The sequence below is a fragment of the Bacillus rossius genome, chromosome 1 (assembly GCF_032445375.1).
Source record: "Bacillus rossius redtenbacheri isolate Brsri chromosome 1, Brsri_v3, whole genome shotgun sequence".
In the NCBI taxonomy this organism is placed as follows: domain Eukaryota; kingdom Metazoa; phylum Arthropoda; class Insecta; order Phasmatodea; family Bacillidae; genus Bacillus; species Bacillus rossius.
In genome coordinates this window covers 372,274,174-372,418,352 of record NC_086330.1, presented here as the reverse complement: position 1 = coordinate 372,418,352, position 144,179 = coordinate 372,274,174, and the positions used below count along the sequence as shown (strand labels likewise).

Genomic DNA, 144,179 nt, shown 5'->3' with positions numbered 1-144,179 from the left:
CGAGGCCGAACCCCCGTTAAAAACCCTGAGATATTTCACATTATTAATAATAAATTTAAAAGCTAAAGACAGGCAGCGGGAGTGGCGTCATTTGTCGCCCAACTAGTGTGGCTTTCAAAAACGAACTTAGTGAACGTGTTTTGAACTGTAAAGTACATTTCGGGACTATTTAATAAGGAACATTTATATTTTAAAATTTTTTCTAACTTCATTTCTTAACTCCAACGCGAGTCTCACGCCAAGGCGGCAGCGGAAGCCGGCGCGCCAGGTCACAGGATGCGGCGCCGCGAGATAGCGACCTGAGACGGCGCGGCAAGATAACGACGTGAGATCGGTTTCGCTGCGACGCGATAACGTCGGCATCGCGAGATACGGCCGGGATCGGTTACACGGCGTCTCACCGGGATCGGTGACGACTCGGAACCGCGGGAACGGCGCGTCGCAACCGCGGGACACCTGCGCGGCGCAGAGTGACGTCACAGACAGACAGCCGCGCACGCAGCACCGGGCTTCCGCGGGACAGGAGGCGTGCGAGCACGGGACACCGACTCGGGGGTGAGGGGAGGCGGTCCTCCCTACCTGCTCGCGCCCTGTCATCGGCGTCCTGATCCGGCGATCGGACAGTCAGCCGCGAACGCGTAACAGGTCACAAGCCAATATGAACGGGGACGACCCGTGGGAGATGTGCTTACGGGCGGGAAAGCACGCCGTGGAGACGGGCACCGCAAGACGTCCCGGGGACGAGAGGGACCAAGCCGCGAAACAGGAACCACAGAAACTGGAGTCGCGAGTAGGCGAGTGCCAAGCCGCGCAGTGCCGCGGACGCGACGACGAGCTAGCCACGTGTTACCAGTGCGGCACGCTACGTCACCGGACATGTACAGTCGCGCGGGAGTTTCTGACGTTTCGGGACGGACTATTCATGTGCCAAGCGTGCGAGAGCAGGGCGATCGCGCCGGCGCCAGTAGCAGTCATGCCCGGCCCAGTCCGCGCAGGCGCCGGAATAAGACTCCCCGAATTCGCCGGGCAAGCACATGAAGACCCGGGGGCATTCGGCCGCACCGACTCGCCAACCGCCACGTCAGGCGGTGGTGCCTCGCACCACGTGTCGCCGCCCCGCCCCGGGTCGCCGCCGCACCACGCCGACTCGTCGGCGCACCCGGCGACTCCGACACCACCTGCGGGGCGCGACCACGCACCACCGCCACCTGTCACGTCAGGCGGTGGTGCCACGCACCACGTGTCGCCGCCCCGCCCCGGGTCGCCGCCGCGCCACGCCGACTCGTCGGCGCACCCGGCGACTCCGGCACCACCTGCGGGGCGCGACCACGCACCACCGCCACCTGTCACGTCAGGCGGTGGTGCCACGCACCACGTGTCGCCGCCCCGCCCCGGGTCGCCGCCGCGCCACGCCGACTCGTCGGCGCACCCGGCGACTCCGGCACCACCTGCGGGGCGCGACCACGCACCACCGCCGCCTGTCACGTCAGGCGGTGGTGCCTCGCACCACGTGTCGCCGCCCCGCCCCGGGTCGCCGCCGCACCACGCCGACTCGTCGGCGCACCCGGCGACTCAGGCACCACCTGCGGGGCGCGACCACGCACCACCGCCACCTGTCATTACAGGCGGTGGTGCCTCGCACCACGTGTCGCCGCCCCGCCCCGGGTCGCCGCCGCACCACGCCGACTCGTCGGCGCACCCGGCGACTCAGGCACCACCTGCGGGGCGCGACCACGCACCACCGCCACCTGTCATTACAGGCGGTGGTGCCTCGCACCACGTGTCGCCGCCCCGCCCCGGGTCGCCGCCGTGCCACGCCGACTCGTCGGCGCACCCGGCGACTCAGGCAGCGCAGACGGCAACACCAAACCGGCTGGGGCGTGCAGGGGGCAACGCGGAGGCGCTGATCCATGTGCCGGTCCTGGTCAACGGGCGACCTGTCCACGCACTGGTGGACACCGCGGCGAGCCACTCCTACATCGCCGCCCACCTGGTACCTGAGGCAGAGCTGGAGCCGGGGGAGGAGGACGTCCTCCTGGCCACTCGTGGGACCCGCGCGCTCACGTCTGGGCGCGCCCAGGTAACGATCACCATCAGAGATATGACTAGTCAGACCACTGCCTTGGTGCTGCGGGAGTTGAGGGACGACCTCATCCTGGGCCTCCCGTGGCTCGTCCAGGAGGACGCATCCATCGACGTAAGTGACGGTAAGGTACACGTGGGACGTAAGAGCCGCAGAACGGTGTACAGCGTCGGCGGGGACAGGCCCCTCGCGACCGCACCAGCCATTACCATAGTGGAGTTCCGTAACGAGGTACCGAAGGAACACGTAGGTCGGTTCAATGAGGTCCTAGCGCAGCAACCGCAGGTGTTCGCGGCCGCGGACATGCTTCGCCGCACCACGGTAACACAGCACACGATCCCGACCCGTCCTCACGAACCTAAATTCGTAAAACCCTATAGTTTTGGACCCAAAGAACGTGAGGCCATTCAGGTGCAGATAGCAGAGATGCTACGGGACGGGGTGATCGAGCCAAGCGAGTCACCTTACAACTGTCTAGTGGTGATGGCGAAGAAAAAAGATGGCTCACTCAGATTTTGCGTTAACTTTAAGCCCATCAATTCCGTCACCATACCAGCACCTCCACCTCTCATCAACATAACCGACGCTCTGGCGGGGCTGGGAGACGCCCGCGTCTTCACCTCACTAGACCTGAAGTCAGGGTATTGGCAGGTCCCAGTGTGCCCGGAGGACACACCAAGACAGCCTTCACTGTCCCCGATGGCCGCAGGTTCCAGTTCTGCGCCATGCCGTTCGGGCTGATGGACGCCCCCGCGACATTCCAGACCATGATGGTCCGCGTCCTGGATGGGTTCGTGGGCAAGTTTGCCGCGGCCTACCTGGACGACGTGATCATCTGGTCACGTACGTGGGAGGAGCATGCGCAGCATCTTGCCATGGTCCTCGAGCGGCTGGCCAGACATGGGTTGACCTGCGCGCCACACAAATGCCACGTAGGCGCCACGGAACTTGAGTACCTAGGTCACATCGTGAGCGCGGACGGATGCCGACCCCTGCCAGCGCAACTTGACCTAATTGAGTCCAAAACCGCACCACATACCCGCAAACAATTGCAGCAACTCATAGGCCTACTCAATTAGCTGAGGGGCTTCATTCCCCACTTCGCCACTGTCACGGCGCCGATGACAGCCCTTCTCTCTCCCAAGAACAGGTTCAGGTGGACAGACGAGGCGGACCGCGCGCTGGCTGACGTGAAGCGTTTGTTCCGGGAGTGCCACACCCTCGCCCGCCTCCGCCCCGAGGAGCACGTGTTCCTGCAAACGGACGCTAGTCAGGAGGGGATGGGGGCGGTGCTGTACCAAGTAGGTCCGGATGGGGAACGGCGCGTAGTGGAATACGCGAGCGCCAAGTTCAGCCCAGCGGCGCGCCGCTACCACGTCAACGAGCAAGAGTGCCTCGCGGTCGTGTGGGCGGTGGGGCGCTACCGACATCACCTGGAGGGTAGGCCATTTACCCTAAGAACTGATAGCCAATGTCTCAAATGGCTCGACTCGGCACAGGGCCGGAAGTCGAAGTTCACGCGGTGGGCTCTGACACTCCAGAACTTCGACTTCCACGTCGAGCACGTTCCAGGGCGCGAAAACCAATTGGCGGACGAGCTGTCGCGACATCCCGACCCTAACACGGAGTATCACGACGAGGGCAGCTGGGAGGAGCTGCTACCGCCCGTAGGACACCCCGCGCACACTCCTGGGACAGGCGAACCCACAGTTCTGTACGCCACCAACTCCAACCCAGATCCAGACACGTCTTCCCCGGACACGCTCACGGCCCTACATCGTGTCGTGCTGGAGGCACAGCACGACGACGAGTCAACAAGGGGGTGGGTGGCCAGGTGCGGGGAGCAGGTGCAGCCGCACCACAGATGCGTGGACGGGACGCTGCTGACCCGGGTACCAGGGGACAGGGGGGCCTGGAGAACATACGTGCCCGTAGCGGCCCGGGCAGCTGTCATCAACTTCTACCACGATCATGACCTGGCCGGCCACCCGGGCGCGGAGCAGACACGAGAGGCGCTAAGTCGGGAGTTTCACTGGTCCGGTGTTACCGGGGATGTCCGCGACTACGTGCGGAGGTGCCAGCTGTGTCAACAGCGCAAGTCGCGGCGAGCCGACGGAGTGGAGCAGCAGCAGCCCCGCAGACCAACGGAACCCTTTCACACACTTGCCTTAGACATCATGGGACCATACCCCCGCACGTCACGCGGGAAAAGGTTCTTGGTCGTCATTACCGATCTTTTCACCCGCTGGGTGGAAGCATTCCCGGTCTCCAACGTCAGGTCAGGCACCATTCTGTCCCTCCTTGAAACGGAAATTTACCCACGATTCGGCTTCCCAAAAGTGCTTCTGACAGACAATGGGTGCCAGTTCACTGGGGGGCGCTGGCGAGCCGGATGCCGCCAGTGGGGAATTCTTCACCATACCACTCCTACATACCACCCTCAGGCGAATCCCACCGAGCGGAGGAACCAGGAGATAAAGGTTCAGCTCCGCCTCCGCCTCGGGGAGGATCATTCAAAGTGGGACATACACCTACCAAAACTCCTGTATTGTCTGCGCCGACGTACCAATGTGGTCACGGGCCACTCTCCAGCCGAACTCCTCCTGGGGCAGAACCTGGCCCTACCTGGGGAGTGTCGGGTAGCCGCTGCGGCCACTGAAGATCTATGGGGGGAGGAGATCGCAGCCATGAGGGAGCAGGCACGCGTAAAACAAACACAGTTCCTGGCCCACAAGACACCGCAATCCACCCGCCCGCCGACTCAGCTTGAGCCCGGTCAGTGGGTGTACGTGCGGCAACACCATTTGTCTTCCGGAAAAAATAACTTCTGCGCGGGGCTGGCCCCCAAGTGGTCAGAACCCCGTCAAATTCTGTGGCGAACCGGGCCGTCAACATACACCGTGCGCACCCCCAGCGGACGACCGGCCAAAGTGCACCGAGACGACCTGCGTCTCGCAGCACTCCACCCGGCCCCAACAGGGGCGGGAACCCCGGATGATAGGCCACCAGACACACCTCCGGGCCCGGTTCCGGGCTCGCCCGAACCGGACGTAACTAACCCACACCGACACCACGACGGCCATACAACCTCCACTGCACCCAACCTCCTTCCTCTTACAGGAAGTTCCGCACCATGGACTCCAGCCGAGTCCATCAACATCATGGACTCCACGGTCCCCAACGGCCTCCCACCCAGCCTCCTTCCTCTTGCGACAGACAATACCAACCTAAACCCGATCCCTCTGGAGGGGGAGGAGACGACTCCCCTGGTCTGGCAGCCGGACGATGGGGACGCGCCCGAGGTGGAGGGCGAGGTCGACGAACCCTGGTGGCCGCTGGACGTCAGCTTGAGCGAGTCCGCGTTTAATATGTCCGTTGAGGAGCCTACGTCAGAGGGGGAGGGTGAGACTGTGCAGAGGCGGTATCCGCAGAGGCGGCGGCGTTTGATAACCCGCACATGCTGCTCACAACCACAACCGACAGTTGGAGGCGCGATAAGCTCCGAGAAGGAGTGCACGGCCGAGAACAACAGGGTCGGGGGTGAGGGGGAGGAGCAGACACTTGTAGATGTTAGTGTTAGTGAAAATACCATACCTCGCCCCCCGATGCATTCACAGGACTACGTCGCCGGAAATACACAGAAACAGGGAACGACAAGCGTCCCGGAGGTGACTCGCGCACAACAGGGAGGGCGACGGGAACAGACGACACCAATATTGATTCCTACCAGAGTATCTCGCCGTGTTCCACGGGTACCCACTCGCTTAGGAGACTACTTTCTGGGGCAGATCATGGTAGAGGAATCCGGAGGGTTGATAGGACAGTCTCCCACCTCAGCGAGGGAGGACCCACACGCAATTTTCGACCCCCTAGTAGGCTCGCAATCACTATTCTCACCCCTCAGACGGACCACGCCAGATCATCCCATGATTCTGTTATAAACGGTTCCACTAGGTACACCACACTCAGGTCCCCACCTTGCCTACCCCGCAGTGCATCGATCGGCGTACCCCTTCCATGCGTGTGAGGGGCGGTGTTGTTGGGCATAACGGCCTCGTTGAGGGGGGGCATTTGACGCCAACCGCCGGTGCTCCCTCTGGTCCGCAAAGGTCGTTATGCCACAGCAACACTGGCTCCGAAGTGCGACGAACACGCCCGAGCGCGATCTTCACAAAGTGTAAGAAAGTGCACCGCAACGAACGCCGCGACGACGACAGCGCCCGGCCGGGTGTGGCAATGCGCCTAATTAAACACTTGATTATTTTGTAATTAAAACAACCAAATTTATAACAATTTAAAAGAAGGGTTCATGTAAGGGTAATTATGTCTAATTGTCTTATAAGCATATGTTGTGTAATTTGTTTCTAAGTCCAAAACTGGTCGGGTCGGTTTTCCCGCGTTCCACGCGTTTAGGCGCGAGGCCGCCGGGCGGTCTCGCGCTCAGTCTTGAACTCGGGCTCCCAGGGGTCGGACGCTCCGCGAACGTCGGGCCAGCACTTCTAGTTTTCTCGTCAACATTTCAGCAATAGTGTAAGTTTCTACAAACCTTCATTTAGCTCGGCGCCGACCCCACTTAAGTCGCACGATACTTCGTGCGACACTTAACTTAATATTTAATTCCCGTTAGGGATTTTGTTTTAACGTAATACGTAAGGCCATGTCCAGTTTAAGGACCGCGTAATATTGGCACGCAGTTTTAGGCTCCAGTAGCCAATTAATTGTTATCATCGAGAATCTTGTGAAAGATTGAATAACTTTCATATTGTAACTTTCTTCATGCTTTAGTGTAATTGGTAACGTGTGTTTTAAGTGACTATCTTGCCACGCATTGAGACTTTACGCGTACGTCGCTCACTGACGTGATTGCATAACTTTTCGAGTCTTTAGTTTTGTCGCAGGCTAGACTGCAAACCACCCTAATCACAGGGACTCCGCTATTCGTTAACTTTGCTGTATAATTTGTTGCATCCGCAACTCCGTGACTGTATGTCAAATCTTACTCAGAGACACGTAGCCACAGCTTCAACCCGTCGATCCACTTTGCAATCTATCCTGGTCGCGCATATTATTCGCCGGCGTTTACGTGTGTCACAGCGGTACGACAACGGACGCGGCCAGTAAAAGGACCATCCAGTGTATCGACGTTGAATAAAGTGCAGTGTTCTGATAATCTGTTCATTAATTATTTTCAAGGCGTCCTGGGTGGCCTAAACAGCCCGGGTAATTTCTGAACGTAATTTCCAAACTCCGAGACGCACTCCTGCCTGCAGCCACGAGGCCGAACCCCCGTTAAAAACCCTGAGATATTTCACATTATTAATAATAAATTTAAAAGCTAAAGACAGGCAGCGGGAGTGGCGTCAACACGGTTAGACACCGAGCTAGCCTGGCGCCCTCCCGAAACAGAAATCTCTAAGAAAGCCAGCCACCCCGCTAGGACCTGCGCCCGATCTCGAACACGAGACCGCGGTGGACGGCAAATTTAGAGTTAGTATGTTTACGAATTATGTTTTTTAAACTATACGTTGACGTCGTCTGGCCGACGACCACCCCAGAGCCCGACCTGCACCCGCCAGTATACGCTCCCGCTAACGGAACACACCCCTGGCCATGGCCCACCCGAGTCAGGCGACCCGAACAGCAATCAAAGACAAAGCCGCGGAAACCTGAGTAGACAAGAGAAGAACCGTACCCATTCCTCCTAAAACATTAAATTAGGATTTTAGCGACAATAAAATCTCTTCCAGACACACCCGTTTGGAGTCTAGCGTAATGAGGTCACGCCTGGCGCGAGAGAGGCCGAGCCTCCCTCGGACGCCATGCCAGTTCGGCAGTTCAGCGCAGCTCACGGACCGGGGCGGACCTACGTCCCACGGAGAGGCAACATCCTTTGTCTACATCGAAAGTAACGTCCGGTAAATATAGTCACTAATTAACAGAACCCCTTTTATTACTTAACCTCTCCGTGAGTACCCGGTCCCTTTTTTCGGTCCAGGACCTAATCCGGCCGCATCAATTTAAAGACACCCCGCACCACACTTGGTCAGCGGGGCTGCTCTTCAGTATACGGCACGGGCCGCCTCCCGCAACTTACAGAACTTTATTTAAGGTCACGCGCACGGCGCTGACCACAAACCCGCAAGGGAACTTGGACAAACTTAATTGCGGTGCGTGTTTCACCACAGTGGGCACAACACCCGCGCCGAGACATTTGCATACGGGATTGGCCGTCTCCAATCGTCCACCCCCTTAATTCAGTGTATTTTTGTATCCCGTATTTTGTATTGCTAACTTACGTTACCCGAGTAACGAGTGCCACGTAACTTGTGCGCGCCCCCTTAATTCAGTGTATTTTTGTGTCTCGTACTTTGTATTGCTAACTTACGTTACCCGAGTAACGAGTGCCACGTAATTTGTGCGCGCCCCCTTAATTCAGTGTATTTTTGTGTCCCGTACTTTGTATTGCTAACTTACGTTACCCGAGTAACGAGTGCCACGTAACTTGTGCGCACCCCCTTAATTCAGTGTATTTTGTGTCCCGCCTTTGTGTTACGAAATTACGTTACCCGTGTAACCAGTGAGACGTATGAGACGTAGCAGCGTCCGAGGCCACGTAACGCGGAACACAAACCATACGGCGCCACGGAATAACGAGTAAACCCCCCCCGGGGACCTCTGTAGAGTGTTGTATTGTGTACGACTCGTTCCTATGAATAAAAGGTACGACACCACCACCTTAACTCCACGCCACTTATTTAAAATCATCTCACGCAACACCGCCGCCGGCCCTAGTGGGCCACGCAGGGGCACATACATCCACGACCCCCAAACTCACGACTAGAACCGAGCTAGTCTGGCGCCCACCCGGACAATACGTAGCAAGAACCGCCTTTTCCCACTAGGAGCCACACCGGGACTCGAGCCCGAGACCCCAGACGACGGCATTTGGCGCCCAACGTGGGGCAGAAAATAACGTGAAAAATTTTTTTTTCTCACTTCTGGACATTTTCGAAATAAATTCACCAACAGGCGACAGCGGAGACACGAAACGGCCATTTTGGACACAGGAAGGGTCGAAGGCCAGACAGACCGGCGCGACGAGGCGAGCGGACAAAGGACATTCCAACCACCCCCACCCCCGCACGTCATCACGGCGAGGCGAGCAACGGAGCGACGTCACCACCCCCACTCCGCGCGGACCGTTTTCGCCTCCTCTTTGTGCGGCTGTCCGGGCACCTACCCCCACCTCGTCACTCCGCTCCACGCTCTCCGCTTCGGGCAACCATCCCGATACCCCCACTCCGCGCGGACCGTTTTCGCCTCCTCTTTGTGCGGCTGTCCGGGCACCTGCCCGCCGCCGATCTAAAACCCGCGCGCTACAACACGCGCCCAGACTACGAACAGCCCGTCACAGACGGCGAACTTGAACATACAACATACAGCTCAACATGCAGGCACCACCTACAGACCTCGTGTGCACGCGTTGCCTATTACCAAGGGAAATAGACCTATTGACGGGATCACTGCCGTGGTACAGGACATGCCAATGCGCAAACACCCGGGACAACGTCACCGAACAGACCTGGGGCAAGCCCTGGAGCGAGACGTTACTCGGCGAGCCGCACACCCAATTACCGTGGTCATGGGCACCGCTTAAGACGGAGGCACAAGCTAACGTCACACTGGGAGGCATACTACCGACTATGGGCCTCACGAGTGCCCGGACCAATCTGGCACCCAAATACATCCCACCACCAAGCGCAATCACCGGACCAAACATGGGGATGCATACACGCAACCCGTGCTACACAGGGAAGTTAGCACTACCCGAGTTCAGCGGAATAGGGCACGAAGTACCCAGAGACTTCCTAACACACTGCGAGGTTAGACTGGCACGGTCCGGAATACCGACCGATGAATGGTCGGGGCGAGCGAGCGAACAGCTGAAGGGGACCGCCCGCCAATGGTGGAACATCTGGGGACGCTTCGGCATGCCCTGGGAGGAGTTTGCCACGTCATTCAACCGCCGATTTGACACGGAACACGCACTGGTCCAATGCACGACACAGTTCTATGGCGAACGCCAACGCGACGGCGAACCCGTCGAGCAGTTTCTGGCCAAGAAAATGCAACTGTTCAATCGAGTAGCACCCGGCGCCGCGCCAGCCACCGCGCTCGCCACCATTACCACCCTCCTACACAATGAACTGCAACCGTTCATGCGGTGTCACCGCGCAGAGGAAGTCGAGGATTACGTCCGACAAGCCATAGACACGGAACGGAACATCCGGGGACTGCGACACTACGACCCCCCGAACACCGACCGGGACCTGGCCAGACGCCCAATGGGTCAGAGAATAGCCAGCGTCCAGAACAGGGAAGCAGGGGGCTACCCACCCGACCGCCCGCGACGAGCCATCGAGGACGCACCACCACCTGGTAGGCCCGATGGGTCATCGACACAGCAGGAACCCCCACTACCGCGATGCCAGTTGGGCTGCCCCGCAGGTACCCGCCACTGGCATGTCGACTGCCCACGCCGGCAAACACCACCCTTCACCAACACGTCGGGAAACGCCCATCCGGGGGCACGGCGGTAAAACCCGCGCCTCCGAGTAACCCGAGCCAACCCACACCCGCCGCGGAAGCAGCCACACCGCAGATAAACCAGCTAGTCCGCCCTCGCGACGGCCTACTCCGTATCCCAGTGGAAGTCAACGGGCAACCCACGGCGGCCCTGGTAGACACGGGCGCGAGCCACGTGTTCGTGGCCCCCCACCTGGTACCCCCCGGCGCGCTGCAGCCCCACCAAGCCGAGTTACGGTTAGCAACCAGCACGCAACCGGGAAGGACAGTGGGGCAAGCCGAACTCGAGGTACGCATTCGGGACGACGTCACCACGGTAACCGCCCTAGTGGTGGAGGACTTACACGAAGGGATAGTACTAGGCCAACCATGGTTAGCGAGACAAGATGCGGTGATCGAAATGAAACCCAGACGAGTTTACATTGGCACCCGCGAGCGGCTCACGGTGTACGCCATAGGCACTACCCCCGAGAGTCAGGGGGAGAAAGTAACCTTAGACCAGTTCCGCCACAACGTCCCCCACGAGTACCGAGCAGCAGTGGAACGCGTGTTGGCAGAAAGGCAGGACGTCTTCGCGGTAGCCGACCCACTGAAACGCACCACCATCACCGAACACCACATCCCGACCACCCACGACAACCCAGTACACGAGGCCCCGAGAGGCTACGGGTTCCGGGAGCAGAGGGCCATCCGGGAGCAAGTGGCGGACATGCTTCGCGATGGGGTAGTCGAACCGTCCAACAGTCATTACAATGCTTGCGTCGTATTAGCCCCAAAGAAAGACGGTTCGCTACGCTTCTGCGTCGATTTTCGGCCGCTAAACGCGATCACGATTAGCTCACCCCCACCTCAAATCAGCGTCGACGCCGCCGTAGCCGGACTCGGCCGCGCGAAAGTCTTCAGTACGCTCGACCTGAAGGCTGGGTACTGGCAAGTGCCCATACGGGCGGAAGACAGGGGGAAAACCGCGTTCACGATACCAGACGGGCGGAAGTTTCAATTTCGCGCCATGCCTTTTGGGCTAAAGTGCGCACCGGCCACGTTCCAGGGAATGATGACCCGAGTGTTGGAGGGGTACCTGGGCCGGTTTGCGATCGCGTACCTCGACGACGTGATCGTCTTCTCCGAGACGTGGGAGGACCACGCCAGACACCTGGCGCTGGTCCTAGAACGCTTGGCCACACACCATCTCACGGCCGCACACCACAAGTGTCATATCGGGACCCAGGAGGTCGAATTCCTGGGCCACCTAGTAAGCGCGGCTGGCAACCGACCCCAACCCGTTCACTTGCGCAAGATCGCTGAAGCGGCACCACCGCGGACGAGGAAGCAACTCCAACGGTTTATCGGCCTGGTGAACTGGCTCAGGGGGTACATCCCCGACTTCTCCCGTACCATCGCACCACTGACCGACCTCCTGTCACCACGGGCACGGTACCATTGGGGCGAACCCGCGCAACGCGCCTTCGAAGAAATAAAGGCCGCCTTCACTCGCTGTCACACCCTCACACGAGTAGACCCCGGACGCCGCCTCTACCTTCAGACCGACGCCAGCGCACTCGGTGTGGGCGCGGTGCTTTTTCACACGGACCCGAACGGGGTCCGCGAGGTCATCGACTACGCTAGCGCGAAGCTCGGACCAGCCGAACGCCGGTATCACAGCAACGAGCAAGAGTGCCTAGCCGTAGTCTGGGCCATGAAAAAGTACCGGCCCCACCTGGAGGGGAAGTGCTTCACACTGAGGACGGACAACAGCTGCCTCACCTGGCTGCGTACGATGCAGGGGCGGAAAGGCAAACTCATACGATGGGCGCTATTCCTCCAGTCGTTCGACTTCGACGTCGAGCACGTTCCCGGCACGGAGAACCAGCTCCCCGACTTACTGTCGCGGGAACCCGACGACCGAACAGAGCTGACGGACGAGGACGACTGGGAGGAGATTATACCCCCGGACACACCACACGGACACGCATCGCACGACTCAGCATGCACACGAATCACGGCCGACGCGGACGGGGACGAAGACCCACCCAACACCGTGGCCGACGTCCAGGACCGGGTACGTCGAGCACAGGAAACGTCAATAGACGCGGCAAGACGCCGCCAGCAAGCGACCGCCGGACACGAGGCGTGGCGCATGCAAGACGGCCTGATTCAGACTCACACACCCGGACACCAGGAAGACTGGAGGACCTACGTCCCGACGGAAGCCCGAGAAGCGGTCCTTCGGTTCTTCCACGACCACGACCTCGCTGGACACCCGGGGACCGATCAGACACGACGAGAAGTCACCCGGCACTACCACTGGCCCCGCGTCACGTACGACGTACGTATGTACGTGCGCGAATGCGAGGTCTGTCAGGCGAGGAAGGCGAGGCGGCGTGACGGCGAGGAGCAACAGCGACCCAGGGAACCCACCACCGCCTTCCAAACGATAGCCTTAGACGTAATGGGCCCCTACCCCCGCACGCCGCGCGGCAAACGCTTCCTCCTCGTCGTGACGGACCTCTTCACGCGGTGGACGGAGGCGTATCCATGCGGGAACGTGCGCACACCTACCATCATCAGCCTGCTGACCAGGGAATTCCTGTCCCGTTGGGGATACCCCCAGTCGGTGTTGACGGACAACGCCAGTCAGTTCCTGGGGCGACATTGGAAGGGCTGGTGCGACGAACACCAGATCGAGCACCACACGACGCCCGCCTACCACCCGAGAGCGAACCCGACAGAGCGCCGGAACCAGGAACTGAAGGCACAGCTCCGGATCCGGCTGGGGGCAGACCACACGCAGTGGGACCTGCACGTGGCTGACGCCCTCTTCTGTGTACGACGCCGCACCAACGCCGCAACCGGCCGCACACCGGCCGAAATGATACAGGGCCACAACCTGCCCTTACCGGGAGAATGGGCCACACACGGCACTCCACACCCCGACGAGACGACGGAGGAACGCGACGAACGACGGGTGACTCTGCACGACGAGGCAAGACGTAGGCAGGAGAGGTACGCCAACCGGATCACCCCAATCACAGATCATCCTCCACCCGCCGTGCAGGTCGGCGATCAGGTGTTCGCGCGACTACACCCACTTTCAGCCGCACCCCGCAACTATTGCGCGGGCCTGGCCCCGCGCTGGGGCGGGCCATACACGGTACGGCGACGACTAGGCAGGACGACGTACTTAGTCCGCACGGAGGGACGGCGCCTGAAAAAGGTGCACAGGGACGACATCCGGCTCACCGCCCTGCCTGGGGAGAGGAACCCAGACGGGGACGCAGGACCCCCCACTCCGGACGACAACGGACGCCGTACGCCGGAGAGCGACGCCGTCCAGGAAGAGGACAACTCGCCAGAAGCGACCCCCGCTAGGAGCCGACCCGAACCGCGCCCATACCGCACCCTAGTGTTCACGAACACCACGTCCAACAGGCCCCGCGACGAACTTGCATACACGCCCGGGACATCACCCGCAGAGGCCGCGTCAGACGACGAGGCGAGGCCACGACCACGGCGGTGGCGGCGCCCGCCCACGTACCTCGACGATTATGCCCTTAGCATGGCCACGGGGGACACCGGGGGCGACCCCGCCCACGACGTGCCAGACGAACCAGAAGAAGTCCACGAGAACGCACCGGAGACGGCAGTGGTACCCTGGGAGGGAAGCGGGGTGTACGAGAGCCCCCCACCGCAATGCTACCCACGGGGCGATGAAGCAGAGGCCGTGGAGATCGCCGAGCTGTCGCACAGCATAGGTCAATCCGATGCGGGCAACGACGACGGGCCAACGCCGATCGTCACGCAACCCGGAGAGACCGACCCGGAGATCGCCGCCTCAGCATCAGCCGCCATACCCGAACGGGAACGGACTCCGTACCAGTCCACGAACTGTCAACCGCCGCCGAAGGAGGACCTCCGCGGACCGGGACATCGACTGGGGACAAGCGAACCCGCCAGCGAGCCCGCGGAACGACCCCGACGGGCCCACAGACCTCCAGTTCGCCTGGCCGACTACGACCTGGGAACGAGGCGCAGAGCCTGTCAGCCGCAAGGCCACCTCGACGAGTCGACCCCCGGATGTTCGGCGTGGGACGACCCGGGACAGGTGCTCGGGCCCTACCAACTGCGGCCACCGAGAGCGCCACCCGGGTGGAGCTGTTGCCGGAGCTAGGAGGCGCCACGACGCCGCCCCCGGCACGCCTGCCACGACGGCAACCGGGGCGGCGCGCACGCTGGCCCAGTCGGCCACGTTCACCAGGTCCAGTGCGCTGACCCTATCAGCCGCTGACCCCGCCCAGGCGCCACGACGCCGCCCCCGGCACGCCTGCCACGACGGCAACCGGGGCGGCGCGCACGCTGGCCCAGTCGGCCACGTTCACCAGGTCCAGTGCGCTGACCCTATCAGCCGCTGACCCCGCCCAGGCGCCACGACGCCGCCCCCGGCACGCCTGCCACGACGGCAACCGGGGCGGCGCGCACGTTGGCCCAGTCGGCCACAATCACCAGGTCCAGTGCGCTGACCCTATCAGCCGCTGACCCCGCCCAGGCGCCACGACGCCGCCCCCGGCACGCCTGCCACGACGGCAACCGGGGCGGCGCGCACGCTGGTCCAGTCGGCCTTGATCACCAGGTCCAGTACGCGGAGCCAACCAGCTGCTGAGCCGCGAACCACGCCGGGATGGAGTGGCCGGAGCTAGGGGTGGCCCCATGTTAGCGGGACCATAAGCGGCGCAAGGTCGGGCTTCACAGGGGGGGGGCGTTTGACGTCGTCTGGCCGACGACCACCCCAGAGCCCGACCTGCACCCGCCAGTATACGCTCCCGCTAACGGAACACACCCCTGGCCATGGCCCACCCGAGTCAGGCGACCCGAACAGCAATCAAAGACAAAGCCGCGGAAACCTGAGTAGACAAGAGAAGAACCGTACCCATTCCTCCTAAAACATTAAATTAGGATTTTAGCGACAATAAAATCTCTTCCAGACACACCCGTTTGGAGTCTAGCGTAATGAGGTCACGCCTGGCGCGAGAGAGGCCGAGCCTCCCTCGGACGCCATGCCAGTTCGGCAGTTCAGCGCAGCTCACGGACCGGGGCGGACCTACGTCCCACGGAGAGGCAACATCCTTTGTCTACATCGAAAGTAACGTCCGGTAAATATAGTCACTAATTAACAGAACCCCTTTTATTACTTAACCTCTCCGTGAGTACCCGGTCCCTTTTTTCGGTCCAGGACCTAATCCGGCCGCATCAATTTAAAGACACCCCGCACCACACTTGGTCAGCGGGGCTGCTCTTCAGTATACGGCACGGGCCGCCTCCCGCAACTTACAGAACTTTATTTAAGGTCACGCGCACGGCGCTGACCACAAACCCGCAAGGGAACTTGGACAAACTTAATTGCGGTGCGTGTTTCACCACAGTGGGCACAACACCCGCGCCGAGACATTTGCATACGGGATTGGCCGTCTCCAATCGTCCACCCCCTTAATTCAGTGTATTTTTGTATCCCGTATTTTGTATTGCTAACTTACGTTACCCGAGTAACGAGTGCCACGTAACTTGTGCGCGCCCCCTTAATTCAGTGTATTTTTGTGTCTCGTACTTTGTATTGCTAACTTACGTTACCCGAGTAACGAGTGCCACGTAATTTGTGCGCGCCCCCTTAATTCAGTGTATTTTTGTGTCCCGTACTTTGTATTGCTAACTTACGTTACCCGAGTAACGAGTGCCACGTAACTTGTGCGCACCCCCTTAATTCAGTGTATTTTGTGTCCCGCCTTTGTGTTACGAAATTACGTTACCCGTGTAACCAGTGAGACGTATGAGACGTAGCAGCGTCCGAGGCCACGTAACGCGGAACACAAACCATACGGCGCCACGGAATAACGAGTAAACCCCCCCCGGGGACCTCTGTAGAGTGTTGTATTGTGTACGACTCGTTCCTATGAATAAAAGGTACGACACCACCACCTTAACTCCACGCCTCTTATTTAAAATCATCTCACGCAACACCGCCGCCGGCCCTAGTGGGCCACGCAGGGGCACATACATCCACGACCCCCAAACTCACGACTAGAACCGAGCTAGTCTGGCGCCCACCCGGACAATACGTAGCAAGAACCGCCTTTTCCCACTAGGAGCCACACCGGGACTCGAGCCCGAGACCCCGGACGACGGCAACGTCACACCAGAGACTGTTCGTATCTTGCCGGACTGCTCGGGTGGGGGGTAATAACGAAACACAAGGGGTTAATAATTATGTCACATGAAATACTTAACTAATCTATGCAGAAGGCCGCCAGGGGAACACTCACACACGTATCGACACATTTTCACACGTGAGTGCCCGGGCACTCCTACGTCGCACTTTCATTAAGCGAACGTTTAACTTATAAGTAATGTTGTTAATATTCTGTGTGCATTTTATCAAAGTGGTCGACTATAATGTTGGTCTGTTTATTGTGGGGCCGGGTTCTACCTTGTCTGCTGGTGGCTTGCCTGACTCGGGTGAGCCGTGGCTAGGGGCGCGTTCCGTTAGCGGGGCCGAATACTGGCGGTTGCAGGTCGAGCTTTAGGGTGGCCTTCGGTCGGACGATGTCAACATGTCACATAAAGTTACTTCTGTGTTGACACTTATTGTTTTATGTTTCTTGTGGGATGGTTGGAAGGTGCTTTATGCCAGCGGGAAATAGTTCCAGTGGGGTGAGGACCGGTCTTTCCTACTATCACAGAAGTTATGATGTCATGTTCGGAGAAATTTCTTGCAGTCATTTTTCATAAATAAAATATAATGTTGAACAAACAACTTTGATTGCTGAACATATACTATTCACTGTAGATAGATCATTCATCACACTGCAGTGTATGAAAATAAAATTGTTAACATATTTCCGAAAAAATTAAAATCTGTCCAGTATTCTCGTTTAGTGTATTTTATTATTTTGTAATTGCTACCATGGAAGCACAGGCAACAGTTCTGTTGGAAAACTTTTAGCAAAGCCTGTGAGAAATATAGCACTGTCGAACACAGTAATTTAAATGAAGTCGGTGGTAATGAAGAACTGAGCGGGCACATTCTAATATCGGTTCTGGCTATGGACTTTGTTGTAAAGGTATTTCAGTACTAGCCAGGAGATACGACCTTGCACTATTGCATTTTGTCCTTCGTAGGAAACTAAAACTTATGTGCTTACAGGATGAGTTGAGATGCTAATAATTGTTAAAAGCCTGGATAGAGGTTAGTGTAAATAATCATCTGATGGAGTAGTAACTTTAAACTTCAAATTGCAAGTTTCAATACAAATGGCTTTCAACAGAATAATTAAATTCCATTTCACATAGTATTTCCAACTTTATTCCCATTACAGTAATTTTACTGTACGAAAATGTTTTGGCTTATGTGATTTATGTTTTTCAACTTCAGTCATAATCTGGAATTTTTTGTCTACTTACAGCCACCTGATCATAGATTAAATAATAAAGTTACATCGTGTCGAACCTATCAGCTTACACGAACACAGCAAATTATTATTGTTGTTTTAGCTTTGAATGTGTGAAAAAGGATACAATTCCTGCGAAAAAACCAAAAAGGTTTGTTCGATAAATCGAAATTAAGTCTTAGGAGTTTAATTTATACATTTTTTTATACGGTGCTTGCTATTCGTGGATGGTGGTAGTTACGAAATGTAGCTAAATTGAGTAATAGCTTAGTGAACTGATTGTTTTCGAAAAAATAATGGCTGAGGGACTGTTAAAAGTTGACGGCGGAGAAGAAAATGTTTCTCGCCATTCACCGGTGATGAAAATTAAACATGATTGGTACCAGACAGAAGCGTACGTCGTCGTCACGGTCCTGGCAAAAAACGTCGACAAAAACAGCGTGATGGTCGAGTACGGAAGAAACAGCCTTGACGTGTGCGTGCGCTTTCCCGAGAGTCCTGACTACATGTTGCACTTGGATCTCGCCCATCCTATTGACCCGGAGAAATCGGTTCACAAAGTTTTGGCCTCCAAGATAGAAATCAAGCTGAAGAAGTGCGACGGCATCCACTGGGCGAAGCTGGAAGGCAGTCGAGACGAGGCAGCAGCTCCTATGCCCTTCGCGGCGAGCGTGCCGGAAGACAGCGCCGCCCTCAAGTACCCGAGCTCCGCCCCCAACGCCAGGGACTGGAACCGCGTGGTCCTGGACGAAGCGGAGGGCCCGCCCGAGGGCGAAGCGGCCCTCAACGAACTGTTCAGGAAGATCTACGTGGATGGCACCGACGAGGTGAAGCGTGCAATGAACAAGTCTTTCCAAGAGTCGGGTGGCACGGTGCTCAGCACCAACTGGAACGAAGTCTCGCGCCAGAAGATCGATGTGAAGCCGCCGGATGGACTGGAGTGGCGCAAATGGGAGTAGCGTGTCCGTGCTCTTTCTCTGGGTTGTGTTCTTAACAATTGTTGCATGTAGTAACTATTGTCCTATAAGATAGGTATGAGCTTAAAACATTTTGCTACATTTACATACTAAATTTTTTGCCTGGTCGTGTAATTTACTACCATCTGTAAATCATCATTGTTCTGTTACGGTTTTGTTCATTAATAAATGAATGTAAGGTAACTTGTTAAATGCAATAAATATTATTTCATTTGAGATTTGTAGGTTAATGTATGTAATTGTCTAGGATACATAATAGCATGACCGTAAAAGTGTACTAATTGTTACAAACACTAAGATAATCTTTTAAGTATTCTTTAAGGGTAAATATCTTGCGTCGCAGATTTTCCGCAAAGTAAAAATAAAATTACAAAAATACCATTTTTCAACACGAGATGTTCCTGTATATACCCTGAAAACAGCGTTAATAAATACATAATAGTTCATGATAAATCACACTTGTATTATAATACCTGCGTATGGTCGGTGCTGCTGCCATCCATTGTTTACCCATGTGGGTCTCTGTGTTAATTTTTGAGAACAGATGTATTGTTTTATAATGAAAGTAGTTAGTGAAGGTGTATTGCAGTTGTATGCAAATATTAGAGTTTATTTTTCTGTTTGTTGGTTGTTTGTCCGAATGTCATGGAATTTAGGTTTTTTTTTTTTTTTTTTACATTTCAATTAAAGTAGTGTTTTGAATCGCATAGTAAGGAACGATTCATAGGTTACATTAGCGATGTAAAAAATACAGTAAAATCAAGTGGATGGGGTTAGGTCGGGATGGCTAAATCTTAAATTCATAATTCCTAAGTAACCATAAGAAATATTTTAAATATATATTTTTTGATGTAGCTTTACTAACCTAACCTACCATCCACAATGTTTGAAAGTATTTTTACTGTAACTAACCTTACCTAATCGACCATTCACAATATTTGAGTCAATTTCATCAAAACAAACCCAATTAATGGCGGTTGCAGCGGCAATGCACAGTTGAGCTAAAAACTGTGAATTCTCAGAAACTAGTAGGAATTTATTAACACTGTTTTCAAGGTAAATACAGGAACATCTCTAGTGTTGCAAAATGGTATTTTCGTAATTTTATTTTTACTTTGCGGAAAAGCAGTGCTGTAAGATATTTACATTGTTTTCATGAAGTGTAGCTTGAAATCAATGTTAGTTTTTGAGGAGGCAATTGTGGCATTGGAGTGTTTTTCTGAAGGAAATATACAGTCAAAATCTTTATTATTAATTTAAAATTGGTAAGTTCTTCCTTTATATGACCGTCGTTAAGTAATCAAACGGTACAGATCTGTAACATTCCTAACTGCCAGTTTGTTTACATTCTGCGAGTGAGTACACAGCATCTACTAAATGGTTAGAAAATTGAGTGTGCATGTTGCATTGTATTGGTATTTCCTCATCTTCCAAAACACAATTTGTACTTTGGGTAGGTAACGTTGCAATATTGACAGTAGTTTTGGTAAAATTTCAAAGTCCTGCCTTTTCTGAAAAAATGTATGAATTGACAAATAGAACTATATTTTTCAATATTTACAATCAGCAAAGTGTTATTTTACTGCAGGATGCATGCAGTGTGTTTTACATGCAAACAATTCTATTTTTCACTAATTTTTTTTCATCGTACCATTTCTGCTATTTTTAGTGTTCAGCAGGGTCTCAACGTTAGCTTTGTGATGTGCTGAAGTGAATGATGTCTACTGCGTGAGCGACGGGCTGTTTTGGGCAGACACTGCTTTCTTCTGTGGGACGCTACTAGGTCATTTCAAGTCCTGACTGGGTAGATGAAGCAAGTGTAACTCAACTGCAAATGTCTTGGGTCCAACAACAATCGTGCACGTACCGGCACCACCTCGCACACCGCTGAGACAATGACCTAAAACACAAATTACAGAGGTACATAAAAAAATTGGTTTTCTGTAAAGTCAGTTTACGGACGATAGTTTAACGTGACGTCATAACAAAACATTGATGAAATGATTGCACACTTTAATGAATAAAATTTAATCATTTTTATTTTAATGATAAAAGAATAAATACTTGAAATTATACTAGTAATCAGATTTTTAAAATGCAAGAATAATTAACCTTTATTGCCGAAATTGTTGTAATAAGCAATGCAAACCACATTAACTTTTCACTTAACTTTATAAACAGTCGACGAAACAGTTCACGTGTAGATGAGTTGTAATTAATTTTAAAAACTGGCGTTTAGCTATAAAGTTTAAATATAATTATGAACAAGTTTTCATATAAATAAACTGTAATCAAATATCTATCATCAATTATATGAATCACCATAATTTTTTAGTCAATTGTAACAGAACCTATTATTACTGTTTACAGATGCTACTTTTTTTAATAATAAAAGAATAAATACTTGAAATTATAATAGTAATCAGATTCATTTTCTTACGTACATTTGACATAGAAATTATTTCATATTACACATTTATAAACAAAGTTTTAAGTTTTCACTTCTGTCGGTGCGGCGCAAGCGTACAATGAGCGTAACGGGACACATCGCAACGAAACAATGAGCGCAATGGGACAATATGTGTAACAGGACACTTTTTCGTGCGTGCAGCCGGCGTTCATCGATTTATTAGACGTCGAAAAAGCAAATAGTTTGGTGAAGAGAGTCTGAGGTCTCAAATCTAATTCGTTTGGGAGCGTGGACATTCCGTGGAATACCGAAGTGAAAATGTCAAATTCAATGTGCCAAACTACAGAAACCCCAACAGAGAGCACCACCTTATTTCATTCAAACTCTCGCTCCCAGAGGGTCCCACTTTAAAAAAAATTCGTTGTCTGTAAAGTCGGTTTACGGACGATAGTTTAACGTGACGTCATAACAAAACATTGATGAAATGATTGCATACTTTTATGAATAAAATTGAATCAGTTTTATTGAATTATCACTATTTTGTATGGATACAAAGAAGGAGTGAAATGAAATCTACAATTTAATTGATAAATTTACTTTTATTTGCACTCATTAATTCAAATATGTTTATTACTTTAACGAAGAGATTATTTTAACTATAACTTTTATACATGTTTGCTATTTAACTTCTTCCAATCAGTGTTATTCTGTTAAGGATAGGACGATAATAGGAAAAGTAGGAAACGAATGGGAGTGTTTCAAGGATGATGTGAAGGAAAATGGCTTACCCAACACCAAAATGCAGTCAAAAATTATATATTTGCGCCACGGACTCTGCAGCAATGCTAGGAGGAACGGGTTAGCAAAGAGCAATGAAAATTTTACATTAAAATGCATGAAAACAGAATTACGACACGGACTCGGTCGCAATGCTAGGAGGTTCAGGTTAGCAAAGAGCAATATAAAATGAGCGTAACAGGACAATGTGCATAACGGGACACTTTTTTGTGCGTGCAACCTGCGTTCATTGATTTATTAGACGTCACGTCAAAAAAACTACACTCAAATAAAATTTTTGTGATGTTAATGCACTCACATTGATCAAACAAATTTTTTTAAAGTCTGGTACTACTAATTTAGTCCTTTAGCTTTGTTATGTGATTGTGATGAATCATATTTTATGATGGGTCTATCAATTTTGAGAAATGCAATATTTGCTAACTTTTAAGGCCCTAACTGGCAAACATGAATGAGGAGTACTTGCGTACTTGTGAAGTACACTTGCAATGTGCAGTTTTTTCTTGGCACTCAAGTGTCTCCTGCTGGGAAACACCAACAATCTATTAACACTGAGAGAGTGGAAAAAATCTGCACGAAAAGTAACCAATTTTTCCATAGGCCAAGACTTGGTGATCTGGAACTTGTATGCGTAGTTGTTGAACATAGTGTAAAGGTACACGGACACTACGCAAGCGGCAGGATCCTTGGCACAAGTGACACGCGTGTGTTCCTAATTGAGCTAGTTTGGACGTGTTTCAAAAACTGTGTTATGAGTTATGATCTCTTTTTGTGGTTTGGAATAACTGAATACTGATTTTTTTTTAAATTTGGGACTTTTTTCACTTAAGCCTAACAAATAACCCAGCTGAATAATAATTTGAAATAAGACAATCCTGAAAACTATGGTAATGTATGCAACATAAATCTCTTAAGCGGCAGAGTCCGAATTCTTAAGGTATAATAGACCTTCTACTAAGGCAATTCGCAGCATAACCAAAATGTTTTGTTGAAAATTTCTGGCATTTACAGTCACTTTATATTGAAATATTACTGGCTGAAATACTTTAAATCTGTGACCGGCAATGCATCAGGAAACACCGGGTGCCTACATGTCCGGAAACATTCCACAAATGAACAGTCGCAAACCTTTCAATTCCTAGCAGCCCTTTGCCAACTTGCAATTTGATTTTCACTTCAATTTATAATGGCTTTAAGGATGATCACTTAAACTTTGTGAATATTACTCTGAACTAACTTAAAAGTTACGTTCCTGTAACCAGTAGATGTAATACAAAAAGTCGTAAGACCATTTTCTTTTCTTAAAAGTCGTGAAACTGGTGCCCCAGGTACTTACTTGTAGTCACCCTGATTATATATTTCACTTGCAGAAACACATGTATTTCAGGTCCACGTGATATGAACAACTGAGCATCATGAGGAATCCATTACTATTTACATTCTTGAGATGAGAAGCAGAGATCCTAGTACGAAGCGCTAGAATTAACTAGTTCCGTTTGAGGTGACAACTCACGATTAGTCTACTTCATGTGTAGCTTTAAGACAGTTCATGAACCAACTTGGAAAGGCGCTGGTAGCACTGACAGTCACCCTGCGAAGGATGGCTTCGGAACAGGTGAAACGCTGACCTTGACAGCTCCAGTGTCTCGCCCTTACACGCTCGGGGCGGCAGTCCTCGTCAGGACGAGAGGCAAGAGTCCTTCAGTTCCGCCCCGTCAAAACTATGTCTGGTCATTAAGCCCAGGTCACGAACTAGCATGGACAGTTTCACCTCTCGGGGGTAGTGCCATGTTTGTGGTCTGGCACGTCCGAGCTGAACGTTGTGCCGGACACGCCTCAGTTCACTCGGCTTGTCTTGATTTGTCTAAATCACTTGTTTCGTCAATTTTGCATTTCATGTAAAGCATGCTTGCAGTCAGCCTCATCATTATACTTCTTTGAACACTAGCCTATTTTATATAATGTATTGTACTGAGAGCCTACTTGTGTTCAACATTTTATTATTTGATACATTTAATTGATACTTGCACTGCCTTGAAAGCATGCTTGTAGCAAGTATTTATGTAGTAAAACTTGTTTGTCTGCTGTATAACAGTGTAGGTACTGAGAGTTGTTCCTTGCATTGACCCGGACTCGTTCCCTCGGAGGAACTCTTGAGTGCTGCAATAGGAAGGCAATGCAAATGTGTTGAAAATATTTACGAAATTTTCCGTATGTGCTGTGTACCGAGGCAAGCAGATGATGCATGATGGTCTACATTCTGTGAACATACAACTTTCTCGCTTGTATTCGATATGCTAGGAAGAATATTTATGGTCAGCGAGTGGATGTTTAAATTCAGTTGGACATTATCTTTCAGCAAAAGTAGAAATTTTTGATTCCTGTTAAGGTTTTGAAAATCACATAAACGTAATACAGGGATAAAAAAAAGTGTGTGGTGATGATAATCGGTACAAGGTGTGCACAAATTTGATCCATCCAAATCTATAACATTCATTTTTTACATAAATACAAATTTATACTTAAGATTGTAATAATGGTCTACAAGATGTGAACCTTCCTGATTAGCATTACTTCAAAAAAATGTTTGAGGTCATTGTTTGCAAATATAAAAAATTTCATCCAACACAGTTTGTAAGTTAAGTTAAGAGAAACCTTTATGTAATGTATCAGATGTAATACTACGGTATTATCAGACTAATTGAAACTGTTTATTATTGTTTTACGTTCGAGGTTAATACCGCTTCCCGATACTTTCGGCAGTGTTTTGTTTTGTTCCACGCATGGCGGCGCGCGCATCTCGTGCTGTGTCGTCATGACAACTGCTAAAATAAATAATCGCGAGGCGTTCGGAACAGCTTTAACGAGCCTATGCTTGATTGATATTGACATTTCATTGGCTTCATTAAAAAGGACGCTAACGTGTCGCGGCCGTGATTGGCCCTTTTCAATTAACAATTTAATTTCGGCAAGAGAGAAGAAAAAGAGTGGAAAATGACGCCATTTAGTGCGTGTGGTAGTGTATTCCCTCTGGGAATATTTCGTTCGTGGCGATGCTAATTTCGGCGTTATTGATCTGGAAATTACGTCAAAATACTGGGCAATGTTAATTGACGCCCTGTAATTGAATGCAGAATAATCGCATTCAATTCACGTGAGTGACGAAGTATTTTACGAACGACATTAAGCATCTATAGTTAAGGTATGGTCTGCATCATCGCTATATAATAAAATTGACGTAAATTTTACCGTCAACGTAAACGAACTGTAATTTTATAAACTTTGGATTATTATCAAATTAGTAGAACATTGACTTTCGGCGATTAATGGCAAATTTACTCACATTAGCACAAACTATATGTACACAAGTCCAGAAGTCTTTTGGTTAGGCGTTTCATGCTCGAGCAAGCCGGAGCAAAACCCCAAAACTTTTACTCAGTGAACAATTTCAGGAACTTTATTTATTTTGTATTTTATTCAAGAGTCAGGTTATCTACGACATCCCATAGACTTTATTTAATATTTGTTTGTTTGGTTATTATTTCCATGACTCGAGGTTTCTCATTATGATTAAAACAATAAAATAAGTTTTTTTGTGTTATTTTGTTTTTAATTATTGATGACCTCTGGCGCCCTTGTATTAAGTCCTGGAATAACGTTCTGAGTAATTAAAAATGGAAAATCTTAGTTTCATCACGTACACGTTTGTGTACAGAAGGGAATAAGAGATACAAACATTTTTTTTCTGGCGCACGAACTGTGGGGCCGATAGTGTGCATATTTGTATTGTGTTCTTATGTTGTAAGTTATAAGTAAATATGGAAACTAGGGGAAGGAGTAGACGTGTCAGTCAGGACAGCTCCAGGGACAGCAGTGTGGAGTCTACACACTCTGTAGATGTGTCTGTTCCCACATCACCTAGCCAAGTACCTAACACAGATTTTGTTACCCCAGTAACACAGGCTGGAGCGGCTAGAGTGGATGTGACACAACCCCAAGCTACCACCACACCACACACACACTTACCTGCATTGCCAGCTGCAGTAAGTAATGAAACAAGTGCTAGCTTGCTCATCATGCTGCAGAGCATGTGGCAGGAGGTGAAAGCTAACCACAAACAACAACAAGCTAGTTTAGAAAAACAGAGTGCTAAGTTAGAGGAGAGTCTCCAGGGCACTAGTGCTAGGTTGGAGGAGAATCTTCGACAGCAATTAGACAAACAACAAGAGGAACAAAATGCTAGATTGGAGGAAGGTCTCAGGGACACTAAGGAGTCTATTAACAGCACCCTTCAAAAGGAAATGAGTGAAGTTAAGAGTAGTGTGTCTGCTATTTCTGTACGGTTGGCAGAACACGAGAACTACACTGAGACACAGTTGCAGCTAATACAACAACAATGTAGTAGTACAACAACTAGGTTAGCAGCAGAGTTGACTACCCAGACCAGCCAGCTGAATGACAGGTTAAACCAATTAGCTGAGCAAGCTGCTCAGAACAGCTGTGGTCTGGAACACATACAGTCTACATGCCAGACCATGATTGAAACTGTAGTAATCAATCACACCACGGACATGAGGGAGCAGGTGGACACACTAGTGAAAAGGCAGACCGAGTTTTCACTTGACATAGAGCAGCAGGTAGGCAAGCTACAAGAGAAGGTATTGCAGTTGAGGGTAGACAATCTTACTCGCACATCCAGTCACCATGTAGCATTGGCCCCAGCCCTGAACACCCATGCCAATGAAATCCTCAGTAGCTGCGATTCACCGCAAGTTGAGCAACCTGAGCTCCCAATCACACGCTCCAACCCCGCTAACACACACACCACCTTGGATCCCGTTGCAGTGATGCACCACCCGGCACGCCAATGGTCAGAGGCGATGCCTAGGTTCTCTGCCCATGAAGGAGAGAATCCAATGAGATTCCTTCGACGTTTCGAGGAATACGCTGACATGTTCAGGCTAAGTGATACTGAACGCCTGAAATGCATGGCAACTGCACTGAGGGACCATGCGTATTACTGGTGGGAGGTATTACAAAGTACCATCACTTCCTACCAAGAATTCAAAAGCCATTTCAAACAGCAGTTTTGGAATGTGAAAATACAGGGAACATTGAGAGCACGTCTGCATACCGAGCGGTATGATAGCAAGAAGAACCGAACTCTGGAGACACACTTGTCTCAAATGTTCGAGAGGACGCGCTACCTCGAACCAGAGATGGGTGATATTGAGTTCATGGCGATGGTGACCTCCCAGCTACCCATCAAGTACCAAGTACATTTGACAGGGCGCAGCTTCCACAATATCACAGAGTTCCGCGAACAGGTCCTCGCTTTCGACCGGCTGGAGCGGCTGTCCAGGAACAACAATAGTGAGGTGGAGAAAGACCTCAAGCCAGCACATCAGAAGGCAGCACCACTCTACACACCCTGGCAGCGTGGTAACGACGGCGGCAAGGCCAACGTCCACTGCACGTCATGGCAGCCTGCGAAACAGCACCGGACAGGGAAGTGGAAGACCAGGAGGGAATTCCAACCTCAACATCAAGGAAACCGCCAGTCGAAGAAACCCTACACCCACAACCAAAACCAGTGGTGGGGAAAGCAGTACCGTCCTGAAGATCCAAATGGAAGGCCACCCAGGTGGGAGTACAGGAGTTACTCTAACCGTCAGCCGCCCAACAATATGCAACAGCATATGTTGCATCCCCCCGTAGCAGACACCGCTCCTGTGAATCAATCACCAGCGAGTTTCTCTACACTCAACCATCCTCCAACCACATCGTATCCCATGCAGCGAGGATATTTTGCTCGGCAGCAACCGATCCCACCCAACTGCACTGGAACGCAGCCTCAGCCGACTGCGAGTTGCAGCTACACTCAAACTGTAATTGAGGAGCATCAAAATAATTATGCTCAGTAAGGTTGTAGGTATTACCATCAACCTTATACCCGAAAGAGACACACCTGAACATGACATGGAGGGGCTAACAACAGAGAAGGAATAGAGGAAGAAATCGAAGAACTGGTACGAGACAAATTAACAAGAGAAGCCGACCTTAGGAAGAAAAGGAAGCCAGCATCTAGGATCAGTAAATTCACTGTAGGAGACTTAGTTCTACGCCGTACAGCACCAACTAGTAACAAGTGGGCTCATCTAGCGAAGAAACTATTTTTATTGTACTCAGGTCCCTACAAAGTAGTAGCTGTGGAGAAATGTAACTGCTACACTCTACAGGACCCTGATACAGGAAAAATTGTAGGGAATTACAATTTGAGTCAGCTTAGGCCTTACAAAACACCTGTGGTGAATTAGAACACCAAATATGTACCATTATTACTTGTGTTATGCTAAAAACCATTGTATTGTTTATGTTGCTAAGGAAATTTAATTATATATATCATGAGTTGATAGAGGTAATCCAGGTGTATAGGTACCTCATTGCTTCGATATGGTAATTTATATTCGAAGAATTAGGGTGTTTGTCAGTTGATGATTTTATTCCAACTGATATTTGTGCTTGGAGCATATGTGTTGCCTGAGCGTTGGTTTGGTACATTGTCCTAGAGAGACATACCAAATATTATGTACTGTGTGTACAGTTACTGTGTTGAGACACAGTTATTATCACCCTATTAGTCGAGTTCGACCATATTAGCAATGGATATACACGTGAGTTTTAAATAATATTTGGCATAAGATGTGTACAAACACTATGTGACATATTACAATGTATAACTAAGGCAACACACAACTAAATACTACATATAATTAATGGCCTAAAGATGAGTTGACTAATATCCTACTAAATGAACACACTTGTTGGTATGAGTACTTACAGTTTGATCCAGGCTACTGCCTTGCCCCTACCTATGCTTCTTCATCGTCTAGTAGTTAAAAATGCACTTTAATTGGGTTCCCACAGGACACCCGAAACTATAAGTGGATATCAACTTCATCCACACTCTTATGAATAGGATGTAAAAACACTCCACTTTATATTGAGAAAAGAAGAAATGAAAAATAAAGAATTTTAAAGATTGTCTTTAATGAACAGCTTTAAAAACATAAACACTATACACTAGCACTCAAACAATAATATTTATCTTGAAGTTATTGTCATTATTTCATAGCTGAGTAGCAAATAATGTCTCTTCTTGTAAATAAGTGTAGCTATTGTATAACATGTGATGAAGGAAAATATTCACCCTATGATATGTGAGAAGCATATTAAATATGCTAATATGTTATTGAAAGCCCAATATTATTGACAAATCTCAATTAAGAAATTGAATGTAATTATTTACTAGGTGAGGATATTATGTTGATAACATCCATAAAATATATTTTATTTATTCATCACCTACAATAAAGGTAAACAATAACCTGTTGTTATTGAAAAGCACTATACAATGTTATTGTTGCAAATACTGTTTATTTATGCATTACCTTATTATTTAACAGAGTTATTATGTGTTCAATTAATGTTTATATTTATTATTAAGTTGTTATGAATTATTAATTTTATAAGTTTGAGGAATCTCGAGTCATTTAATTTATGTTAGAGTAGGGGAGCAAGAGAAGAAGAGGGGTTAATGATAGCATGAGGCACGATCACAGGACGCTGTATATTCATATCGCGCAAGTGATAAGAACTGTTATAGGACGTGTGATTAACGTGTGTGTGTGTCTTCTGATTGCCGACGAACTGAACGAGTTTTGTTGCGGTCCCCTTCGACACCGTCTGCAGCAGTAGATGCAGCTGCAGCAGCAGCAGCAGCAGCAGCAGCAGCAGTAGTCCAAGGCACATGTAGAGTCATGTGTTGGACATTTGACTCAGCAGCTCGTACCAGTTGGTACGATCCCAGCGAACACGCCGCAGACCCGGTGGGTCCGCATCAGCACGACACCACAGCATCCATCGTGATGTCATTGGTGACATCAGGTGATGCGATCATCGATGAACAGCACACTGGTCCAGCAGTCTTCACGACGTCGATCGACTACAACAGTGTATTGTTGGCTGAACCGCCATCCCAGCACTGTGGTTTACACCGCAGTCGACCTCTCTGCTCAGCTGTCACTTACCATGTATGGAGATTGGTGAGCTGTCTTCTACATCCTTGCTTCGCCTAATCAGGTAACTGATATTCCACAACATGTAGACAGATCATGTTTACAAACAACAGTGCGACTGTCCAGCCTACGAAGAGTAGTGTCGTTTGGCAAGAGAATAACGTCTTTCAACTTTCATCGCAATGTTGCCAACTTGTGAAGTAACCAGTTCCAGTTATTAGTTTTAACGATCTAAATTGAATTTAACTTTTTGGACAGTGAAATATAAATTTATATCGGGAGCGGCACTGTAATACTACGGTATTATCAGACTAATTGAAACTGTTTATTATTGTTTTACGTTCGAGGTTAATACCGCTTCCCGATACTTTCGGCAGTGTTTTGTTTTGTTCCACGCATGGCGGCGCGCGCATCTCGTGCTGTGTCGTCATGACAACTGCTAAAATAAATAATCGCGAGGCGTTCGGAACAGCTTTAACGAGCCTATGCTTGATTGATATTGACATTTCATTGGCTTCATTAAAAAGGACGCTAACGTGTCGCGGCCGTGATTGGCCCTTTTCAATTAACAATTTAATTTCGGCAAGAGAGAAGAAAAAGAGTGGAAAATGACGCCATTTAGTGCGTGTGGTAGTGTATTCCCTCTGGGAATATTTCGTTCGTGGCGATGCTAATTTCGGCGTTATTGATCTGGAAATTACGTCAAAATACTGGGCAATGTTAATTGACGCCCTGTAATTGAATGCAGAATAATCGCATTCAATTCACGTGAGTGACGAAGTATTTTACGAACGACATTAAGCATCTATAGTTAAGGTATGGTCTGCATCATCGCTATATAATAAAATTGACGTAAATTTTACCGTCAACGTAAACGAACTGTAATTTTATAAACTTTGGATTATTATCAAATTAGTAGAACATTGACTTTCGGCGATTAATGGCAAATTTACTCACATTAGCACAAACTATATGTACACAAGTCCAGAAGTCTTTTGGTTAGGCGTTTCATGCTCGAGCAAGCCGGAGCAAAACCCCAAAACTTTTACTCAGTGAACAATTTCAGGAACTTTATTTATTTTGTATTTTATTCAAGAGTCAGGTTATCTACGACATCCCATAGACTTTATTTAATATTTGTTTGTTTGGTTATTATTTCCATGACTCGAGGTTTCTCATTATGATTAAAACAATAAAATAAGTTTTTTTGTGTTATTTTGTTTTTAATTATTGATGACCTCTGGCGCCCTTGTATTAAGTCCTGGAATAACGTTCTGAGTAATTAAAAATGGAAAATCTTAGTTTCATCACGTACACGTTTGTGTACACAGAATAGTAAGCAAAAATGTTCAAATGCAAATGGATATCAATATTTGATTTACATTCATTTCAAAATACAGCAAACTCTCAATTATCCAGGTCTGGATTATCTGGTTGTTGGGTTACCTGTGCTTGATATCAGTTTCATCATTAGTTAGTTTGTTGTATTCTGAAGCTGTACAGAAACGACATCGCTCCGATGCATGTCACCACTTGGCCGTTCTATATTTTTAACCAACTCGTTACCATCCCCTCAGCTGTCACACTTTAAACACTGCTTCTCTCTCGTCGTCACACGCATCACCCACTTGATCCTGCCCGGCTCTACATTGGTTTTCAGCTGAAGGAATGGACAAAATAAATAAACTAGCCTGGATTTGTGTGTGCTCATCTGTTAGTTATACCACCATATCTTGAGCAGCGGTGAGTTAACTTTCCGTCTTCAGCTGTTGCACATGTCCGTGAACCAGCAACGTACGTGAAGGAAATCAATCATTTTGTGTCCATCACAAAAGGTTTTAATGATGCAACTCTAGCCCAACAATATCTTTATAATGTGGTATTTATTTTTCACGCTTTTAACTGCAAAATTTCATGACAAACACTGTAGCCATTGATTTTGCAAGTGGTGTATGTGTTGCAGCATCCATCTTTGATTCGTGGAAACTTCCCTTACGCGAGGTCTGTGAAAAGCACGCCTAAAAGTGCTTTACATTCTCCAAACCGTCCCAAGTTTCTCACAGACTGTCATGTATGTGCGTGTTAGTTTTATAAGACAAAGAACTGACAAGAAAAAAAAACAACTTCCCGCCCCTCATAGTAATGAAGTAGGCCATAGCGAAGACAGAGAGGGACCATAATATGATGAGATACGACGATTAACAACAAACGGATTATATGTTTTAATTTTTCGAGATTTCAATTATCTGTACGGTATATCCTAATTGAAATGGATAATCAAGAGTTTACTTTACTTGAATTTTATTCAAACTACGTTTCAGCCAGCTGTTTTTAACCGAAAGCCTTAGGAGGGGTCGTAAATCAGAGGGGGCAAGGCGGAGAAAAGTGGGCTGGCCTCACTCCCTTCTACTCAGTAATAGAGCAGCAGAGAAAGCAGACAAAAAGATGGCCGAGGGTTAACGTCGATGCCCTATTAATAAGCCGAGACACGGAAAAAAATTCTACTGTGGATACACATATGGCGCAACTCTTACTTGAGGGCGACCCTTTACCTCGAAAGAGTTGTATTTTTACGACCCATATTATAGCTGCCGACCCAGACCCATACCAGGGGTGACTTTTCAACAGGTAAATACGGTAATTGGTTAAAGAATAAATCATACTGACTGCTCTCCTACCAGAAAATTATCAATGCACTGTATTCAATTAATACGTACTGATTAGTGACTGCAGCCAGTATTTAAACAGCTGCCTTACAGTATTGTTCCTTGGAAAACAAAGATTCCACAAACTCTTTTCGCTGACACAAACAACAGGTGTCCAGGAAAAATGAGAGCCATTATTTAACATTCAATGATAGTTTTTTTTATATATTTGTACAAAATAGTTACATAAAATCAACTTACCATACTACAATTTTCTCAACCTGAGTATAAATAATGGGTAACATGCAATGACAAAGTTGGTCGCAACTGAAAACCACTTTTTAATTCATATGTATTTTGTAAGTAGACATCCTATTTTTTAATGAAATTTACAACTAAAAATTTCAGCAGCCGTTTACACATTATGGCAAAATGCTTCCTCATTGGCTGAACATCATAACTCTGAATTTTTGGTGCTAGCAGATGGGAAACTGTAAGCTATTGGTACCAAGATCTCACAACTTGCTGGTTAAAGCTTGGTCCAGTTCAAAATTGGCTAATCAATTAGCCATAAAATTTTATGGTGAATTATGATAGAACCAAAAACCAAAATAACACCGAAATGCAACTAAATACATACATGATTTACCAGCAAAATGCTGGTCAATTTGTAAAATAACACATAATTTACACTAAATTTTACCTAAAACACTAAAAAGTTTATTTAAATAAATTATAATGCATGTGTTTATTTTACCATGTCGTTACTAACAAATCCTAAATATTTTATTCAATTCAACCTCTCCTTAGCTCATTTATTACCTTACAGTTTCTGACTTGTACTTGGAACACACAAATGTTTGCAAATTAAATTTTGGTTCCTTGTAAAACATGGCTTGTAGCACTATCTATAACTAGGGCCTGGAATTTTTCGCGATCGCGAATTTTGCGAAAATTCGTGCGAATTTCGCATGAAAACGCGAAAAGTAAGTACATTCGCGAAAACCACAACATTTCTATATTACACTGCGAATATATCCCCGAAAAGTACCATTACAGTAGAATCCCGCCGATGCGACCCCCCTCTGATGCGTCCATTCCGTTTATATGACCGTTTTTTTGAGGAACCGTGAAAAATTTGAGCAGAGAAAGTCGAAAATTTGAGTAAAATCGGCTGAAAAACAAGTCTGTTACACTTTGTTGGGCGCTGTGTGTTCACGTTTATCTTGGCGAGAGCTGTACTGTAAGCAGGCAGGCAAACAAAAGACGTCTAAAAATAGATACCACCCCTCTAGACTGTCCACGGGGCAGTGTCTAGCCGCGCTCGGCGTGTCCACTATCACACGAAAAGCCATCTCAGCTGTCATGTTATCTTACCCGCCCGGTGGCTTGACGTCATACGTGACGTGATGCGACGCTTGCCTCTCCCATCCCCTGCTAACTCTTCAAGGCTCATCCCTCCCAGAGCCACAAACCATGTAAAAACAATCCCCCCCCCCCCTCCTTTTACAACTAACATTTCAACACATTCCCTCCCTTATTTCAACCTTCTGCGTGAGAAACTGTCAGCGTGGGTTTTTTTTTTTTTTACGCTGATAAGGAACGTGGAAAAGATAATTGCTTGAGCTGTCAAAATAAACATCGCTGGCGGCAAGGGCGGGAGCGCATCCTGTCGGTCTGTCGCTGTGATTATCTACTCCAAAAACATGTCACAGCATTTCAGGATAGCATTGTTCTTATTTCTTTCGTTTATAGCCGAATGTTTTCTACCTGATCCACACAAGGTTAAAGTATCCTTTAACCCAAGTCTTGTGTTTCAGCATAATTACCTTATTTTTACATAATCCGTGTTCATGTATGGTTTTGATGCTAAAAATTGATCTGGGGTATAGTTCACACTAAGTTTCTTCTCATTTGTGCGCTGGGGTTTGTTCAAGTGGCAACCCCGTGTTCCTCCACTCCATTAAATACGAGCATATCAGTATCAGAAACATGGGTTTTATTGTACTGACAATAGCACAGTAATGTGCAAATTTTGCAACTGTAAAGTTTTATGGGATAGAAAAGATTCCATTGACAAACACCTAAATTCGGCTAAGCATGTGGCATTGGCAGCCATAAAAAAAAAAAGAAAATTTGTAGTTGCAAACATCTATAGCAACGTGTCTGTTTTGTGTAACTGTTTTGGATTTAATTGGCTGTTATTATTCATATTAGTCTATTCCTAGTATACATGGATTGTTTATTAAATATGTAAACTATTATATTCAATAACTGCACAATTTAGTCAACATTTAAAATACCGGTAAAATTTCCATTGCATAACGAAAATACCGACTTTAAACCACCGCTTTTCTAATTTGAAAGTACCGCTTTTTGCATACTGAAAACACCTAAATTTTCCAGGCCCTATCTATAACTATAGATAATACCTATTTTTTTTGGAAGAAAGTATTAACCAACATTAAATCATCTTGTTTATTTAATATTGTATTAGCTTCACAAAATAAACAGTATATATAAAAATAATACCAGTCACATAAAAATCTTCCAATTTAAAAATGGAATTGAGCAATAAATATAACCATAAAATTTGTCTTTATATAAAATATGTTACAAAGAGGTGTTTGGAGCCATTATGCTCATGTACGAAAAATGATGGGTTCATTGTTCTTTAGAATTAACAGCCTTTCAGATCTTTCAAAGGACTGGTAGCTGCAGTTTTACCTTTTGCGAGACCATGTGAGATCAACATGAATACCATTGACTAACTAATTCATTAATAATCTGCAAAGGTACCGTGTTTTATCGCATAATCATCGCACATCTTATACTAAAATTAAGTTTTATACTAAAATCACGTTTGCGACTTCTATGTAAAAAAAAATCTATTTTTGTTAGGTAAAGTTATTCATAAAAAACAAAACCTATTCATGGAAAGTACATTCATTTAAAAAGTAAAGTTTACAAAGCCCAAAATTTAATTCTAAAAAAAAAAACAAAAAAAAACATTATATGCGACTTTAAATAGAAAAACAAAAACCGTGACCCGAACGTGAGCCGGAACTAACGCATAACTATCGTCGTAGTAGACACTAACCACGAAAACGTGCGGGCTATTAAAAGTAGTTAATTCAGCACTAGACAGACAGCCTGCATTCCATGCAAATGGCGAGCTATCAATATCGATATTCGACTACGTGCGCACACTCTATACGGGAATCAACAAAACCAAACGTGAATGATGCCAACTAGCGCTGGCTACATTTTTATAAGTGGTACACAGCGGTGACGAAGACAAACAGATAAAGGTTAAAACACTTTAAAACATCTTTAAAAGAACATTTACACATCAGACAACTTAATAGCTCTGTTAATTAAGCAAGTGATTGGTAATATCCGAATAAATATTAGATTTTAACTTTAAAAGCGCTCTGAATCTAATAGCGGGACAAAAACCTCATTTGACATTTATGTGAGAATTTTTTTCCCCTCCAAATTTTGACGCTCTAAAATAACTGTGCGATGACAATTATGCGATAAAACATGGTATAATATAAAAAAACAGTACATAGTAACACATCTCACATTGAAATATTTACTACAAACATTTAGTTGCTTCGAACAGAAACTTTGGACGATTAGCTGAAGAAGGGAAACAGGTGTATTTACTTCATGGTTATGATGTCACACTAGAGTCAGGTGCGAGAGGTGTGTTTTGAAGTTCGTAAGTGATTATAACTACCAGCATGGCAGATACCATCAGTCTTATTATGCCAACTGGGGTCTAAAACTTGCTCACCAACAAGTTTCACGAGGACAAACTACTGCAGTGAGGAGCACATCTAAAATAGCAGAATTTTGTGTCATGTGCACAGCACGGTAAAAATCTATAAAAAAAAAAATCTGCAAGTGCGTGTAACTCAGAAATGACGTGCCAGGGCAAGGGCCAGGAGGAGCTAGCTCGTCTTCTCCAGGTTGGCCTTGACGCGTCGGATCAGAAACATCTCGTCGATGACGAGCACGCCTTCTTCCTCGCCCAGGCTGGCCAGGTGCTCGCGCAGCTGGTGCGCCGACACGGCCGGGCCGTTGATCTGCAAGCACGGCGTCTCCGCTGTCAGGCTGCCCGCGAGGCGACAAGCTACGAGACACGGCAACACAAACCTAGTGCCGCGCCGATACCAGTCGGCAGGAGCCAATTCTGCAGATACTTAGTTTAGTCGGCATTTTTTGATCCACTATTATGCTTTTTTTAATTTTTGGCCGGTATTATTGAAAAATGAAACTGCCTGTGATAAACTGAAAATCCACCGGTACCCTCTTCACGTTTCGTACTAATACATACTTTGAACTCGCATCATTTTCTTAGGTACCATGTACCAGCCCCGTACATATCAAACTTAAAAATCCTATGTTTTAATAGGTAACTGTCTGGAATCTGATACAGAGTATGTAAATATGTAACCAGCACGGTAGAATTTGAACTAAAACGTGCTTTATTTAGAGCATGGCTACAACAACAAACAACAGAAAATACCAACTGCTGAACTGCAAAGAAATGTTCGTAATATTGTGACGAAACTATTTTTGAATCAAAATTGAATAAAAAAATAAAATAATATATGAACGTAAATTACTTTTACTGTTTCTCGTGCAAAGCCCACACACAAAACACATTTCCATATGAATGTTTGGTACAGTAAATTTTCGTCGCCACATGCGTTAAGATGGTATTATTTTTTATTTCCCGTTCTTGAATTGTAAACATGTACAAAGTCTCACAATTTGAATTAATTTTTCTAAACTTAGACTTTTGTGAATCAATATAGTTCATAGTTACCTATTATTAAATAATGTTATTTTATTTAATTACATATTAAATAATACATTTTTCCAGCCTCCATTAGTAAATTCATGTTTCAATAAGCAACTTATGGGTCCTCAACAAACAAATGAAATCAAGCTAAAAAAAAAGATATGTTATATTACATTTATAAACTAAAATATATGTGCATTTTCATTGCGTGCTTTTCTTACAATGAGTTATTTCGGGTAATTTAGTAAATTTATTAAAATGTTTTAACCAAAATGTGTTTTCTCCTGTATCGGTTCTGAATCGGTGAATCCGCAACAGTTGCATCAGCATATCGGCGTAGCCACATATCGGAAAAAATTTGTGAATCGAACCGCTCTACACACGCCCCAAACCACACCACACCACACCACACCACTCACGCCTGTGTAGCTGAACAGAGTGGCGGCCGGACTCTTGGAAGACTCGATGCAAGGAACCAGGAAACTGCAGTCCAGCAGCTCTGCTAGCTTCTTCCACAGGCCTTTGGAGTCCAAAATGGCACAAATCTTCTCATTTGTTTCCTCGTCTAAGAGCAGTTTTCTCTCTGCAACACATGTCACATCATCTGGATAACAAAAACGAGTTATTTTTTTTTAATTAGGTGTTAATGATAAAGTGTGCCAATGCAACAGTACAGCTAAAACACAAATACCTTTTAAGCAAGAATAAATCTCTTAGTTAAGAAGAAACTATTTTTAAAAAATGCAATACATATAAATAATAATTTCTCAATATATTTATCAATTATTCATGAATATATTTATTTCATAATACACTTCTTTCACCACATATTACACTTGTGGTTTGAAAGGCAACTGACACTGCGTTCTAGTTTTATTTGTTTGTTCTTCGATAAATGTTGCTAATTTTTCAAATATAAGCTCTCAAGGTTTTTATTACAACAAAATTAAACATTTTGATCACTGTTTATGAGTTGAACTAAGCTGGACAAACATATCAAAGTTAGGAAGATTAAAAATTGATGAAAATGATGAAAACGTTGAAAACTATAATCCAAATGGACGGCACAGAATAGGAGGCTTGGCGAGTTGCGTTGACACAGCGAATGCCCCAGCATCATAAAAAAAAATCAATTACAGGAAAAACATGACATTAACTTTGCCACTGCAATGGGGGTTGAAGTGTTGGTCGAGGTTTAGGGCGCCACCACATGTATAACGGGCATGTGGACACGGCTACTCTGTTCTCAGGGCCGTGACGTAGCCCGTGTGTGGCGAGGCCCGTTTCCCCCTGTATCACTCAAAACCTCCGAAAAACGACGACAGGTGCGTGAAGATCCTTACTCTCGCAGCGCTCGCGACTCACTGACCGTCCGTCCTCGCTCGGCAACTCTCGGGAGCGAAGCACTGGCGTCACATCGGCAGGCGCGGGCCGACACACGCACACACACACACACTTCGGTGGGCGGTCGTAGAGGGCGGTGGTGGAAGGAGGGGGCTCGCAGCGTGTAAGGGGGGAGGCGGTGGCACATTGGGCTCAGAAGGGCACAGCCCGGGACTATGATGTCAACTTGAAAGGTGGAGGAACGACAGTTGGGGGACCAGTGACAATGTGAACGACTGCTGCATCATGACGTGTGCAGACGACCCATGCGGACCGCCGGAATGCCAGGAGGCAGGTGAGTGCCGCAGCAGAAGGGCCTTAACAGGAACTGCCCACTCTCGAGCTAACATCTAATAAAGACACTACAGACATGCTACAGCTTCAAGGTAGTCGTAAACAGATTGGAAAACCAGATACTTCGGAAAAAAAATGACAACAGGATAATCGACAGTTTCTGATTGGCTGAGGAGAAAAATGCAGGCATAAGCTCGGAAAACAGACAAAATGAAAACGCAAATAATATTTGAATGAATGAATAAATTTATTAAGCGTAAGATGTAATATGCATCAATACCATGTCATTTCAACAACTGTGGATAATAAGTACAGACGGGAAATAAAATTTATTCACCGGAATCCTAGAAACTAAAAAAAAAAAAATAACTGAAAAATTTGTTCAACTTAAGCTAAACTTCGCTGAAAATATTAGAAAAATATTATGTAGTTAAGAAATCACAACAGCGTTAAAAAAAAAATACATATTTTGTTGTGACCAAGTTTCGTTTAACCAAATAAATTCCTTGAATATAAAATTAATGTTTCCATGCATATATGAAATAAATATTGTCTGTTATATTTAAGCTACACGACCAAACTACTTGGTTTCATCATCAAGGTGTTTAATTTTGTAACATTGTAAAAGAATAGGAGATTGAAAGGGAGAACGCAGCGGGGTGTTGCACGATGTGCGGTGAGAAGGGGGGCAGACAGAGCAGAGAGGTGCCTCACCATCGTCGTGGACGGGGCTGGGGGCACGGTCCTGGGGCTCCTGCTTCACGACGACCAGCGACGACGGGGACTCTGCCCTCGCGCCCGGGGGCTCTGCCCGCTGCAGCAGGTCCAGGATCTGCACAGCATCACAGCGCTCTGACCCCAGCTGCCGGAGCAGCAAGGACATCGGGAGGAACACAAGTTCTGAAGATGGGATATTAATGTGTCAGAGTTAATACTAGAACTACTGAACCATGTTTAATAATGGCAGATTATAATACTTTCGGTGCGGGCAAAAATTTAAAAAAAAAAAAATTCAATTCCTTCAGTTCTCGGACCCCCGACAGGGACGGCGAGCGTACCTCCTTCTTGTCGGAGGCAAGGTCGAAGGAGGTCTGCCCCTGGGTCGTCCAGCGACGGTCCTCGTCGTCAGCGGGAGAGGGCGGCAGCTCGTCGTCGCTCAGCGGCTCCTGCTTCACAGCCACCAGCTCCAGGGGGCACGGCCCCGGGTCGCCCTGCGCCTGCCCCTCCTCCTCCCGCTGCTTCTGCTTCTGGTGCTCGATTATGTAGTTGGCCTGGTACGGATCCGCCTGCGGTCAGAGCAGTGTCAGACACGCGTCACACCTCCACCGCATGTCACTCACATTATGTTTGTTGGTCTTTTAAAAAAAGAACTTTTTGAATCATGCTTTAAGGGGCCCGCCTTGTCAGGGGTGTAAGTATGTTAGTGATAAGTGCGACGCTCGCTCGTGCTTCTAGCGCGGTGTCGCCTCTAAGCGCAAGGCTCTGAACTGGCGCGCAGTCTTCTCGTCGACACAGGATTTCTGTGAAATTTTGAGCGGTGACCGTAACATTATGTGCCGCTGTACTCGTTTTACGCCTAAAAATTACTCTGAAAACATGCGCTTTAGTTTTAGCCATTTTAAGTCTTCTAAAAATACAGTTTAAAAACAATCCGAAATCAAAAGTACTTTTCGGCCCACAGCGAACTCTTAAATGCTTTTCGTAAGCAGATCCCACTCGGATATCTTGAGTAGTTATCAAATCGCGTTGTTTTTCCTGAAGCTCTGCGCACCATGTGTGTGCCCGGGTAGACGGAGCCCTTAAGGCTTTATCTCTCGAACCATGTTGGTTTTTCTTCATTTTCACTTCACATTTTAAGAAGTCAAAAAAGGCCAATTAAAAAGGTTTTTCCAGAATTTTACTATTCAGTAAGCAGTATAACTTAAATAAACCTGATCCACATGGCTAAGATGATGTTCTGAATAATGATATAGGTCTGAATGCAATGAATAGCGTGCTCTTTCGCCTCTGGAGTTAAACTTAATTTGTAGCAATTTTCTTCCTAGGACGGATAAAAATACAGTTGTTAAAATTATATAGAGGGATGTATAAAAATAAATGATTGATGAAAGAGAGTGTGTGCTTCACGAGGTGAGAATGACAAAATATTTTTTAATGTGTATTGTCTCACGTTATTATGCATGAGGAAGCGACATATGTCGACGGAGCCGCTGTCGTTCACGACGCAGGAGATGTGGAGCGGCGTGTTGCCGGCCAAGTTCCTCGCGTCGATCTCCGCCTTCGCCTGCAACAACCGCACCTCACTGTAACGAGCACCGCCTGGCCAGCAGTGCCTCATAACCTCAAAGTGGTGGACACAGTAAACGTGAGCAAAGATATGGACGTTAACATAATTTACATGAACTTATCTGCACATACCATAAAAAATAAGACCATAATGAAGTTTTATCTGTAAATGTACATAAAATAGGTACACATATTTACAAAATATTGGTAGATGTGGTAAGGAGAAGTGATACAGAGACTTAAACACAATAGTTACAATTTTTGTTCGTTTGTTAATTTGTTACATCATGCAAAAAACTATCTACTAGATTTTGATTACATTTAGCATTATTATATACAGTAGAATCTCGTTATAGCGAGCACGGTAATAGCGAGAACACGGCTATAACGAGGTATTTTTGAGGAATTTACGGCGTGAGCGCTTGAAGCGTGCTTTTGTTATTTGTCTGCTTTATCTCCACCCCTCTCGCTCGCCCTAGACATCTTGCGGTTGACGCCTGTCACATTCTTCAGCCGTGCAGTCGCCACCTAAGTGCGTGGCTTTAAAAATAGAATCCCATCCTTTCTTTCTTTTATCAAACTTCCGTTAGTTATCTGTGCCGTGTGTAGACAAAGTTTGAGATTGGAACAGAAACAACGTAAGAAAGTTTTTTACAAATTAGAAATATGTTTTTGTTTTTATAATCACGTATTTTCAAGTTTTTTTTTGTTATCTTAAAAGAGATAATATTAAAAAGCCGCTCTAATGAGATTTAACTGTTTCTTGGATAACAAAAACTATTAATTATCAAATATTGTTAATTGTTTATATTCTATTTATTATTATTTACGCGACTGCATACTGTACGTGTACGCAATACGACTGGATTCGTTGCTGCAACATAGCATGTTATGCGGTATCAGAAGTAACGAGTAACGTAACGATAGTAACGAGTACTAATTGTTATAGTAACGAATACATACGGGTACACAATTTTTCGTTACTTTTACACCTCTAGTAGGCACTACCGTATTTATTTCCGAATCGCTAGGACAGTTTTCTTGTAACTTTTGTTTCGGTCAGTTGTTGCGGTATCTGTCCGGGAAAGGAGTGGTGATGGTAGGAGTTTAATCCCAAATTTAATTTCAAAAAAAGTTGACAGGTTTCTTTAAATGAAAAAAGTATAGTTTTCCAGCGACTATTTCGTTTGAGGCGTACGTGCGTTGCTGCAGCCACACTCCTGCTTTTTTGTAAGGAATTAAATCGTCGCACTACACTAGCACCACCTGTTAGCTACATCCCGAACCAACATGGCCGCCAGCAGACAGCCCGCGTCGACAATAGATAGCAGGACAATGCTGCGTCGGCCGCGGGCTGAGATGCTATACTTACGTGGCGTGGTAGGGTATTCTGGTTATTTTGACGCAATCGGTGATCGAATCCGTACTTATGGGGTATCGTTTTAAAGAGAATTCACACATCTGCTCACAGAAATTAAGATTTCGTTAATATAACCTGTTATTTTCCAATTATACAGGTTTAAACACATTTTTTTTATGCTATTTTCGGTTAATTTTAATTTTTGGGGGCCAAAATTTGTCCAATTCGGTTATAGCAAGGACACGGTTATAGCGAGGATCAAACCCGGAACCGTGACACCTCGCTATAACGGGACTCTAGTGTATAATATTTTGTGGAATAAAATTTATGAAATTTTAAATTGCAATAAATTACATTGATCCTACAGGACACACACAACCCTAGCTTTTGAAAACATCACTCTAAAACTATTAAACATAATTCCTAAATTCAATGCAAACAATGTGACATGCACAAGTATACTAAAGAGTTTACATAATGTAGTTAAAAAGTGTTACCAATGAACAAAAGGTATCCTTTCAATTAATGCTGCCACTTTTGTAGGAAAAAAATTAGTGATCATAAACACACTTATTTAATTCTAGTAAACAAATGAAACAAAGTAAATGTAACAAATTTCTTCTGAAGTACTTAAATCTATCATATCTTGTCTCTGTAAACTTAAAACTCATATAGGGAAACTGAAAGATATGTCAATGCCCAATACTCACACCACGCTTTCAAAATTGATGATAATAATACTGGCACATTAAAGGTATTTTGAAATTATCAGAATAAGTTAAAAACATTTATTTGGAAAAAAATTAACTTCACAATCATACTAACTTACTGTTACACAGTTGCATTATGTTCAAACACAAATCATAATTTATAATTAATAATAAACTGATTATCAATGTTGATTGGTGTTTAAGCCCGGGAAACAGTGGGTACTTCGTCTCCATGACAACGTTGCGTGCTTGAGAGTCGGGAAACCATCGGTGCTATTCGTTTTTTCTTCGGTACTTTACAAAGCATTGTATTAAGTTTTTTTGTCAAAATTGATTAATTTTCATTTTAATTTCATTTATTATAACTGTAAATAAGAGATTTGGTCTCATTTTCCCCCACACTAATACAACTGTGCGAAGCCGGGTCGGGCAGCTGGTTATTTATAAAATCTAGGAATGAATTATAGAAGTAGTAACAGTGCAAATGCAAAGAACGGGCATAAACCGGGACCATCTCGGCAGACAGGAGCTCACCTCGAGCACCAGGAACCTGACCATCTGCAGGTTGTCCTGCTCCACGGCGATGTGCAAGGCCGTGTTGCCCTGCTTCTGCGTCTGCACGTTGACGCTGGCCCCCGCTCCCACCAGCAGCTCCACTGCTGCCAACTTGTTGCTGCGCGCCGCCACGTGCAGCGCCGTCTCGCCTGTCGACAGGCAGGTCCACGAACACTGCGGGTTGGAGCATGCCCGCTGCCGGACTACCAAATGTTACATCCAACAAACTGCGCGAACATGTCATTTACAGTTTACAACTATCTGATTAAATACAGTAAAAAAACATAAATATTTTTTAAACTGCAACAAACCTTTATATTTTGTAGCAAAATAATATTTATTTAATAATATTAGGTCTAAACCTGTTATTAGTAAACTAATAATAAATTTTTTCTAAAGATGACAGACAAACCTGTTCCTCATTCTCGTTCATCCCACCACCTCTCAATCAATCAAACATCTTTCAGATTCCAAATGATTAAACAAACCGAGTATATATTAACAACACTTATTTTATTTACATTTGATGCAAATATTTGTTATTTTAAATTGTATACTCCTGTCCAATTAAATTTTTTTTAAATTTGGACATAAATAAACCAAAATATTTTTTTTTTAAAATAAATTAGAGAGAGTTGGACAGATCTCAATATGTTGGCTTTCCAAAAACCGTAGTTTTTAATTAGGTTATTTTTAACAGTTATTACATAACTGACGTCAACCGGACCTGCGCCCCAGAAGCCTGGTCAGCCTCCGCCACCTTCCCCTCGCCCCCCCGTCCCACTTCCCGTACTGGCAGCTGCTCCGTCACTACGTAGTCGAGTGTTTGTGTTTGAATAGCGCGCCACGAACTACCTCAAGAGGGCGCTGTAGCAGCAGTGCGATGTCCCCCTAAATTTGAAATAATAACATTGTATGGCTTTTTGTTTTTTCCCCAGTCATTTGTGTCGCCACTGACGGGCGGAAGGGTTTTTATTTTGTTTAGAATATAAGTTTTAGTATGTAAGTTAAAGACATTGCCGGGCGGACCCGAGCGGACCCGAACACGAACGAAGTTGACATGTGTACATTATTTAATTAATTAATAACTCTAGGTTAAATAGTAATAGAGCCGTGGGAGAACGTGTATTAATTTTAGGAGTGTTTTTTGTAATTCTTTATAAAAAGATTACAAGGCACTTAATCGGAAAGGTGTAACGGTAAACTGACAAGGTGGAAGGCGCCATGTTGCTTCGAGGGAGCCTGGCGCTCTGCCAGTTCTACGCCGCCAACGTCCGAGGTAAGACGCTGCCTTCCGCACCCAGGGACTTCACTCTTTGTTCACTGACTATTTATTCCGTTTTCTGCTTAATTCTTTCAAATCTCTTTCACGTGTCTCCAGGGCCTGCCTCGGTCGGGGGACTGTTTAACGTAATCAATTTTTTAACTCTTAACGAGTCTTTTCACGTTCTAAGTAATCGCTTGTGCGGGCCATGTGCGTGGGCTATATTCCTGCGTTCCGATTAGGTGTCTGGGATCTTGGAGACGCACCTCATGAGACCGTGTATGGGAGTACGCGCACGTATTAAACGTATTAATTCTAATTGTCTCCTTGTATTTTTTTTCACCGACCACGTGGCGACCTATTCCTCGTGAGCAGGCGTGTGGGATGCCTGGAGAGTCCACTATTAGGTGTTATACCATAAGCGTGCCCGATGCTGAGAGCGGGTCGGGTCTGAGTGTACTATGGGAGTTAACCGAGGGTCCAGTCTTGCCTCACACGGGCGACGTCACACCCTGAGACGGATGATAGCCGGGTCCACGTGGTGGCGCCTATTACCAAAAAACACCGTAGTGACCCTCTCGACACCCGAACCGCGACATAACATACAAGAAAAGATTTAATATTTGGCTTTCATTAACTTATTTTGATAACAATAAATATTTTTCTAAAAATCACAACACATTAAACATTTAGTTATTAACTTTATAGCAATTCTAAAGTGGGTTTATCACCTAGTTTGATGCCACCTAGATTGAAAACAGCTGGTATCGATTTGCTTAAAACTATAAAGTGGAGGTTATATACCCTGTATGCAAACATGTAGAATTCAGTTTTTTGGATGTGTAACATCTTAGCCCTAGGTATACTGCATTTGGTAGGAGTAATTTCGTGAACAGAACGGAAGTCGCAGGGAATGGAAATGTGTAACCATGGTGATGTCATCTGTGACGGATGGCACGAAACAAAAATCACAAAGCCAATAGGAAACTTCATAGAATTAACTGTTTAATGTTTTTAACAAGATGGGTAGCATTTTAATAAAATTCCTTGTCGAAAATCAGACCCAAAGCCAGGGATTGGTATTTTTTCAAGTCTTTTTCACTTTTATCGGAGCCGTTTCACTACATAGTAGTTTAACATTCCAATCTGCAAATCGAATGATTCAACAGTTGACGTAACTGCTTCAGTAGCACATTCTAGTGGCAGATGCATAAACTACGTGTGATTAGTGCATATTTATGATGCACAGCATTATTTTAAAACAATTCGACATCTCCGGCAAGTACTGAAAGACTCGCTCACAATTCCCCCCCCCCCCCCCCCCCCCCAAAAAAAAAAGTAAACTCCATATTTTCAGAAAAATTGCCAGCAAATTATTTACAAAACTAAGGAAAATAAAACATTTAGGGATGTGCGGGTACCCGATATTTTCGGGTACGGTTCGAATCCACAACTACTTGAACCCGTACATGAATTTGAACAGTACTACGGATATTGAAAAATGTTATAAATTTATTTAATAGGCTCAAAAATACCTAGCAGTGAAAAATAAAATTAGGCTACTACTATTATGTAAGTATTTATAATATGATGTGCTAAAGAAAGAAAATTAATTAAATAATTAACACAGTGACGTTAAAAAAAATTTCAAGATTTCGAGAGCTTAAACTGTACCTAATTATGAATATCATCGTATAGCAAACTAGAAATTAAAAACAATTACATACCTACAAGTAACCAACTACTTTTTTTTTTGTTCTTATAAATAGTTGTAGGCATGTTGTACTAGCCTTTATCTTTATTATTGTGAACCATATTATTGATAATAAAATTAGATACTTCTTTTGCTTGATTTTCAGTCAGTTGCAGTAATCATAGAATATTGTGTACTTCAAACTGCACCAAAACATATCAATATAGGCCTAGAAATGAGCTGTCTTTAAGCATTCATGTAACAGAAACTTGTGAAAACCAATTGAATTAGGTAGGCCATGTAGGGAATATTTGAAACTTGCTTCATGTTTTGGTTTTTCATCGTTTAGAGTGTTTATTATTAATTATGTTTACATAATTATAAACATTTCAATCTCAGTGTAAGAAATAATTGCCAGTAGTTACAGTTAGAAAAAAGAAGACACACATTATTTTGAATTAATCAGTTATTTTTAATTATTCTGTGCTTAATATTCGGAATCGGATTTATATCTCAAATATTACCAGGGATTCGAATCGGATTCGAATTGAACTGAAAATAAAGGATTCGCACATCCCTAAAAACATTTCACATTTTTTTTACCATTTTTTTTAGAGGTTTAGTTGTTAACAAAAGGCATATATTATAACTCTAGCTATAACAAGATTAAATTTCCACAAATATTTTGTTGATTTCCCAGACTTTTCCAGGTTCACACAGTTTTCTATAACTGTAGCAAACCTCGATTACGTTTTCACTGGCCATATTCACTACATACAGCCCTTATCAAATGAGTTTTTCTTAGTCACATACATGCAATTGCATATTGACTTAACATCATTTTACTAATAAAAAGCCAAGGTAACTTACAACAGTGATAATAAAAATTGTTCACACAAACGGTACACTCATTGAGCTACTGATGCAATATTAATTGAACTGCAGGCACATTCAACATGGCAGCCAAGCGCCAAATTCAAATAGTCTCAGTTTTCCTGTTTTCACAGCACTGAATGGATTCGTCAAAACAAAAATTATTATAGTTGTCACCAGCTTCTAAACTGTTAAATACATTTTCCCAATACAAAACTAAAAGAATATCCTTAACTAATACTTACCCATTTATGTGTTGAGTGCCTGCTCCAATATAAAAAAGGGCCCGAGCCAGTTCCCCGCCGTTAACACCCATTTAGTGCACGGGAAATTGTCGGCGCCTGGAGGCCAGCAACTTACCACCTAATCGGCTGCTCGTTACCCCTGCGGAGTCTCGAGAGAGAGTGAGCCCAGCCAACCCGAGGCTCCGCGGAATCTCTCCATCCTGCCTCCAGCCAGGACGGCACAGAGGCTGCACCAAGCAGTGAACACCGAGTGTTCCCAGAGAAGCGAGCTCCCCAACACTCACTCGCGCTCGCGCTACCACGCGCCATCCATCGACGTCACAGGTCGTGTGTGGGGCCAATTTTGGGGACTCAAACCTCCAAGGCTGGTCAAAGAAAGGCAGGTGTGTTACGTATCGTAAAACCCGCTATGCTGTCTTTACGCCTTTGTTCCGTAGGGCACTACCTCCCACTCTAACTTTCATCTGTCTAGCACCCTACCAGGCCGACTCGAGGGAAGGGACAGGAAAAGCCCTGGTGACCTGGGTTCGACCCTCACACCTCGCCTTGTTCCTCACAGACAAGTCGCGGGGTGGTTACTCAGTGGCCGGACCGTCCAGTAACGTTGGTCAGCTCGGAAAACAGATCACAGCGGATCCAAGCCATATTTGCCACACCCCGAACACTTGGGCAGGACTGTAAGTACTCGGCAAAATTCGTCCAACTCTTCCCTGCTCCCATACTGCCTGGCCTTGTGCCCTATCGCAAGGAGAGACAAGTCAAGAGGCAGAAAGCCCTCCTAGCCTGGTTGGCAGAAGACGAGGGCCCTGCCCACATGAATTCCAAGAATTGCAGCCAACAGCTGCAGCGAATGGGACCAGCGGTGCCCCCACAACCCTCTATGCTTTTGTTTGAGCCACCTCAATGACCCAGAGCCCGCCTCCTGTCTGGAGGGAGCTTGCACGGGTACCAGTGCTGGTACTCGGTACCCGGAGGTCCAGTCGGCCACTGGTTGCCCGGTACCCAGGTTTCTCCGCCGCCCTCATGACACCATTTGCCACCCACGCTACCCAAGAGGCCACCAGAACCGCGAGCCGTGGCACAGACAGAGACCTTCTGCCCGGCCCGTGGTCCAACCAGGCCAGTCGCCAGAGCCCCAGCCCCCAGTCAGAGGAAACTGACCTTCTGAACCTATTACCCAGCTTTCCTCTGGCGGGACAGCACAAAAGGAAGGTGAGGAGATGAGGAGGGCGACAACCACAAACCACTAACACAGGAATGCTTACAGCATCAAGCGATAAGTTAAGTTTCATTGTTTAGTTGCTGCATGTTTTGTCTAGAGACATACGAGACTGTAAAATCCAGATAAAAACGACACAATTAATGCTGATGCACTCGCAAACAACTCGATTGGCAGCAAGCGTGCACGATAGCACAACTTACCACCATGATGGTTCAACAACAACTAATGCTTCGTTGCCGGAAGCTGCAGGGCTACCCACCTTGGCAGGCAGCCAACTTGAAAAACTTGACGCTGCTAGCCAGCAGCACAGGAAGTTCAAAATTCAAATGTTTCAAACACTATACACTAAATTACACACAATATTTACAAGTCCAAACACTGCGTGAATGATGATCTCGACCAGAGAGACGGGTTGCCTCGCCGGAAGGCACTCACCGTCGTCGTTGAGCTTATCGAGCTCCGGGCGGTTCGAGGCGATGGGGTAGTTCTCCTGGAGCAGCAGTTGTCTCAGGCACTCGAGACTGTCCTGCCTGATGGCCAGGTGCAGCACGCTCTCCTGGCTGGAGTTCAGGATGTTCGCGTTGGCTCCCTGCCTCAGCAGCTCCGCCACGTGGGCCGGCCGGCTGTACGCCACCGCCACGTGCAGCAGCGTCTGCAACCACACACGCACGCTCTCAGACCAGGAGCAACACACATGCCGTCGTGCGGTGGAAGGATATCGCTGCGTTGTGAATGCAGGGGCACCCACTCCCCTCGCCCAGAGACTGCCACGGCAATGTTTACCTGCTGACAGCTCGGGCAGTTATTTCTTCCCCCCTGCTAACAAGAGGGCAGACTTACAGGAGGTGCCTTTCACACAAATACACAAAACAGATAATGTAGTTGAAGTAGCTTGGCTTCTGGGTTGTAGCCGTGTCCTTGGCAAAAAAATTCACCAACGTTTCGGTCGACATTGCAGTCACGCTCATCCGGGAGCAGTTACCTCATTGTGTTACATATTTTTGTGTATATGTCTATGACTTTTGCATGTTCTTGCTGTGCAATCATTTGTTACTTAAAATAAAACATATTAAAGTAGATTTTCTCAGTTTTATTCACGAAGAAACCCAAACTTTAAATAGGTAACTGCTCCCTGATGATGGTGACTGCAATGTCAACCAAAACGTTGGTGAATTTTTTGCCGAGGACACGGCTACAACCCAGAAGCCAAGCTACTTCAGACAATGGCCGTGAATGCCTGCGAACATTATTAGATAATGTAGTTTTCGTAAATCTCTTAACATCTACTGTTGGGGTCGTGGCACTCTTTACTGCAACCATGGCTTACGCAAAACCTTACAGTTGCTTCATTACTACATGAAATCGGGCAAGTTTCCCACGTAGTCAGGGCCACACGAAAACATCTTGCAAAGTCAGTTGATACACAATCGAACTCAAAGAAAGCAGGCCTCGTAAAGCAAGTTGACTGGCAGTTCCCGAAGCGCGCAAGCTGTTACTCACGTCTCCATTCTCGTTCTGGTCGTTGATTATGGTCGGCTGCTCGTCCTCATGCAGTGTGCTCAGCATGATCTTGAACGGGTCCAGATTCCCCGTCGCGATCGCCACGTGGAGGGGCCTGGCGGAACACACAACGCAGCACATCTGCACCTCAGCTTCCAACACAGCAGAGGAACTAAAGCCCACCGCAAACGGTACAATATTTCCTACTAGTTTGCTTACTAGAATGCTTACTGGTTTCTGTACTGTGTAGGCTACAAGCTGAAACACTAGGCGCGCTACAAGTTTCTGCTGCACACGATTCTAGCTGCCTTGCTAGTTTTTGTTAAGAGAATATTCTCCGCAACAAATTTTTATTATGATAATTCACATTTTTTTTACTGCATACAAACAAGGCTCTTCTTTGTATGCATTTATTAAAACGAGGAGTTGGTCACTATTACACTTATTTTCCGTCCATGTTTATCACGACATGCGCGCTTAAAAGTGTAAACAACCCCTCGTGCTGTTTTCGTGAGTTCTGATTGGCCACTCCTTAAATATTGGAACACACCAAGCAACGAAAATAGGACGCAGTCTATTACGCAAAACCAGTAGCCCAGCTCGTACAGCTACTAGTATCCAGTTTGAATTCGAGTGAAGAAACTAATAGTAGAGCCAGTACGACTCCTAGCTTACAATATTGTAAGGAATACTGTACCGTGTGCGGCGGGCTTAACTCTTCAGATGGTAATTGTAAAGCTCAGCGTCGTACACTGAGCCCAACCCTGCAGCCAACGTAGGTTCTGCGAGAAGAGTTCCGTAGTGAAAGATGTAGGATAAACATGCTTTGAAAAGGGTGAAAGAAGTTCTGGTGAAGAGAACAAGAAAAAAAAGTTGTTTTTCGGTGGAAGGACACCAAGCGTAGGGGTCGGCCTCTATTCAGGCAAATGCGGAATAAGAAAATCTACCGTTGTCAGTTCTCAAAGTTGCAGGGTTCCGCTGTAATTAACGATAAAGTGTAAATAAAAATTAAATTAAATATTCCGGCTAACATTTCATAGACTAATAAGGTCAATTTAGGCTACACTGACCGTCTAGACTTCACTGAATTATATATATATATATATACATAAAATAATTATATACAGTTTTATATATATAAATAATTGTATATAAATGTTTTCTAACTTTGGTAAACTATAAAGGTACACAAGACAATTTTCGATACTATAACCCAATCCAACTGTGTGTCACCCACTATTGTGATATGTAGGGACCCCAGAAAATGGTAAATAAAACTGGCTCATTTCGGTGTAAAAAAATGACAAAAGCGGTGCAAAAAATCGGTGTAAAAATAAGCAATTGGTAGACCCCAAAAAAGGTGGAAAAATTATGCCATTGGCGGTGTAAAAATACCCTCATAGCGGATAGGCACTACAAAGTGGCAGACTCTGCCTTACATCGGCCCACTTTGTCTGTCGTTTCATCACACAAGAATACAATCTGTTTGTCTTCTACAGCGTGCCTTACTGCTTCCTTATTTGCCTGGCCAATTTTTGGGACATAAGTTTCTCTAAGAGTGTTGGCTGATGGCTAATCCCCTGCACCTTTAATGTATACATAACTTACAATATACTTATAAATAGGTAGCATTTATAAAGTTATCGCTGAAAATATTAATGGGCTAATTTACTCAAAATAATTCTAAGCCAAACCTAACCCAACCTTTTCAAGATTACTGCTGGATTACAGTCAAACCATCAATCAATCAGTCAAAAATATCTTGTGGTGTGCTCACCATTTCACAATGCAATCCATCCTATTTTTGTGTTTGTTAATCTGAGGTACTTGCATATTTATTTGAAGTGAAGGTAAGTTGGGCCTAAAGGTAAGTTAATTGATAATATTGTAGGCCTACATATGCTTATGAACTTTTATTAGAGGGGGAAAACATTTCTAAATAAATAAGGCTAACCTTCAACATGGGTGTTAAACCATTCCCTCATAGCTGGATGATCAGCTTTTTCCAAAAGAATGTTAACCTACAGCATCATATTAACAAAATCAGAAACAAATTCTTGTTTTCTGCACTTTCAAGCTTGTTTGCTTTATTCACGCTGTCGCCTATCGTGATTTGTTTAGACACAGTAGAATTTTCTTGACAAAATAATTGTCTTTTCTGTTTTGTTTTGTGTGTGTCATTTGCCACATGCTTTTTGCACGTGTCTTTGTGTGTCCAATCAACCCGCACGTTGCAGAACTTGCACATCATAATTTTGTCCCGCTGATCAAAAATATAAAATCCATCCGATTTCATCTCTCTTTCGCGATCAAACATTGTCGAAGTTTTCGGCATCTTAGCCATAATTTCAATTGTATCACTAAACTTACAAAATGTGGACGGTATTTGTAAACACTCATAGATATGTGCACGAAAAAATGACTGCCATCTTAGCTCCATGCGATTAAATTAGGTTAGAAAAATTGACACCAGTGCGCCTTGCGGCAGAAACGACCATTATTCAAAACACGAAAACTGTGGACAGTCAATTTTGTTATGTCGGTAGTGCGCACATATTGATTGTTGATATTTGTTACACTTTGTTTTCATTTGCGATGGCAATATTTACTGCTTGTAAACAGAGTAATAAAAATACGTGGATTTCAGTAACGTGTCAAAATGAAGATAATATCACGGCACTAGCCTTTCAGTCTATGTTTATTTCACGCCTATGTTTATGATGGCGTAAATAAATAGAACTTGCGACATAAGGACATTATTTTGTGCGAAAAAGCGTGGATTTCGCGCGAAAATGCGTGAATTTCGTGCGAAAATTCGTGAATTTCGCGTACAGCGAAACCCCTTATTTACGTTACCGTTATTTACGTTTTCCCGTTATTTGCACTATATTCTTCAGTCCCGTTTGGTTCCCATATAGTCCAATACAATACTTTCCCGCGAATTACGTCTCAAAAATCGAATCAATCCCGCTATTTACGTCACGTAACAACCATAAACAACCAGAAAATACCGTGGAGCTAGTAGGCAATGAACATTTTAAATAACAAAATATACATATTTTATAACATGAAAAGTTGCTTTTATTTCTAAACATGTAATAATTTAAGCCTAGGCGTGTAAAAGTACGAGTAATTATAGCAGGAGACAATCTAAAATGCACGAGGGAAAAACGTAAACTCATGAATGTACAAACATGGCTGCTTGTAAGTTCTGATACTGTATTTATGTCACAACTTAGCCGAAATACTGGTACGAGACATAAACTTCACAAGATAAAATGAGCGGTGTCTTGGTAACTGTTTTATACGTCTTTTATAATTTGGGAAGTATTGTACAGTTGACGCCATATTTTTTAAACTAACCATTTATTTCTGGGGATCGTAAATAATTAATTATTGGTATCAAGACATCATGATAAACGTAAACTTGAACATGTCACGGCAGCGAGAAAACTGGTGCGTATACCAATAAATTGGTATTAGAACTGGATAAAATTGGTACACGGGAGGTGGAGCTTATATTTTTTTCCGCTAAGCTCGCATCTATTGGTTGGCGGCTGATGGCGTCATGAGTCTGGGCGGAGCATAGAGTGCGCATGCGCCGCCGCGTCGTTACAGCAGCTGACCAAGTACAATGACCTTTCTCCGCGTTTGGCGCGCTATTGATGGTAAATATTCATCAATTTGCGGCCTTTTCTTAAAAAATTTTTTACTGTAAGCAATGTGTATGTAGCCCGTATTTGTTATAAACCCTGCCGGTTGCAACTGTATTTATAATTTGGAGAGGCAAATAATCTCCTTGAACAGCTAAAAAAGCAAGCAGAAGAAAATTTCAAATTTATTTTTTAGGAAGTAATCAGAAAAACATTTTGGCTTTCATTCTTTTTTTCTTTTTGTCAAATGTGGTAAATTAATAATTGATTAAATACTAAAGTAAAATTTGTTGTTAGTGTGTTTGTACCTGCATTGTAGTATGTGCTATTAAACAAAAGGAAAAAAATTCTAAATAAGGTAAACTGTACTCCTTTTTATACTTTTCCCTTTATTTACACTTTCCCGCTTTTTACACTTTTTTACTTTGTCCCCATGAAAAGTGCAAATAAGGGGTTTTGCTGTATATGTCAAAATCATAGGAAAGTCGCAAAATTCGTTTCAAGTATCAAATTTTCGTGTTATTTCGTGAATTTCGCGCTTCACCATTTTTCGGGGTCTCTAGTGATATGTGTTGAGGAATATATCTATATCTTGGAAAAGTTTCACGTATCATGTCACCTAACAGTGCATATTTGAAACCATATCTACATAACTAGATTAAATGTTCAATTTTTCCAGTTTAATTTATTTCATTGCTAATTATATTTTAAAAATTCCAGATAGTTTTTTGTATTATTAGTAGAGTGAAAGTTAGACTGATGTTTGGGAAATATTATCTGTTTACAATCTTCCAAACCAAACCCTTAATATAAGTTTGTTTGAACTAGTAAATAATGTTTTAAAATTGCTTACACAAATTATAAATAACACAAAGATGGGTAAAATAGATAAGAAAGTAGTTATAAATAGCTAAACCAAGCAAATAGGAAAACACATTTAGGTAGAGCATACGTAGGATTTTGAATGTTAGCCTGACAACAAATGATTCCGTGTAATTTTATCTAGTTATAAATTACAACATAAGGTTATGAGTATTGCATTACTAAATTTTACGCATATGAAGAAAAATTATAGCAATCGAATTTTACTGCTACACCGTACAGAAAAGTACAAGTATCAAATGGAACGACTGGCATTCATTTTTACAGTTTCCTCACATTTCCTCACTCAGCAAAGAGCTCGTACACAAATGTTTACGGTGCAGTGAAACCATCTCTCACCCTATTCATAGAGCTCGTACACAAATGTTTACGGTGCAGTGAAACCATCTCTCACCCGATTCCTTCGCTGGACTTCTTGCGCAGTTGGCCCGCGATCCTCTCGGTGACTTCCCTGGCCAGTGGCTTCCCCTTCAGCATGGCTCCGAACACATCCACCACCTTCTGCGTCACCTTGTTCATCCCCTGCACACAAGAGCCGGCCTCAGGTCCAGAACTCTGGCCCCCCGGCCGACGCTGCCGACACGATCGTCGCGGCATGCCCACTCCCGTGCCCCCCAACTGCCGGGCGACCGCGCCGCACCGAGCTCCGCCACTTACATGGTTCTCGCCATCCGAATCTTCCCCCGCTTCCGGTCTAGTCTGGTCCACTTCATCCACTTTCGGCAGCTTCTTGGCGGTTCCGTGTATTCTGCCTTTTTCCCCGTGGGACTTCCCTGCAAAAAAACAAGAGACACGTCGTGCCGTCACGGCACGGCCCAAACGAATCGCTTCCAAGTTGTCGACTGCAGGAGCGGCTACGGACTGTACCTTTCCTGCCGGTGTTCCGCTTGACGGACGGCTTGCTGGCCTCTCCGTCCAGGGCTATGTCCATGGCCATGTCGTGCACCTCCGAGTGACCCACGTTGGCCAAGTACGCTACAACCACCGTCAGCAGTCAGCACCAGTTGTGACGAGCACATTCAAACAACAGTGAAGTAAACCACTAACTTACTAAATGAATCCCCTTATCAAGCACATTTCCCAGCTAGGCCCAGGTTATGAACATGCTGAAAGTTAAACATCAAAATAAAATTAAGATGGCTGATACTACCAAATAGTTTGGACAAGATTAATGTCTGAGACAGTCACTCCTGCTTGCGACATTTATATATTGGCTTGCACCATCGGAAGCATTAATTCAAATATTAAAAAAAGCACTACATTGAAATTCAAAACTTACTTATTAAAATAAAAACTGTTTTTTAAGCTAAGCTTAGATGGCTCTTTTCATTAATAAAAAAATCAGAGTACCTCTTAGAGTTGTCTTTGTCGAGTCATAACACTCGAGTACAAATGATGACAGAGAGTCAACTATCAATTCACATTACACACACACTCACTACACCTTGCTAGGCGAGCATCCACCACACAAGGAAACTAAGAAAAACTGCAGACAGGCGATAGCACTTTGGAATGCAAGGGAACAGTAACGTGAGGTGAAAATGCTGCTCTCTTCTGTTCCTCGTGAAACATGTGCTTCGACACTAACAAGCTGGAGGATATCAGCTGCAGAGAAGGAAAAGAGACAGTAAATGTTGCCATAGTTCCCTTCCCCCTTTTACGTTTTTATTATTATTTGCAGAACGAGACAGTAACTTTTGGGGCTGGTAGAGCATGCATAAAGAACAAGGGTGACGGGAGTTTTTTTATTTTTACTTGATTCAAGACCCACACGGGCCCGTATTTCAATTGCATCACAGGTAGTTATCTGACTGCTTGCTGGTGAAGTCCAGGTGGGCAAGGGGAGACGCACCGGTCAGATCGCCCGAGAAGGACAGGTTGCTCAGGTACTCGCGGAACTCGGCCGAGTTGAGCGGGTGCTCGGCGGGCTCGTTGCACAGCTTCTCGAACTCGCCCGAGCCGCTGGACAGGATCGGGTCGTGGCCGCCGGTGAGGACCGAGTCCGGCGCGGCGGGCATCAGCTTGCTCAGGCTCAGGTAGTTGTTCAGCTCGTTGTTCTCCATCTCCCGGGACAGGGTGTCCGCCGAGCGCTGGCGCTTGCGGGTCGGTCTGCCCGCTGCCGGGAACAACCACTCCACCAGTGCCGGGTGTGTCGTGCATCAACGTGCACGCTCTCACAACTGTGCACAGTCGACATACTGCACACACACACACACCACACAGCGAGGTCCTGAAGAGGGACCCCGAGCGTCGCTGCTAGCATTGAATATATATAACTTATAGAAGTCGCGAGGGGATAGGATTTATTATTCCAATTTTCGGATCCAAAACTGTGGTAGTTGTTAGCTCCGCCGCTAGACAGCTCTTCTTTCCACAAGAGGGTACTCTTAGTTACCAGCTTCCACGCCAGAGCGCTGTAGCGTCGCTTTTTTCAAGGTCATGCGCGTAATTCTGTCTCACTCTATCGAGAGGCGGTGCCCTTTTGTTGAAATCCGAGCGCTTAGATACGGGCGGGCGCAACTGAATTGGAGGAGTACGGTCACCGAAAAAAAAAGTGCGGTTAAAAGATGCCAACATCAAAATTTAAGTTTTAATTATAAGAAAACTACAGAAATTTCTTAAAAGTAATAACGTAAAAAAAAAATTACTGACATATTCGTAGTTCAGAATTTATAAAATGTTGTGTTAACGGAGTGGCGCATTGAGTAAAATGGCAAAACATAATTTGGAATAATTCTTGACAACGTTGAATGATTTTGGTAGCTATGAAACATATAGGCGTGCGCACGGTAGGTGCCACAGGTGCCTTGGCACCACCATTAGGGTTAACGTTATTTTATTTTTTACAAGCAGAAATAATACATACTTACAAAAATCCGTATTATTTCCAAAAAATATGTTTTCCAATCGTGTCGAGTTACAGATATGTGCTCATAACACTATCAGTATATCAATTATCAATTGAACCAACTATACACACGGAAAAAAGCCAGTTGCAATTACTTGTATTGTACACGCGGGCCGCAGCTACGAAACTTCTGAAATGTAAATACTTCTCCTAGTTCTCCTCGAATGACATAGAATGCGCGCTCGGTGTCCACTGTTCACTCCACTCGGCAGGTGCACGGAATAATAGCCGCCGTCCGCCAGGGTTTATTTAAAAAAAAGAGAGAGAGTTTAGTTAGTTAAAAGGATAGGCTTACTCGATGACTTAAATTCAGTCGCCGACAAAACATTTTTGTTGTATTCCAAAAGTAAAAACTTTTGCCCACTCTTATTTGTGTATTTTTATTATTTTAATATTTTACATATTTAAGGTATGTTACAAATACTCCCTTGATTTGTTGATTTTAAAACTTAACATTTGAGAATGTTTTTTCTAGAATTTATTTGGCGTCTTCAGAAAACATGTACGGTTTTTCAAAGCCACCAGCATGAATTCCGTGCAAACAATTTGTGCAATTTACTTTATGGCTCAACAAAGCTTAAAACTGTGAATAGTTTAGTAGTTTTCTTGGTGATTAAAATGTTCAAAGCCATAATTTGTCATAAAAAATGTTAAAATTTTTACATCGGTGTATTTAATGTTTTTGTTCGGAAACACCTTAAATAGCACCATTTTGCGCTTTTAAATCCAACTTTTTCCGGGGGAGAACCCCCAGACCTCCCGCTTTAGGCTCGGGGTCCGTGAATGACAGGGCTGTTGTGTAATCTGGCACCACCACTACTGAAGTCCTGCGCACGCCTATGAACAACTATGGCTGCGATGAATGTTCAAACGCGTGCACGTAATGTTATTAGTAACTGAAACTAATGGTATGATGTCATACTTTGTGGCTATGCAGTTTATATTTTCTTTTAACATAAGATGAAGCATTTTTACATAATGTTTTGGTTGTTTCGTAATTCAAAATAAATAATCTTAAACGTTATATGGTGAATATTCCCAGTAAGGAATGACCACTAAAAAAATCAATTTTGCCAACATAGATCTGAAAAGTTAACGATTTACTATGTTAAGTTGCTTATAAATAACGCACATTTCCCGGATCTCCAAAGAAAATAAGAGTTTTTGTTATAGCATTGAATTGCCACTCTTTATATTCCTTGCTTTGAGGTTAGATACACAAGTTATGCTCGTAAAAACGATGCGCAAGTATTTTGAATACAAATATATTTTCTTTTAATAACCGAAAGGTAAATATTATTTCCATGAAATATAATAAAATTATTTAAACATAGACAACATATAAGAGCTATTTTTATTTATTATTCCATCTGGCGTGATAAATATTATATTTTAAAAACAGTTTGTGGATTTTTAATATAAAATAAATATTTATTAATGACATCAATTTAAGTTGTTCAAAAAAATTCACTTTGGTATGAATTCAACCAAATTCATGTTATTCAGGGCAGAAAATTACAAACTACCAAAAAAGATTATCCACATTGCTGTTTTGTGTAAATCTGTGCACGGACTTAGTAAGTGATATATTTATAATTCCTCATTTTAGCAACCCATTTTAACACAAGAGAAAAAGGATTTTATACTAAAAATTATTATGTTAAACCATTAATTAGCAGGAAACATGTATGAATAATCTATTTAAATTTGCATTTGAACAGTGAATACTATTTTGCAATAATAAATATATTTTATCATCGTATATTACGGATGAAAAGTTTGTATTTCCATCTAATCAGAAGAATTATGACACAGTTAATTAAATTGCTTTACAAGTTTTTATTCTCATGAAAATCATTAAAAATTGGTTGGGAAGTTATATAAATATACAAAAACAAATCATTATACATACAATTTTATTATCTTAGTGGATTTAAATTAATGGTGTCCCAGTGACTACTGCGAAGAAAAAAATCTTGCGAAAGGTTTCCTCGTAATTGAAATTCGTCAAAAAAAATCTATCTCTCATTTTTGGTGACATTTCTGACAAGTGATACGATGAAATTTGAGACTGGCAAATGAATGTTGTGAAGCAATAAACAAAATATCACATTCGTGAACTACAAATGTATAGTTGTTTTTATTTTATAGTAAAAGTATATCTAATAACCCGTGGCTTTGCTCACGTAATTTCCGGGTATTGCTGATATTCTACCATTTTAAGAAAAGTATGTATTAAATTCCAAAGATTTTTGAAGAATTATACACAAAGAACTGTCAAGTATAGAACATATTTAATAAATAAAAATATTTTTACGACTTATTTTTAATTGGTTTAGCGTAAGCCTATTTTAACTTTTATTTAAAATTAAGTACCTACCTTATTTTCTATCTCCCGGTTTAGTGACTTTGAGAATATATTTTTCCTTGATGAAATCTTAACTCTTTTCCATCTGACAAAGAAGCCAATTAAAATATAAACTAAGACTCGCGCACTTATTGTATGTTAAGACTGCCATCGTTTTAAATTACTGTAATTTTTTTAGTTATAGTCATGCTTAGGATAATAACATAATATGCCTTATTACGCATATATTTCAGTATTCATGAAACCAATGCATTTTTATTTGAAATGTAGAGCGGTTACCAAATTTTTTATCTCGCATATTGATTTTTTGGTATGGCTAGTATTACTTAAACTAAATTTTTGAATTTTCACTGATGTACTCTTTTCCCTTTTCTATGTGATTTAGAAAATATAGCAATATACGTAAACCAATTAAACCAAAATCATCCTGAATTTTTATTAACGAAAAAAGTTAAATACAAAAAATTTTAATATGCGTATTAAATTATTGAATTTATATATATCTTGCCAATACTGATTTAGTGGGTTCCATTTGTTTTATTTTTTAAAATAATATCTACCCCTTTTACTACTTAATAGATAACGTTGAATAAAAGAAGGTTGTTTAAGGTATGTTGATTTTCCTTGCCAATATCTAAAAGTAAATTTGTACAAACGCGAAATATAGTTAAAATAAGTATTTTACTTTTAAAATAAAACCATATTTTGAACGGAACACTGACTATTGGCCCAATACAAAGTTTTAATAGCTAATTTTCACTTCACTCGGGTACAGAATCCCATCATTCAGTGATTTCCGTGGCTAGCTTCTTTTGGGATTTCATCATTCTCAAACGACGGTAAAGGAAGCTCCTCTTCAAGGTCGCCTAACGATGCTGATAAGACCTGCCGGGTAATTTGAATCGTTGGTCTTGGATTTTCGGAGGGTTGCTGGGGGGGGGGGGGGGGTGAAGGATGATGTCACGACTGGGCTGGTTAACCTAGTTCTGCCAAATACCGCCAGGGGCGTATACGGCCGATACCCAGCGATGAAAGCGATCGCAGCGGCGGAGCTTGGAACTACAACAATTCTTCTGAGAAACCAGACAGAAAATTTAACCTGGGCTCGCGACTTCTATACATTATATATATTCAATGCTGCTAGTCAGCAACATCAACCGTACATCAATCGACCGCGAATATACATCATGTATCAGGACAAAACAACGTGATTTTACAATCAGCGCAAGTCGCTAAAACTTGAAAAAAAATTATCTTTTTTCACTTTGGCATCACGGTGCAGCATCACACGCTGAAATACTTAATTTGTAAATGAATCACTATTAAGTTATTTTGGCAGCAACAAAACAGCTATACTACTACCGAACTGCATTTTACGAGCTATACGCTTACAAAGTATGTGATCCTGGATTACTCCAAACCGAATAGTAAACTTTAGTAATGGGTCGAGTCACCCTATTTCAGCATCGAGTCGAGTTCGAGTTAAACAAAGAAATTTATCTTCGAGTCGAGCTCGAGTCGAACTCATAGAAATTTGTCTTCGAGTCGAACTCGAGCCAAACTCATGGAAATTTGTCGAGATGAGGCAAACTTAGCGAGGTTCAAGTGGCAGAATAATGAGCGAAATAAATATAAGTTAAATATTTCTCAATATAATATAATAATTGAAGGTTGCCCTAAACATTTTGATTTTTTGTCTGTTTTTTTTAATCTTCATCTTAAAGTGAAAATGCACATCCAAGTGACGAATCAGACTTGAAGTTTATGATGACGGAGTCTTGTAAATTTTTTTGCAGTACTTGCATCTAGCTGTCTGATGATCAATTTTTTCAAAAAATTCCCAAATCTCTGCTCTTGATTTCTGTTCGTCACTTTGTGACTTCCCAGGCCGTACAAACATATCCATTCCACTAATACTAAACCGTTTATTATTAATACGATGCCGGCGACACAAACATTACTTGCAAGTGTAAACATAAACTTCAACAGCCTCAATTTTCCGTTCGGCCATGGAAAACTGGTTGGTAATTTCAATTATTGTTGATATCGATTTGTCAAAGTGGCAGCATTCCCTGGCTGTATGATTTTTTTTTTTTATTACTTATTAACCTGCAATTGGGCTTTCACTCGGTGGCAAGAACTCCCACTCACTCCCCTCTCCCCCCCCACCATCAGCTTTCTCCTCAGCTCCCACCCATCCCTGACCTCCACCATTTCCTCCCCCAGCCCATTCCACTCCCTCCCTGTCCTCACCAGGAAGGTGTTCCGCCCTCTCTCTGTCCGCCTCCACACCCTCTGGAGCTTACATCTGTGGTCTCTTCGTCCTCTGTACTCCCCTCTATGTACTTTGCTTCCCAATTGCCCCCATCCCCCTTCCCCCTTCAGCACCTTGAACATCCTGACCAACCTTTCCACTCTTCTTCTCCTCTGTAACGTTTCCCACCCCAACTCCTTAATCATTTCCGTTGGGCTATGCAGTTTCCCATCCTGCCCCTCCCTCCTTCTCCACATTCCCATCACCCACCTAGCCGCTCTGCGCTGCACCCCTTCCAGCTCCTTCACCTCAGTCACCAGGTAGGGGTCCCAGACCGCCGCCGCATACTCCAACATTGGCCTGACCAATGTGGAGTATGCCTTCTCCTTTGTCCTCCTCCCAGCTCCCTGCAGGGTCCTACCAAGCAACCCCAGCGCCTGCCTTCCCCTCCTGACCACCCCCTCTATGTGCTCCGCCCATCCTAGGTCATTTTTCAGTGTCACCCCCAGGTACTTATATCCTGCTGCCTCTCTTATCTCCTGCCCCTTCCAGTAATATACATTTCGTGTGACTTTCCTCCTCTTTGTAAATCTGACAACTTTTGTCTTACCAACATTCAAGGACATTCCATTTTTCTCCGTCCATTGCTCCAACCTTATCAAGTCCTCTGCTAAACATCCCCCTTCCCCCACAACCTCATACACTACACAGTCATTTGCAAATAGCCTCCATCTGGCTTTCATGCCCTCCCCCAGATCGTTTATCATAATTGTGAACAACAGAGGCCCCAGCACACTCCCCTGTGGCACCCCCGACGTCACTTCCCCCTCCTCGGAGCTTTCCTCACCCACTCTCACTCTTTGTCTTCTATTCCTCAGGAAATCACCCACCCAGTTTACCACCCTTCCATCCCTCACCAGCAACTCAACCTTTTCCATTAACCTCCTATGGGGGACCTTATCAAACGCCTTTTCAAAATCTATAAAGATTGCATCTATCTGCTTCCCCCCGTCCACCGCTTCCACCAGGTCTTCCAACAGCCCAGCCATCTGGGTCTCGCATGAAAACCCCATCCTGAATCCATGCTGCCTGTTATCCACCCACCCCAGATCTTCCATTTCCCCCTTTACGTACCTTCCTACCAACCTCTCCATCACTTTTCCTACACAGGACGTCAAACTGACCGGCCTGTAACTTCCTGGCTCCGCCTTATCATTTCCCCCCTTGTAGATGGGAACTACCACTGCCTCCTTCCATTCCATTGGTAGTTTCCCCTCCTCCAGAGACTGCTTGAAAACCTCCAACAGGTACTTCCCAATCTCCCTATCACCCAACTTCAAATGACTATTCCCTATACCATCTGGCCCAGCTGCCTTTCTCCCTTTCAACCTCCTGATCACCTTAATTACATCTGTCAGTCGCAGCTCAAAGGCCTTCCTGCCCATTAAACTGTCGTCCTCTTTACCCTCCCATGCCTCCCCCTTTGTAAATACTGCCAGATATTGCTCCTGCAGTAAGTCTGCCTTTTCCCTGTCCTCTGTATATTCCTGCCCCCCTCCTCCTCTGAGAACCCCTATTCCCTCCTCACCCTTCACTCTTCTTATGTATCTGTAGAGCTCCGTCCCATTTACCGTCCCCCCTTCCCCCATCAGCTGTTCCATGTAAGCATCCCTTGCTTCCCGCGATTTCCTCCCTAGTTCCTTCCCAAGCGCCTTCATTTCCGCCTCTATCTCCTCTCCCCCAAGCTTCCTTGCCCTCGCATGCAGCCTCCTACATTTCCTTTTCAACACTTTCAACTCCCTTCTATAGTAGGGAGGGTCACCTCCTTGGCCTACCCTCCTCTGAGGTACAAAACGTGTAGCCATCTGCAGCAGAATATTTCTTAAGGCAGCCCATCTACCTTCGAGGTCCTCTATATCTACCCATCTACTGTATTCCCCCTTCAGGAATGCCTCTGCCCCCACTCTATCAGCCTTACCCCAACAGTTTACCACGTTTCCCCTCCTTACCCTTTTCTCCCTCCAGCCCACGTCTAACTCCACTACTGGGATCCTGTGATCACTGATGCCCTCCATTACCACACTTCCCCTGACCGCCTCCATTGGTCTCACAAGTACCACATCCAACAGGTTCCCGTCATCCTGCTCTCCTCTCCTGGCACCTTTTCTGGTGCTTTCAGTCACCACCTGCTCCAGTCCTCTGTTTGCCAGTTGAGATGCCCATCTCTGTTCCCTTGACCCCATCCCCTCCGGCCCCTTTTCCCATGCCACCCCTGGCATGTTCAGATCCCCCGCCACTATCACCCACTTGCCTTCCCCTAGCATGTCCAACCTGTCCTGCACCTCCCGTATGGCTTCATCCCCTTGCCCTGGTGGCCGGTACACCGCAATCAGCCGTACATTTTTCTCTCCTACCCGGAACTGCATCTCCAATAACTCCGCTCTCCCCCCAACCCATACAACCCTACCACAGAGTCCCTCTCGCATGCACACCATTACCCCTCCTCCATTCCTGTTTCTGTCCCTTCTAAATATTTCAAAGTGTGCTCTCTTCAGTTCCCCATCTCTAATTTCCTCGTCCAACCATGTCTCCACCGCTACAATGATATCCGCCCCATAGGTTTCCACCCTGCCCCAGAACTCCTCCACCTTCTTATATATACTTCTACAGTTTATAACTGCGACTTTTACATATTGGCATTTTCCCCCTTGCGCCTCTGTCCCTTCCGCCCTGATACGAGTGCCCCTTCCCCTTAGAACCCCGATTTCCAGCACTCTTGCAGCCCTATCCAACTCCACCCCCCTCTTTCCACCTTCCTCGCTCCCCGTCCAACCAATCTGAGTTTTGTTGACTTTAGCTGTCACCTCCTCCCTAGCATTGCTATCAGCACTATATTCACAATCACCCCCCTTCTCTCCACCTTCCTCACTATCTAGTTGCTATCTTCTTCCCTGCTGCTCAAACCTTGCCCTTTCCAAATGGCCAGAAGTCTCCCTTCCTAGCAGGTCTCCTAGCATCCATTTTCCCCTCTCTGTTAGGTGAACCTGATCCCTGCCCACACAGTCCTGCCCCACCCATTTCCTGCTATCTACCAACATGGCTCCCAAGTCCCTACACACCCTCTCATACACCTCGCTGACCGCCGCAGCCTTGACATAGTTTATACCCCTCCTTACTAGTACCCCACTGACCACAACTCTGGCTACAGGGAACTTCTCCTTCACCTTGCCCACTAGCCCCCTCATATCCTCCTCTACTTCCCTCCCCACCACTCTACCAGCCACATCATTTCCCCCTACATGAACAACCACCACCTTAACTTTACTGCTTCCTTTCATGCAGCCTACCCTCTCCCCCAAGTTCCTAATCTTTGCACCCCCAAACGCAGCTTTATATATACTTCCTTTCCCCACCCCCTGCAATTCTACCCCCTTCACAATAGAGCTGCCCAGGAAAATCACTTCGGGCTCCTGTCTAACTATTGTACCCCTTTTCGTATCCCTGCCCTCTTCATGCCTGTTCACATCTACGTTGCTTGTACCCACAGCCTTACTGCCGGCCTCCTCCCGCACCCTCCTTGCTACCCCTTCATTCTGCAACCTGACACCTGTTTCCTGAACTTCCCCAGTACATGCCTCTGCATATGTGGCCTTAACAGCTTGAGTCCTTACTTTCTCCCTCCCTTCCAGCTCCTCCACCCTCCTGCGCAGCCTATCTACCTCCACATCTGCCTCCTTCCTCATCTGCCTTTCCTTCTCAACTTCCTCCTTTGTCCTCTTCAGCTCGCACTCCAGCCTTTCGACCCTTACTAACACACTTCTCAACCCATCCTCCCTTTTTACTTCTTCCTCTACCCTCTCTAATCTATGTTTTATTTCCATCTCCTTCCTGTACAACACCTCACCTAATCCTTCTTCCAAATCTACTTCCCTCCTTGTCCCACTCAGACCCTCAACAATCTTTCCTCCCAGAATATCACCAATGAAATTGAGTGCCCAGTCCTTACCCACATCTACATTCCCTCCTTCCCTCTGAGTTCCTGACACCCCACCTACCAGCTCCTGGCTACCACTGCTTCTTGCCATTGCCACTACACTTCCTGAACCCTTGTTATCCTTGTCACAATCCTTACACATCCACTCCTGCCCCAGACTACCCAGCTCCCCCTCCTCTAGTCCTGCACACTCCGTATGGACCCAGCCTTCGCATTTGTCACACCGTACACCACTCTCTCCATCTTTCCACACCTTTTTACAACCCACACATTTAAGCTTCGACTTACATTTCACCCTACCCATTTTGTCACAATTCACTATTCTACACTAACCTATTACCCAAATAACTTAAATAATATATAATCCTACTGTAATAACCAACAGATAATCCTACACCTTAGATCTTATTTCTACTCTAATTAAACGGCCACGTGGCGACCGCAAATCAACACAACACTACTACCTCCTTATGCAAAAGATTAAACACTAAAACCCTTAATTCTTATCTACATTGATACAAAATATATAATGTTATGCTGCTATCTTAGTATACTCCCTTCTCAACTCCTTTGTACTCCTATAATTCCACCATTTCCGCAGAGCTCAATTCCACATCACATTACTTGCCCGCCATCTTTGTGAATCATTGGTAATATGATAACTTACGTAGGCCATTGGCCCGGAGTTAAAATGGCGGCTATCTAGTGTTTAGTAGTAAAAATTATTTACTTACAAAGCTGCCCAAATATTGACGATGTTCGTGGTCTTGTTCATGACTGAATCTAGAGAACATTTTTTAATTCCGTTATAGTTAAATAAAGGTACTTTGCTGCAATTAGAAATATTAAGTGCATATTGAAGGATGGGATGCACTGTTTGCGGTTATACACGATCGAAAATAAATAATCTTCCGACTTCGTTTTCAAGGTTTTCAGTGTTGGATCAGAGGTTTCCCACTAGGTAGGCCTAAATAATACGTTTTATTTTATTTTAAAATGCATTGTTTCGGATAAGTGCCTTCATGATTGGAAATTGTGCAACATTATGGTCGAGCCAAAAACTAAACTTTGACGAGACTCGAGGACACGATCTTAATCAACTCGGTTTTCGAGTCGAGTTTAGTTTTGCCGGCTCGACTCGACTCGCTCGATTTTTCGAGTCTCGACCCATCACTAGTAAACTTGCCTGCAGTCATTTCTCGCCAAGAGAAATGCAGCACAACAAACTTAAAATTTTTTTTTGGTCAATTTTCTACAAATTTTTGACTTTTTAATAAATATTTTTCACAATCCCTCGAAAAGAGGCGGTAATAGAGAGGTGGTCATAAAGGGGTCGTACTGTATACATACATATTTATACAAACACAAAAAGACACACAACACACACAAATAAACATATTTAATATTCGTATCAATCGGAGAAAAATAGTCAAAAGACATCTGAGCGAGCTCCAAATAAATATCAGCACAATAATCACTTTCAGGTAAACAGAAAAACATACCTATCCTTTCAGCAGGCTTGTACTGGAACTTGATGGGTTCGCTGCAGTCACCATCAGTCGGTCGATACAGTTGTATGTAGACATCGACCGGCGTCTCTATGTCGAGGTTACGATACGGAGGGGTTCGAAACACTATGGCATACTGATGATGCACGTCTAGCTCTGAGAACCTGCCATAGTCGCACCACACTTCGTTGTCCTCGTCGTCCACTTCAAAAAATTTTATTTTGATGTTTTCTGTAAGGGGAAAACATATATAGCCCATTTACTTTTAGATACTTACTTTTACGTTGAGCTGTAAAAAAGGAAAAATATGTAATAAGAATAACCACCATTCTTCTACTGTTACCTACTCCCAGGTCCCGAATATCCCACCTCACCCTGCACACTCACCGCGCAAAAATGTTAACAATATTTAGCAAAAAACTTTAGAAAAATCTGAATTTCATAGTTTTCTGCAAATTTTGTGCTTTACCATACTTTGGGGTCCTTAAATATAGTAACTATAAATCTATACTTGTATCATGAACTAAGTTTTCCACATCAGTATGTAAATGATTTATATTGTAATTTTTAGGGATGGGTCGATTCGATTCTCCAATTCCTCGATACCACCGATTATTAAAAAATTTGGGTACTCAGTATCGGGTACTAAAAAAGGGCAAGGTAGGTTAGGTATCGGTTAAGTTAATTAAGCAAATACAGTAGTAATATATTTTCGTCTAAGCTTTTCTTACATATTTTAATATATCTTACCTGCCGTATGCTCATAAAATTCTTAATAATGCTCATTATTATTAAATATTAATTTTATACGAATAAAAAAATAAAAACAATGATACCGGGCATGTTTAACCTCTAATTAAAACTCCATGATCGAAGAACTTTATTCCTCACTCATGTATTAGATGTAAATAAATTGTAAAAAGACTAATTAATTTTATTTACAGTTAAGAAAAGTACATTGTTTTTTGTGAAGAAAGTGACGGTTATGAAACGAGATCACATCACGTATCGTCACCATTTTAGTTGTGATCCATTCAAGGATGATGGCCTCCACAAAATCTTTGGTGCCCATAAAACAAAGTCAAGTCGAAACGTATTGATTCGTTGATTTTAAAGAATTCTCGAGCCATACCGCCAACAGAGGCTCGTGTTTATTACTTGCAAAGGAAAACAATAATTCACCGTCGTGCTATTGAGGTTACTGTGAATTGTTTCGCATAGTATTATGCTATTTATTTGGCACAAATATTGTTTTGCTAAAACTATTTTCAAGTGTTTTGCTAGTTTGTTAGTAAAACGAATGTTCGCCGACTGTCATTTCAAATTACTTGGCAAATGGTCTGATATTGTATCAACATGTCTAAAGTTTGGGAACATTTTCGCATCAATAGTGAAAATGACAAATAAGCAATTTGTAATCATATTAGTGCGAAAATTTCACGGGGCGGTACTTCCAAAACTACAACCAATTTAATGAAGCATTTGAAATCCCGGCAAACATTACTACCAGAAAAACAGAGTAAACTTTTGTTTACAGCACTGTCACCAACCAAGTCACAAGGTACCACAGAAAAAAGTAGTGCTACGTTTGAACCCATTTTAAACAAAGATGTTATGTTATCGGCTAAATGTTGAACATTAATGTGCACAGCCTAGTACTAGCAAACAAACTTTATGTGAAGATGCTTCTTCACTGGTAGTAGAAAAAAAAACCCAAACATTTAATCCTAAGGTTATAATTATCCTTTACGTTATTATCATTACGTAATGCATTCAATTCTTAAGTAGTTTTAATTATGTGACCAGAATTACCAAGAATCTAAAACTGGAATGACTCAGAATCGAGAATCGAAATTTAGGAATCGGTACCGGTATCGGAATCGATAAGTGTACTCAACCCATCCCTAGTAATTTTATTTACTTAAAAAACAAATTAAAAGTAAAGTATTTTAAAGAGCAGTAATAAAATAAACATATATAAGCCTAGTAAACTTAAAGAGTTGGCTGTGTTGAATTTTTGAATTTACATTTACTCCAATAGTTTTCCTTGAATCTTTTGCCTCGAATCTCAATTCTTTTGAATACACGAGATTCTGTGGTATTCGAGGATTGTAGGATTCGACCGGCGCATCCCAAACATCCCTACGCGGAATTCCTGAATTCCATGTAAAGGGGCACAAGTAGCTAACATTTAATGTTACAGTAAACAGCTACTCGTCTAGGTTACAGCTACTACAGTGAAACCCTGATTATCCGTTTTCCAATGGACCATGAGTAAAAAACGGATAATCCAGGAAATCCTACAATGTGGGAACACACTCTAAAGTTACCAAATGCACAATGTATGTACTATTGCAAAAACTTTCAGTGAATCAGTCAGGTATTTCCATAAACTGACACCAGCAGCACACTGTATATACACTTTTCATGGGGACAAAGTAAAAAAGTGTAAAAAGCGGGAAAGTGTAAATAAAGGGAAAAGTAAGAAATACGTTAAAGTTAATTAAAATACAGTCGCATCCTGCAGCGTTCATAACAAATGCGGGCTACATTACACATACGCATTGCACCACAGTAAAAAAATTTTAAATAAAAGGGCCGCAAATTGGACATTTACCGTCAATAGCGCGCCGTGCGCGGAGAAAGGTCATCGTACTCAATCAGCTGTTATGGCGCGACGTACCCGCCGGCTGGCTCTCTCTGTTGTCTGAGCTGCGCATGCGCAGTATAACTCACTCAACGCTTCGCCCAGACTCGTGACGTTCCATCAGCAGTCAGCCAATAGATGCGGAAAAAAATATAAGCTCCACTAGAGCTGGGCCGATCACCTATTTTGCCGATCATGCCGATGCCGATCATCTGCTGCCGATCTTGCCGATCTTCTGAGCCGATTAGAGCCTTTCATGTACCTCTGATTACACGTTGCTTTTGACGGATCACTATAAACGGTGAAATATTCCCAGACAAAACTACTTTTCATTGACATGATTACTTATAAATCACCACACACACGTACACACAATTAACTGCGTTAAAATGTAATAAGGTCAAACCAAATCTTCAACCTAATCACAACTCCGTCATTCTGTGATCCGTGTGTGCCAGTAGACGTCAGCGATGATAATTTTATTCCCCCCAGTGCCGCCAACAAACTTTCAATAATTCCCGATTGTAAGTTAATTTGTGAATACGAAATACAGTAGAACCTCGTTAATTCGTAATGGTCGGGACCAAGATAATCACGGATTACCGAATTTCACGGACTAGCGATTATAAGCCCGGAAGGTCTTGTCAAGCTTCTTAGACACCAGCGTGCAGATGTGATGTAACATCTCCCGAGGCTTACTGCGCCTTGGCAGCATATGGATAAAAATAGTAAACTCCCCATTATTCATGTTAATTGGGACCCGCCGATGCCCGGATAATTGAAATTCTGTAAAAAAAATAATACTAATAATAAACCCGGATAATCCGTTCACGGTAAGGGTCGTCTTCGAATTAGTGTCTCGGCTTAAAAAAATACGGCACTGCCTAGCCATTAGTTCACGGTCATTTACAACAGCCGAAGAGAGAAAGATAAGATCGTGCTGACCTTGCACACATAAATATTGGGTAGCCCCCCACCCCCCTCCCTTCATTCGACCAGCCGAATGCCAGCCAGACACGTCACTCGCCAGGCGCCTGCTGTGCGTTGGCGGGCGGAAAGTAACTCAGCAGCACGTGAAACATCATTCAAACAAACGGGAGACGGGAAGCAGAAGTCAGGACATCCCCTCAAGTTTAAAGAGTGACAAATGTGACAGCTGAAAGGGGGGCGACACAAAGGGTCGGTACAAACAGCGTAGCAGAGTTTGACGGCCCACGCGATGGCTTGCAGTGTTTGCCGGCCACCGGCCCGCGTGACGTAAATTTTAAGCTCTGACAATTTTAGATTCTCTTTTTTTTCTGCACTTTTAAATCGTCCCGGATTATCCGATTCCCGAATTAGCGCGTCACGGATTAACAAGGTTCTACTGTACCACTAAATGGGGAACAAAACTCTTCATCAACCAGGTTTTTATACAAAAGAAAAAGAAGCTCTATTTCCCGCTAAACAGGGTAAGAATATTAATTTCGCTAAACAAAACTTTCAATAGGCCATATTTAGCGAGAAAAAACTAAATAGATGAATTCCCGAAGAGGTAGACTAACCACAAGACTACTAGCGCTATTAATCTGTACGATTTCCGTCGCGCGACGCGCGTCACTCTAATCTCTGGCGTCACATAACCAACCTAAACAACAGTCGCCATTCCCCATTGCGGTAATATTAACCGTAAATGGTAAACAAATACATAGTTTTCGGTTCGTAAATGATAAATAACTTTGCAAATAGTATAATGGAAAATTATTTTACCGAAAGTACCGTAAATATACGTGGAAATTGATACTTAGGTATGTAACTGTTCAATGTTTATAAAACATACGCTATTTGTTTACTTTATTGGTATATTTTTTTCGTGTGCGGTTAGTTTTAAATTATTAAATCCTATTATTTTTCGATGAATAATTGAATTTTCTTCCCGAAAAGTACCGTAAACAAACATGGAAATTTGTTAGATATAGGTAATTATTCAATGTTATAAGTTTGCAGTAGGAGACCAATGATCGGCTCAAATAATCGGCTACGTTTTGCCGATCATAATGATCGGCAAAATTAACAAAATCGGCCGATTATTACGATCGGGGATCGGCATCGGCCCAGCTCTAAGCTCCACCTCCCGTGTACCAGTTTTGTCCAGTTCTAATACCAGTTTATTGGTATACGCACCAGTTTTCTCGCTGCCGTGACGTGTTCAAGTTTACGTTCACCTTGATTTCTTGATACCAATAATTAATTATTTACGATCCCCAGATATAAATGGTTAGTTTAAAAAATATGCGTCAACTGTACAATACTTCCGAAATTATAAAATACGTTTAAAACAGTTACCAAGACTCCGCTCATTTTATCTAGTGAGGTTTATGTCTCGTACCAGTATTTCGGCTAAGTTGTGACATAAATATAGTAACAGAACGTTTATACATTCGTGAGTTTACGTTTTTCCCGAGTACATTTTAGATTGCCTCCTGCTATAATTACTCGGACTTTTACACGCCTAGGCTTAAATTATTATATGTTTAGAAATAAAAGCAACTTTTCATGTTATAAAATATGTTTATTTTGCGATTTAAAATGTTCACTGCCGACTATAAAAGTTACGTTTTTCACAATGTTTTTAGGCCTACTATCGTTGTTACGTGATGTAAATAGCGGGATGGATTAGATTTTTGAGACGTAATTCGCGTGAAAGTATTGTATTGGATTAAATGGGAACCAAACGGGACCTGAAGAATATAGTGCAAATAACGGGAAAACGTAAATAACGGTAACGTAAATAAGGGGTTTCACTACTTCCTTAATTTTTTTAAATGAACAAAATGTGCCATCCACTGGGATGTTTGATGCCCGAACTTGCTGGAACCAAGAAAACTAAACTTTCTCAAGCTCACTGTATTTCGACTGTCTTGCCATTTTCCGTTTTTTTGAAGACTGGCCGAACTGATTTGCTTGTTTCCGAATCTCATTTCTTCTAGCGAAGATAGAATTAAGAGTCGATGGAGGAATACCATAGCGCTTTGCCAAATCAACCCTTTTTCGCCTGGATTTTTTTCAATGGCATTTATAATTTCTAAACGCTCTTTAATGGTTTTAACCTCTTTTGTAGGCCTATACCTACATATCAATGAACCTTTACAAATTTTACACGTGCATTAGAGTTAAATGCGTAAAGCTAATTTACCGTAAACAAAGAAAATCTCGCGCATATACGGCCGGCCACGGAAACGCTAGGATGAACAATTTTGTCTATGTTTCTCGCAGGATTTCACTGCCGCTAAATAGAAACGTGTTTACGTTGGGCTAGTATGTACAGTATATCGACCACGGTTATATTGTTGTGTCGATTATCGCACAAAGCAAGAACTATCGTGCGAGCGTTAGCTTTCGTCTGTTGTTTTATCGAAGTTGGTGAACCTGTTAGCAACAGCGTCATGCTCACTTTATTCGTTTTCTTTTAGTAATGGCCGCCATATGTAAATATGTATTGGTATTGCGTGTCGTGTAGACACGCGTAAACTGGAATATTTCTCGGGAATTTGAATGTAAATCGGTAAAAAGCCTGTAAAGTTCAACCAGTTAAACCGGGTTAAAAAAAATTCGTAAACGATGGAAACGGGATTTTTTTAACATTGTTCTTGCGGGATTTTTTCGGGACCACGGACATTGAACAATAAAACCGGGAAATTCTACAATGCGGGAACGAATAAACGAGGTTTCACTGTATAAACTAAAATAAAAAGAAACGGAAGACCAAAGAAAAACTGTGGTACTCTCACTTTTTCCAACCTTCTCGACGAGAATGAAGACCTCGTCACCGCCAACGCAGCTGCTGGCGTGCCTGTCGATGCGACAGATCTTCAGCTCGCCCGTCAGCGCGCTCTCTGAAACAATCACACACCAACATCCACCTCGTCAGCGCTGAGCCAGAGACACCGGAGACGAGAAGGCCGACTACACATTTCTCTGGAACACCAGAGGGCGCACACTTCGAGAGCCACTGCTCTAACCGACATGTAATTCAACTATCTTATTAACTAACATAAATAGGAAAGTTGATTATAAAAACACAATAATTCATTGGAAAATGTTAACATTTCAAACATGATTGTCATACATAATATTCAAAACCTACATTTTTCTTTTCTCTTGATTGTGTTCAAGTTGTCGTTACCTGAAGCACAAGCCTTCCACAGTTATCCCCAAAGTATCTAACCTTATGTCAGACCAGTAGATCACAGCCAACCACAACTGAGTAGGTAATGCAGATGCTGCCATGCGCTCAGAGCAGCAGAGCTGGGCACATTTGCGACAGGTTACAAACATGCCAGAATCTCATTGTCCTGTCAATAAGTACCTTCCTTCTATGTCTCTGGAAGTTTCTTCACTTGTCACCGCCCCTGCCCTGTCAATAATTACATTCCTTCTACTACTCTGGAAGTTTCTTCACTTGTCAACAATTACCTTCCATCTATGTCTCTGAAAGTTTCTTCACATGTCAACGTCACTGCCCTGTCAATAATTACCTTCCTTCTACTACTCTCGAAGTTTCTTCACTTGTCACCGCCCCTGCCCTGTAAATAATTACCTTCCTTCTACCACTCTGGAAGTTTCTTCACATGTCACCACCCCTGCCCTGTCAAACATTACCTTCCTTCTATAGGTGGACTTGCATTCAGTCAGTAGCTGTATACTATCTACCTATGAAATATACTTTAGCCATATCACGAATGCCAAATTCTAATGCTGTGTATTTTTGGCTAAATGGGTTCCGCCAGATCGATACAAGTTTCATTATATTTGTCACATTTTGATCGAAACTGTGTGCATGCCTTCCACACCTGCCTTGTGTTCTGTCCTTAGAGGAACAACATGTAACTTAGGTTCACATCTCATAAAATTCATCAATACTCCCCCAGGCATATGATCCTGCTAGGGCGTTATCCTGGTTAGGAAAAAGATGGGTCTTTTACATGCCTGACACTGTTACCAGTGCCCAACACGGGTTCCGAGAACCGTGGAAATAGATTCGCCATTTCCAATCGCAGCATGTTACTGGCGAGCGCACGGCTAGGTCGAGAGGTTGAGGAGACCCATCCCAACTTCGGCCCCACCGACCCGCCCCCAGCTCCGCCGTAAACCCCCAGACCACCAACAGAGCCAGCCCCCCTCTGCGGGATCTGAGTAGCTACGACACGGAACCATACCTCTCACATCCCTGGGACCCCTCTGTCACCCAGTTACTCGTGATCCAGCTGAGGCCTATCCAACCTCTTCTAGCTCAGCAGGCTAGTACCCGAGCTTAAGTAGCTCAACACTTCCACTCGTCAGCAGGGCGGGGACCCCTCGGAGTGTTCTCCAAGCATAGGAGGACCACTACCACCACGTTTCCTACTCCAATCCTGATCCTGAGCCATTAGAGGAAATCTAACCAGGGAACTATCACAGTAAAGGATCAGTCTTAGAGGAACGACAGCAGGGAGGACGCTGACCGAGCACTCACTCATGTTGTTGATGGAGCTGGAGAACACGGGCTCGCACAGCGGCAGGAGGTTGCCAGCCGAGTCCTGCTCAAACGCCTCGAAGCACAGAGACACACTGTTCAGGTTCAGCCTCTTGGCCTCGGCTTCAGCCTCCGCACGGATCTGCAACATTGCACATTGTTCCACACCTCCAAAATTCGCCATCGCAATAAACTAAAAAAAAAAAATTGGGTGTCTGTAAAGTCGGTTTATGGACGATAATTTAACGTGACGTCATAACAAAACATTGATGAAATGATTGCATACTCTTATGAATAAAATTGAATCATTTTTATTGAATTATCACTATTTTGTATGGATACAAAGAAGCAGTGAAATTAAATCTACAATTTAATTGATGAATTTACTTTTATTTGCACTCATTAATTCAAATATGTTTATTACTTTAACGAAGATATTATTTTAACTACAACTTTTCTACATGTTTGCTATTTAACTTCTTCCAATCTGTGTTATTCTGTTAAGGATAGGACGATGATAGGAAAAGTAGGAAACGAATGGGAGTGTTTCAAGTTTAATGTGCCTCAATAAAGTCAAATCGATGGTTGTTCCAATCGAGTGGAAGAGAGATAGATGCGGCACAAAGGTACAATGAGTGTAACGGGACACAGTGTAACGGGACAATGTGTGTAACGGGACAATGCGCGTAATGGGACACTTTTTTGTGCGTGTAGCCGGCATTCATCAATTTATTAGACGTTGCCACGTCAATAATGCAACTTTTGATGCTTTGAAAATGAAAAGTGATTTTCTAATTTTTTTTCATATTTTACTAGATTCCTACAAAACTAGAATAAAACTGGATGCAAATTTAATTATGAACAGAAAAGGTCACCAATAATTTTTTTCTGATCTTAACCATTTAAATTTTACTGGCAAATCTCAGTTTGCCCTGCTACGTGATTTTTATGTAATTCATCCACTGTAACTCCAAACCCTTCTGTATTCTGTTTAGTGACTTTATAAAGATCACTTCTACCAGCAAATCTACACTTATAATTACATTTATTATAAATTGTAACATGTGCATCTACAGTTGAAGAAAAAACCTTATTTGATAGGCATAACATACAGAAACACCATATTTAAAACATCTATTTTGTTTTAGAATCTAAGTCTATAGTGCCTCACATTAATGGAGCCAGTAAGCTACTAACATGTTCAGATTTTGTCCATGGCATATTGGTTACTCTGTTTTATGGTGACAAAATACATGGTTCTAGAAAGTTTCATTTTCTGATACAGTATGTGTACGAAACAGATAAATAAATGTTTACTAAACATCAAAAATGTCAAATAGTCCGTATTTTCAATTGTGGAAACAAATGGTTCTGCAAACATTTTTCGGCAGTAGTTGCTTAAGTGTTATTCATTGGATACTGCTTGTTAATGGTTTTACAACACCCTTAATAATAACTGTTGGTAATTGTGCATTTTTGACGTGTGCATGAACTTCCTTCGATTGAAGTACAAGGTTTTCTTTGAAATTAGTTTTTAACGACCATACTAGCACATGGCCATGTAACCATCTACATTAAAATCAGGATACAGTAGAATCCCGCTGGAACGACCCCTCACGGTTCCCGAAAAAACGGTCGTACTTACGGAAGGGTCGTTCCAGAGAATTTGGGAAATTTTTGGCCAATTCCCCCCCCGCGGCCGTTTCACGGAAAGAACCGTCCTTTATTTGGGCAGCTTTAAAATAACATCGTGCTAACGTTATGCAACGTGGGTAGTGTATTTTTTATCCATTTATTGCCCCCCCCCCCTTCCCACTCTTTCGGCGTCACCATTCGTCCCGCCGCGCCGGATGCCTGCCAGACACGTCTCTCGGCGCCAGGCGAGCTAACGGGCGGCGGACATAATAACCAACCGACGTGAGAAGGGAAGCGGACGTCAGAGTATTTTCCCCGGGTTTTAAAAGTGTGACAGCTGGAAATTGTTTTCTTATCCACTTGCTGGATGATCTCATATTTTTTCATTAGCGAAAGTGTATTTCGCTTGGCACTCATTTTCACAAATGCGAAACGAAAATCCCCAAAAAAAAATCAAAATCCGTGTAAAACTGCGTGTGTCGTCAACGATCGTTCATAGAATCAAGCCAATAATTTTACCAAATCAAAATCCAAAAACAAATGTGTGTGTCGTCAACAATATACAAAATTCACAAATTCAAACCACTAACCAAATCGGCGTCCAAGAAAAAAAGCGTAATTAGTTGTCAACAATAATAAAAACCAAGAAATATCCGAATAAACAAGCAAAAGAAACGTATCCGCCAGCGAGCAAGATCACACTAACAAGCCACAAGGCACAAGTAGAGCTGTAGCAAACCGTATGTATTCGTTACTGAGTAACGGGTGCGGCATCTAGTAACGAGTAACGAAACGTTACACACGAATGCATTTCGTTACTCGCATCTTTCGTATGTTTCACGCATGCGCGTGCTTATTCGTTACAAAGAACAATGTTTGTTTATTAATAAAAGTATAATTTGGAAATTCGTCGTCCAAGTTTTTTACTGTTTATTAAAGGTATTGTGTGTGTAGAAAAAGTTTTAGATAAAGTATTTTTTACAAATTATAAATATGTATGTTTTTGTTTTTTATAATCGCGTATTTTCACGTTTTATGTTCTTATCTTAAAAGATATATTATAATAAAGCCGCTCTAATGAGAGTTAATTGTTTCTTGGTTAACAAAACCTGTTAATTATCAAATATTTTTAATTGTTTATATTCGATTTATTTTTATTTACGCGACGTCATACTGTACGCGTACGAAATACGACTCGATTGGATGCTGTTACATAACATAGCATGTGCCATGTCATGCGGTATCAGAAGTAACGAGTAACGATACGAAAGTAACGAGTACTAATTGTTATAGTAACGAATACATACGGGTACACATTTTTTCGTTACTTTTACACCTCTAGCCACAAGACAAAGACACTGGATCGAGACGGCAACAGAAATGTGCATGTGCACCACTGTTTACCGTTATCGCTAGGGTGGCCAGTCTGGACTCTGGAGGGGTGGTATCTATTTTTAGCCATGCGTGCGCCTACCAACAGTACAGCGCTCGCCAAGAAAAACGTGACGCGCAGCGCCGTACATAGTGTGTAGCGCACTTGTTTTTCATCCGATTTTACTCTTTTTTTTTCTAATTTTTTCACGGTTCCTTGAAAACTGGTCGTTCTTACGGAATGGTCGTTCCAGAGGGGGGTCGTTCGGGAGGGATTCTACTGTACTGGGAAAGGTAACTTTCTGCCCAACTTTTCGGGAACAATGCACTCCAGTTTATCCCCAAAAATATTTGGGATCCTGCCTAGCTCTGCTGAAAAAGTACTTTTAAATTCATAAGGCCAATTTTTTTTTTTTTATATATATAGACAACAGCCCCTCCACGCTGAAGTCAGTCTTGCACAACTGAAGTGATTGCGAGCCCTGCTAACCAAATGGGAGTGATTTTAAGGGAGGTTTTTAATACGTGCCAGGTGGAAGGCCTAGACGCTTTTCGTAGTACCGTAAAAAATTGGTCAGTGGCTTCCCCCACTCGCATGGGGGAGGCCACGGCGTACACAACTACAACATTATCAAAATACATTTTTCAAAAGAGCTGATATAGCAAACAACAACCCCATTATAAGTAAGATAAAACTGATACTCACAGTGCAATCATCTCTGGTCGGCAGAATCGTTATGTCTCGATTCTGAGCTCTGTATTTTTCTATGAGTCTGCACCGCTTCTTTTTGACGAGCTCATCAACGACGTGTTTCTTGGCAGTGTGGATGATGCCCATGCCTTGGAACCTGCGGGCACCAGACATGCTCACACATGCACACACATGCACACACGTGCTCACACGTGCTCACACGTGCTTGCGTGGCTGACACTCAGCTCAGCACAAGCCCCGGCAAACACCGACTCAAACACACTGTGTGTGCTACAGTCAAACGTAGTCGCAGCAAATACTACAACAACAGAAAGAACTTCAAAACGTACACCATTTATAAATTTCTGTAACACTAAGAATGTGGAATGTTTACGGTGGTGGGTCGTAAACCTCATGCTCATGTTTATAGCCGGTATAAAGTAATCTTGTTCTAACAGAAGGCATAAGAACAAACCAACTATTTTTAATGGGCTTGATAAGGTGTTTACACTCTGCAACCTCATTTTGGTTATCCCTTGCTGTAAGGTTTGGTTGTAACAAAAAATTATTCCCGATAAAAGTTTAGATTATAATTAGAAGGTTACTTGTCCTTCAACCCCAATTTTTTCCACCCTCTGCAGTACATGATAATTAGAAGGTTTACAATAACCCCAAACAGACTTGATACAGTGCCTACTAAAGTTATTATGAATATTTATGTCCAGTCCTTAAACATAAAATATTTCAGATCATACCTTATTGTAAAAAAAAAAAATTGCCTCCACCAAAACACAGTTAAATAAATCCCTGACCATGACTATATTTCCCAGACTTTTCCTAGTTATTGTTATGTTGGCGATCGGCACCCAGCCTAACAGGTGTCTTCGCTAGCCACGCAGGCAAAAGGAACAAGGCAGAAGACTATGTACTCACACAGCTGTGTAGCCAACCTCTGGGGACACCACCAAAACACAGTTAAATCCCCGGCCATGACGATATTTCCCAGACTTTTCCTAGTTATTGCGATAGGCGCCCAGCCTGGCAGTTGTCCTCGCTAGCCACGCAGGCAAAAGGAACGAGGCAGAAGACCATGTACTCACACAGCTGTGTAGCCAACCTCTGGGGACACCACCAAAACACAATCAAATCCCCGGCCGCGACGATATTTCCCAGACAGGCGCCCAGCCGGCCACGGGGGCAGACGACCGGGTACTCACACGGCCGTGTAGCCGACCTCCGGGGACACGAGGATGTCGTGAGGGTCGTCCTTGTCCTCCGAGCCCTGCCTCACGACGAGGCGGTGCGTGTGCAGCGAGCGCTTCTCGGGCCGCAGCTCGGCCGTGTACAGCGAGCAGCGCACGATGGCCGTCCCGTGGTAGTTCACCAGCTGCCGCCAAGCACCACACCCGCACAGTTGCGTTCACACACTCAAACTGATCACGCAATACCTCACGGGGAGAAACTGATTTTCAAGCAAGAGGTTCAACTTAACTGGTTTTACATTAAAAACGTATTGTATTTCTAATGGCCAGTTGCAATTATTGTGTTTTGAGCCCTTAGCAAAGACCATCAGGAACTTGGAGACTGACGATCTGGGATCAACACAGCGCGAGCTGACATACACAGAATTTTTACCAACTTTATAAGGGTCATTATTTCAATCAAGAATAAATATTAGAAAATTATTTACAAAATTTAAGATGACATATATTTAAATTTATGAAAAATTATGCTTTTCTAGAGGTAAACTTATTTCTCACGAGAAACACCCTTTTTTTTTTTAAGTGCATGAAATGCTCGTTATTTTTAGATTCGTGGTTTAATAAGACTTTCTACTTCATCAAAATTACTTTCCCAATTAAAAAGAGATTTAAAAAAAAAACCTATTCATATTTCAGACTACTTGTACAAAACGTACTTCACGTCTATGTGAAAATTTGGGCAATGCTACAGCATGACTGCACTGTTCTCAAGCATACAAACTACGTTCCTGTAAATTTTCATCTTATCAGTACATAGCTTCTGCATAAAGAATAACAAACAGTCATACACCACCACTAGTTTTTTTTAGTTATTGGTACACATGGTTCGTCCCTCTCGTGCAATCAACAAAAATGAAGGAGTGTTTAAGAACCCATTACTTCATCGCCTTTACAAACTATTTGTAATATCAAAAAAACAAATTTGAATAGTTAGCTTCCAAAAAATAGTATTATTGGTTAGTTCAGTTCTCACAATAATCCGCTTTTTCCAGGATTATCTCAGGAATACATATTTAACCCAAGCATTGTGTCCATCTGAAATTAATTTAATCACTGAATAAACTTTCTTTATAACTTAAGAATGAGACAATAAAACACACTTTTTTAGTTTAAAGGTAAGATGCAAAATATTAAGAGAAAAAAAAACAGACGAAACATTTTTTATATATAAAATCTAATCATGTGGCTTGAAATTCACCAATTATACTGTGCATGCGCAAAGCATTGCTTGCTGTCATGTCGGAAACAAAAGAAATTTTAAATATATACATTTAGAAATTACTTGCATTCAATCAGCCTTTATTAAGGAGTTTTTAAATACTTTTAAGGGGCCTTACTCCATAAAAGACAAATTAAGGACTTTATAAGGATATTAAAGAGGCGTATGAACCCTGGTATACATTAATGAACAGGTTTACTTTTATGCACATACTGTTCACCACAATTGTCTGAAATCTCCATTATAACACAAAAGTCCTAAGCATTTTACAGTACAAAAGGTTTGTTCCCATTTTCTCCTTAGGCAAACTCAAACCACCAGGTACCTGAGAACCATACTGTTTAAGACTGCTCAGAACAGAGGCTGAGTATCCATGAGTTCGTCGAGGTGACACCCTAGTCCGTGCATGGCGTGCCAGCCTTCAGTCACCGTACTCACTTCGACGGTGGGGTACGTCTTCTTCCGGTACTTCTCCGAGTTGCGGCCCACGATGCTGCCGTGCGTGCCCAGCATCTCCGACTTGTACCGGAACCGGAACTTTTCAATCGGCTCCTCCCGGATCTCCAGGCGTGGGGCTGATCACACACACACACACAATCACAGTCGAGTGCCCTGCAAGGTGCGGCAAGCATGCAGCACTTACATGGAGCTACGAAACTATTGCACGCTCACTTCTTTCCACGCAGCACACATGCCAATGTAAGATCAATCAACAAGATGTAACGCATTCCTGGCATATTACGACAGGAATTGCTTTCAAGTATCTGCTGCATAATGATACCAAGTCACCAGTTAAACTGTAATGAAAAATTTTTAAGTAAGCATGGCTTGAAACCTTTCTGATTATCCCACCAGATAAGAGTGCTAGTTCGTGGGATAGTGACATGCAAAGATTGATGGAGCCATTTTTTTAAGGTGCCCATTTATTGCGGCTTAAGCGTTTACAAAAAGAGAAGTGAGTGATAGGCATATATCTGTATCAAAATTTGTAAAGGAGAAAGAGGTGCGTGTGTAGTGAAAGCATTGCACAGCATGGTGAGTTACCAAATTCTTGACACTTTTAGAATCGTACTTAAGGTGGTCATCATCTCTTTTACCGATGCTTTCCAGGTAAATACTTAAGTATTTAAGGGCTAGCATTAAGAATAGAAGCAGTACATAAATCTTACGTAGGAGCTAAAAAAATAAAATTAATGACACTGAGCAACAAATTTCTCATTAAAAATATTTCAGGCATGTGTTTTCTTAGACTTTGAAACACACACACACACACACACACACACACACACACACACATGTGTGTGTGTGTGTGTGTGTGTTTTTTTTTTTGACAGTACCCTGTGAAAACCACCCTGCAGCAACAACATGCAAGAGGCAAGTGAACGGTCCACGCCACCACTGCCAACACAAGAAGCTTTACCGCCAGACGCGTCGATGTCGTTCAACGACATGGCGTGCAGCTCCAGCGGCGACAGGGACACTGCCGTCGTGGCGACCGGGGTCAGCCATTGGAGCGCTCCGCTCGAGTCCTGGGAGTCGGCGGAGCTCTGCGACACCGAGCTGGGGCTGCCGATGTTCATCGTGTCTGCACAAACACCCCGGCGGCCTTGCCAACACGCCGCTGCTCGACTGTCACACACCGACCGCTATCACTCCATTTCAATCAAAAATAATAAAATAAGGTAATACTCGGATATTAGGTACGACTTTATAGAACAGAAAGAAAAAAAAATCTGAGAACACAGTTTTCACACACTACACACATCCCTAAATTTATTCCCAAGGGATGGTTTGTGAAAAAATGATATTTTTGTATCTTACATTACAATACCTGTGCTTTTACGCTGCCGTAACCATGTATTGTTTACCCCCAAAAAATATGAATATATGTTTTCCATATACTTGAGAAGTTCCTGAATTAATCCTGAAAGGAAGGTTTCTTAATTCATTCCGGTTTGTTAAAAAAAATAACAGTTTACAGCTTACATTACAATACCTGAGTATTCATGCTATCACCGACATTCATTGTTTCCCTGTATAGGTTTTCGATTTTTTTTTTTTTTTTTCAAATTTAGTCAATGTAGATGTAAGAATGAAATTTGTTTAAATAATGACGGTACTACAATTCTATGGAATTTTTTATGTTTATATTTCATGATTGTTTAATTGAAATAATTAATTGTATTACAATATGTTTGTTTTGTTACATTACATTTAAAGTACATACATACTATTTTGAGTCACATTGTAACAGACGAGTCTAATGGAAGGCAAAAATTTGACTAGAATTGTTAACGTTCTTCATTTTCTGTGACGAATACATTCTGTGCACTGATGTAGCTGACACACTGAATTTTGCAGTCTTTCCAAGGAATTCTTTGATAACAGCCATCACATAGTTTGTGTTTTATATGATTGGTGTTTCATGTATCCCATATTAATCCTGGATCCTGAAGGCTTGATCCTGATAACATAATCTTGTTGGCTTGATCCTGTCGTACATGATGCTTGCTGTTTTAGTTCAGTACATCTGAAGTTCTTGCACATGAAATAAATAGCAAAATAAGAAAGAATTATGATTATCTGTTGAAAAAAAATCCTCTTTAGTCAACTTACGATACTAATTCATTATTATATAATTTTTTTTTTAAATACAGGATCTTCCGACGCACTGAATTACAACAGCATCCATCATGTACCTACCACAGGATCATTCCATCAGGATCAAGGGATAAACTGCAATATATGACATGGAAAAATTAGTGTATTTTTAATTCTCAGTTGGCCTCATTTGTGCTAAAAACAAAGAGATACCCGATCGCGGGTAAACAATTAATGGTGGCGGCAGTGTGAAAACACAGGTATTGTAATGTAATTTTTAAATGTTTATTTTTCACGAAACACTAGAAATTAAGAAATCATTCCTTCAGGATAAATTTAGAGACATGTGTAGCATGTGAAAACCATGTTTTCCTATTTTTTTTCTTTCCATGCTAAAAAGCCCCTATATCCGGGTATTACTAAAATAACATTATCAACATTAATATGTAATAATATGCTGTTGACATTTGCTCACAGCCACAAGTTTGCTCACCTATGAAAAGTTAGTTAACTTGCACAAAATGTAACACAGTCATGAAGTGGACTTCTTTCTTCTGTAATTAATGTAAGTACATCCAAAATATACATACATAGTAGTTTGAAAATTGTTAAGAATTACTATTGATATCATTATTTTTGCTTATGCGTATGCTAGTAAAAATAGTGTGGGGCTATATAGTGTGGCCATGGCTCATGACTTTCAGCATTAAGCGCCGAGACAATATCTAGTTGACTGTCTGTCTAGTCAGAATGGCCCCCTCCCCCCTAACCTTCCTCTTTAAAAAAAAAATAATAAATAATTGTTACATAGACTTCGCAGAGGCAATAGTTATGGCACAAAAATTTAATATTTCATATTTTGTCATTATTTGTGGTTGTTGTACATTGTAATAATATACCATAACATAACATCGCCAACAAAAAATTATTTCACATAAAATTCCACATTTACACTGAACACGTCGTATGAACCTTAGACTTTAGCCAACCTATAACCTCTTTCGGATTCATATCATCACAAGAAAATTAATGCATTTCCGGTAATATCACCAAACCCATGTAAATTGATTAAATTTAATAACTAAGCAATCACACTACGATAGTTTAAAACAATGTGAAAATGATTGCAAATGTTCGTAGTGAAATTGAGTTTCATTTCATCACATTCGCTCATTGAAAGAAAAAAAAATCCTCAAATTTTGGTAGCACTGTTTGAAGACCCTTTATTATGAACACAAAATAGTCCCCAAAAATGCAAATACTGTGAACAGTTAAATATATAAACGTACACATTAGAAACAAACGACATAAAATTTGTAAGACAGCTAAAAACTTTTACAAACCTCTAATGCCTGGCGAAAAAAACTCATTCATTACAATACCGCCATTAGCCAGTGTCATAGTGAACGCCATGTTAACAATAACACGTTCAAAACAGATGATTAATACTTCTAAACTCCGAAAGACACCTATATTATTACGTTCACTCGACACATCACAACACAGAATGGTGCACCGTTCCCAGTCAGACACTCCAACTTACCAGATGTGGAAACTACACGGGCTCCGCACCAGCGCACATTCACTCATTCATTTTTTAAAACACTATGACGTCATCTTAGGTTCTTCCCTCAGATTGCGACACACCGGGTGTTCCCCAGTTTCCGTGTTTTTTTTTTCTCTCCAACCATTTACTGGCTGCTTCTCGCATCATTGTAAAACTAAGTGCATGAACTGAGGAACATAATTGAAACACAAGCATCAGTTTAAGATGCGGTTGATTAAGATAGTTGTGTGTTCCAAGCTGTCGAGGTTGATCCTAAATATTTTAGATGAACAAGGGAAAAAAGGAGGAGGAACATGGGATACCTGAGGGAGGCAGTTAAAAGGAAAAAAAAAAAGTGACAAAAAGGTATAATTACTGGACATAACTATCAGCACTATTCTAGAAAAAAAATGTAGGATCTTTTTTTTTTCTAGGGATGTAATTAAAAACAGACTGGTCGTGGTGAATAAGGTGTCCAAGGTGTAGAAAAGTGCTACTAGTGGTATGAAAAAACCTGCACTTTTTAACCTAGTCAAAATTTTGGATAGGGCAAGAAGTCGCCCATGCTTCCCATCCCACTTAATTATTTTATAGTAGGTACCTATGTGTATACGCCCCCAAGAGACTCTGAGGGAAAAACAATGGGCGATTTTATTGGGCGACCTAAAACCATTCAATGAAGTGTGAGCCTCCCATTTAGTAAACTGAAGAGGCATACCATGCTCATGAATGGACTGTTAAGGCGAGGCCACAAAGAAAGCTACACTATGTTCCCAGTGTTCGCGATGATGTCTATGATCGCTGCGCCAGATATAAGTCTAGTTCGCAATATCGGAGACATGCATGCCATGGGATTCGAGTGATGATTCCGACGATGATAATATTCTTCTGGCTCTAGTAGTAGTTATTAGAGGTGTAAAAGTAACGAAAAAATGTGTACCCGTATGTATTCGTTACTATAACAATTAGTACTCGTTACTTTCGTATCGTTACTCGTTACTTCTGATACCGCATGACATGGCACATGCTATTTTATGTAACAGCATCGAATCGAGTCGTATTTCGTACGTACGCGTACAGTATGACGTCGCGTAAATAAAAATAAATCGAATATAAACAATTAAATATATTTGATAATTAACAGCTTTTGTTAACCAAGAAACAATACTCTCATTAGAGCGGCTTTATTATAATATATCTTTTAAGATAAGAACATAAAACGTGAAAATACGCGATTATAAAAAACAAAAACATACATATTTATAATTTGTAAAAAATACTTTCTTATGTTGTTTCTGTTCGAATCTAAAACTTTGTCTACACACACAATACCTTTAATAAACAGTAAAAAACTTGGACGACGAATTTCCAAATCATACTTTTATTAATAAACAAACATCGTTCTTTGTAACGAATACGCGCGCGCATGCGTGAAACATACGAAAGATGCGAGTAACGAAATGCATTCGTGTGTAACGTTTCGTTACTCGTTACTAGATGCCGCACCCGTTACTCAGTAACGAATACATACGGTTTGCTACAGCTCTAGTAGTTAAATAAACGTAAAAAATAAATGGGTTCATGAAGTCATTTTAAAAAGAAAATAATTTGGAGAATTTCATCATTTGATTAAGCAGGTTCACGAGGACGACGCCAAATTTATGGATTATTTCAGAATAAATACAACCCAGTTTGATAGCATTTTATTTCTCACAATATATTTCTTTAACGATTAATTGTCAATAAAATAAAAGGACAATTAAGAACAATGGGAATTCACACAATAATTATTTCTTTTAACACACCACATTAGTGAAACTCCTTTGAAATCAAGTCCCAGGTATTATTTCACATATCTTGCTTTCTATATTATTCTATCGATTTATTCCATAAACACGGGTGTTTTCGTTCTTCTTCAATAAACTTTTTCAACGACATGATATTAATTTAAAGCAAAAACAGAAATACAGCACATTTCCACGCGAAAACAGATGTTTATGTTTATCTGTGCAAGCGCACAGTTTTACAGTCATTTTAGAAAAAAAAATGGTTGCCTGTAAAGTCGCTTTGCGGACGATAGTTTAACGTGACAACGTCATAACAAAACATTGATGAAATGATTGTATACTTTTATGAATAAAATTGAATAATATTTATTAAATTATCACTATTTTGTATGAATACAAAGAAGGAGTGAAATTAAATCTACAATTTAATTGACGAATTTACTTTTATTTGCACTCATTAATTCAAATATATTTATTACTTTAACGAAGAGATTATTTTAACTATAACTTTTATACATGTTTGCTATTTATCTTCTTCCAATCTGTGTTATGTTAAGGATAGGACGATGATAGGAAAAGTAGGAAACGAATGGGACATGGTAGTGTTTCATGTATAATATGTGCCTCGAAAAAGTCAAATGGATGGTTGTTCCAATCGAGCTGAAGAGAGATAGATGCGGCGCAAGCACACAGTGAGCGTAACGGGACACTTTTTCGTGCGTGCAGCCGGCGTTTATCGATTTTTTTAGATGTTGTCACGTAAAAAAAAAAACCCCGAGAACCAAACACCTCACGACGTCGCCAACATAGCGAACAAGCTTTGTGTGCATGGCCAGTGCCACTAAAAATGCAACCAGCTATATTTTACTTGCTTAGTGAACATCTCTTACATAGCAAGCATTGTGCCCCGTGTGTTTAACTGGGGCTGTAACTACGAAGGATGTAAATACTACCACTCAAATGAGTTAGGGATTTTTTTTTTTTTTTTTTTAAATTAATTTGGGTAAAATATTTACAGTAACTTACATACTTACCTATGGTTTGAAATTTGATTTATGAGAGAACTCATAATTATTAGACATAGAATATGTTCAATATTGAATTTGAAATTACGTATATGAAACTAAAATATTCTTAAGTGTTACATAGTTTTTTCACTATATTTTTTTTTTTCATTTGAATATGTTGTTCGTGTAATCTTTCTCTAGACATGACTACAATCATGCCACTGACATTATCATTGGACAGGGAGGGGGGAAGGATACGTGGAAAATAGCCCTCCCTGGAACATCCTATTTGGGGAAAAATTTAGTAAAATATCAGTGAAAGAAAGATCTCAGGTAAATATGTATTGTACGGATTAGCGCCAAAAAAATCGTACAAATTTGAAATAACTTTAATTATATGCTATCTTACGTCCTCTTTTCAGAACCGCCTGCGGAGATAAAAAATTCCAATTACTTTTGGAGATATGGAATTTTTTAATATTCATTTTTTGGCGATTTTTTAAAAAAAAAATTTAAAAATCCGAAAATACCTTTATTCTGTGCTCTTTAACTTCCTCTTTTCAGTAAACCCGGCGGAGATCAGAAATTCCAAATACTTTAGGAGATATGGAATTTTTTAATTTTCATGCTGTGCACTGATGCGTCCCTCAGCGGGAAACCTACGATTCACACGTCCTTCTGGACATACCCGAATACTCACGTTGGCAAGCCTTCTTTTCTTAAAATTAGCAAGAAGTAATTAAAAATACTTTAAAACATTGTGGATGGTTGGTTATATTAGGTAAGTATAGCTACATTAAAAAAACTGTAAAATCATTTTATGGTTGCTTAGCCAATAACTTTTTAATATGTAGCTATCCAGCGCTAGGAAACAGTTTACATGATTTCACAGTATTTTTAATGTAGCTATCCTAACCAAATCAACCATCCACAATGTTTTCAAGTATTTATAATGTAGCTAACATAACCTAATTGACCATTAGTTTTCATGAGTTGCATATTTATTTACAATAAACAAAAAAAACCGAAGATGCACGATCGGGCGTTTGCCTCTCGTCTGTTGAAAGAAGGCTTGCCAACGTGAGTATTCGGGTATGTCCAGAAGGATGAGTGAATCGTAGGCTTCCCGCGTTTCCCATTGTTGCTTGTTTAAAAGTATGATTTTTTTTTTTTCGCGACGTAGTTGAACGACTACATCACGTAAAAAGAAAATTACGTGAGTTCCTACTGTTCATCCTTTTTCCCGGTTTGTTAGGTCAGGTCAGCTACATTATAAATACTTTAAAACTAAACAACCATTAAAATTAATTTTTAATGTCCGTTCAGTTTCAAAGTATTTATACTGTAGCTGACCTGACCTATTCTACCTTTGTCCCGTTTTGTTAGGTCAGGTCAGTTACATTATAAATACTTAAAACTATACAAGTAAAATTAATTGATATTATTTTTAATTTCCGTTTATTTTGAAGTATTTATCATGTAACTAACCTTACCTAATGGAAAATTTCTGTTATTTATGCATTCACGCACACACGGCAAAATATAAAATGGCGTCTGTTGAATGATTACATAGGGCTTGTATTGCAAAATAAGAACGGCGATATCTCCAAAAGTAATTGGAATTTTTAATCTCCGCAGGCGGTTCTGAAAAGAGGACGTAAAAGAGCATTTAATGAAAGTTATTTCATATTTGTACGATTTTTTTTGGCGCTAATCCGTACAATACATATTTACCGGATCTTATTTTAAGTGATGAAAGGTGAGCTGTTACAATTGCATTTAAACTGTGTGAGACGTCGCTTACCTACGGCTCCTGCTGTAGGCCCACGTCATTGTGTCTTTTTTTTTAAATATTTGTGTGTTACTGCTGATTCACAAAACATGGTACTGAATTTATAATTCCCTCCTACTTGCACCTCCTGCACTGCTTAGGCCCCACCCGAGCGCGCGTAGAAGACATAGCACATAGGCGAACAGTCACATTTACACTCACCTTCAGAACAGTCTAGTCACAGTGACTTGACTGCTGGGTAGATGGTGGGTGTGAGGTTTGCGAAGGTTGTTCAGTGTGGTTAGAGGGGTTTTGTAAGGTAAGGAAAGATTACAGGTGCAAGCTTCAAACAGGGAGGGACTTACATTCAACGAGGTCTGGGCAGAAAAAGAACGAGCACTAGGGGGGAGGGGTGCTGGTTTTGTCGGAGATTACAAGATGCTTAATACAGCATATTCCTGTACACAATGTTTTGTTTGTTAATAGTTTTAATGTTTAAAAATTTGCTCATGGTCAAATTATAAACCAAATTTGAAAGATAGGACAGTATTTTAATAAACCAAATATCTTCTTCTGTCTGGACAAACTGGCAACTGGCTCAACACCGCATATTGGTTGGAGAGTGGGCAACTGCACGTTGTGCTGTTTGACGTCTGCACTGATGGGAGAGACATGGCTAATGCCGAGCTACTGGGACGCACATGCGAGGGGCGTGGAAGAACGGAACTGCATCTTTGCATCAGTTACTTTCTTTTTGGCTTGGGCCTTGAAGCGGGCAAAAGCACCCGTAGCGTCACACCCTAGGTATCACCACAGCACACAGCAATAAAGATATTTTTCTCTATGTCAGTTTTAGTTTTGATTCATAGTTTTTCAATGCCAGTAACATCTTCCCCATATGAGTTTTCTAGTGTTCATGTGTTTTTTGTTTGAGATTTCTTTACATTTTGAAAAGATGCTTCAAGAATAATTTATTGTCGACTTTTTTTTTATATAAATGAATCTTATATGAGTGGGTGTTGGGACAGGAACTTCAAATTTATATAGTAAATTTTTGATTGGAAAAATATTGTTTGAAATTATTTTTGTTGTTTGACATTACCATTTACGTGTCTATATATATAAAAAAAATTTCTTTTAGGTGTTTTTTTTAGTCAGACATACAAACGTCTGTCCACAGTTGTGGTCACTCCTCTGCGCGAACATCCCGTGGGCCATTGATCAGTCTCGCTTTGTTCCAGGATGCAGGCTCCTGCTTGTTAGTACTTACAATTTGAGAAATTTAAAAACTCAGTTTTTACTCTTTTCAACATAGTATTTTTCTGAAGGACATCATTATTCATTCTTTCATTAATTTAATTTACCTTTCCCCATAAAAATAATTTTCATAGAAGTTATAAATTGGTTGGTCTTGAAGGGTAGAGTGAGACCCGTTATAACCAAGGATGGACCCAGAGAACTGTTAGGGGCGAGGGGAAGCTGTCCTACAAGTTGAGACACTTCTGGTGTCTCAGGTTATTATGTTTAATGTTTTATTATGTTTAATTTTAATTTTAACGTAATTTTTTTTGGTAATGTTTTCATATTTATTTTTATATAGGTCTTCAGTAGTTTCAGTTAAAATTTAATCAGACTGTGGTTTACCATGCGGCCATTTACCTCTGCTGAAAGGACTTGTCCACGCTTGAAAGAGGGGGAATTAGCGGAGGGAGGTGGATGACGTCACGGGAGTGTGATGTATGCGGGGAGCGGACTGTTTGGACTCTAGGTAGGGAGAAGCTTGCGGGCGTTGACCGACGGCGGGTCAGTTGTGAATATGGGTTCCCAGGGTAACTCCGTGCAAGGGAGTTGGGACACGACCCAGACATCGTTTTGAAATGTTAAGCCTGGACACTGCTACGCGGAGTTATCGTTGCCGCGGCCCGCATCAGCTGCATTATATTTTTTATAATTTGTAATGAACGGCAACGTATTTCCCATCAGCGATTTTAAACTTTTCGTGAGTCGCGAGTGTTAATTCACCACGCCCCGAAGTGCGTCGACCGTGGCCATTTGACTGTGCTACACGTGTCACCTACTCCGAGTCTACAGCCTGGGTACCCGGAGGCGCTACAGTTTGGTAAATTTCTACTGCACGGCGAGCACTACTGTAAGTAAAACTTTAATTTGTTATTGGTGGAAGAAGAAGTTGTTTTGGGACGGTAGCCAAGATTTGGTGTGGACTCCCCCCCCCCCCCCCCCTCCTCGCGCGGCGTTGATGGACGGACTTAGACATATGCGAAGGCAAGGTTTTTGTGCCGCAGGTAACGTGATCGCTACGGCCGGGCGTCACGTAGGGATTTGTAAATTTTATGTCGTTTTTTATGTATTTTATTCCACTTGTCTGTAGTTCATGTATTATAATTTATCCGGAATAAATTTAAATGTTGGCTTATAAAGTAATTGGTATGAACGCTGCAATAACCGACTGCATACATAATCAAACTTGTAATTTAGTTTTGCGTCTCTACCGCGTTTACGCAACTAGCCTCGGCGAAGTCAAGGTTAGCGGGGTTGAAAAACAATGCTTGTAACTGGCGGTGCAGGTATAGGTGGACGTGGGCTGTTCGCCCTCGCACGGGGTAATTTTTTACACCCACAAAGTCTAAGAATGGGACTGGCGAAGGGGTCCGGACTTCCCCCTTCACCACGTGAAGAAGAGAAAGTCCGGAGGCCCTACCCCAGAAAACTTTAGATGCTTCTAAACATGCTTTTGTGCTATGCATTTACATTATTTGTTTTAATTAAATTTGAGGTATGGACATACTTATTTAATTTGCCCTGCAGTTTTGCCATCCAGAACAATGGCGGCTGCTGCAAGCCCAAAGCATAAGACTAGCAAGCTAGCATATGCTCACAAAAATTGGTGATTGAATGAGCGTCTATGGGCAGTCAAGTAGAGTACACACTAATGTATTCAAATAACATAACTATGAACTCAATGCAGTAGACTAATGTAACTCAGTAACTCAATGTAGAACACAATGTAGCATACAAATATTTTTGACAATTGGTATAGCAAGTACACTAATTATCTTCAACACATCTAGGAAGCTCATACTCATTTATTTCAGTCTTAACTATGTAAATTAAAAAAAAAATCCCCCAACAAGGAAGGTAGGGGGGGGGGGGGCATCTTGGTTCCACTAGTGATTGCAACCCAGCCATTATCTGAGAACTATGAAAACACAGGGCTTGTTTAATAACAATACTTGTTTAAATGTGGAGGTATGAAATTAAATGACAGTTTTTGAACAAAAAAATTATAAATCTGTTTGAAAAACAAAACTAACAATAACTTAATGTACATGACATGATAGTCTTGCCTGACCATTTCTTTTTAAATTCACTACAAAGAAATAAATAAATCATATAAACTTAAGCTTTCAATTACAGTGCCAATGCAGTATTAACTTCTCAGTACGGTGAATTTAGTAACTTATCACATACAATATACTTAAAAAGTTCAAAATTGTTCACCTTGATTTATTTTGAATACAATGATCTATCTAAAAGTGCCAACAATCTCCGCAAGAAAATTTCTGGATACATTCCTGTCCAAGATAAATTTTTTACTACTTTTATTACATGTTAACACTACACCATTTAATCAGTCAACATGTTAAGAGTTTTTGAGTCAAATTATCTCCATTAATAAATTAATAAACCTCAACTACCCTTCAAAAAGCAAAGGCCAAGTTGAAGTATAGCCAGAAACCCTTTACTAAAAACCTTTTACAAAAAAATGCTATACAAACCTTTTTTATTTATACATATATACAGATATGGTACACTGTAAAGCAAAAGCTGTTTATTTAGTTCATCACTGAATAATCTTACATATTAAAAAGTACAGTGATAAGGGGCATCTTCATGAAGCTGGTATATTGTAATATGTTCAATAAGTCAGTTAAAGCATGGTTCATGCTAGATGGGACTATCTACTCAAACTCACACGCCACCCCAAACGTGCTAAGCGAAACAGACATAGTTGTGTTGGACTATGCAAGGCTGGTCCGTCACAGCTAGTCTCACAAGGGGGCAGCACTACAGACATTCACGTGGCCCTGGGAGGATCCCCGCCCCTACATCTGCTCTCCGAGTTACAAGCGCTCTGTGTTGGTGCGTGCCCGACAGCCGTGCTTCTCACTTTCAAACATGAGGAAGGTCACAACTGCCAGTTTTCTGTCCTCCGTTGTGGCGGAAGCTCGTAGACTTGTCCACAGACCGGGCACAACCACTTCCAGCGTCCCATCACAACTGTGGACGTCCTTTTCTCATAGAACCCTTGCAAATCTCCAATCTTTCTTTTACATAAAACAATGAGGTCTCGTTGCAGCTGAGCTAGCTCTCCTCAGTCAACATTGGACTTTTTTTTTTATTCTTAAAATAATTAAATTTCAGAAAACTAACTCTTTTAACATTTAAAAAGATAGGTTAATTCACACGAAAAGTACACATTACAGTAAACCACCTGAAATAATTAATTTCACAGTCTGGTTATCTGTGGCTAAGTTTGCAATTTCCTCTCAACTACTTAACTATCGCTAGGGACTGGAAAAATTCGCGGTTTCAATGACCTTCAGGATTGACTACACATTCCTCTGTATATTCGGGAAAATAACGCCAGTTCATTGGCTGCTGACTTGTGAGTCGTCTCAACTGGCTTGCTTGTGATTCGATACGTCTTTGGTTGAGGGTTTCTCATTGGCCCAGAGTTATCCAGATGACCAGTGAGCCAATAGTAAGAGCAGCTTAAAGGTATATGTAGTTGAAGTTTAGCCTACCGCCGAATGAATCCACAAATTTTTCCGGTCTCTAACTATCGCTAAAGAAATCTCCCTGATATTAAAAATTTTTTTTTAAAGTTTCCTCTACTACTTTTGTTACCAATTCACCAGGAACGTGCACAGAATTTCATTCAAGGGGGGAAGGGTGTGGAACCCCATTGCCTGCTGTTTGCTTTCAAATTCTTTCCATTTGCCTGTGGAAAAGATTTTTTAGGAGGATATATACTATATATATCAATCCCCCCTTTAAATCCCCCCCCCCCCCCAAATCCAACCCGGCATTTTACACTTCCCTGACAACCCAAAATGTGGACAAACTATGGAGCCAAGATTAACCAACATTCATACCTGGGTCAGTATGTGGTAACTTTAGTAAATGTACCACACCTGGGTCATTGGACCGATTTGGATAATTCCGTTGAAAGTACGTTGCACCGTCCAACTGTTATCAGAGTCAAGATATGGCCTCTCTTGGAAGAAGCTTCCACGAAAACCATCCTCACTTCTTGAAATATGACGATTATTTCTGAATACTCTTATCTCTTATCAGGCTTATCTGCTGGCAAATCAGATAAATCTGTAGGCGGTGCTTAAAACTAAAATTGATAACACGTGCTGTAACTATTTGCAAGGAGGAGTCCGCAACAAAATATTTTGAATACAAGTTAAAAAGTGGTTTAACCAAGGGTCATAAGTTGTTCAATTTTGATGGGATGTTTCTGAGATACAAGGCATTCCATTGCCAGCGAACATAGCTTTAAAATAGCACATCACAACTAAAGGTGCACTCGTATCATAGTTTAACAGTCAAAAGTAATAAAAAAAAAAGTACTTCAAGTAGAGTAGTCAGGGTAACTTCTGTCTGCATTTTCCTATCAAACTTAACTAACAGAATAGTGGCTAAAAGTACATGCTGTATGGTACATGTCCCCCAATGGATTTTTAACCCTGACGTACCAATTTCACAACAGCCCTAACAGCCTATAGTATCCAACCACAGCACGCATTTAGAAAAGAAAAGAAGAAGAAAAAAACACTTTAATTCTTACTGTAAATTTTCTTTTTCCTGTTAATTGGCCATCAATATCAACCCCACAAAATATTAGTAATAAACTAATATTAATAAAAATGCAATTAAATAATTCAATTAAAATGTAACATGGAGCACAAGGTAACTTAAATATGTACAAATGTCCAATTACATTACAGTTGATGACTTTTAATTTAGGATAATTACTTGTAACATTTAAATGGAAAAAAATATATATATTTTTTTGGCAGACACTACCATTTGTTATTTAAATATTCAAGACTGTTACTGTCCAATAATATCATACAACAGTTTACATGCCTGGTACAAGAATATTTAGAGTTGATGTAAGCTAATGTTAGGTTTATGTTTCGTGCATCTACCATGTGCATATGATTTACATACATATCAGACCATTTAAAGTAACTATGGTACATGATTCGAGTTTATTCGTCACTCTCTAATAATTTGTTTTGACTTCAAGAGTGCCATTATTTTCAGCTGAGCAAACATTAAACAATATAGTGCAAGTTTTTAGAAATTTTTAATGGTGCACCATACAAATGATGTTCATGTAGAAAGGCAGTTGTGTAATAAATTTGATTATTTGTGTTTTTAAAATGCTGAGTGTAGTTCGTGTTAAAAAACTAAAATAAAATTGAAAGTAGCTTTTTTCACAATTCAGGAGACCCTTTTTTATTTGAGGTTTTTAATACATTTACTTCTGAATATGTCCAGCAATGACTTCTACTTTGAATCAAGAACTAATAAATTGTGTTTCATTCATTTTAACAAATGGTAACATATGTACTTGCATTTATGACTAATTCTTGTGCAATGAAGCCTAAATTCTTTTATCCATTAACTAGTGATGGTTTAAAACTTGACCTATGCAAATATTAGGTTTTTAGTTTGAATCGAATATGAATACCAAATTATTTGTGAATACTAATATCTAATTCCAATAGTAAGAAGAGAATACAACTAATTTTTTTTTATTTCACATCATTTAACAACTTCTGGAAAGTTAGACGCACACATACATTGGACAAAAAAAGAGGAACATTCTAAGCAGCTAATGTGTTACTACACTTTAATTAAAACAAGCCAATATGTGTTAATATAAATAATGATTTATTTTCACATAGTAAAAATTAAAACCAACTATTTTTATTTTTTTTTAAACCTACCGTTTTGACATTTCTTCACACAAACTGCAATTCCCTTACATATTCGCTTAATTTTGGAAATCCTTTTTTCATTACCATGAAAAATAATTTACATTTTCCTTCAAAATTTTCTTATAGTAGGTGTAACTGACTTAACCTAACTAACCTTTCACTTAAGTATTATTTATTTAATTTCCCAGAAGTAACTTCAATACACATTTATTTTTTCTTTCAATAGGTACTTATTTTTTATAGTTAAATGGAAAAAAAAAAATTAGCGGGATTCTAATTCTTACTATTCAAATTCAATATTCGTATTCAAAAATCATTTTATATTATATAATATTCAATTGGAACTATTATATATGCACAGGCCTACTTATTATTCATGTTTTTAATTATGAAGTCCCATTAAAACATCAAAAATTGGTATTTATAACGCACATATGAATTAACCTCAACAGTGAACATTGGTATACAACAAACTCATGAGGTATGTATGCTATGTCAAGTATTTGTAAGGAAACACATATTAGTTATTTTGAAGTGAGTGTATTTGAGATTGAAGCAAATATGAATAGTTTATTATTCATATTCCTATTAAAAAATTAGAATATTTGACCATGCCTAATTAAAACACAATTTTCTTGAATTTTAATGCCAACAAATACCTAAACTAAATGAACGAAGGGTCAAAAATAAAATAATGTACAATAATTAAATTTAAAAAAAAATATTAATAATGCTGTTCAAACATTCAACCATTTAAAAGTTTGTTTTACAAATTTTACAAAATTAATACAATCATGTAATAATTTTATTTGTTTAATTACATATCAAATGTACAATCTCTTGGGGAATGGCAATAGAATAGATATGCAGGTAAAGAAACAAACCTAGTACACTTCAGACTTGTCAGAGTTGAATTTCCGTACTACATTTCCACCAAGATTCTTCTTAAAATCTTTTTTCGGTAATGTGAAATCTTTCTAATACCACAGATTCAAGGACTCAAGGGTTCGATCAGGTTAATTCCTATAATTGACATCTTCAGAACATAAACAAATTCTTTTCGTGTCAATATTTTTCCCTGAAGTGCTGATAATACAGTCCTTTCTAATCATACAAAGCTAATAAATATTCAAATTTTGAATTTCCCTTCCTCCATAATTTTTCTTCAAATTTTTCCTTGAATATTGAATCGTTTAAATACTGAAGGTTTGGTGGTATTGAGGCATTGATTGGCCCATTCCTATTAACTTAAAAATTACATATTTTTTTTAAAGGAAATGAAAAAAATTAAAATCTTTTTATGACTAAACCAAGAAATTGCTACTGCAAATTCAGCTTAATGTATTTACCGCAAAAATGGGCCCGTACATAGGATGTTTACTTGTTTACATTCCTTGATGTGCAAAGTGTTGTGCTAATGGTCCCACGTAAAGGTACAATTCTGCTGGAGCTGCAGACTGCAATGACAGGCTATCACTGCCAGTAGAGACTGCCGAGATATGTCGCTCAAACTGCCCGCCGTGACTGCCCATAGGATGCGAGCACTTAAGAATGAAAACCAGTCCAAGTTGTACGTTTGTAGGATAACGGATGTAGACATTCACAACAGTATTTATGACAGAGGGAAGAAGCGAAAATTATAGGCATTCCTAGGAGAATTGACTAAAAACTTCTTCAGCAACTGAAAAAGACTAAAAAGAGGGATGTTTGAAGCAATAGTAAATAAATTATAAAAAGTAGGAGATTTCAAAAGATTTTTTGGACTTTTGCTTTTTGACTTTTGGCCTTTGCAGTTTAATTTTTTTTTTTTTTTGAGATTAGAAGTGGCAATCTGTTTAGAAATGCTACAAAAGCAGAAGACTAATTTTGTCTATACAATTTTCAACCACTGAAATTTGCCCCAATGTTAGAACCTGAAGTAATTCTCAAATTTTAGAATATAATTTATGTACATTACCTAGACAAAAAATTAAAAAAAAAAGAAGTTATTTTGAATAAAATGTTAAAATCATTATGCTAAATACAGTGGAATCTCAGTACTAAGTACTTACAGGGACCTCAAGTTTTTGTACTTAGTACTGAAAGTACTTAGTACTGAAACATACATACATATCATCTTTACAAAGAGAAAAAAAAAAAATTAAAAAATACAAAAATAGCGATATTGTAAGATACATTATTTTTTAGCCAACATCTGACTTCAGTTTAAACATTGGTGTGTATGTATAATTTAAGTTTAGTTACTTTTAAAAAATGTGTTATTTCAGTTTGTTTTTGAGCTTGAATGATGCTCTGTTGAACTAAATGTTCTATCTCATATTATGTCTTCGCAACTGCGACTTGCTTTTTTCCTTTGTCTAGTTCTCTGAGTATTTCCACTTTTTCCTTAAGCGTGAATTGCTTTTGTTTCTTTTTATCTCCATTTATCTCATTTTGCAGCACAAATACAATGCGGTGTCTAAATAACGTAACCTGAAAATAAACTCAACAATAACAATAAAATATCCCGGCACAGACGTCAAACAGTATATTAGCGTAGCATAACACTATTGTCTAAATAATTAATACTACTCTCAAAATTCCATGTTTCGATGTATCGAATGGTGCTGTGTTGCTCACGTCGCATACTACGTATGGTATAATCTATGGTAGTGCGCGCAACTGTTTGTAACTTTGTTTTCAGGGTTTAGAGGTTAGATAATACGTTGTGGTGGTATTTGTGTATGTTTGTTCTACAACATTAATCATTTAGCTGGAAATTTATTTACCAGTTTAAGTAAATTTTGGTGTAGTAATGCCACGCTACGAGTAGAATTTATACGTTATAGTGAAAATATGATACTTTAAACTGAAACCATTTTGCATGGTGAAGATACGATTTTTGGCGGGGACTTAAAAAAAATACGTTAAAGTGAAATATACTTTATAATGAGGTACGTTGTACCGGTATTCTACTGTACACATATGTATCATCTTTCCCTAGTGCATCTCCCACTTTCTGTCACTTGCAAATTTTTTTTCACATTGTGCAAGTGTTTGTTTCCATGATCGTGAAAGCACACAATGATTATTTACATGCAAGTTTTTCGTCATCACTTTCACTAAAAATTTTTTCCTTGACATAAAAAATAACTTCTGTTTGCCAACAGAAAATACTAGCGCAATTAGCTGAACTGCGTACAGTCGAACAGCAGCAGCTGATGGTCAGTTATCGTGACGTCTCAACCGTCGACTGCCCAGCAGTTTGCACACTTTACCTTCCAACTCACAAAGAGACGTCCGAGATGATTCTGTCTCACGAGAGGAGTTGCAGATTATCAATAACTTTGAACTGTTTCATGACTCAGAATGTAAAGGAAGATGCAATTAAAAATGATTTAATATACCATAAATGATGGTAAAATCATTTGATGTTACCGTGCAAAGTGACACACTGCAACACTACCTAACAATGTTGAATGCTCAAGCAGATTTACAACACATTTCTTCAATAAAATCTCAAGGCAAACGAATAGGCAAGTCGCTAAAAATAAGTAAGTTTAGCATTGGAATGGAATTCCAAATATCTAGATGTACTAATAGGAAACTTACTCAACCCAGTTACCATGTTTAAATGAAATAAGACTTTGTAGACGATTCTTGTGATCAGGGCCGGATTTAGAGGTCTGGAGGCCTCGGGGCAACAGAGGAGCGGAGGCCCCCTGGCCCCAAATTATTTTACAAATAAAATGAACAATTTTTTTTCAGTTGAGTTTTCCAATAAATAATTTATTGTGAAATCAAGTAGATTCTCTTAGTATTTAAAAAACCTACATAAATATAATTGGAGACAAGAATTATATGAAATTAAATTTTAGTGTTAATGAATATTTCTGTTAATATTTAACAATAATATAATCATGTATGTACAAAGTACTGTAGGTAAAGGTAAAACAGCGAAAAAAGAATATCAAAGGAAAAGATGATTACTAGTGTTTACTTGTCGGAATTTGAAAGATATTTTTTTCCGAAGTCTCCGTTTGTGGAGGCCCCGGGACTTTTACCCCGGTTGCCCTCCCCTAAATGCGGCCCTGCTTGTGATCCTTGTCCGGTATTGCTCCAAAGCTAAAACACGCACACAGCTGTCCTTCCCCGTGGAAGACTGCAGCCAGACGCTGCCTCTAGTCCCTCACCTCACGAGCTATCTGCTGCGAGGACAACCTTGCTGAACTGAGCCGTCAAAATGCCAATCAAAATCATTCACAAAACAAAAATACAGTAACATTACAAATTAAAACGAAACTTCAACTCAACACAACCTTACAACCTCAACTCAACACAAACATAACTAACATGTTGTGAAAAGGGTAGAGTTAACAATACATACTTAAATAAAATAAAATAATATATTGCATGTGCCTCAACGGCGAAATACAGTAAAATACTATAATATACATAAAACTAATTACTGTACAACTTACAGAAACTTAACAAAAAAAAATATTTTTATTTACAAATTAAGACTCGTGTGGAAAATTAATTACATTTTTTGCCAATAGCTATGATTCATGGCAATAATAATTTCTTTTTGTGAAACATTTTTTTTTTAGGGCAAAATTTTGATTGTATTTCACAATCATAAAATTTTTCAATCAAAAAGTGCAATGTGCTAAGGAACATTTTGCTTAAATTTTTGGAGCGTTGTTGAAACGACCATTTTACAACACAATTTGGAAATTCATCTAGTGCAAGTTCAGAACCTAGTAAAAATCAATTGCCATTTTTTTGATAAAACATTTTCAAATATTTGTTTTGCAGCCATTTCAAGAAAGAAATTAATAATTCAAGATTTCATAATTTAAAATTGTTTACAGTGCACCTGACTTGAAACACTGAGGGATTGGGCAGGAGTTCAATCTCTGGCAAGTGTGTTTGAATAAAGACGAAGGTATCATGAAGGTGCTGTGAACATGCCTGCCGAGCCGGCGTGCTCACGATCACGTAACAGCGACACAACCGGACCACCGGGGCCCCGGTCCACTGCACGAGAGGGGTTCTCTCGGCACAGAGACACTACAACAGCAGAACGTGAGCGTGTCCCCGGGAAAGCGGGCTCGCGACGGGGGCGCTGCACTCAGGCCCGGCCCTGCAGCTCGTTGAGGACGTCGCACGACGGCGTGCGGATGTTCTGCGCCTTCGTGAACAGATCCCTGTCCCCGAAGTTCCGCGCCTTCCACAGCATCGTCTCCCCTGCAACACGGGCGGCCGCGGCACGGCTGTAGAGCCCCGCTACCCCGCATACACTGATCACGACAGGCATTCACTCACATGCAAAAAAAAGTCACAATTTACACCTAGAATGCATTTTAGAAAAGATACTGGTATGTACTTTTTTAGTAGAGTAAAACTTTGTATGCCATAAAATTTGAAAAAATTCATACTAAATCAACCTAACTTCTCATTTGTTTACACTTTCCAGCCTTCAGTCGTACTGCGATAGGGAGGGAGCGAAGCAGCTGGAAGCTCAGACACTCGATCGCACAGAGCGCACCAGCTCCCACACCGGAGCCGTCGAGATAGAGACCTGCGAGTACTCGAATTTCGAGTTCGAGTCGAGTTTTTAATTAGTGCTCGGACTCGGCACGGACGTTCACGACTCACGAGTCGAGTTCGAGTTTAAGGATGTCTTTTCAGACTTTTTTGGTTAGGCCTAAGTATAAAAATATTTAAAATTACATGTTAACTAACCATGTTTGCACATGTAAATAAAAGAAAAGAAACCCATTGTTAGAGCCAAGATTATATGGTTTTATGCGAAATCGCGAATTTTCACGCGAAATTCATCCCAAACCGCGAAAAATGCGAAATGTTTTCTAACCACAAATAAACACCTTGTCAGTCACTGAGATGAACAGACAGATTTATGGATCTAGCCCCTTTGTTAGTCACCAGTTCAATAGGCGCAGACCTACAAAGTAACTACAATTATTACCTGCAGTTGATACACCGAATCTATGGAAACTAATATATAGAGATGAAGATATCCAAGTATACATGTACTTTAATTAATTTCACTCTTCTAAGGGCTGAATCCACGAATAAGATCTTTTTGCAAAAACAATATCTTATCTTTAACGTTATTCATTAATTAGTCCAGTATAGTAGTTCAAAACATCTGTAAGCTGTGAAGTGGTCATGAACATCAGTGTAACAGAGATGCTGAAAATGAAAGGTGTATTGAAATTTGAATTTTTACTACCAACGTAATTAATTGTGACGCTGGTGACAATACACATTTACACAGACATACCCATTTACACTGCGTACTAAAATAATGAAAACGTGACAAGTGATTATCATTTACAAATATTCCAGATCAATATAGCTCATCATCTTTTTATTGATGATATTCGTAGTATTTAAGTTTGGTAGTTTGTTTATGTTAGATTTCAAACCAAAGATGTTTATAATACTCAGTCAAAGAGCAAGAGTTATAGGAACCTTTGGACTTAGAACTAATAGTAGCATACAAACTCAGTTTACAATTGGAGAGTGGACATTTATATAATTACTTTTATGAATAGCATTATTGGATTTAACTTATGACATTTCAAATCTGTGAGATAACACTTAATTCACCATAGTTTCTTTTGAACAAATTTGACTAATTATTTGTGGGTCAAATAATAAAACAATTATAAATCTTGTGACTGTTCAGTATCAAAGGTTAACACGAACTTTATGCAGTTTGGGATACCTTTGGTTGGGGAAACAAACCTCGTCGAACTGCTACACGATTTGGAATGCTCTGGAAAACCTTTCAAACTCCGTGGCTTCCTTCCTGTGCTGCTGGCTCTGCAACTGCCGAAGTCGAATGTTAGGTTACTCCTCCGGTCCTCTCCCTCTGAACTTGACGTCGGTAAAATTGGAGTCGTCGTAGTGGATGCTGCCTCGGATCCCGTCGTCCGCGATGTCTCCTCTAGTAGATCGACATCCTTCCTTCGCGGCGTGGGTCGGCATCTCTTCTTTCTTGCTTCACGGACATATTTGATTCTCTGGTATCAAGCTAATTAACGTTGCCTGTACCAATCGACGGTCTTGATGTCATGCTCCATAATTGGTCACTACCTCTTCTAATACTTAGTAGTACCGGGTTTCTTGAAATGTATCAATATTATTCCTGGTTTTAGTAGTTCATTAATTGCTACTGAAACTTTACACGTTGATTCTTTGATTCTATAATCTCAAATTACATGGAACTTATTAACGATGTATCTTAATCCCTTGGCCGTCGAAAGAACAATCCAAAACTAAGCTTCCAAATTTTTTTTAAAAAATAAACATTTTAATTTTCCTTGTTCCGAGCTCATCGATATATCGCTTGAAATCGCAAATATAGTTTAAGCGGAATATTAATTGTGCCCTAGCCCCCAAGAATAATAATCTCTTAAGTGTTATCTCTCAGGAACAATACATAAATATAGTAACACCGAATTTAATGGGACAATATCAAACAAAGCATTAATAATTATTTTAATCAAGAAACATATTTATAGAAAGTAATAAAATTAACGTCTAAGCTAGAGTGAAATATTCATAGAGAACAAAATTTGGAAATAATTTTCAATATAAGGCAAAGATAAAATTACACAGAGACTAAAATAAAAACATTTAAAAACAAATGTTTTACTTCTATGAGTGCTTCACTATGTACCTCTACAGAATTGCCCCTTCCAGAAATGTTCATAATGGACTATACATTGCTATAGGACTTTAAGGTTATTTCTCAAACTATATACTAATTACAAGCTTAGTCAATTTAAATGTTTTTATACATATCTTATGTCGACAATAGTCTCTTAGCTTACCGAACATTGACATCAACATGACACTAAATTCAAATGAATATTATTACAAACAAACATATAACAAACATTACGCTAATTCAATAAATATTTATCTACATGTGCAAGTGCATTGTCACCAGATATATGTTTTCAAGCGAAACATATGTAGCTATACCTGTCATTTAGGTGTCCACAGGAGTGTAATACTTCCTGAGCTGTGTGATGTTATAATTTCCCACTATTTGTTTAGTTTCTATATCTGTCAGTTCATAGCAATTATTACGTATTATATCAGTAATCATATATGGTCCGTCGAACAGTAGGAACAATTTTCTTGTGACGTATTTCCAAAATTGGCTCACAGGGTTGGTCCTCTTGAGTACCAATTCTCCGCAAACGAAATTCATTTTATATGCATCCTTCTGATATCTCTTGCGAAGTTCTGCAGTGGACCTCAATTTAGCTGCGACTAACTCTTCGGTTTCCTTCCTGATTTCTTCCAGTTCATTTTTCTCCTGTTCAGGAGCTTCGTCTTGAGGTTTAGGTATCATAGCTGGTGGAATGAGCAAAGACTGTTTTCCCGTGAGAGCTTCATACGGAGTGACACTGGTGGAACTGTGTACCGTGTTATTCAGAACACACTCTATAAAAGGTAACTTACACATCCAACTCTGTTGTGCGTCGTGGCAAAATGTTCGTAGCATGTTTCCCAACGTACGCATTTGCCTTTCAACCGGGTTACTTTGAGGGTGTCTCACTGAGGACATGGTGGGTATGATCCGCAATTTCTTTAACCCTTCTTGCCAAACTTGACTTATAAATTGTGTGGCATGATCAGAAATAATCACATCCGGGTGACCTACTTCTGCTACAAATTGCTTGACCTTTTGGAACACTATTTTGCTAGTGGCACAGACGATTGGGTACAACTTGGTGTATTTGGTAAACAGATCTACCATTACAAAAACATACTTTACACCTGCCGTCGATCTAGGCAAGGGTCCCAATACATCCACGGATACCAATTTCAGAGGTCTCTCAGGAACGATAGGCTGTAATTCTCCCTCAAGGTTCTGTTGTGCATGTTTCGCCTTTTGACATAAGTCGCACGATTTTGTGATTACTGCTACTGCCTTGTGCAGGTTCGGATAATACAACTGTCTACTTAAAGACTGAGTCAATTTCTTTGAACCAATATGACCACAGTTCAAATGAGTCTCCCATATAACAGTATTAATGTTTCCTTTCGGAATCACGGGTTTCCACTGTTCTTCAAACCTGGATTTTAATTTAGTTTGACAGAATAATACTCCCTCTTTGGAAACACAGTATTTATCATGGAGTTTGTGTGTGATTTCTGAGTTCTCTAATTTAGCTATTACAGTTTTACAAAATTCATCTTCGTTTTGCAACTGAGCTAAATTTTCAAAAACATTTCTGATAGTTACATTTCTTTTAATCTGTTGGGTTACTAAATTTGCTACCAAAAACTCTTTGGAATTCTTCTTCGGCGAAACCTCATCGGATAAAACATCGGGTACTCGGCTAAGGAAATCAGCGACTATATTTTCTTTGCCTTTAATATGGCATATTTCAAGATCAAATTCTTGCATAAGCAAGCACCATCGAGTTAGTCTACTCCCAAAAATTTTACCTGTTTTCAAACACATCAGAGCTTGATGGTCGGTTAGTAGTCTGATGTGTTCTCCCAGAAGAAGGTCTCTAAACTTCTGTAATGCCCATATTATAGCTAGTGTCTCTTTCTCGGTGACTGTATAATTTCTCTCTGCTGTGTTTAACGTCCTGCTCGCCATCGCAACTGTACGCTCTACTCCGTCATCGTCTGTTTGAGCCAGTTTTGTGCCTAACACATACTCGGAGGCATCTGTATACAATAAAAATCCTTTACCTAAGATGGGGTGATACAAAACTCGTTCTTCTAAAAATATCCTCTTGAGGCCTTCAAACGCTGCTTTCTCCTCTTCGTCCCATTTCCACATCTTGTCCTTTTTTAGCAAGTTGAACAATGGCACAGCAATTTTGGCTACCTGGTCGCTATAATTGCGATAGAAGCCTATGACCCCCAGAAATGTTCGCAATTGTTTTACGTTCTTCGGTGTAGGAAAGTTGGTGATACTATGTAGTTTTTCAGGTGCGGTGTGAATCCCTGTTGGAGTCAAAATATGACCTAGAAATGGAAGTTCTTGTCGGCAAAACACAGATTTTTTTAGCTTCACTGTCATGCCTGCGTCACGTAATTTAGTCAGCACAATACTGATGTGTTCGAGATGTTCTTTGTAAGTGGATGATGTAATTAAGATGTCGTCTACATATGCACGTGCGAATCCCTTGCACTCTGGTCCTAGTGTTTCATCTAGACAACGAGTAAATTCTGCCACGGCATTACACAAGCCGAAAGGCATGACCTGGAATACATATTGGTAGTTCTTAAATAGAAACGAAGTGTATTTCCTGGAGCTTTCTTCTAACGGTATTTGCCAGTAACCTGCTGACAAATCCAGGGTGGTTAAAAATTTAACACCATGGTACAAGCGTAGAATGTCATTCGTGGATCTAGGACTTTCCCTGTCTCGAACGGTGATTTTATTTATCTCTCTAGCATCCAGACATAAACGCACGGTTCCGTCCTTCTTCCTCACACAAAGAATGGCGTTAGTGAAAGGACTAGGTGCTCGTTTTACTACATTCCAGTCCAACATTAACTGCAAATATTCCTCTGCCTCGTTCAAAAATTTTGCCGGAATCGGATAAGACTTCTTATGGAAAGGTTCACCGGGTTTAACTTCAATGCTAGCCTGATATAGTTTGTTTAAACCAGGTTTTTCTGAGAACACATTCTGATAGTTTTTTAACACCTGAAGAAGCTTCTTCCTCCCTGAATCATCAACCATCGTAACACCATTCACAGCATTAATTAAATCCGATTCTGTCGCCACCAAATCTATTACATTATTCGTACATATTTTTAAGTAGGTTTTCTCCTTGTGAATTAAAGAAACACTTTTTTCGGAAACTTCCCAATGTTCCGCAGTCTTAGGATTTTCCGCATCATCCATGGCGGTTACCATCCATCCAGCGAAGTCTAAAACTACTTTATTGCTGCTTAGGAAATCAACACCTAAAATAACTGGTTTTGCTAATCCCTTTACAATCAAAACATTTGCGTACTTGTTTTTACCTAATCCTTCTACTTCTAACAAGGTCTGTCGGTTAATAATGGGGCTAGGCCTTGACGTGACTCCCAGAATCTTCAAGCTTGGTACTGGCATTCGCGGTAATGTCACACCTGTGCTCTCTATCATTTCTATGCAATCTTCACTTATGCAGGATACTTCTGCTCCGCTATCCAACAAAACTGGAACTTTTACTCCGTTTAATGTTAATAGAATTTCCGGACATAGAGCTTGTTTAGACTGTATTTCATTTTCCTCTGGCTCGTTTAGTAAAAACTCGCGCTCATTCTCCCCTAACATTATCGTGTTTACATGTTTGGGTATTAATGCGTCTTGGCTGTAATTGTGTGCATAAGTGTGTTTAATTTTAGCCCCGGCAACATTATCGTTAGGGAGTGACGTGCGGAGCTGTGTTCCGCCATCCCCGATTAGTTTACCGTACTATTTCTAAATCCTTTAATTTGTTCAGGAACCCAATTTGCAACTCCATTACCTGTATTTTGCGGAATCACGAAAGTATTATTTCCTCCTTGGCTTTCCTCTGTTACTCCGTTTGCCTGCACGAGCGACCATTTTGTGTTGCCGTTTTCATGGCTGGGTGCGATAAAATATGCATTGTTTACTCCTTGTCGTGCCTCGTGACTTGCAATAGTGAAACTGTTGCCTTTTCCTGATGGTATGAAAGTTCGTGCGTCGACACGATACTGACTTTCGGAACTGTTGGTGTTGGCTGTCGGCTGTTCTTTCGTGATTTGATTCTCGCGCGTATTCTCTCGAGCTACAGCTGCCCCTTCCTGACGTTTATCCCCAAATCGCGGTTCGTCTTCTCGGCGGTCCTGTCGTTTTTCATTTTTACGCCGGTAATTCTGGTAGTTTGTGTAATTACTATTATATCAGCGACCTCTGTAGCCGTGGTGATACCAGTTTTGTTCACGACTGTCTACATTTAACGTATGAACTTGTGTTGATTTTCGTACGTTACCATGTTCGTCGTTTCGGCTACACCAGTTGTTGTACAGTGGCGCGGACGGGTTCGTGTTCTTACGTTCTTGACTTTCTTTGTGTGTGGCCGTTCTATCGAGTTTCACTAGTCGGTCGTAGGTCAAGAGTTGTTCCTTAAAATCCACTATGTTATTATAGTGTCGACCTGTGAGTTGAAGTTGATAATTAATAGGCAGTTGTGCTATAATCATCGCAATGAACTCCTCGTCCTCCATTCTGCAGTCTAAATAGCGAGTTCGCTCATACATCTCACTGATATGTGATTCTAGGTTCTGGAATTTGCGATTTTCAAATTTTTCGGAATGTAATTGTATTCTTAAATTACTCTGGATTCGGGTACTCCAAAATTGTTGTAAAAACGATTTTTGAAACGAATCATACTCGTGTACGGAGTCTTGCAATAATTCCCACCAAAAATAGGCAGTGTTCTTCAAACAGTGGCTAACGCATTTCAGTTTCTCCGCATCCGAAAGATTGAATGTTTTGCAATATTCTTCGAATTGTTTAAGAAAACGTTTTGGATTTTCTGTACTTTTTCCTGCGTAAGTCGGCACATCATCTAGCCATTTCCTAGCCGGGTGGTGTAATGTGAGTACCGGATCAGTAGACATAGGTATCGCATTATTACTTGTGTGGTTTTGTTCTCTATCGTTCATTAATGAATTGTTTATATGGGCATTTTCCCTATCTGGATGACACACACTAGTTGAGTTGGTGGTTATGGTAGGAGGTAAATTTGTATTTGGTCTGGTTTCTTTTTCCATTTCTCCTACCCTAGATTCTACTATATCCAACCTTCCTGCTAAATTTTCATGCACTCTGCAAACCTTATCATTAGTTGTTTTACCGAATAATTCTAATGTTTCGATACGTGTTCGCATACTGGAAAATTTCCGTTCCATTTCCTGTTGAGTTTCCGTTAGATCGTTTCTAATTTCTGTCGTTTCTTCAGATATCTTGCCTAATGTGGTGTGAAGGAATTGAACTAGGCCATCTAATCTATTAGCATTTTCCCGTTCTATCCGTTCCCGTTCCAGTTTTTCCTCTCGTTCCTTCTGTTCCCGTTCTAGTTCTTTCTGTTCCCGTTCTAGTTTTTCCTCTTGTATAAACCGGAAAAGTTTCTCTAGAGTAGCTGTTTGTGTTTGGGGCAGATCCCTCATTTCGGCTTCCTGTGGTGACGCCATGTTAATGACTTCAGCGTTATGTAATTCTACTATTTCCCTATGTTCTCTTTCAGGACTTGAATCTGAGCTATCCTTTTCTCCTCTCAGAAAGTAGGGTTCTCGACCTGTGTCTGACATGCTAAATAAATATTAATTTCTGTTCTGTGACTTGGTTGAATATTAACAACAATCCTCTATGCAAAATGTATTTTTTTGTCTACGATGTCTGAGTGGCAACGAATTTGGCTACTATTGTTCCTATCTGGCCTACACGTTTTGGGCGCCAAAAATCTGACAGTCACCGTAATTAAAAACAGACAGATTTATGGATCTAGCCCCTTTGTTAGTCACCAGTTCAATAGGCGCAGACCTACAAAGTAACTACAATTATTACCTGCAGTTGATACACCGAATCTATGGAAACTAATATATAGAGATGAAGATATCCAAGTATACATGTACTTTAATTAATTTCACTCTTCTAAGGGCTGAATCCACGAATAAGATCTTTTTGCAAAAACAATATCTTATCTTTAACGTTATTCATTAATTAGTCCAGTATAGTAGTTCAAAACATCTGTAAGCTGTGAAGTGGTCATGAACATCAGTGTAACAGAGATGCTGAAAATGAAAGGTGTATTGAAATTTGAATTTTTACTACCAACGTAATTAATTGTGACGCTGGTGACAATACACATTTACACAGACATACCCATTTACACTGCGTACTAAAATAATGAAAACGTGACAAGTGATTATCATTTACAAATATTCCAGATCAATATAGCTCATCATCTTTTTATTGATGATATTCGTAGTATTTAAGTTTGGTAGTTTGTTTATGTTAGATTTCAAACCAAAGATGTTTATAATACTCAGTCGAAGAGCAAGAGTTATAGGAACCTTTGGACTTAGAACTAATAGTAGCATACAAACTCAGTTTACAATTGGAGAGTGGACATTTATATACAGCGAAACCCCTTATTTACGTTACCGTTATTTACGTTTTCCCGTTATTTGCACTATATTCTTCAGGTCCCGTTTGGTTCCCATATAGTCCAATACAATACTTTCCCGCGAATTACGTCTCAAAAATCGAATCAATCCCGCTATTTACGTCACGTAACAACCATAAACAACCAGAAAATACCGTGGAGCTAGTAGGCAATGAACATTTTAAATAGCAAAATATACATATTTTATAACATGAAAAGTTGCTTTTATTTCTAAACATGTAATAATTTAAGCCTAGGCGTGTAAAAGTACGAGTAATTATAGCAGGAGACAATCTAAAATGCACGAGGGAAAAACGTAAACTCATGAATGTACAAACATGGCTGCTTGTAAGTTCTGATACTGTATTTATGTCACAACTTAGCCGAAATACTGGTACGAGACATAAACTTCACAAGATAAAATGAGCGGTGTCTTGGTAACTGTTTTATACGTCTTTTATAATTTGGGAAGTATTGTACAGTTGACGCCATATTTTTTAAACTAACCAATCATTTCTGGGGATCGTAAATAATTAATTATTGGTATCAAGACATCATGATAAACGTAAACTTGAACATGTCACGGCAGCGAGAAAACTGGTGCGTATACCAATAAACTGGTATTAGAACTGGATAAAATTGGTACACGGGAGGTGGAGCTTATATTTTTTTCCGCTAAGCATGCATTTATTGGTTGGCGGCTGATGGCGTCATGAGTCTGGGCGGAGCATAGAGTGCGCATGCGCCGCCGCGTCGTTACAGCAGCTGACTGAGTACAATGACCTTTCTCCGCGTTTGGCGCGCTATTGACGGTAAATATTCATCAATTTGCGGCCTTTTCTTAAAAATTTTTTTACTGTGAGCAATGTGTATGTAGCCCGTATTTGTTATAAACCCTGCCGGTTGCAACTGTATTTATAATTTGGAGAGGCAAATAATCTCCTTGAACAGCCTAAAAAGCAAGCAGAAGAAAATTTCAAATTTATTTTTTAGGAAGTAATCAGAAAAACATTTTGGCTTTCATTCTTTTTTTATTTTTGTCAAATGTGGTAAATTAATAATTGATTAAATACTAAAGTAAAATTTGTTGTTAGTGTGTTTGTACCTGCATTGTAGTATGTGCTATTAAACAAAAGGAAAAAAATTCTAAATAAGGTAAACTGTACTCCTTTTTATACTTTTCCCTTTATTTACACTTTCCCGCTTTTTACACTTTTTTACTTTGTCCCCATGAAAAGTGCAAATAAGGGGTTTTGCTGTAATTACTTTTATGAATAGCATTATTGGATTTAACTTATGACATTTCAAATCTGTGAGATAACACTTAATTCACCATAGTTTCTTTTGAACAAATTTGACTAATTATTTGTGGGTCAAATAATAAAACAATTATAAATCTTGTGACTGTTCAGTATCAAAGGTTAACACGAACTTTATGCAGTTTGGGATACCTTTGGTTGGGGAAACAAACCTCGTCGAACTGCTACACGATTTGGAATGCTCTGGAAAACCTTTCAAACTCCGTGGCTTCCTTCCTGTGCTGCTGGCTCTGCAACTGCCGAAGTCGAATGTTAGGTTACTCCTCCGGTCCTCTCCCTCTGAACTTGACGTCGGTAAAATTGGAGTCGTCGTAGTGGATGCTGCCTCGGATCCCGTCGTCCGCGATGTCTCCTCTAGTAGATCGACATCCTTCCTTCGCGGCGTGGGTCGGCATCTCTTCTTTCTTGCTTCACGGACATATTTGATTCTCTGGTATCAAGCTAATTAACGTTGCCTGTACCAATCGACGGTCTTGATGTCATGCTCCATAATTGGTCACTACCTCTTCTAATACTTAGTAGTACCGGGTTTCTTGAAATGTATCAATATTATTCCTGGTTTTAGTAGTTCATTAATTGCTACTAAAACTTTACACGTTGATTCTTTGATTCTATAATCTCAAATTACATGGAACTTATTAACGATGTATCTTAATCCCTTGGCCGTCGAAAGAACAATCCAAAACTAAGCTTCCAAATTTTTTTTAAAAAATAAACATTTTAATTTTCCTTGTTCCGAGCTCATCGATATATCGCTTGAAATCGCAAATATAGTTTAAGCGGAATATTAATTGTGCCCTAGCCCCCAAGAATAATAATCTCTTAAGTGTTATCTCTCAGGAACAATACATAAATATAGTAACACCGAATTTAATGGGACAATATCAAACAAAGCATTAATAATTATTTTAATCAAGAAACATATTTATAGAAAGTAATAAAATTAACGTCTAAGCTAGAGTGAAATATTCATAGAGAACAAAATTTGGAAATAATTTTCAATATAAGGCAAAGATAAAATTACACAGAGACTAAAATAAAAACATTTAAAAACAAATGTTTTACTTCTATGAGTGCTTCACTATGTACCTCTACAACCTCAATATTGATTTAAATCGTTAACTACCGACTATTGGTTGATTGACAAAAATTCCGTATCTGTTTGTAGAAGAAATGGTCGTCATTCAACTGCAGTGTGGTGGTTATTTAATGCGTTAATTATTCATCTTAAAAAATTACAAGATATCACAAAAATTGACGATTTCACGAACAAAAAAAGATCGTTATCGGAGTTAGGTTAGAGTTTTTAAACGCATCTAGCCACTAGAGATCACGCAATATTACCAACTGACGATCGTAAACTTAAAATTATCAAGTTAACAAACACAACAACGTGAAAAGTCTCAGCGCCTTGTTTGCTGTATCCTTTGAAAAATACACGTGAAAAAAAACTGCATTCATTAAATAAATACGTATGAAAATACAGCAAAACCCCTTATTTGCACTTTTCATGGGGACAAAGTAAAAAAGTGTAAAAAGCGGGAAAGTGTAAATAAAGGGAAAAGTATAAAAAGGAGTACAGTTTACCTTATTTAGAATTTTTTTCCTTTTGTTTAATAGCACATACTACAATGCAGGTACAAACACACTAACAGCAAATTTTACTTTAGTATTTAATCAATTATTAATTTACCACATTTGACAAAAATAAAAAAAGAATGAAAGCCAAAATGTTTTTCTGATTACTTCCTAAAAAATAAATTTGAAATTTTCTTCTGCTTGCTTTTTTAGCTGTTCAAGGAGATTATTTGCCTCTCCAAATTATAAATACAGTTGCAACCGGCAGGGTTTATAACAAATACGGGCTACATACACATTGCTCACAGTAAAAAAATTTTTAAGAAAAGGCCGCAAATGGATGAATATTTACCGTCAATAGCGCGCCAAACGCGGAGAAAGGTCATTGTACTTGGTCAGCTGCTGTAACGACGCGGCGGCGCATGCGCACTCTATGCTCCGCCCAGACTCATGACGCCATCAGCCGCCAACCAATAGATGCGAGCTTAGCGGAAAAAAATATAAGCTCCACCTCCCGTGTACCAATTTTATCCAGTTCTAATACCAATTTATTGGTATACGCACCAGTTTTCTCGCTGCCGTGACATGTTCAAGTTTACGTTTATCATGATGTCTTGATACCAATAATTAATTATTTACGATCCCCAGAAATAAATGGTTAGTTTAAAAAATATGGCGTCAACTGTACAATACTTCCCAAATTATAAAAGACGTATAAAACAGTTACCAAGACACCGCTCATTTTATCTTGTGAAGTTTATGTCTCGTACCAGTATTTCGGCTAAGTTGTGACATAAATACAGTATCAGAACTTACAAGCAGCCATGTTTGTACATTCATGAGTTTACGTTTTTCCCTCGTGCATTTTAGATTGTCTCCTGCTATAATTACTCGTACTTTTACACGCCTAGGCTTAAATTATTACATGTTTAGAAATAAAAGCAACTTTTCATGTTATAAAATATGTATATTTTGCTATTTAAAATGTTCATTGCCTACTAGCTCCACGGTATTTTCTGGTTGTTTATGGTTGTTACGTGACGTAAATAGCGGGATTGATTCGATTTTTGAGACGTAATTCGCGGGAAAGTATTGTATTGGACTATATGGGAACCAAACGGGACCTGAAGAATATAGTGCAAATAACGGGAAAACGTAAATAACGGTAACGTAAATAAGGGGTTTCGCTGTAAAATAAAAGCGAACATTGATATGTAATGATCACTTAATATTTAATGAAATTTCACTGTAACGCAATTTTGTGTGCTTGTTGAATAAGCAGTTTACCGTGAAGCCTTCATTTCATTTCACACTTCACAGGCGAGAGTGCCAAAATCGTAACATAATCGAAGTTTTCCGATCGCTAATGAAAAAGCACCTTATTGCAAGGATTTATTTATTTTACGGTCATTAAATATTTTAAATAACGCTTACCTACCCAACCCTCCCGGAAAATAAATAAAAACATTTATTTCACTGACCTGACATAACCTAACCTTTTACTTCGGGTTGAGTATATGGCTCTCTCGCCTGTAAAAAGTAGGCTTCCCGCGGTTTATTTTTTCGCTAAAACTTCAGTAAATACTAGTTTTTTGTACCTCCGGGCTTTGTTTACAAATGACGTGCATAAATGAAAGCTAAATTTCTTAATCATGCCGAAAAATAAAGCTACTGCGGCATCACGTGCTGACGAGTTTAAGAATGAGGGATTATATGTCAGTGACGGAAAAATACTTTTCTGTAAATATTGTAATTGCCGTTTGGAGCATGAACGTAAGGACACGGTAAACAAACACATAATTAGCGACAAACATGTAAAAGCTAAACGATCCCCATGCACTTTGAAACGACAGCTTTCTATCCCAGAAGCAGGAGTGGCGCAAATATGCGCAAAAAAACAAAAGGAAGATTTTGTTCTCGAAACTGTTGAAGCCTTTGTAGCTGCAGATATTCCTCTTGAGAAACTTGACAACAGCAAGCTGACTGCATGGATGCAGAAGCATGTAAGTGATGCTGGTGATCTTCCAACAGCGGATTGGATGAGGAAAAAGTACATTCCCCTACTTAGAGAGAAAAAAGAAGTGGAAATCAAGCAGTAGCTCTTGGGGCAAGATGTGGTCATACTCGCAGATGAAACCACTGACAAGAGTAATAATTGTGTTTTCAACATCTTGTTTAAAATTCTGAAACCATGTGCTGAACAAGATGTTATATTAGGGGCTTCTTGTGTCCTTGATGCAGCAAATGCTGTTTGTTGTTCTCGGGCAGTGATTGATGTATGCTACAAATATGAAGTCAAGGAAGAAAACATAATTGCGTATGTTACAGATAGTGCCAGGTACATGACAAAATCTGCTGGTACCCTTGAAGGTGTATTTGGTGACCACATGTACCACATACAATGTTGGGCCCATAAAGTAAACAAAATGAAAGTGGATTATCCTGAATTTGCAGCTGCTGCTTTAAAGTTAATATGGATACCTGCAACGAATGTGGACTCAGAAAGATCTTTTTCTAAGTATTCTGTAGTTGTAAGTGACAGAAGAAGATCTCTAAAACCAGAGAATGCTGAACTGCTGACAATGGTGGCTTTTTCCTGAGCTTAATTATATTGCATTTATAGAACAAAAGTTTAACTGTAGTTTCTATTTTAATTAATTTAGACTCTCTCCTGAACTCAGGAACAGTACTTACCTGCATAAGAATACTAAATATTTTAGTTGTTAATTTTTTATGTACTCTGAACATAGTATTGTTTAATGTGCATATTTTAAGTCTCTAACCACGAATTATTGAAGCATTTGATCAAGGCAGCTCTGCTAGGTGTGTACATGTTATTACATGTGTTTTAATTTTTTATGACGATAAAGACGAAATCCACAATTCTTAATGACGAAAAGTCCTTTTTCATAACACCATAAAATCTTGGCTCTACCCATTGTATCTTTCAGTTCAACGTATGATTTTAAATTCCCGCTCAAAACACCAATGTAAACAATGTAAAAATATTTCACATTAACATTAAAAACGTATCCTACCTTTCAATACAACGACCATTCTTTTCCAGTTATCAGGAAAATTTTACATAATACCGTGTTTTCTCGTATAATCGTCGCACATTTTATTCTAAAATCAAGTTTGAAAAGTAGGGGTGCGACGATTATGCGTAAAAAAAATTTTTTTGTTAGGTTAAGTTATTCATAAAAACAAAACCCGTTCATGGAAAGTATGTTTATTTAAAACCGCCACCCGCCACCCAGCTGTCCTGTGGCGGAGCAGCACAGGAGAAGGGCCGCCTACCCCCGACACCACAGCCGCCCACCCGCCGAGGAAGTCAGTATGCAATATGCCCTGGTCATATTTACGGTTATGGCCACTGTAATGTTTTCAGTCTCAAACCCTTTTTTTTAAACTCAGGAGGGGTTTGAAAAATTTTGCACTAAGTAATGTGGATGAGATCCATCAAACTAATTTGCACCTGGGCCCTTGATTTCTCTCGACGGGCCCGTGAGCCGGCTGCTTTCTTTAATACTTACATGTGTGCGCTTGATTCAACAGTAAGTCATCTCAGTTTTTTTTGGTTCGATTTTGTGAGTGTTATTCAAAGAGATTTTTCGCAAATAAGTTTCTGTTACTTGAAACTGTTATTACAAAATAAAATTTTTTTTTGAAGTTTTAATGCACAGGCTATACAAAACAAATTTTAAGAAAAGAAACACTAACTTACATATGCTACCAAATTACATTAACATTTCTGCACTTAACTTTCACACAACGTTTATATTTTTACACCAAATATTATCACCACTTTTGCCCCTAGGAGCCCTGGTGATCGTCCCTGGCAAAGAGCCTACGGCTGTACTCACTGTAGTTCTTCTCGCGGTAGCAGGCGTGCCGCAGGTTGTTGACGTACTCCTCCTCCACGGTGATCTCCAGGCGACGCAGGCTGCCCTGGTACTCCGTGTGGAAGTTCTCCTTCACGTAGTACGGCACCTTCAGGTTCAGGGTCTTCCTCTGCACCGGGAACTTGCTGCAACACCAGCCGCTCTCTCTGCACAGCCCTGCTGCTGGCCACCCACACTGCCCGCGGCTCGCTCCCTCCCTCCTCCCAGTACATGACGACGAGGCACAACGGGAGCCCCGGGACCCCGTCACGAACACAACACGCACACCGCGCATGGTCATGTAGGAAGTCGCAGTAGTACTTTACCTGGCCAGGAGCCAGTGGTACCAACTTGGAAAAATTCAGGAAATAATGTCTTATCTATTTTTTTGATAGGTTTTCACACAATCATATCAAAACAATGTTTGTATGTACCAATATCAAATTTTTTTTATCCAAAACAGCCTTTCGAAAATTTCAAGATGAATGAAATGATGGTTTTTGTTAGATACCAAGAGAACCTTACATAAATTATTATTTTACTTGACGTACAGTGTTTAATGTATGCTGTATAGATGGCCTAATCAAATCCTAAATACTGAAATACCACCAAATCCTTAGTATTCGAAGGAATCAATATTCGAGGAAAATGATTCTAAGAATAATACCAGACAAAATACGGTATATAAAAAAATTTCACACTGATAACTTCTCAAGTTTACTAAGTACAGTACAACCCTGTTATATCATTCTCCAAGGGACCAACTTAATAAATGTTATAAGCAGGAAAATGTTATAAGCAGGAAATCATAAAATCACATCTTCACTTTGTATAAATTACGTGTGGATTGATTAATTTGAAGAGTATAGGTAAAACAACACAAAATACAGGAGTAATACACTAAGTACACCAATAGAGTGGAAAATTGGTTAATTTTATTTATAGACAATACCTAATAATATGCTAAAAAAAAAAGTTTTGTACGATACAGTTCAGAGTCGAAACAGAAATATTCAACTCTTTTGCAATCACAACACGCGTTTTGTTGGGGTTCCTGTCCACTAGTTAATAAACTGAATTTATTCAGCTACAGAATATGATTTTCGTTTATATTTATCGGCCATCTTAGCCGTACAATAAACTGAATAAAATTTCAATACTGCGTATTTTAACTAAATACGACAGTGACTACAATAAGTAAGTAAAAAAAAATAATTACGGTAAAGGTTAACCACAAACAAAAGCCGTGAATATATATCAATAGAACATTTAACCATCTCAAGGTGTTAAACCTTTGAGACAAAAACCAGCACCATAGAATACAGTAGCACTGTTACCGAACATGTATTAGTGCACAAAATGTGCATCATAAGTATAACGGAACAAGTCATAGGCTAACGAGCGCGAACAGGACGCCATATTGACAGTTGATCCGGTGCAAGTTGTGGAGTGCGTGTGTACCACGTCTATGGTGAACTACACATATGTAAACATCTGATGTTTGTATATGCGTGCTGTATTTTCTAGCTATGGTTTTGCTCTAAATTATGACTTTGAAGGAAGGGATACTGAAAATTGTGGCAGTTATCAAAGCAAATTTGAACGTTAAAGGCGGGAATTTAGAAATTTTAATATTGTTACAGGCGGGAAATTAAAGCATTGTGATAAATGGAGAAATGACGGGACCATGAAATTGTGGTGTTATAGGCGGGAAAATTTTAAAAACGGGAATGTTATAACCGGGTTGTACTGTATATTTTTTTCTTCATACTTATCCTGTTACCATTACCCACCATAGGGTACTTTTTAAATGTTATTATATAAATAAAATTACAATATGTATCAATTGTAGAATTTAAGTCATGAAACAAAAATTAAAGAGTTAAATGTTTTTAACACCATCATTAAAAAATTTCATTTCTTGTACATTATTTTATTTTGGATCCTTGAAACCTAGATCTGGACAAGGGGTGTATAACAATAAATCTTTTGAATTTGAGAAAATTGTTTTTTGACCCATCACTAGTCAGCTGTGAATTGTATGTGTTTTCAGTTGATGTGCCAAATGAGGTGGTGATATTAGACAATGTACTACTTTTTGAGTAAAAGAATCTCAGCATGTTAGTATTTTTTTTATGGATGCAAAAATGCCTATTAATATAAACCAGTTTAGTTGTGCAGGAGATGCTAAGTCTCGAGATGCAACGACCAGTGCATAAACCCTATTTTCTAAACGCAGCGCTTTGAGTCTCTGTCTCACATGTCGAGTTACCGTATTGGCCCGAATATAAGGCGACCTGCAGTTTCAGGAGGCCAAACAAATGTAAAAATAATTTTTGGTAGAAATTAATGTGAAAATTCATTAGACATACATTTTGTGTTGATAAATAGTTTTTGCATTTATGTATAACAATTAATTTATATTTATCACATTACTTAATTAAAATAAGTTTGAATGGCCTACCCTAAAAGTCAAAAGAAAACAATTAGAAAATATTTACATTTTTAAATATTACACTAGAAATTTTTTTGTATGTTTACTCTAATGAAGCTGCATAATTGTCATCTTCAGAGCTGTTTATTTGTCTAGAGCTCGTTCCCCGCCGCTCCACCGATGTGTGATTGTTCATTTTTCACAGTTTACTGTATCTACGAATTTAAAATTTTTACAATGGCTATTAATCACTCTTAAAATACAGCATTTAACTTTCCGTTTGACTTAAGCTACTATTACCACAGAACAAGGTGTATTACTATTTAGTAGTGTGTTTAACGTAAAAAAAGCAAACAAAGAATACATCTTGCCGGGAACAAAACAAGTGGCTAGCTGACATGATGAAGCATACGGCCATGAATAACTTCGGTTACGTGACCGCGTATATTTGTCCATATTACTCTCTGACAGAGAGAGTCTGTTCTATGAATTTGAAAGAATAATCTATTATAATTATGAAAGGTTTTTACATAAATAAAGAGTGGATTATTAAAATAGCTTTTGAAGCAACGTACTAAATTCCTGTTAATATGGCGTCTTCGTGCGTGTTCGGCAATGTTCGTTTTACAACAAAGAAATATTGTGGAAAGACAGTTGGCATCCGTGAATTTCCAAACATTACATCCGAAATGTTTGTAAACGTAAACAATCATTCTGAAAATAACTGTGATATTTTAGTACAAATATTTCCGTTAAAAATCTGAAGATAAATTACCGTAAATGTTAACACGCGATTGTACACAAAGTACAAATATGAATTGTGAAATAAAAGGTTGCCATTTTGAGATGCTTCAACATTCACGTTTTTACTCAAGAACAAATATTTTAATTTTCAACTTCAAACAATTGTGAATTACTGCAATATTAGGTGGATTTATCGTTTTTCCCCGTGTGAGGTAACAAAGTTTTAGTTAATATAAAAAATCGTGAACGTTTTGTTAAACAATGTTTCTACTGTAGCTTTCAGCTTGGAACTAATGTTTGCGGTTCTGACGTCTTGGGTGCGAAAATTTTGCATCTCTCGTTTATGTAAAAATGGTCGCCTTATATTCGGACAAATACGGTAGTTACTCAGTATCTTGTCATTTTCTTTAATGAAGGAACTTCCTGGAAAGTCTTTAAAGTCGCTCTCTTGCATTTTTGATGTTCTGTCATAAATTTTCTCAACAAATATTTATTTACTAAACTTAATTTTAGAGTTGTAAAATGTCATGCAGATATCACAATTACAAACACTTGCATCACATTTGACTGCTAAAACCCTGTAAGATAAGATTTAGTGAACACCTGATCAGAAGTTTTGAGACTAAGCCTAAAATGCAACAGAGCTATCGTGACAGACTGAAAGGAATGTTCTCATGTAACAGTAGTTTCAAGAAAACAAAATTACCAACATACTGCATGTTAGACAGAGCAAAGGCAAAGGAGGGACAATAGAATTTTTCGGGACACACTATATATATCTTGCTTGATCTTCTTAGGGTGTCACACATGTGTGAGTATAAGTTCGGTCTTTGCACCTTCTTCCTAGGATCACCTCAATATCCCAAAATGGGGTACAGTCAAACCTCTATCTATCGTTTTTCAGGGGACCAACAAAAAAATTCAGTAGATGCGGACATTCAATAGATGTGGACTTCACTCTAAGAATTTTTAAAAAAATATTTCGACCTCAAAATTAGTGTCAGAAATATATCAGTTACTTATCATTAAAGTTAATCAGTTGAAAAATAAATAAAAATGGAAGTATTTTACTTAATTCAATTTACACTTGCAAAAAAAAAAAAAACATAGGCTACGCACAATAAATCTACATGGAAATGAAAGTCTGTTTCAATATCCTGAAGTCTGAAATATGTTTACTCATGTCATCAAATGTAGAGCTGTACTGAAGAAGCCGATTTTGCCAATATTTAGTTGAATCGGCATTTCTGCCGACTTCCGATACGCTTGTTAATTTTCGGCCGATATTACTGAAAAACGAGAGACTGCCATAACCTAAAAATCCACGATTACCCTTTTCACTTTTCGTAGTAGTACTGCATTCTTTCAGATCGCATTATTTCTTCGCAACATGTGCCAAACGTACATATAAAAATTTAACATCCTTTTTTTCAATAATGTTCTTTAATTTTAATGTCAAAAATAAATACATTACCGTCACGGTAAATATACATCTCAGTTGTTACGGTAACTGTAGTGCAAATGTGGCAGCTATCGTGCTTCTGCAGTAATTATGGTATCGACAAAGAATCTTTAGTTCTTTTTATGGTAATTATCTTAAGATAACAATTGAGTTTGTACTGTAGTTATGGTACATCATTAGGGCTGGGCGATTAATCGAAAATTACGATTTCGATTCGATTCCGTAAATAATCGAAATCGTTTCTTCTTTAAAATTAAGATTCGAAAAATTCGAACTTTGTCTAGGTCATTTGCATGGTGACAATTTCCACACATTCCGTTAAATTGCACATAAACTTTGTATGTACGTAAATCCTCATCGAATATTCCATTTAGCGACGTTCTTCATATCTACGAACTTTGGTTCTGCCAAACACTCATGATTCATAAGCAATATTTACCTCCAATCCTCTAAATAACAACACTCATTTTGTTCAAAATGGGGGAAAAAAAATCTTTATTACAAACGGCCGGGAAACACATTAATTATGCAATTGAAAAGTCCACGACCCAATCGTCCAATAAGTTTCATTTCTGGGCTGTGAATATAACCTCAATCACCGAAAGCGGTAAATAAACACTACCTTAGCTTCATAGATATGATACCGACGTGCACGCAACACTTCCACAAAATGGCTGCCGAATTGTCTGCAACTTGAGCGCTAATGGTGGCAGACTTCAGTACCACGGCTTGGACATAAAAAAGTCTGATTCTTCCATCGAAGCTGTGCAGTTGTTGCACTATATCTGTGATAACCACTTTGTTTTGATTCTGGATTCCGCTTTTATACGTTTTTTTTAAGTGAGGAAGTTTGATAGCTACACATGTGGTAGTTGTGTTCTTTTTCTTTGTCTTAACATATATGCCTTCACTGCAGTATCACAGATGCCGACGACATTAATGGAAAATGCAAGAGCGTTAGTACTGTGGAAATGAGAAATGATCCATCATGTTTATTTTATTTTGTCACGTCCAATACCGTGTTGAGTTTCTCGTGTGAAAACAATCTGTGCTGATTGTAGAAATGAGTGAAAACGTGAAAGGTGCATTTAAAGGTTGTTTACCTTATGCATTTGCTCTAGAATTAAAGAATCGAATCGAAATCGAAATTTCAATTTTTTACAGTAATTTGAATCGGAATCGAACCGAAATTAAATCTGTGGAATCGCCCAGCCCTATACATCATCCATATTTCTTCGTAAGTTGTTCATTTGTCTTTTCTTCATATTTACGTGCTCCATTACTTGGCTGCAGATTTAAGGTGATTTTTACTACAGTATACTATCGTTACTGTTTTAATGACGGTTCCTTTCTAAGATATGGTTATTTCTGCAAAATCTTTATGGTTAAACGATCATCTATTATAATTTATAGTGATGGGACCACATATTTTGTGCGATCAATGTGGACAAAACGATAATTCCAACATCGGTACAAGCGGACTTTTTTTAACCTTAGTTGTATGGCAATTTTGCCGGGACCGTAGAAAGTATACGATAAACACGGACAATCGATACATGCGAGTTCGATAGATAGAGGTTTGACTGAATATTATTGGCTGAGGTTTCTATGAACCATGATTACACCTGCCACAGTAACTTAACATTCGTGTGCCCATCCCCTGGCTGGTTGCAAGTCCAGTAACATTAGCAAACATAGAGAGGTACCTCTTAAATATGAGTATGGGATACTACGAGACCTTCGAAGTTACAACAGTGTTTAAATGCACCATCCATTTGAATACGTAATTCATGCTAAATTAAACTGGTGATTACAAGTACTTCCTTATTGGCTTTTGCGTAGGTATGAGTGCTTTAAAAGGCATGCAGTAATCACAGACCACAAAGAGAGGCACGCATGGCTAGTCACCGGCAGTTAGATACCGGGGAGAGGGGAGGAGAAGAAGGAAGTGGGCAGGATTCTCGTGACAAAACAACATGGACTCTCTCTTTCTTGTTAGCGCTCTTTACCAACGGTGACGGCAGTTATTTTCCCTTCCTCTCCCACACCTAGCTGCTGCGCTGGAGGGGTTATCTTAAAAAAAATAAACCAGTCAGTGTTTGTACGTGTGCGTGTGCAAGATGTGAGTGGTCACGTCAAACAAGTGTTTACGCTCACTCCATTTGAATGTCCGAGAACTGGCAAACACAAGCGATCTTCGTATCCATCTCAGACTTGTTTTTTGTGACACAGGATGTGCATATCCCGCACATGACTCACTCTGAACAGCAGGCCAACAGAATATTATTTTTGCATGCATATTCCCACGCTATTAACGGCAACATTTCACGCACGACGCTGCAACCAATTTTCCGCAATTCGTGCGCGTATCGTAGCGATCCCATCTTTGATTTGTGGAAAATTTTCGGTGTTGCAGATGCCGAGAAGAGCTACTCACGGGCTGGCGTGCAGGCTGTAGATGGGGTCCGAGATGAAGAGACTGCTCATCATGGACAGCACTATGAGGATCAGGATGGGCATCATCTGCAGGAAGATTGTGTAGCCCCCGGTCTGCTGCTGCTGCAACACGCACACCGCCCGCTGCAGCCACCTTGCACGCACTTCCGTGCGCTCCTGCTCACTTCCGACGCTAAAAAATATATATATACTTCCGCCCAAAGTATTGCTTTGAGGAAGTAAACTCAAAACACGTGCTTCGATGGTAGTTGGTTGGCTGCCAATGCTGTGTGATTTTTTATTTTGTGGTTAGTAAAAAAAAATTTATCTGCAAAGTGATTTCAATTTGTTTTTAAGTTTAAATTAACTATCAACTGTCATAGTGTAGACCTAGCTATTAATGACTTACATCCTCTCCGATCAAAACCAAAGCAGCGACTGTGACCTAGTATCAACTCATCATAAAACCCACAGCAGCACAGTTTCCCTTGACTCTGACATGGCAAAATCTGGTACGAAAGCCATTAGTCAATAGGGCTTGTTACTTTTTTTTTTAAATTAAGTCTTACAGGAATGTAATTCCACACATTACACCCTACTATTACTATTTGTTTTAGAAACTATTCGCATTCAACTTGAAAAAAATTTGCTTTTTTATTATAAAATTGTTTTATTAGAGAGTATCCTGAGAAAACCCACCCACGCGCAACATTTGCCGCATTTCCCACTTTCGACCTCGCCTGGAATTGTATCACTTCACCTGGTGGGAGGCGAGTCATCTAAACCACTCATCTTTTGAGTGCCTTAAATACAATAACAAACCTTTATACGAAGCCAAAATTGATAATCACTCTCTCGGCAAACCTTTACGACGAGGTGCTGCTGTTCTGGTTCACAGTACACAATCGCTGGAATGAGCAGAGCAGTGCGTGTGCGTGTGCGTGTGAGCATACCTGGCGCGTCTGCTGGTACTCATCCGTGTTGCGCTGCCAGCGTCCGTTCCGGCGCGTGTACACCGTCTGGTTGGGGAAGCCACCGCCGAAGAACATGTTGAACAATTCCTCCGCAGTGAAGTCCGCTGCAAGCCCAGCACACCACCGACACTCGCGTTAGCCGCCCGCACGCCGGCGCTACTGCGCCCACACTCACGCCACCTGCGTTCACACCGGCATTGCCGTCCACTCTTCCTTTGCTGAAGTGTTAACTTTTTTGATCTGTGATGAAGGGAAAATCTAAATAATTAATTCGCTGCCGATTACTGTGATCTACGTCTGGTTTTGTCATCAAACAAGACAATAATTTGTGTGCTGTTCTTATGAGCAAATTTGTTTCCAGAAAAAAACAATCATACCACTTGTGCATTCCATCAAGGCTCCATTAGCATTTCACTACCCACCATTGTAACTAATGATACCGATGTTGGCAAGACAATAAAGCCGCATTCATAAAGACCTGAAAAAGAAAAGGTTTTTTTTTATCTTAAAAGAGGTGTTAAGGTTTGGAAATTCGCAGCAAAGAGCGAGGATATTTTATATGCTCTTTTGTGGATGGGGCCCCCGCCCACACACCAGCACACCGCCGCTGACTACCCCGTGCAGCCGTTCCCCCCAGCCACAGGTGTTGCCATCCTCCCAGCAGGTACGTCCCGAGCCTACATCATCGACCTTCAGGAAAAAGCTAAAGCAAAATAAAAATATTAATTTCTAATCAAGATGAATTTGAAAACAAAGCTAGATTAAATAGAAAATAACTAACAACCACAAATCAAAAGTAAAAGTAACCTAAGAAAAAAAACCAAACCCTTAAATTTTGCTTCGTAACAATATTTGCATCCTACCTTCTTCAATGACATTTAGTTCTATCACCGGAAAATGACCGCATCGATTTTGCCAACATCACAAATCAAATAAATGAATGTTTTTTAACTTGTCAACAGCTAGCGAATGAACATCTTCAGCAGACACACTGACTCGGGCTCTGGCAAATGGTGGACGTGTGCTGATCACAGCGAGGCGAACCAGAGGGTCCCGATCCAGCCGGGAAACAACTTCAGCGCGGGACAGGTCAGGAGTAGTTCGAGTACCAACACGTGCTGTTCGCTGGATACCCGGAGGAGCGGCAATCGAACTGACCTTCGAAGCCTCGGGTGTAGTTGTACTCCTGGTGGCCATGGTTACGCCTGCGCGCGGATATCCGCTCCTCCTCGGAGCCGTGCAGGTCGTACAGCTTCCTCTTCTCCGCGTCCGTGAGCACGGCGACCGCGTTGCCGATAGCTGCGCAGGAGTCCTCCGTCACGACACAACCACTTGGGGCCTAGTGCACGCACACTGCACGTACAACTGCAGTAACCGGTTGAAGTTGTGCTAGCGTCGACAGTACGTCAAAATCCAACCAAGGACGAGATGTATACAAAATTTCGCTACACAAAAACTCAGTATTTCCCCTGTTTCATTCACCAAAAATTTTAATTTTCTTCAGCTTTATTTTAAGTATACAAAAAATCTTAAGAAATATTTTTTTGGTACATCAAAATTTTTATTTAAAAAATTAAAATTCTAGTGATTCCTCTATTATAAGAGTAAATATACTGACAGTAATAATAATTGTTATAGTTAATATTGATCTATTTATTGTACGCAATCTTACATCACACATCCTAATCATAAATGATGCTTGTTAAGTAAATCTTGGTTCAATATGTATGTAGATGACAAATACTTTACACTTAAAAACAAAGAATAATTTATTCTGTCACAGTCAAATTACAAAGTCAACTAACTCTTGAATCTACAAATCCTTGGAATAGCGACACAATCAAAGTTTCAACCCAGTACTCGCCAGATGTGTAACATCTAACCTTGGTAACAAGCAAATTCATGCGTTCTCATGTTGCAAACGCACATATACCAAACTTGGAACAAAATTTAATGTAGAATTCTTTAAAATAATTTCAGGCGTGATAAATATACGCGAATTGTGTTTTCGACTACATTTATGGATGCAAATAGTTTCCACACCCACCACTATAATTCATTGCCACAGCAGCTACGCTTACTATCAAATCATTCGTTTAGCAGACCCAAATGTTAAACCATGTGATGAAATGGCTCCGATAATAGCGAAAATTACTTGAAAACATACTAATACCTAGCATTGGACCTGGTTTTTGACAATTATATTAAAATTCTGCCCATCTCATTAAAAATCATTAAATAGTAAATAGTATAAAGTTTCCTTTTGTCTCTGTGAACTTTGATTTTCGCCATATGGCACAGATGGCACTATTACTTGTGTGTCCAAAGGCAGAGAATAGTTCATGTTTTAGATAGTTCTTGGTTATTTGATTTGAGTTATTAACTGCTGTGCATTTTTTATTGTGTGCATAAATTTACAGAAAGTACCCACTTAAATTCGTTACATTAAAGACTGTTGTTCAAAAAATGAAAGATGGCCCTGTTCTGTGGTACTGTGATTCTTTGACTACAATATAACTACTCTTGTCACGATAGTTGGGATGCATCTGAGCAAGTATTAAGCAAGACCTTTTGATAGGAAATGAAAATTTTTTGAATAATTTTAAGATTATTTGGTGCTTATTAAACTGGAGAATCACCAAAACATATTAAAAGAGGGATGTTAAGGTTAAGGCTATGGAAAAATTTTGGTGCTTTATTATTTTTACATTTTAGTTGGAAAAAAGGCATTAAGAAGTCTCATCTTAAACAGGTTTTATTGTAAAAACATTATATTTTTAAATAATCTAGAGCCACAACTTATTAGTAACAAATTGTATTTATAAACTTTGAAAAATTACTGGTTGGAAGATCTAAAACAAATATTTATACAGAAAATGTTTTCTTTAAATGCAAGCAATTTGATTCTTGTTATTTTTGTAATACTGCAAAATAATTATGTGTATATTCACGGAAATAAAAACAGTCATCGTAATTATCATGGTGATCTTATGTCTACGGTACAAAGCGAACTGCAAAAATTACTCCAAGGAAGGAAGAATCTGCCCTCGAATCGAAAGAGACTGAGCTGTGAGCGAGGGCCAATCACCTTTGAAGGCCTCCACAGCGCCCGGGCACTTGTTCTTGTCCGGGTGCAGCTGCAGGGCCAGCTTCTTGTACGCCTTCTTTATCTCGCCGTCGGGCGCCTCCTTCGACACGCCCAGGATCTCGTAGTAGTCCTTGCACTTCTTGATCCTGCAGCACGGGGCAACCGCTACAAGAACCTCCTCGCTCTCCACGCTGTAGCCGGACTCCCCCCGGGGCGTCGGGACCGCTCGCACCTCGCCGTGGTACCAGCCCCCACCCAACCAGGAGTCACAGCAACGGTTACGTTCTCCACGTGCACTCTGAACCTGCACGTGCAAGGCAAACTGCATCAGCTATTCGCGGGCTGATCACGACTGTTTAGAAGCAGCAGAACATGAACTACACTCTTTGAAGGGTTCTCGGGAAGCCCAAGTACTACTCTGTTCGTCCGTGCTGTCTCCATCCTCGTGTTTGTCAGAATACCTGTCACATTTACTTGCAGGGTGCATCGCTGTACTGTCGCGTTATACAGATTACCTGTTTGTATCATCGCTAGGGTCCTCTGTCCATCTCTGTGTTGTCCAAAGTACCGTGTTTTCTCGCATGATCGTCGCACATTTTATTCTAAAATAAAGTTTGAAAAGTAGGGGTGCAACGATTATGCGAGAAAATTTTTTTTTGATGGATAAAGTTATTCATGAAAACAAAACCCATTAATGGAAAGTATGTTTATTAAAAAAGTGAAGTTTGAAAGAGCACGCCAAACAATTTAAATGAATAATTCATGCAACAAAAACCTTTATTCAGCTTTAAATACAAAAACAAAAACTGTGACGCGAATGCAAGCCACTAAAATCTATCACATGAACTAATGCGTAACTTGCCACGAAAGAGTGTGGGGCGTCAAATGTAGTTAACTCGACACCTGACAGAGAGAGCACGATGCATGCTATCGGCGAGATATCGACATTTGACTACGTGTGCGCGCTCTATACGGGAAGCAACATAACCAAACACGAATGATGCCAAATAGCTCTTTCTTTATTATTGTAAGTGGTACATCGCAACTATGCAAACAAACAGATAAAGGGAATAACATTTAAAAACATCTTTAAAAGAAAATTTACATTCAGACAACTTCGTATTACTGTTAATTAAATAAGTGGTAATGTCCGAATAAATATTAGATTTCTACTTTAAAATACATAGTTTTATACTGAAAAGATACCTACACAAAGCACTCGGCATCTAATAGCGGGACCAAAAACAACATGCAACGTTTACATGAGAAGTTTTTTTATCCCAATTTTGACTGCCTAAAATATAGGTGCGACGATTATGCAAGTGCAACGATTATGCGATAAAAAAGGGTAGTTGTTTGTCTGCATATACTGTTTTTTGCAACTGTCCAGTCATTTTCTACATATTTAACAACTCACATAGGCTGATTCTGTCTTTTTTTCTTTGTCTATTCTTTGGGTTTCCTTTATGGCATGCAGTGGGAACTAGCGACGGCACACGTCCAAAACTATTTAAATCAGAATTAAACTGTAATGATGAAATACTTTGAGCTGAGCGGTTGGTGCGATCAGGGACGGGGATGCTGGCCGGGGGAAACGTAGTGGCTACCTGGAGACCGCCTCCTTCTGGTCCTGGGTGTAGTCTGCTCCCGCTGGGGCAGCGCCGGCGCCATCTTCCTTCTGCTCCTTGGCCACCCTCCGGGGCGGCGTGGTGGCTGCGAACACACCCGTGCTGCAGCGCACCGAGTGCCAGCTTCGCGACCACAGCAACACGCTCCTCGCTCGAGCAGTCGCTTCAACTCCAACCTCAGAGGGAACTTTGCTCGACGGCAACACGAGCAACGACAATACAACTTGCACCAGGATCAGATTTTTTTTCTTCCAAGGCTAACCGTATTTTCGTAAGTTAACTTCAGTAACGCTTGTAAAGAGAACAGAGATAATACCCTAGAGTCCGACTGATACAGACTCCGCTCATCCAGACGTCTGGTTGATCTGGACTGGATTTAAAAAAAACAGATTTACTAATTTATGTAGTTTAAAAACTTAGGCCTAGGCATACAGTAGTATTGAAACTAAAATTAAGATGTAGGAAAGTTGTATTTTTGAAAATATAAAATAAGTTATCTAAACCTTGTATTAGGTAAATTTTTAAGGAAAATTCAGTTTGATCTGGACAAGTTCCGACCCCATGTAGTGGAGCAATCGCCAAGCTGGGGTCTGACGCTACGACGGCTGCGGAATACTTACTGTTGGAGCGAGACCTCTTCCTGGGGACGTCCTCGGCTTCGTTCGCCGTGTCCCCTTCCCCGGCCGCAGACACTCTCGCCAGCAAGTCTGCAACACCGACGAAGCGTCAGGGTTCCAGTGAACATACAGCCAGCAAGGACAGTATACTTTGTTTCCTCAACAGCACGAGTGTTTAGTTTTCTCCATGACTGCAATGAACGCCCTAGCACACATTAACAGTACCTACATCAGTTCACAAAGTGTTCATTTATAATTAGAAACTAGTTATATGCTTATTCTATTAATTAAGTGCTAGGATAGTAAGATCTATGTTCAGGAGCGAGCAAACCACTTGCTGGAAGCTTTCACAGCCATTCTCGTTGAAACTAAAAAGACTTCATGCATGACTGACATTTATAGCAATTTTTCGCCAATATTGATAAAGCAACATATACACAGCCAACAGTGATGCACAATATGCTTATAAATTTAGAAAATATTTAGTGTAACATTGCTTAAAAAAAATGTTTCAGCGACCCAGAATAATTTTCTATTCTAATTTTGTTTTTTCTGCTTTGAAAATTTAATATTCTATTTAAAGAAAGAAAACACACAATAAAAGTATGTACCTATTTTGCACTAAATTACATTTTAACATGTGTTTTTTACCACTGACACTGTTCCACACATAAATGTATTCAAATGCTGTATTTCGGAATCAAAATTATAACAAACCCTCTAATTAGTTTTGTCGGAAAGCAAAAATGTATTTTGCTGCTTAGTCTAAATTTCAACCTATTTTTAAAAATCAATTTGGGCTAAAGGTCTGTGTAAGTAACCATATTCTTAATCATTTGGTAAAATTCAGTCGAACTCCTCCACCCAATTATTTCCAGTAGATTCAATTCCGCACAACAGCTTTTAAAAATCAATGTCGTTTTATCCCATTAATGGGTGTCGTGAGCAGTGACGTGACATGGCAATGTGACGGTTATGACAGCCGTGAAGCCCCTACGCTTGCTGCAGCAGGATGATTCCGCAGTGGCTAGCCATTGCCTTCAGCGGGTTGAAGGTGAATAGTCATCACAAACAAAAGAGGAGGAAAATTACTGTCTACATCTATTTTCATAAAAAAAATGTTTATTGAATACATGATACTTCTAAAAACTGCCCATCCCCCCTATCTCATCACTTTAAAGAGGATTTTTCACTCCTTGATGATATTTATGGGATTTGATGTTAAAAATAAAAATAAAATTACTGTTAGAGCTACCCTTGTCCTGACTACGTGAAGTTTAGAAGTTAGAACCACTACCTCAATTTTGAACAGTTCAGGAACAAAAAGGGGGAATTTATCATAAACATTCAATTGAAGAAAAATAACTTCACTAAAAACATGAGATTACATGAAACCTTTCCCTTTTCCTACCCCTTAAGCATTATTTTAGCCATTCTAGATGAAATTTTACACACTTGAAATTAAAAATAATAACACTACCTACTAATCTACATCTGATTACAACAAAAATAAATAAACGAGATTTTTGTATACTACTTTCCTCCTCCCCCCTCCTGCAAAACATTTCCACCCATTGAATCAGAATTTTGACAACTCTTGATGAAATTTTACACATTTGACGTTAAAATTAGGAAGACAATATACATACAATTTAAAAAAAAATCCCCTTCTCCCTGTGTTCAGCCCGGGCAACACCAGATACTTCAGGTAGTAATTAATAAAAAAACTACATTACAATACCTGTGCTTTTACGCTGCAACTGACCATTCATGTTTTACCCATACAAAAAAAAAAAAGAATCCATGTCTTCCACATACTTGAGACGTTCCTGAATTAACCCTGAAAGGAAGGTTTCTTAATTCCTATTGATTTGTTAAAAAAAATAACAGTTTACAGCTTACATTACAATACCCAAGTATTCACGATATCGCCAACATTCATTTTTCTAACTGTACGGATTTATTAAAAATATTTTTGGAGAACTTTAGTCAATGTAGATGTTGTAATAATGAAATTTGTTTAAATAACGACTGTATTGCAATTGTAAGGAATTTTGAATTCTTATGTTACATGTTTGTTGTTTTATTAGAATAAGCAATTGTATTACGAAAGGTTTGTTTTGTTACACTGCATTTAAAGTACATACTATTTTCAGTCATGTAACGGACGAGTCTAATGGAAGACAAAAATTTCAATAGAATTGTTTAACATCATTCATTTTCAGTGAGGAATATGTGCTATGCACTGATGTAACTGATACACTGAATTTTGCAGTCTTTCCAAGGAATTCTTTGATTACAGCCATCACATATTCTGTGTTTGATATGGTTGGAGTTTCATGTATCCCAGTTTATCCTTGGATTTTGAAGGCTAGATCCTGATGGAATGATTTTGTGGTACATGATGCTTGCTGTTTTAGTTCAGTAAGAACCAAAGATCCTGCACATTAAAGAAATTGCAAAATAAGACAGAATTATGATTGAAAGTTTAAAAAAACATTTTTTATTCAAATTATGATAATAATTCATTATTATAAAAATAAATGTATTTTAATGAACAGGATTTTCCAACATACTGAATTAAAACAGCAAGTACCATGTACCACAGGAACAAGCTATCAGGATCATGCCATCAGGATATTTTGACATACTTAACTAAAACAGCAACCAACATGTACCAAAGGATCAAGCCAACAGGATCATGCCATCAGAATCGAGACTTCAGGATCCAGGGATAAACTTCAATTTACGAAACGGAAGAATTAGCGTATTTTTAATTCTACATATTTGGCTACAGTTCTGCTAAACAAAGAGATACATGATCGTGTAAAAACAATTAATGGTGGCGGCAGTGTAAAAACACATGTAGTGTAATGTAGCTTTAAACTGTTACATTTTCATGAACCAGTAGGAATTAAGAGACCATTCTTTCAGGGTAAATATAGGGACGTGTGTAGTGTGTGAAAAAAAAGTTTCCTAAGTATTTTTCTTTCCGTTATAAAATCAGCAATATCAGAGTATTACTCTGATTCTATATTGATTGTTGAATAACCTATCTATGAGACATAACCACCTTACTCAGGCATGTCAGTTGTATTGAAACTTAGTTACTACTATAGTTATGTGTGAAAGTATAGTTTCAAAACATGCGTGTTTCATTGTCCTTGGCGACTGATCAGTGACTCGTTCTTTAAACAATTCATGCAATGGGAAATTTTGATTTAATGCAGGTGTTTGTACATATGCCAAAGAAGTTATGCACTGTTTGTCATGATGTTTAGTTTCATTGTTGGTTTAGTTTGTCCGACATCAGCTGTTTCAGTCTTGTTTTCAGTGAATTTTTTTACTTCATATTTTTATTGTATTAAATTTTTTTTTCTTCTGAATTTTTCTATGGCAAACAGTGCAAAACTGCAATGGCGTAAATCCAAAAAACTGCATTAAATGGTTAATAATAATAATAATAATAATGATAATAATAATAATAATAATAATAATAACAACAACACCTGCAATTGGGCTTCCGCCCGGTGGCAAGGAGTTCCCACCCCCCAACTACCCTCACTCCTCCCCCCTCTGGAGACTCCTTCGTAAGTCCTTCCCTCCTCCCAGATCCAGTGTCCTCCCCTCAAGTTCGTTCCACTCTCGCCCCATCCTCACAAGGAATACCTGTCTTCCTCTCTCTGTCCGTCTCCATGCCCTCTGAATCTTCCACTCATGATCCCTCCTTCCTCGATACAGCCCTCTGTGCAACCTAGTTCCCAGCTTTCCCCAGCCCCCCTCCCCCCCACGAATTACCTTATTCATTCTCACCATCCTATCTACCTTCCTCCTTTCTTGCAGTGTGTCCCACCCCAGCTCCTTCATCATCACCGATGGTCTGTGTGTTTCCCCCAGCCTGCCTTCGCCTTCCCTTCTCCTCCACATATTCGTCACCCATCTCCCTGCCTTGCGCTGCACCCTCTCCAACTCCTCAATTTCCTTCTCCACATAGGGGTTCACACCGCCGCGGCATACTCCAACACTGGCCGTACCAATGTCGCGTACGCCTTTTCCTTTACATTCCTACCTGTCCCTTTCAGTGTCCTGCTAAGCAGCCCTAACCCCATTCTGCCCTTAGTCACCACCTTCTTGACCTGCTTTCCCCACCCCAAGTCGCTCTACAGGATCACTCCCAGGTACTTATACTCCTCAGCTTCCTGGATCACCTGTCCCTTCCAGCAGTACACTTTTCCCTCCACCCTTCTCTTCCTCGTGAACCTCACCACCTTTGTCTTCCCTACGTTTATCCCCATTTCATTTCCTCTCGACCAGCACTCCAGTTTCTGCAAGTCCTCTGCCAGGTGCGCCCCTTCCCCCACAGTTTCAGAGAGCACACAATCGTCCGCAAACAACCGCAGCCTACTTTTCAACCCCTCCCCTACATCATTCATCATGATCAGGAAGAGCAGGGGCTGTTTGAACACGGAGACTCACGACATAAATAAAAACGGTTGCGTCATTTTAGTCGCAACGATAAAAAAAAAAAGGCTGATTGTCTTCGATTATTTGCAATTTGTATAATGCGTTCCTTGCGTAGTTAGTCTGCTGATTAACAGCGACAGAATGACGTCACAATTCTGTTGCATTTTTCAAGGCAACATAGACACGTAGTGGGTGTGACAGATAAATTGGAACATAGCTCAAGCTAAACTTATAACCCCTGCTATATATTATAATGTAGCTGAATAAAGAATGCACCATTAATTAGTAATATACGAACATAAAACTTAAACACTACAAAATTAATCTACAAAATGTAACGATATTATACACAACCTTTTGCTTTCTGAGAAGGAAAGAGTCGCTCCGCTTTCAATAAAAACTTCTCCGCTTTATCTTTCTGGCCTTCTGTTAGATATTTCTCAGCTAATTCAATACATCTATCAGCTTCATCTTTATTTACTTCCATTGCAAGATGATTTTACCAATTTCACCACTCAATATGCATTCTTCTTCTTCATCTTCTTCAACACAACACATAGTGGCCTAAGTTTTCATTGAGGCCATAAGCAAGTCTATTACTCCGTATTCCATATTAAAAGCAAAAGTGGAAACACGCAATAGACTACACCGACAACGGATGTTGCAAAAACGTTGCAAATGCTGTATTGTAAACGATGACGCTTAAAGCTTGCGTACTTAATAACCAATGAGCCTATAAGGCAGTTTCGTGAAGAACATATTCACTGTATTAAATTATTAATTTGAATATAAAGCTTATACTTTTTTTTCTTATCCATGTTTGACAAAACATTACGCTTTTCCTGTTAGGCAATAAAATATGGGAATATTAACATTAAAAATAAAACTACACATCAATACAACACACACCAATGAAAAGAAAATATACTAGTAGTTTCCTGGGACAGTGTGTTTATGAATAGAAAATTTAGAGCTCATATTATCATTGTTAAATGAATTGATGAACTGATGGTCAAAGTGTACTATTTTCTTACGAAAACTTTGATCACATATTCTCAGAGTACGGAAATTTTGTATTTCATTAGAGGTGGGTTGTTACAGCAATTTTCGGTTTCTGTTCCAACCTGATACTGATACAGCATTGTACCATGTTACAAGTCTCTGATACTTCTGTATCAGACGGTCCCAGGAGGCAACAAAGCTCCGCGTACGCAGACCGTGCGACCGGAAGGAGAATCTGATACATTATTTATCACGCCTGGTAATTCTCTACCTCTGATACTCTCATGCCCGCCTGATACAACCAGTATCAATCAGTTCAACATTCACTGCAGTTCGTCCTGGCCGTGTATCACCACCATGTTGCGGGCTGTCATGCTTTATAGTTAGTATCTTTATAGTGAAATAAGGAATGGATAAGTGCACGAAAAAGACTTCATTTGTGTGGAATTTTTTCACGGAAAATAATGAGTTTGCTAATTGTAATTTGTGTAAACAAAAACCGAGTTATAAATCATCGACTAATCTGAAGAAACATTGAAAAAACATTGATATAGTATGCTCACTAATGTACCTATCTGTTTTTTTATTTTTGATAAAATCGTGAATTTTTAATGTATAAAAACACTAGTTACTAATTGTTTTCGAAAAAAGAAAGTCCATATGTTGATTACATCTGTTATTAGTGTCAACTGAGAATTTATTTGCATTTTCATAGCTGTTATTATTTATTATTACTTATTAACCTGCAATTGGGCTTTCACCCGGTGGCAGGAACTCCCACTCACTCCCCTCTCCCCCCCCCCCTCCATCAGCTTTCTCCTCAGCTCCCTCCCATCCCTGACCTCCACCATTTCCTCCCCCAGCCCATTCCACTCCCTCCCCGTCCTCACCAGGAAGGTGTTCCGCCCTCTCTCCGTCCGCCTCCACACCCTCTGGAGCTTACATCTGTGGTCTCTTCGTCCTCTGTACTCCCCTCTATGTACTTTGCTTCCCAATTGCCCCCATCCCCCTTCCCCCTTCAGCACCTTGAACATCCTGACCAACCTTTCCACTCTTCTTCTCCTCTGTAACGTTTCCCACCCCAACTCCTTAATCATTTCCGTTGGGCTATGCAGTTTCCCATCCTGCCCCTCCCTCCTTCTCCACATTCCCATCACCCACCTAGCCGCTCTGCGCTGCACCCCTTCCAGCTCCTTCACCTCAGTCACCAGGTAGGGGTCCCAGACCGCCGCCGCATACTCCAACATTGGCCTGACCAATGTGGAGTATGCCTTCTCCTTTGTCCTCCTCCCAGCTCCCTGCAGGGTCCTACCAAGCAACCCCAGCGCCTGCCTTCCCCTCCTGACCACCCCCTCTATGTGCTCCGCCCATCCTAGGTCATTTTTCAGTGTCACCCCCAGGTACTTATATCCTGCTGCCTCTCTTATCTCCTGCCCCTTCCAGTAATATACATTTCGTGTGACTTTCCTCCTCTTTGTAAATCTGACAACTTTTGTCTTACCAACATTCAAGGACATTCCATTTTTCTCCGTCCATTGCTCCAACCTTATCAAGTCCTCTGCTAAACATCCCCCTTCCCCCACAACCTCATACACTACACAGTCATCTGCAAATAGCCTCCATCTGGCTTTCATGCCCTCCCCCAGATCGTTTATCATAATTGTGAACAACAGAGGCCCCAGCACACTCCCCTGTGGCACCCCCGACATCACTTCCCCCTCCTCGGAGCTTTCCTCACCCACTCTCACTCTTTGTCTTCTATTCCTCAGGAAATCACCCACCCAGTTTACCACCCTTCCATCCCTCACCAGCAACTCAACCTTTTCCATTAACCTCCTATGGGGGACCTTATCAAACGCCTTTTCAAAATCTATAAAGATTGCATCTATCTGCTTCCCCCCGTCCACCGCTTCCACCAGGTCTTCCAACAGCCCAGCCATCTGGGTCTCGCATGAAAACCCCATCCTGAATCCATGCTGCCTGTTATCCACCCACCCCAGATCTTCCATTTCCCCCTTTACGTACCTTCCTACCAACCTCTCCATCACTTTTCCTACACAGGACGTCAAACTGACCGGCCTGTAACTTCCTGGCTCCGCCTTATCATTTCCCCCCTTGTAGATGGGAACTACCACTGCCTCCTTCCATTCCATTGGTAGTTTCCCCTCCTCCAGAGACTGCTTGAAAACCTCCAACAGGTACTTCCCAATCTCCCTATCACCCAACTTCAAATGACTATTCCCTATACCATCTGGCCCAGCTGCCTTTCTCCCTTTCAACCTCCTGATCACCTTAATTACATCTGTCAGTCGCAGCTCAAAGGCCTTCCTGCCCATTAAACTGTCGTCCTCTTTACCCTCCCATGCCTCCCCCTTTGTAAATACTGCCAGATATTTCTCCTGCAGTAAGTCTGCCTTTTCCCTGTCCTCTGTATATTCCTGCCCCCCTCCTCCTCTGAGAACCCCTATTCCCTCCTCACCCTTCACTCTTCTTATGTATCTGTAGAGCTCCGTCCCATTTACTGTCCCCCCTTCCCCCATCAGCTGTTCCATGTAAGCATCCCTTGCTTCCCGCGATTTCCTCCCTAGTTCCTTCCCAAGCGCCTTCATTTCCGCCTCTATCTCCTCTCCCCCAAGCTTCCTTGCCCTCGCATGCAGCCTCCTACATTTCCTTTTCAACACTTTCAACTCCCTTCCATAGTAGGGAGGGTCACCTCCTTGGCCTACCCTCCTCTGAGGTACAAAACGTGTAGCCATCTGCAGCAGAATATTTCTTAAGGCAGCCCATCTACCTTCGAGGTCCTCTATATCTACCCATCTACTGTATTCCCCCTTCAGGAATGCCTCTGCCCCCACTCTATCAGCCTTACCCCAACAGTTTACCACGTTTCCCCTCCTTACCCTTTTCTCCCTCCAGCCCACGTCTAACTCCACTACTGGGATCCTGTGGTCACTGATGCCCTCCATACCACACTTCCCCTGACCGCCTCCATTGGTCTCACAAGTACCACATCCAACAGGTTCCCGTCATCCTGCTCTCCTCTCCTGGCACCTTTTCTGGTGCTTTCAGTCACCACCTGCTCCAGTCCTCTGTTTGCCAGTTGAGATGCCCATCTCTGTTCCCTTGACCCCATCCCCTCCGGCCCCTTTTCCCATGCCACCCCTGGCATGTTCAGATCCCCCGCCACTATCACCCACTTGCCTTCCCCTAGCATGTCCAACCTGTCCTGCACCTCCCGCATGGCTTCATCCCCTTGCCCTGGTGGCCGGTACACCGCAATCAGCCGTACATTTTTCTCTCCTACCTGGAACTGCATCTCCAATAACTCCGCTCTCCCCCCAACCCATACAACCCTACCACAGAGTCCCTCTCGCATGCACACCATTACCCCTCCTCCATTCCTGTTTCTGTCCCTTCTAAATATTTCAAAGTGTGCTCTCTTCAGTTCCCCATCTCTAATTTCCTCGTCCAACCATGTCTCCACCGCTACAATGATATCCGCCCCATAGGCTTCCACCCTGCCCCAGAACTCCTCCACCTTCTTATATATACTTCTACAGTTTATAACTGCGACTTTTACATATTGGCATTTTCCCCCTTGCGCCTCTGTCCCTTCCGCCCTGATACGAGTGCCCCTTCCCCTTAGAACCCCGATTTCCAGCACTCTTGCAGCCCTATCCAACTCCACCCCCCTCTTTCCTCCTTCCTCGCTCCCCGTCCAACCAATCTGAGTTTTGTTGACTTTAGCTTTCACCTCCTCCCTAGCATTGCTATCAGCACTATATTCACAATCACCCCCCTTCTCTCCACCTTCCTCACTATCTAGTTGCTATCTTCTTCCCTGCTGCTCAAACCTTGCCCTTTCCAAATGGCCAGAAGTCTCCCTTCCTAGCAGGTCTCCTAGCATCCATTTTCCCCTCTCTGTTAGGTGAACCTGATCCCTGCCCACACAGTCCTGCCCCACCCATTTCCTGCTATCTACCAACATGGCTCCCAAGTCCCTACACACCCTCTCATACACCTCGCTGACCGCCGCAGCCTTGACATAGTTTATACCCCTCCTTACTAGTACCCCACTGACCACAACTCTGGCTACAGGGAACTTCTCCTTCACCTTGCCCACTAGCCCCCTCATATCCTCCTCTACTTCCCTCCCCACCACTCTACCAGCCACATATTTCCCCCTACATGAACAACCACCACCTTAACTTGACGTCGTCTGGCCGACGACCACCCCAGAGCCCGACCTGCACCCGCCAGTATACGCTCCCGCTAACGGAACACACCCCTGGCCATGGCCCACCCGAGTCAGGCGACCCGAACATCAATTAAAGACAAAGCCGCGGAAACCTGAGTAGACAAGAGAAGAACCGTACCCATTCCTCCTAAAACATTAAATTAGGATTTTAGCGACAATAAAATCTCTTCCAGACACACCCGTTTGGAGTCTAGCGTAATGAGGTCACGCCTGGCGCGAGAGAGGCCGAGCCTCCCTCGGACGCCATGCCAGTTCGGCAGTTCAGCGCAGCTCACGGGCCGGGGCGGACCTACGTCCCACGGAGAGGCAACATCCTTTGTCTACATCGAAAGTAACGTCCGGTAAATATAGTCACTAATTAACCAAACCCCTTTTATTGCTTAACCTCTCCGTGAGTACCCGGCCCCTTTTTTCGGTCCAGGACCTAATCCGGCCGCATCAACTTAAGGACACCCCGCACCACACTTGGTCAACGGGGCTGCTCTTCAGCATACGGCACGGGCCGTCTCCCGCAACGTACAGAACTTTATTTAAGGTCACGCGCACGGCGCTGACCACAAACCCGCAAGGGAACTTGGACAAACTTAATTGCGGTGCGTGTTTCACCACCGTGGGCACAACACCCGCGCCGAGACATTTGCATACGGGATTGGCCGTCTCCAATCGCGCACCCCCTTAATTCAGTGTATTTTTGTATCCCGTATTGTGTATTTCTAACTTGCGTTACCCGAGTAACGAGTGCCACGGAACTTGTGCGCACCCCCTTAATTCAGTATATTTTTGTATCCCGTATTGTGTATTTCTAACTTACGTTACCCGAGTAACGAGTGCCACGGAACTTGTGCGCACCCCCTTAATTCAGTGTATTTTTGTATCCCGTATTGTGTATTTCTAACTTACGTTACCCGAGTAACGAGTGCCACGTAACCTGCACGCACCCCTTAATTCAGTGTATTTTGTGTCCCGCCTTTGTGTTACGAAATTACGTTACCTGCGTACCCAGTGAGACGTCTGAGACATAACAGCATCCGAGGCCACGTAACGCGGAACACAGACAATACGGCGCCACGAAATAACAAGTAAAAACCCCCCCGGGGACCTCTGTAGAGTGTTGTATTGTGTACGACCCTCTGAATAAAAGGTACGACACCGCCACCTCAACTCCACGTCTCTTATTTAAAATCATCTCACGCATCACCGCTTCCGGCCCTAGTGGGCCACGCAGGGGCACATACATCCACGACCCCAAATTCACGACT

The 144,179-nt window shown here is 41.8% G+C and overlaps 3 protein-coding genes across 5 annotated transcripts; 1 reads left to right on the top strand and 2 right to left on the bottom strand.

Moving 5' to 3' along the window:
* Positions 1–17,824: 17,824 nt before the first annotated feature.
* Positions 17,825–19,300, top strand: LOC134528480 (protein SGT1 homolog). The gene has a single exon (XM_063362130.1). It carries the CDS (start codon positions 18,402–18,404, stop codon positions 19,062–19,064), a length of 663 nt encoding a protein of 220 aa, XP_063218200.1. The 5' UTR covers positions 17,825–18,401; the 3' UTR covers positions 19,065–19,300.
* A 13,910-nt stretch (positions 19,301–33,210) lies between these two features.
* LOC134528479 (nuclear factor NF-kappa-B p100 subunit) lies at positions 33,211–88,371 on the bottom strand. 3 transcript variants are annotated; one of them, XM_063362128.1, is made up of 20 exons: positions 87,245–88,371; positions 84,521–84,685; positions 83,539–83,675; positions 81,837–82,006; positions 80,635–80,776; positions 76,923–77,064; positions 75,199–75,303; positions 68,776–69,012; positions 57,602–57,865; positions 56,617–56,724; positions 56,407–56,522; positions 56,144–56,271; positions 51,215–51,329; positions 50,150–50,366; positions 44,397–44,566; positions 41,677–41,790; positions 40,565–40,792; positions 40,221–40,338; positions 38,249–38,412; positions 33,211–37,107 (listed from the first exon to the last, which is right to left on the bottom strand). In XM_063362128.1, the coding sequence occupies exons 2-20, from the start codon at positions 84,678–84,680 to the stop codon at positions 36,973–36,975; spliced, it is 2,970 nt and encodes a 989-aa protein (XP_063218198.1). In that variant the 5' UTR covers positions 84,681–84,685; positions 87,245–88,371; the 3' UTR covers positions 33,211–36,972. The 3 variants fall into 3 exon arrangements, with proteins under 3 accessions (XP_063218198.1, XP_063218197.1, XP_063218199.1); XM_063362127.1 differs by having other exon boundaries at positions 87,045–87,247; XM_063362129.1 differs by lacking the exon at positions 87,245–88,371 and adding an exon at positions 86,195–86,999.
* A 14,850-nt stretch (positions 88,372–103,221) lies between these two features.
* On the bottom strand, positions 103,222–138,316 carry LOC134528478 (dnaJ homolog subfamily B member 12). Its single transcript, XM_063362126.1, has 9 exons — positions 138,015–138,316; positions 133,200–133,286; positions 132,559–132,664; positions 130,952–131,097; positions 129,022–129,162; positions 127,843–127,967; positions 126,891–127,012; positions 119,796–119,959; positions 103,222–104,081 (listed from the first exon to the last, which is right to left on the bottom strand). The coding sequence occupies exons 1-9, from the start codon at positions 138,145–138,147 to the stop codon at positions 103,966–103,968; spliced, it is 1,140 nt and encodes a 379-aa protein (XP_063218196.1). The 5' UTR covers positions 138,148–138,316; the 3' UTR covers positions 103,222–103,965.
* Between the last annotated feature and the right edge of the window lie 5,863 nt (positions 138,317–144,179).

Excerpts from the sequence above, each read along its gene's own strand:
- LOC134528479 (XM_063362127.1), bottom strand. The coding sequence starts at position 87,114 with ATGGCGTTCACTATGACACTGGCTAATGGCGGTATTGTAATGAATGAG. Across the intron at positions 57,866-68,775 it reads CAAGCCTGCTGAAAGGATAG|CGGGCAGACCGACCCGCAAG; the intron begins GTATGTTTTTCT and ends TGTTCCCGGCAG. Across the intron at positions 40,793-41,676 it reads GCTTCCTCATGCATAATAAC|GCGGATCCGTACCAGGCCAA; the intron begins GTGAGACAATAC and ends CTCTGACCGCAG.
- LOC134528480 (XM_063362130.1), top strand. The coding sequence starts at position 18,402 with ATGGCTGAGGGACTGTTAAAAGTTGACGGCGGAGAAGAAAATGTTTCT.
- LOC134528478 (XM_063362126.1), bottom strand. The coding sequence starts at position 138,147 with ATGGAAGTAAATAAAGATGAAGCTGATAGATGTATTGAATTAGCTGAG. Across the intron at positions 119,960-126,890 it reads TACAGCCTGCACGCCAGCCC|CAAGTTCCCGGTGCAGAGGA; the intron begins GTGAGTAGCTCT and ends CTGGTGTTGCAG. Across the intron at positions 104,082-119,795 it reads CTACCGCGAGAAGAACTACA|GGGAGACGATGCTGTGGAAG; the intron begins GTGAGTACAGCC and ends CCCGTGTTGCAG.